Source organism: Petromyzon marinus, chromosome 1, assembly GCF_048934315.1.
Source record: "Petromyzon marinus isolate PM22_M1 ecotype Great Lakes invasive population chromosome 1, UKy_Petmar_22M1.pri1.0, whole genome shotgun sequence".
Lineage (NCBI taxonomy): Eukaryota > Metazoa > Chordata > Hyperoartia > Petromyzontiformes > Petromyzontidae > Petromyzon > Petromyzon marinus.
Genome location: NC_133667.1, coordinates 20,611,949 through 20,756,127, shown reverse-complemented (window position 1 = coordinate 20,756,127; position 144,179 = coordinate 20,611,949). Strand labels below are relative to the sequence as shown.

The window sequence follows — 144,179 nt, the reverse complement described above, 5'->3', positions numbered from 1 at the left end:
TGGATTAGCACCTTTAAATAATCATGCAGTAGGGAGGGGACGAAATGAGAACTATGAATAAATAAGTCTGAACACTCATTATTGTGCACTCTTATGACAAAGACAAAGATCCCCCGTATAGCCTATACCAGACTGTAGGGGCAACTGCTGTTAGCGAGCACCTATGAAGGCCTGCACGGCACACGAGGGGGTGGGTGGCCAACACCACGCCTGGCCGCCTTTGTCTCCCTAGTGGCAATGCTTACACATCACACTGGGTACTCATTTGAGGCTGAGTCGACCTAGGGGAGGCCTAAGACCGGTTCAGATAATCGTCACTGGTGTTGGCCGTGAGCGGGAATCAAACCCGGGTCGCCAGGTTCGTAGCGCAGCGCGCTAACCGCTACACTACCGCTCCCCACTCTTATGAATACACTCCATCACGATCACGAATGTACACTGATGACGCGCAGTAACCTCTTTGGAATAACTCTGTTTCAAGTCTGTTGCAAAACTGTCTCGGACTTAAGGTAACTGGTTCCCGGTCTTCGGACTGAAGACCCCGAAACTACACTGGCCATATCGCACAAGGTTTGCTCACAGGTACAGCAAATCATCATGGGCTGCGGATCGCAGACGGCGTCTATTGGGGTCCATCGAGGCTGGGACGCGCTGCTCAGCGAGATCGGACAGAATAGATTGGTGTAGATTCTTATCGATGAGTAGCCATGCTTTGCAAATTATCATATGTTTGATATATAGCCAATGCAAGTCTCGTATCGATGTCGTCATCGGATCAAATGTCCGCTTCTGAACTCTCAGGCGAGCCGCAGCATTTAACACTGACCGGAGTGGACACAGAGGCACAGCGCTGGCACAGCTGGAGATGCTGTTGCAATAGTCCACGCGACCGATGACGAATGCGTGGACAGGCTACCTAGCTGTCTCGATAGTCAGTGCACAACGGATTGGGGCACGGTTGTTGAAGCTGATGGAAGCACGCTCCCGTCAAACTACTGATGTGAGCAGTGAACGTCAACCAACTGTCGACAAGGACGCTGGGGAATAAAACTTAATTCGACACTGGGAGGATGTCGCAACCATTTACGTGAATGGACTTGCAGTGGATCCTAGCAAGCTGATGGGCAGGGCCCGAGTGTGATGCAGTCAGTCTTATCGGAATTCAGCTTCAGACGGTTTGACATCATCCATCTGTTCGTGTCGTGAATGCACGATATCGAGCATAGCATATGGGAGACACACAACTCAGCTTTTGATTGCAGATACAGTTACATTTCGATTTGAAGCTTTCGTGACTGCAATGATTCATCTTCTTTGGTTCTTTCGGTAAAGTCACGTAGAATGAGAATAAAATAATAAATTGATAAAATAAATATTATTATTGTGTTATTTTATTTTATAAATTTATTATTTTATTCTCATTCTACGTGACTTTACCGAAAGAACCAAAGAAGATGCAGATATAGTTGTGTATTGTCAGCATGCGAGTGCACCCCGATACCATGACGATGGGTGATGCTGATGCCATCGGCAGTGTAGAGCACTGGTAATCTGATTGACCGGCCTCCGGAAAAGCTGACCTGCGACTGACTCAATCCATGAGAGCACGGCACCCCGAATTCCATAAGCGCTCCAAAAGCGATTGACCAAGATGTTATAATTGACCATGTCAAACGCAGCAGACAGGTCCAGTAGCCAGAGCAGTGTGACTTCACCATGGCCAGCCGCCATGAATGCATCGTGGATGACCTTCAGGACCACTGTTTCTGTCGTGTGACCATGCCAGTACGCTGACTGCAGGTTTGGGATGAGTTTGTTTCACTCAAGAAATGCCACAAGCTGATGAAAGAGCAGTCTCTCGACCACATTGAACATATTTGTCAAATTGGAGATTGCTCTGTAGTTCTTCATATCAGAAGGATCTGCTGCGGCCTTCTTCGACTGTAGTGTGACAATAATGTGATGCTGACTAGTTGGTAGACATCTACTGCACGCCAGTAATGAATGGCAGAACCTCTCGAAGTCAATTCCTTCAGGGTGTGTGTTCGGCAACGGTTTCAGTGCGCAGGACTTCATTGAAGCAGCCACTATGACCTTCTGGATATTTTCAGCTGAATTTGGCTCGAACATGTCCAGAACAGCTGGTGACAGGAATGACTCTGGAGGACCACCTCCAGTTGCTCGAAGAACTGCAGTGGCCTTGTAATTGAGAACAATCATTAGGTCCTGCGCTGATGGACAGTTAAGTTCCTCGTGTCTTCACTGCGTCGTCATTATCATCATCACGATGCATGGGCAGACAGCCGTATGTGTCCGCTGCAATTTTCGTCGTTTGTTTCCAATCTCCTCTTGTCTTGTGCCAATATGCTCAAGTAGTGCGCATCTTTCTGGCACCAATCTCTTATGTCGTCAAGCCATTCTCTGTTAGGTCTTCCTCTCTTTCCGGTCCCTTACAACAACAACAACGTACTGTGTACATCCCCAGAAGAATTACCGTAGAGATCCACGTCTTGCTCGGCTGAGCAGACTGCTCAGTGAATATGAGTTTCCAATTTTAACTTCCCTTCTCATGGTAGATAGAGTGCCGTTTCCGTCCATGTTCCTTCCACACGTGCGTTCGTGTCGATGGAGTTTGGCGGCACTCGGAGTCAACCCAGGCCGCGAGTCACTGGCGTCGAAAAGCCAAGTTGCTGTTCAACGCCAGTGGCTCGCGGCGCAACATCATCGACCAGGGACTAAAGGATACTCTGATATTTTTCGATTTAAAGCTTTCGTGACTGCAAGGATTCATCTTCTTTGGTTCTTTCGGTAAAGTCACGTAGAATGAGAATAAAATAATAAATTGATAAAATAAAATAACAATAATATTCTCACGACGTTTCGGCCACAACACAAGCGGCCTTCATCAGGTGAAGGGGACGAGACTGTCTGGAGGACAGCGCTGGAGTGAGAAAGCCACGCTGAGATCACGACCTTTAAGCTGTGTGAGAAGAAACAAAGCGCCTTGACAAAGGAATTAGCATAGAATTTAGCATTGAAATAGCTGAGTGATTAGCTTGTAACTGGTCACAGAAATAGCTATGTTAAAGTCAGAGCATACACATTCACCGAGGCACTTAGTACAAATCAAACAGGATAATTTAGCATTGAAATAACTAGGCGAATTTAGCATTGAAATAACTGAGTGATTAGTTTGTGACTGGTCACAGAAATGGCTATGTTGAAGTCAAGGCCTACACATCTGAGCTATTCACAGTAACTGGGTATACAATACAATATATAATGAATACTATATAGTGAACCAATAAAATATATATAAAAATTACCTCAATGTTATCAATAAACTCTATATTCTCCAATCAGCTAAGCTACCAACAAGAAGTCGTTATATATCACAATGCTATATGGCGGATGTGTATGCTTTAACTTAGCTATTTCAATGCTAAATTCTATGCTAATTCCTTTGTCAAGGGGTGCCTTTGCGGATGTGTATGCTTTAACTTTAACATAGCCTTTTCTGTGACCAGTCACAAGCTAATCACTCAGCCATTTCAATGCTAAATTATATGCTAATTCCTTTGTCAAGGCGCTTTGTTTCTTCTCACACAGCTTAAAGGTCGTGATCTCAGCGTGGCTTTTTCACTCCAGCGCTGTCCTCCAGACAGTCTCGTCCCCTTCACCTGATGAAGGCCGCTTGTGTTGTGGCCGAAACGTCGTGAGAATATTATTGTGTTATTTTATTTTATCAATTTATTATTTTATTCTCATTCTACGTGACTTTACCGAAAGAACCAAAGAAGATACTCTGATAAGTAAAACAAAATCCATCTGCATTATTGAGCTCGAGCTCATGAGCACCACATAGTTTGGAATATATAACAGTGGTCAGAAATGTCTCATTATCTAGCCTCCTCCAGATCCTAACCTCTCGCTGCGCTCTCATTGGCGGTTGGTGGGGAAATGAGAAGTGCCAGCGAACAAGACTGTGGTCCGAGATAACGTCATGTGGCTCAGCCGACAGTTCCTCCAGAGTCTGCTCCGACTTCGTAATCACGAGGTCCAACGTCACATCGTGTCAGTACGCGTGGCACGTGCTGCTGCACACCGTTGAAGCTAGTGAGCACGTCGTTTATATATGGACAGCGTGTGGGTTATGGGCTGCCTCGACGTGAATATTGACGTCGTCGGCCAGGACGATATGGCACTCGTACGGCACAATGTTGGACAGCTTGGTGACGAACGCGTCGGGAAATGGGCGATGACCCGTGCGGTCGAGCAGCAGCTCGACGACAGTGCTCGAGGACCCGGTGACCGAGAGGCACAAAGACTCAAACGTCTTTGGGGTGCAGTGGCAGATTGATGAACTTCCACAGCAGCTTCTCGGACATGAATGCTGCCGCTCCACCATGGTTCGTCCTGGAGTCATTCCGTGACGCACGTGGTGCATGAAAACGGATGTAGCCCTGGGGGTGTGCACCGACGTAGTGCGGTATCTTTGCTTCCCAAATGTCATACCTCGGTTACCAGAAACACGTTGTAGTTGCGTTCACTGATTTTTTTGTGTTACTTTAATATAAATACCTGTTAATTTTTATTCATATGTTATTTTTTTCTGACTTTATGTGAACAAAAAGACACAAATTCGCCCGTTTTCTCATTGAAAATAGGTAAATTTCAAAATATCACTGTCCTGGTCGCAAAAGCAAAGTTTGTGGGAAATAATAGCCATTTTCTATACTTTTTAGGCATAAGCAATTACAAAATAACACTACCCAGGAAAAAAAATTGTGTTACATTGTCTAATTAAGCCAGTGTTTTTAAATAGGGCTCTACATTAATATTAACCCCCTACTAACTAATGTATCCCTGAGGCCCCAAAACAACAATGGGAATAATGCCCTCTGGATTTGTGGCCAGAAGTCCTTTTTGCTGAGTGCCTTCACAGATGACAGAATGCATACACAGCAAGGAGTAGCGGACAAAGGGGCAACTCTTTAAAGACCCGTCAGTTCCCGAGCATTGTGGCTGTGCGTGGGCAAGAGTAAGCAGCTATCATTCTTTTGTTTGCCTTCCAAAGGAGTTTGGAATAACAAACGTTAGTAAAAAATTACAGTGAGGGAAAAAAGTATTTGATCCCCTGCTGATTTTGTACGTTTGCCCACTGACAAAGAAATGAGCCGTCTATAATTTTAATGGTATGTTTATTTGAACAGTGAGAGACAGAATAACAACACAAAATCCAGAAAAACGCATGTCAAAAATGTTAGAACTTGATTTGCATTTTAATGAGGGAAATAAGTATTTGACCCCTCTGCAAAACATGACTTAGTACTTGGTGGCAAAACCCTTGTTGGCAATCGCAGAGGTCAGACGTTTCTTGTAGTTGGCCACCAGGTTTGCACACATCTCAGAAGGGATTTTGTCCCACTCCTCTTTGCAAATCTTCTCCAAGTTATTAAGGTTTCAAGGCTGACGTTTGGCAACTCGAACCTTCAGCTCCCTCCACAGATTTTCTATGGGATTAAGGTCTGGAGACTTTCTAGGCCACTCCAGGACCTTAATGTGCTTCTTCTTGAGCTACTCCTTTGTTGCCTTGGCCGTGTGTTTTAGGTCATTGTCATGCTGGAATACCCATCCACGACCCATTTTCAATGCCCTGGCTGAGGGAAGGAGGTTCTCACCCAAGATTTGACGGAACATGGCCCTGTCCATCGCCCCTTCGATGCGGTGAAGTTGTCCTGTCCCCTTAGCAGAAAAACACCCCCAAAGCATATTTCCACCTCCATGTTTGACGGTGGGGATGGTGTTCTTGGGGTCATAGGCAGCATACCTCCTCCTCCAAACACGGCGAGTTGAGTTGATGCCAAAGAGCTCCATTTTGGTCTAATCTGACCACAACACTTTCACCCAGTTCTCCTCTGAATCATTCAGATGTCCATTGGCAAACTTCAGACGGGCATGTATATGTGCTTTCTTGAGCAGGGGGTCCTTGCGGGCACTGCAGGATTTCAGTCCTTCACGGCGTAGCATGTTACCAATTGTTTTCTTGGTGATTATGGTCCCAGCTGCCTTGAGATAATTGACAAGATCCTCCCGTGTAGTTCTGGGCTGATTCCTCACCGTTCTCATGATCATTGCAACTCCACGAGGTGAGATCTTGCATGGAGCCCCAGGCCGAGGGAGATTGACAGTTCTTTTGTGTTTCTTCCATTTGCAAATAATCGCACCAACTGTTCACCTTCTCACCAAGCTGCTTGGCAATGGTCTTGTAGCCCATTCCACCCTTGTGTAGGTCTGCAATCTTGTCCCTGACATCCTTGGAGAGCTCTTTGGTCTTGGCCATGGTGGAGAGTTTGGAATTTTATTGATTGCTTCTGTGGACAGGTGTCTTTTATACAGGTAACAAGCTGAGATTAGGAGCACTCCCTTTAAGAGTGTGCTCCTAATCTCAGCTCGTTACCTGTATAAAAGACACCTGGGAGCCAGACATTTTTCTGATTGAGAGAGGGTCAAATACTTATTTCCCTTATTAATATTCAAATCAATTTATAACATTTTTGAGATGCGTTTTTCTGGATTTTTGTTGTTGTTATTCTGTCTCTCACTTTTCAAATAAACCTACCATTAAAATTATAGACTGATCATTTCTTTGTCAGTGGGCAAATGTACAAAATCAGCTGGGGATCAAATACTTTTTTCCCTCACTGTATATTGTCTATTCCATCCATAATTTTGTCTGGAAATTATATTATCCGCAAGGGTTTTGTGTAATATTCAGTCTCAGAATTGGATTGGATTCTTTTTATAAATCACCCTATGTTAACTGAAAAATCATGACACCAGTTACTACCAAGTATCTGACTACCAATATCTTCTTTTTTTACCACATACCTCCTTACCTTTCACTAATCCCAGCTATGTATATGTATTTAACATTCCTGTTTGATATTTTCAGATTCCTTGCAGGAAGATTAATAACGGTGTTCAATCAGGGCTATGTATATATATACAGTACTAGCGGGAAGTACCCGGCGTTGCCCGGGTCTTAAAAACATTTCAAACCTACTCTTAAAAATCTAACAGCAGTGCGTATTGACTGTGGTGGTGCCTGCTATGATTACAGCAGTGCATACTGTGGTGGTACCTGCTTTCACTGCAGCAATGCATACTGTGGTGGTACCTGCTATGATTACAGCAATGCACACTGACTGTGGTGGTACCTGCTATGATTACAGCAGTGCATACTGACTGTGGTGGTACCTAATGATTACAGCAGTGCATACCGACTGTGGTGGTACCTGCTATCACTACAGTAGTACATGCTGACTCTATATCAGTATTTATCGACTGTATAGCACAAAGTACTCACCTGACAAAGTGGTGTGATGAGGCCTAGTCCCGTGCAGAGCCTCCGGCCTCGCCTAGATTGTCCAGCCAGCCGAGGTGGCACCTTCGCAGGCTGGGGCTGGGCTGTTACCCCTGACCCCCCCCCCCCAACCACGATCTCCCGGGCCGCTCTGCAGTAATATCTACGACCTATAGTGGTAGCATCTAGCGACTGTATAGTAGTAATAACTGCACGCATCGGGGTGGGGGGGGGACATCACACAGTGAAGAATTTACCTGAGCGTTTAGTGTATTTTTATATCATTTTTAACGCGAAAGAAATGTCCCCCTCACGCCCATCGAAGGCATGCGTGAGTTGGTATGATCGTGCGCGCGTGATAAGTAAATAAATAAAAGGTCTACTGCATCTAGCGACTGTATATATTAGTATCTGCACGCATTGGGGTGGGGGGAACATGACACAATGAAGAATATACGTCAGTGTTTAGTGTATTTTTATAGCATGGTATGGTCGTGCACGCGTCATAAATACATAAATAAAATTTAAAGCGTACAAAAATCGCACTAAATCGCTAATTAAACCAATTTAAAGTTGACGGATGTGAAAAAGGAATAGCGCTTGCTAACCGTGGGGCTTACGGCGTGTGACCTGGAATTTTTATTTTTTAACGAAAACCCCACCGTTGGAGAGCCAAGCACGCCACCACACACAAACCCACAAACCCCGCCACAATGTTTTACTTGTGTATATATATAGATATCGTGATGCTGCCATGGTGTAATGGTTACCAAACTTAACTTGAAATCCAAAGGACACCGTTCTATCTGCCGGCGCTTCAATTGAAACAATGGTGCATGTTTATTAAATCCCCTCGCCTCCATCCACGCAGCAGGGTAAATGGTTCCACCACAGTCGAACGACAGGTCACCTGTGGTTGGGTAAATTGTGAGTACTCCCATGTCTGGCCAGAGTGAAAGAGTCGGTTATAAATACCCTCAAGTGGAAAGGAACCATCATTCTTCTTTGTTTTTTTTCGGTAAAGTCACGTAGAGATAATAACATAACATAATAGTGTACGACGTTTCGATTGCAACACAAGCAATCATCATCAGGTACAGAAGAGCTAAATTTACGAGAGAGAGGAGACACATAACCGCAGACATATATACAGACATAGATACAACAGGGGATACAGAGAGAGAGAGAAATGTGGGAGCACACAAATCAAACAGGTTTTAGCAAGATTTGGAAATCATATAACGCAACACAGACGGTCGGTCAAAACACAATTAACGCAAGGTCAGGTTGATTACGTTATTTCAAAGATTGCTCTTCGGGGAGGTACGTGTCTTTGTGTTCTCTACTGGTGTGTTTACCTTTGTGTTCTTGACATAGGTTTGTGTCTCTGTGTTGTCTCTGCCGCATACACACATATAGACATCCAAGCAGAACGAGTTAGCACAGAGACACATGGAGAGAGACAGGCACACAGTGAAGCATCATCTCTGTGTCAAGGTTTTAAATAGACAGAGAGGGCGGGGCTGAGATGTAATGGGGCAACAAATTCGAACGCGGCACGAGGGCCAAGGAAGAAACCAGACATGATCGGCGAGACAATGGGACACAAATTAGCATGAAGCATGGTAGCAGAGCAAACGGCACAGACTCGGAAACCCAAGGCACAAACACAGGCAGAGACAACACAGAGACACAAACCCATGTCAAGAACACAAAGGTAAACACACCAGTAGAGAACACAAAGACACGTACCTCATACCTCCCCGAAGAGCAATCTTTGAAATAACGTAATCAACCTGACCTTGCGCTAATTGTGTTTTGACCGACCGTCTGTGTTGCGTTATATGATTTCCAAATCTTGCTAAAACCTGTTTGATTTGTGTGCTCCCACGTTTCTCTCTCTCTCTGTATCCCCTGTTGTATCTGTGTCTGTATTTATATCTGCGGTTATGTGTCTCCTCTCTCTCGTAAATTTAGCTCTTCTGTACCTGATGATGATTGCTTGTGTTGCAATCGAAACGAATAATTCCTGCAGTCACGAAAGCTCCAAATTCAAGTTAGGAACCATCATGCCAGCAGTAATGTGAGCAAACATTTGTAGGGTTGCACCTTTACCTATTATATATCACGTGGGAGAGTTTTAATGAGAGACATTAAATAATTCCGTAGCTTTTGTTCATGGAGAGTTTGTAAATATTATGTTACGAATGGGGCATGACCCTGGTACTCATTGGCTTGTTCTCTAAAGGAAAGTGATGCTTCATTGTAATATGGTAACAATGACATGAATTATGGTAGAGTTTAAAAAATAAGTGGCTCAAAATTGCCTTCACATAGGAATCTGGCCGAAAAGGCACAACAAATCGTAATGCTGTTTGCGTCATGGTCTTCGGTTAACGTTCTTGGCATCAAATTGTCAGAAATTCAACTTTTTTATGATTATCAAAATAATTTCAACCATATGTCTATGGGGCCGTTCTTACGCACCTAGGGGGGGGAGGGGGATCAGACATTTGTGACGATGTGAGACGAGGGGGGGAGGGGGGTGTTTGAGAAATGTGACGTCACATCAAAATGCGCAACTTTAAATAAACTTAATTAAATATAATTGTTATAACAACACAGATTTTGAATAATTTACATGATTAACTATTTGCTTATTTAAATTTACTAAGGTCACCTTTTATTTATTCCATGAAGGAGCATTTTGCTTCTCCATGGGAGAATGGAGAAGCATACGTTTTATTAAATTTTTGAATGATTGTTATTAAACATTTTTATTCTAATGATTCTACCCGGGAGGGCCGTGGCGTGTATGTATTTACGTCGCGGACAGCACCGCGTGGGTTGCTGTGCGAGGCCGGCTCTAGCACAGCACGGCGTGCGATGCACCGTCATCGCGTACACCCCGTAGGTGGGTGTAGTACCAGCCCTAGCGGGGCTTGGTGAGTGCTGGGATAGCGCGGAGTGCGTGCTCCCACGAGGGGGAGAGTGTCAGCCCAGGGGCAGGGTTGCCCCGGGCCATGGCACTCGAGTTGACCCCGTAGACACGTGATCCGGAGTGTCCACAGAGAAGGCCCCAGGTGGGGGAGCTAGGGGGTGATCACGTGTCCAGGGATAACTCTCGAGAGGGATCGAGAGGGAGCTAGAAGGCTCGAGAAGGTGGGCGGGGCCGAGGGCGGAGCAGGCCCCGACCTGGGGGGATGTAAGGTGGATCCCTGAGAGGGACCGGGGTCTCTTCGTTCTACAAGCTGGAAGCTCTACGTCCTACGAGGCATCAACACATGGCCGGGACCCGAGTGAGGGTCCGACCCTTCATAGCTGCAACTCCTACATATAGTGTAGTTAGCTGGATGGTCACCACCCTAGGCTGTATCTGGTAAAGGGGCAGTTTTCGCTAAGTATATACGTGTTACAATAAATGTGTTGCCTCTAAAGAATAACGTCTGCGACTCAGTTGGATTCACTACACAAGCTTGAAGAAACGTTCTAAAATCCATGCGCGTGCATGATTTTTCTTCATTATTTTATATTCTCGTGAATGTAGTGGCTGTAGGCAGCAAGGGTCATGTTAATCCATTATTGCACGCAACAATTACACATTGGGGAAAAAAAACCTATCCCTTTCACACACTCGTGATTTTATGCATGTGTAGTGACTGACTCAGAGACACTAAGAGTAGGAGGCACGCTGGTTTATTAACACGGCCTGACAGTAACACTTAGTAACTAAAGTTCCCAGTCAGGACAGCTGGTAGACTGCCTGACTGGTGACACCGAGATGGTGAAGACAGAGACGACGGTGAAGACTCCAGCAGCAGCACGACGGGGATCCCACTCCACACGACAGCCTCGAGGTCCCCTAAAGGGGCCCCTCTTATACTGTCAGCGTGGCCTGGCTCCGCCCCCGGCCACGCCCCCTTCTGGAACCTACTAGCGGGTTCTTGATGTGCCCCTTCCGTGACCTTTCCCCTACATCCCTCTATGGTCTATCACGTGACCTGCTGTCAGTCAGGGCTGCTGTAAGCTGCAGATCCCCTTCCCTGCCAATAGCTAGCGCTATGCTGCTATGTGACCGATTCTATGTCACTACACATGTGTCGTGAATACGTGAATCAGTATTAATTGATGCATAAATTAACCGTTACTCCTCACTCCTCCATTTCATTAAAATTAAACATTTTAAATCTGCTCTTCAGTAAAACAATCTAAAAATATATAGTTTACATCTCCATACTATATTTCTTGATGATTTCCTCATCTCATCAGGCCAACGTTGCAAACGTTAGATATTCCTTACTAAATAATAATATAAACAAATAAGAACAAATGTCCATTCATTATTAATTTCTTTCCATCATTCATTTGTCCTCCTAAGTATTTAATTAGCGACAAGTCCCAAGCGCCAACTAATTTTTATTCTAAAATGTTATCTGCGTTCATTTACATTTTAAGAGGTATCATGTTAAAGATAAACAGATGGACATCCAGACAGTATGAAATAACTAAATCCATTAATTTGCACAACCTTAATTGGAAAGTATTAAGTAAATCACAGCCCTTTTTCAATCAACTTCCGGATGAAGGCCCCCTTGCATTGTATCGGATATGGGGTTTGTGATCATACTTGGCCGCACTCATTGCGGGTTAGTTACCAGGGAGGGGGGGTAGAGGGAGGGGGGTGGGGAAAGGCCAGACCAGTTCAGATGTCACTCGCCACTATTGTTTGCCGTTGCAGGGAATCAAACTGAGGTGACTGGGTTCATAACATAACAAGCTGCGCCACCACTTACCCCGCATACTAAGCACTATATTGTAATCTCCAGCTTCCCCCCAACCGACTCCTCTACGTACACTGCCCTGCAATACCCTCTACATTGCTTAACACACTGTACTCTCCTCCTAACATGCCCAATCGTTTTCCATCACCACGCTCATCCATTCTGACTGGGATGAATGAGTTGCAAGGGTCAGCACCTTCAAAACCGCCTGCCTGCCACGGCCTGCTGACGTGGTGCTGGTAAAGATTAGGGGGCAAGCAATCTTTGTTTTGTGCGTGTGCTCTATTGTGACTCCAAAGGAATTTCTAAATGAATAGAGATGTATATTTGTATGTTAAGCCTGGTTTCATAATAAACTACATCGTATGCTCGATTTCTAACTGGAAAATGCCTTACTCCTCTGTTGGCTAAACGATTAACTTTACCAATTTTTTTTATGCCTTGTATTCATGAAAATAATAAACTTTTCTTCTTGTCTGAATTGTGTGCAAAACAATGCACTTTACAGATGTCGGAAGGCAGGCAGAGAATAATGAAAGAGTTATTTTTTAATCGTTTGAATGGCTGATGCGAGGCTCATTCAATTAAATCCTTTCGGCGTCTCGCCTGGCTGTTGCTTCGGATGACAGATTCTCCTCATCGAATTCGCAAAAAATGTTGCTGCAGCAGGGATATGCAGAGGCATGCTAATTATAATAACAGACCCAATCTGGATGAACAATAGTCCAGCTGGTGCACCCTTCCGGGGACTCACGGCTTAAAAGGGGGCCCTTTAGTCGAAGGCCCACATAACGCATGACCATGTGCTGCGTTAGGATTATAGCGTCTCAAGGGGGGGGGGGGGGGGGTACAAACACTGTTTCCTTCTCAGGGGGACATAAAAATAACATTTACATAATTGGGCATTGCAGCTAAACACTAAAAATGAAACATCTCTCATACATGTTGATCCAGAGTGATGCAGTCACAGATACTTTAATTCTAAGGTACAATATGTGGCGTTTTCTTCATTGTATTCTTGGAAGTTCTCCCTTTATCTGTGGTTGATTATTTGCATTCTCACAGATAACATGATTTAATACTGCGTTTTTCTCATCCTTACTTAAGGAATATCCAGTGAAGACAGGAATAACTCTTGTCCATTTTTTTTATTTACACGGTTTATTCATTGTTGGGGCTCATGCATAAAAAAGCATCCCATTATATTCTACAATCCCATGATAAACCTAAGCACAGTTTTAATAATAATGATTATTATTTATTGTACTTTGTCAATCCATTTCTGGATGAAGACCTCACCACGTGTCAATCATGAGTTTGTTTGACTATACTTCACCACAACGGTCAGTTGGACTGGTTCAGATATCGCTCGCCACTTATGTTAACCATGGGACGGGAATGGGACTCGGGTAACCACATTCATATTTAAAACATAAACGATAGCTCTTAGCATAGCGCTTCCTTGCAGTTAATCACATTCATATGGAATGAATTTCTTACATTTCACTTGATGGCTAACAATAAAATATGGATTTTTAGCCCAAGGTCAGTAACCATGATAAAAAAGAGATGTGCAGTGATACAAATAATAATAATAAAAACACGAAGAAAGAATTGGGACCTTTAGTGGAAAATTAATGGGAATTATAACTACAATCTTAGCCACAGGAAATGCCGTTATTTGTGCCAAATGTGATACGTTTCGTCATTAAACCTCCATTCGCCAACGAAAGGGAAGAGCTGACACACATATACGAAGATTAATTGTGCATTTGCTGGACCTGGTAACAGACTTTATCGATGAAATGGCTGCAGTTAAGGGGAACTACACTGATTAATTGCTGCTATATGACAATAAAAATAGTAATATGCTGATTTTGCAGTAAAAACCATTTGATTAACTTAGAGTCCTCTGTCAATTTACTGCTGGATTGAGGCCTTTCCATGCTACATCAGTCATGGGAGATGTTTGATTGTTTGGACAAACTTCACCACGCTCGTCAATTTTTTTTCTGTCTCGTTTGTTGTGTTTTGTTATCTCGCTCAGCTTCAATGTAACATCATGATATTAATAAAAATGTTCATCCATCACAAAGCATGGAACCTTACGTTAACACTGACTGTGTTGGCATCACCGACACCATCACAGTTATCAGCAACAACAAATCGGTGGACAGAGGCGACGGCATTCAAGAAACTTGCCCATCGTTTAAACTGGCATGCCGGGAGAAGGTTCCGGTGACCTCTGGATTGCACATTCAGTGCACTAAGCATTACACCACGACAGCACCCCGAGATACGCATATGACGAGACTGTGGAGGTAGGCGCATTAAAATTCCTTATTAGTCACATTCCTTGACCCACTCAATATGCTGTCTCCCACCTTGAAAGGTTCTTGGCACCAGGACGTGCCGACATCAAAGTGTCAGTGCCGGCTAGCCCTTGGTCCCTGATAGAATGGAGCCAATTTAACGTCATCTGAGAAGCCTCCTTTGAATTGGTGATGTGTATAGGACAGAACAGACATACGCACACACACACTTTATACTGCGGGGTTTTTTTTACAGACGCACCAGACATCCTTCAAATGGTGAGTTATCATGCCCATGCTGTTGAGGGGTCTGAAGGATTGTCACGGCAGTCAGACTGGGAAAACATGACTGTGAGCGAGCACCTCATGCAACCTCCAAGGCTACATCCCAGCCATAGAGAAATAATGAGAATTTGGTCAAATAAATTACACCATATAATTAAAACTTTTTACAGCGATTGGCTTACAATAATATATTTTATATATTTGCCCAGACCCAGAAACGATACACAGTCTCAATATGCGTTGTCGTCGTTTGCTTTTGATAATCAGTTAAGTTATTCATTGAGTGTTATTATTGGGAGTGATTAAATCGGAATGTCTGTAAAAAAATACAAAGACAGGTCAGCAACCTACTTTCTGAACAACCTCTAGAGCAGGGGTCGGCAACCTATGGCTCGCGAGCCAGATGTGGCTCTTTTGATGACTGCATCTGGCTCGCAAATAAATCTCAGCTGACATTTCTTAACATGATGAGTAATGAATAATTCCGCTGACATTAAAGTAAAACATTACAGAAATAACAGTATTAAAAATAACGTTTAAAAAATATAAAACATTCTCATGAATTTTAATCCATCCATCCATTTTCTACCACGCCTGCTCAGGGTTGCAGGTGGCTGGAGCCAATCCCAGCTGTCCAACACCAAAACTCTATTTTTATTGGATAATGCGGTAGCCTACGGGTCGTTGTGAGGTCAAGAAGTAAACTTCCGTCCTTTTAATCAAATTGTCAGCTAGCTAATTTATGCAGAGCAAACCCTTTTGATGAAGAAGATGGCGAAAAGAAAAAAAGATGAGGAGTACCGCACATTTCAGCACGAATGGACAGAAGAATTCGCCTTTGTGGAGAGAGCAGGTTCTGCGGTGCGTCTAATATGCAATGATAACATTTCATCGATGAAACGGTCAAATATAAAGCAGCACTTCGACACACGCCATGCTACATTTGCATCGAAATATCCAGCGGGGGACAGCAGAAAGAAGGCATGCGCCAAGAGCTACTGTCCAGAGTGCAAGCTAGTCAGCAGCAACTCCGTGTATGGACCAGACAAGGTGACGGGAATTCGGCGAGCTTTGCTGGTTTTTTAGCAATTCTGAGGAACGTAAAGCCATTCACAGATGGCGAGTATGCCAAAACATTCATGCTTGATGTGGCCAACGAACTTTTTGACGACTTTTCGGATAAAGACAAGATAATCAAACGAATAAAAGACATGCCTCTGTCAGCAAAAACTGTTCACGATCGTACCATAATGATGGCAAATCTAGTGGAGGAAACACAAGTGCAGGACATAAATGCAGCGCCATACTTTTCCCTCGCTTTGGATGAGTCAACAGACGTAAGTCATTTATCCCAGTTCAGTGTGATTGCAAGGTATGCTGCCGGTGACACACTGCGTGAGGAAAGCCTTGCTGTTTTGCCAATGAAAGGGTCAACAAGAGGGGAGGGTTTATTCAAGTCTTTCATTGAGTTCGCTAAAGAAAAAAATCTACCGATGGATAAGCTTATTTCGGTGTGTACCGATGGTGCTCCGTGTATGGTGGGGAAAAACAGAGGATTTGTAGCACTTCTTCGTCAACATGAAAAAAGACCAATCCTAAGTCTTCACTGCATTCTACGTCAGGAGGCGCTTTGTGCTCAAATGTGTGGCGAGCAGCTTGGTGAGGTGATGTCACTGGTCATTCGGGTGGCCAACTTTATTGTTGTCCGAGCTTTAAATGATCGCCAGTTTAAAACACTGCTGGATGAAGTTGGGAATCATTATCCCAGTCTGCTTTTGCACAGCAATGTGCGTTGGTTGTCAAGAGGGAAGGTGCTCAGCCGTTTTGCGGCTTGCCTGAGCGAAATCCGGACTTTTCTTGAAATGAAAGATGTCGAGCATCCTGAGCTAGCTAACACTGAGTGGCTCCTGAAGTTATACTATCTTGTGGACATGACTGGACATCTGAACCAGCTCAATGTGAAAATGTAAGGCATTGGAAATACAGTCTTATTCCTTCAACAAGCAGTGTTTGCATTTGAAAACAAGCTGGAACTCTTCATCGTGGATATTGAAACAGGTCGTTTACTGCACTTTGAAAAACTGAGAGAATTTAAAGATGTGTGCACAGCAAGTGACCCCGTTCAACATTTTTATCTCCAGCAGCTAGCTGGCTTCACATCTGATCTCCAGCAGTCATTCAAAGCACGCTTTGGAGAATTTTGTGAGCACACTCGTCTTTTCAAGTTCATCACTCATCCACACGAGTGTGCAGTGGACAAAGCCGATCTGAGTTACATCCCTGGTGTCTCCATCAGAGATTTTGAGCTGGAAGTTGCTGACCTGAAGGCCTCAGACATGTGGGTGAATAAGTTCAAGTCACTGAATGAAGAATTAGAAAGACTTGAACGACAGCAAGAAGAGCTGGCGAGCAAATACAAGTGGACAGAAATGAAAAAACTTCAACCCGCAGACCAGCTGATTGTCAAAACATGGAACGCGCTTCCTGTCACATACCACACACTGCAGCGTGTGAGTATTGCTGTATTGACCATGTTTGGTTCTACGTATTCATGTGAGCAGTCGTTTTCACATCTAAAAAACATCAAGACCAACCTACGATCCCGTTTAACGGATGAAAGCCTCAACGCCTGCATGAAGCTTAACCTTTTCCTCCACTCTCCTGGAATCACATGGAAATGCCAGGATTTTTTGGAAAACAATCAAATCTATCGAAAAGGCATCCAAAACAGACAATCTGCCTGTTGAGCTTAACCGAAATGGGGAATATTTTTCAGATCCCAAAAAAATAGTTGACAATTTTAACCTTCATTTTTCTGAAGCTGGTAATCTTTTTGATAATGTATTGGGAGTCACCCCTGCTCATGCAAATTCCAACACCCCAGTCCAAATATTAAACGAATTTAGTTTCCAGCCAATCCACGAAAGTAATGTTCTGAAACAACTGTCCTACCTCAAAGGGTCCTCCTCTACCGGAGCAGATAGTTTTCCCGTCTTTGCTCTATTAACTGTTGGTCACCTAATATACAAACCTATAGCCCATATTTTCAACCTGTCCATCAAAGAAGCATCAGTTCCTCTAGAATGGAAACATTCCTATGTCCGTCCACTTCACAAAGGGGGCCCTAAAGATGATCCCAATAACTACCGACCTATCTCAATTTTGTCCCCATTGATGACAATTTTTGAAAAATTATTGAACTACCAAATTAGCAGTTTCCTGTCCACCAACAATCTACTACATCTAAAACAATCTGGGTTCCGAAAAAAATACAGCACCACATCTGCTGCATTAGACTCTCTGAATCAAATTTACAATAGCCTTGATAATAAGCAGTACTGTACCTGTCTTTTTCTTGACCTGTCCAAAGCTTTTGATACAGTAGACCACAACACCCTGCTTAGTAAACTAAGTTGCCTCGGTTTTTCCGAAAACACAGTAAAATGATTAAAAAATTACCTCTTTTCTCGCACCCAAACTGTATTCACAGATGGTTGGAGGTCAAACAGTGTTAAGATAACAAAAGGGGTTCCACAGGGTTCCATCCTCGGCCCCCTCTTGTTCTCTCTTTATGTCAATGACTTGGGCACTGACCTGGATCATTCCAGGGTAAGTCTTTTTGCAGATGACACGATACTGATTACTGCTGGCCGGTTCTCCGGATGACGTGATTGCTAAGCTCCAGGGTGATTTCAACAAACTATAACATCAGCTAATTTCTCTTAAACTAGTCTTGAATACCTCCAAAACCAAGGTGCTATGCTTCTCACCGGGATTAAAGCAGTAAGTTATTTTTCTCCAATTACATTCCTTGAATAATTATCAAATAGACAAGTCAAGATCTATAAGTATTTTGGGGTCATCCTGGATTCAAAACTGAATTTTGAAGATCACATTGATAATATTTGTAAAAAGACAAAAATAAAAATTGGTTTTCTGTATCGACACAAGCACTGCTTCCCCCCAATGTTCCGTTTGGAATTGATAAAAGCTACCATACTGCCTTTACTTGACTACTGTGACATCGTGTATAAATCAGCCCAAAGTACTGTACTGAAGAAGCTTGATTCCATCTATCACTCGGCCTTAAGATTTGCATTGAACTGCCCATATAGGACTCACCACTGTGATCTCTACATTGGGTCAAACTTAACATATCTTAATGTTCGACGGCTTGTGCACCAGATCTTATTTATTCACGATGTACTTACAAAAAAATCCGCAGACTACCTACTGGATCTCCTCTCTGTTTCAAAGAACAAATTTGACCTCAGGTCTTCGCTCATTTACCAGCTTCACATTCCTAATTGCCGTACAAAAACCGGAGGAAGGGCCTTTGCTATTGATGCCCCCAGGGTCTGGAATGCTATTGCCAATAAACTGCAACTTGAATCACTACCAATTGAGATACTCTCTCAAAACTGCTCTAGAGGAGTTGTACACCCCTAGCTGCCACTGCTATTCAGTGGCCTAAAATATGGCTCTAGGGTTTGGTGTTATAATTTATTTATGTAGTTTATTGTTAAAAATTCGGTCACAGTCCCTATGATCACTGTTACATTGCATTTATGGCTTTTATTTTGGTGATTTCGAAAACGTTTTTTTTTGTTTGGCCATGTTTTGTTTATTGTAGTACGGAGTTAGACTGATGGCCTAAATCTTAGTTGTTTTGTGGTTGTTGTTGTTTGACTTGCATCCCACTGGGATTTTTGCACACAGCGTTGGTGTAGGGTGCTTTTTCAGAAATATTTTGATGTTTCTTTCCTGGATTTTCTGTTTGCACAGTTACATAATCACTTTAAGATGTTTTCTTGTTCATGTTTTTGTTTTTTGTTTGTTGCGGTTGCACCCGATTCAAGAGCCGAATGGCTCACAGGGCTATATCAAATAAATGGAACTATGAACTATGAACCTCACCACGTATCAACCAGACTACAAAGCCATCAGCAAAACCATGCAGCACCAGAAGTCGCATTGATGGTAAGAAGTATTTTATTTATTATTGGTTGTTGGTATAACAACGTTAGTAAAAAGAATACATTCAGAGATTTCTTATATTCTAAAATTGGTGGTCTTAGTTAAAAATACACGCATTTAGTTGTGTTCAGTGTTAAAAAAATATTATATGGCTCTCACGGAAATTATTTTAAAATATGTGGAATCATGGCTCTCTCAGCCAAAAAGGTTCCCGACCCCTGCTCTAGAGGCACCACTTTATTGCCCTGCAGTTGAATGTCTTTAACGCATGATCTTAGCATAATCAGTAATCCTGCCTCCCAACGTATATTCAGTATGGTTTTTTTTATTATGACGAAGTTAATGATGCAGCTCAGAGAGGTTTGAACGAAACATCTTATGTTGGTGTTAATGAAAAATCGTAAGCCACCGGTGAGAAGCCTTATTGGTCACAATTTGATTAAAACATTGGCCACGTCTAAATAATATCTGTGTAAACGTGACCATCTTGTCGGGTGCTGGAGGGTTAATGGTATGAATTTTGGCATGTAACTACCACGTGGTCGAACCCGAAAAACAAATATGGATAATTCTATATTGTGTAAAAAAAAGTGTTCTGGTAACTATATTTCATATCTTGTAATTAGATAAGTTTAAACGTAGGCTTTCATGACTAAAATGATTAATCATAATTTGCTACGTACGATGCTAAAGCAGTTCAATATACATACATGTAAAATCGTGTCGTATACCCCCCTCCACCCGACAGAATAAATTAATAAAAGTGTCACGTGAATCAAGCGTGCCATATGTATTACTGCTTCAGCACATCGGTGTGTTTGAGAGTAATTTATAAAATTTTAAGTAAAATTCTTATAAACTGGCGTTGGAACGATGCTCGATTCATCAATAGGCATTGATTCTTATGCTCACGATAAATGAGTAGTGGGTTGTATGGAGACGGAGTCTTCTTAGGAGGCAACACGTATTTATTTAACAAAATAACGTGAACACACGGGGTCCCTAACACGAAGGGGTAATGGCCCCTTCTACCCGATGACCTGAGGAGTTATAGCCTCCGGGCTAACGTGCCCTAGTCACTGGGACCACCTAATCTTAGTCCTCCGGCTAACGGGGCCTAGGGGAGGCTGACCCGACCCAACCAAGGTCCTCGGGTCTCGACCACTGGCCCACTCAGAGCCGGCCCTGATAAGGACGTCGGGTCCGGGCATCTTCAGGGTCCTAGTCTTCAGGCGAGCTCTTCGGTCTTCGGCTTGACGCTGACTACCCGAGCCACTCTGGGGTCCGGCTTTTATGGGGCTCCCAGGGTCACTCCGCCCTTGGCCACGCCCACTCTCTGGAACCTTCTGGAGGGACCTAGATTGTTGCGTAATCCCCCAGCCCCCACTGGGGGCTTGGGGTGTCCACCTCCGGTTCCTAACCGCCCTCCAGATTGCCTGACCCAACAGCCCTACTTGGTACAGGCCGGACCCGCTATTGCCCCTTGTTGGGCCCTGACTGGAGCTACATATTTCCAGTAGCGGTGACGGCGTATTACGCCTGACAATTACCCACCACAAATGCATTGAATCGTGCATGTGAGAATACTGTGGTTAATTTGTTATGTATTTACCGTACCACGTATGTAATGTAGCCTCATCATCCCACTAGAGGTCGCTTCATTCACCATAGGATAAAAAAAGACACCGGCATGGAATTGTGAGCTTGAATCGTAACCGTTGATTAAATTGCGACAATGTGAATTTTGGCAAATATAAGCATTGAGGTGGTCCTCATTTCGCGTTTACAGCCCTGAACCAGTGGTGAAAATTCCATAGTCCTATTGCAGGGGGTGTCTAGCCATAGCACAAACATTTTTGACTTTCCCACAAATGTGTACTCGTTTTATCGACCCTGGGGGAGGATGATGGGATGAGTAAACCCCTCAGCCAGGATGTGAACTCACAACCGTCGTGAGAGAGAAAAACATTGCAGGCCTACTATATACCACTAGAGTAACACACCTTGCATGAACAGAATGTAATGCGGTGCAGTATATCAGACAAATGCAGTATTTCCCCTTGGTTGACTTCGAAGATTGTAACATTCTTGAGTAAGAATTTACTCAGTGGACCAATACAAATTCAGTGGACCGAATATCAGCCATACACCAATTTTATTAATACACATGTACATGCACACAATCAGTAAATACCGCACACTTTCCTTTTAATTATTATTATTACACATTACAAATAGCATATTGTTTAAAGTCCTAATTTGTTAATCCATCCGTGTGGATCTCTCCTGGATCCCACCAAAGCAGTGGGGCACCCTCTGGTACCACATGTATTTTGCTGGTTACTATGATTTCCACTACTCATGTTGCCAGTCAACAGCAGGCAAAATTGAAATCCTGGTTGAAATGTGACTTAATGGCCATGTCTGGGTGCAGGACAATATTGCTTTTAGTGCAATGTAACATCGGAGGTTATATGGAACATTTGGGAATTTGGCTCTGTTATGGGAAGTTGTAATAAAGGGTTTCTTGTCGACTGGAAAGCCAGCACGCCTGCGAATTAACATTTTGTATGGGGTCACATCACATATGAAAATCCTCAGTATTGTTCGTGGTTAATTCTCAGGTCATTCCATCTCATGCTAAGCTAACATAATGTGAGCAGAATGGCTTAAAGCGCTTGTGATGTCACATGCACTTTATGCCATTTATGTACAGTATTGTCAGAAAGCAATTATCACATTTGAAAATTTACATTGGAAATAGATACAAAAGAATTACTTACTGCAGAATACATACACTTCTCCATATAAAATGTAATATAGCTCAATGAGTTGTCAACTTAACATTTTTTTTTATTTTACCAGGTAAGGCCCACTGAGCTATATAGCTTTTATCAGAAGCGATTTGGCCAAAAATGATTGCTCAAAGAAGTGGTTTATCGCGTGGTAATTTATAGCAGCCAAATACTCTGTTTAGATAATGACATTCGTTGATTGATTTTGACCTCATCAAGACATATACGAGGGAAAACATCTATATAAAGCCGCATAACTAGTTTTCCTGTTAAGGAAAACAAGTGGGCTTGGCAGGACACATCGTGAGAAGGGACGATGGCCAGTGGATGAGACTGGTGATGGAATGACAGCCCAAGGAGGACACACCCAAGAGGATGCAAGACTATGTGCATAGCAAAGATATATGGATGCATTCATTCAGCAGTGGAGAGGTCCAGGGCTGGTGAGAGAAAAACAATACTTCATTCAAACAATGCTTCATATGACTTTTAGGGAAGAACAGAACATGATTTAGGTAAAGTTACAAATGAATTAAAAACTTGCTATTTATAGGACCAATTGTTGTCAGCAGCAGGCTGTGGCGTTTTAGGTGATATATGCTTGACTGCGTGAGAACATGGATGACGGGACTTGCATTTGTGTGTATTTAGGAGAGATGAATGGCTTTGAGGTAAAGGAAAGTGTTTGGAAACTGTTCAGTGTGATGCTCCATCGCATAACCTGGTTCTCATCACACAATGTTGTTCATTTGTAAATGTATTGGAATTTAATGTAGATCATGTCATTACACTATTTGATTCATTAAAAATATGTGTTTTCACAAAACATAATACATTTTGACTTAAAACTTTCGTGACTGCAGGAATTCATTTTCTTGGTTCTTTCGGTAAAGTCACGAAAACACAGAAAATAAAAATAATAAAATAAAACTAATAATAAAAGCAAAAAACCGACGACGTTTCGATCGCAACACAAACGGTCTTCCTCAGGCGGAGAGAAAAGAGGGCAAGCCTCCAAATGCAACTCCTTATAAGGGTTTCCAAAGTGAGTGGGCGGCGGACCAGAGTTGGGGGGAGGAGGAGAGCTTGTACAGCGTTAACAGCATGGGCGGGGCAGCCAGTCAGACAATGTGGGGGGAGGAAGGGGGTAGAGATAGGGCGAGAAAGAGTGGGGTAGAGATAGGCGGAGAGAGTGGGGGTAGAGGAGACAACGGGGGAGTTGGGAGGAGGATTGTGTGTACACAGCATGGGTGGAGAGACAATGTGGGGGGAGGAAGGGGGTAGAGATAGGGGGAGAGAGAGGGGGTTAGAGATAGGGGGAGAGAGTGCGGGTAGAGGAGACAACGGGGGAGTTGGGAGGAAGATTGTGCGTACACAGCATGGGCGGGGAGACAATGGGGAGGAGGAAGGGGGTAGAGATAGGGGGAGAGAGTGGGGGGGGGGTAGAGATAGGCGGAGAGAGTGGGGGTAGAGGAGACAATGGGGGAGTTGGGAGGAAGTCTGTGTGTGCACAGCATGGGCGGGGAGACAATGGGGAGGAGGACGGGGGTAGAGATAGGGGGAGAGAAAGGGGGGGTAGAGTAGACAATGGGGGAGTTGGGAGGAGGACATCATATGTCATGATCTATCTACCATTTGATTAAAAATCTTCCCCACGTCATCGCCAACACTCAGTCTTCATCTTTATCTTGTGCATGACGCTTACCAGCAGCTGAAATGAGTCACTGCAACGCCAACGCACACCCTCCCTGGCAGAGCCAGGCAGAGCCAGGGAGGAGGGTGATCTCATCGTGACCTATGGACCATACCGTTTCCTGTGCGCCTGGCACAAGTGCTACCTTTATCGCTGATTAAATTCTGCCGAGGACAAACGCGTGTTGGAAAGCGTTATAGACTCTAACCAAATGCAAGATTTTTCTTTCTTTTACTGTCTCATTTGCAGCTTTGTTTGATACATTATCCTAAATGTAGCATCCAAGTATGATTTCCATATCATTCAAATGTATTGACATGGAATTATTCTTACACGCCATTTAATACTTTAAATGTGAGTCTTCAGAATCGAAGGTTAACGATTGATTGAATTTGAGGCAAAAGTGCAGTATTAGTCCGAGTATCAAATCTCAGATACGTGCCTCTTTTTTTCCATTAAAAAACATTTTTACTTTATATTTGTAATACAATGTGGATTAATCAAAAGGCTAATTCTATTCTTCATTTAAACAAAATGCTTCCTTTGATAATAATTAACCCAGGACATTTTAAATTTAACAACGGACCATATATTATTTAGTGGCCCTGACTGACGAGGGCCATTGCTGTAGTACTTACAGGTGCATCGCACAGGAATTTTTTTAAAAGTGTGACGGAATATTTTTTATAACAGTATAAAACATTTCCTTTACTGTTCAAAAGTAAAAGATATGTTTTCTAACCCATTAGGATTGCATTTGACACGTATTGGATAATTACAATATGGTTATATGGTGATTATCGTGATTTCCGTATGGTTATTCCAATCATCTAATGTGATTCCAATCATCCAGTGTGAATGTTAGGGGATCAAATTCTCAACACAACTGGTTATGCACTCCTTGAGTTAGATTCACATCATGATGAAACACCCAACACATATTGCCTTGGTGACCTCCCCTGCTGTTGGTGATGGATTCATTGCCACAATTTAATCAAATATGGAACGAAAATGAACAATTGGCCAACACATAAATCAGGCCCTTGTATTTAACCTATCTCATCCAATACATCATGACTTGATGTAATGTTTTGCTTTCTGTCTTCAATGCTGTTGTTCTTCAAGGGTACCTGAATAATAACACAATTGCTCATACTCATTGTTTTTTTCGGTAAAGTCACGTAGGTAAAATTAAATTTAAAATAAAAGAAAACATCTAAATTAAATCACAACGTTTTGGAAGCAACACAAGCTTCCGTCTTCAGGTGGAACAGTCACAGCAAGATAGCTGCATCACGTGGTGAGCTCTGAGACCCTCGAGCTTATATACAGGTTAAGGTGGGGGGGAGGAGCCAAGCAGGGAGCCACGACGGTGTGCGGGGCTAAGGTTAAGGTGGGGGGGGAGGAGCCAAGCAGGGAACGATGACGAGACTAAGTTAATCTGTCTTTTGTTATGTTGAGGGTTCGGGGGAAGCGATGGTTCACTGCACTATTAAACTAAACTATTAAACTAAACTATTAAACCAAGCTATGAAACTAAACTATTGAACTAAACTATTAAACTAAACTATTAAACTAAGCTATTAAAAAGGTTGGGGGTGGGGGGGAGGAGCCAAGCAGGGGGCAATGAACGACGATGGCGTGCGGGGCTAAGTTAATCCGTCTTTTGTTTTGTTGAGGGTTCGGGGAAAGCGGTGGTTCACTGCACGGGGGCAATGAAAAAATGGTAAAAAAAGGCTGTGCGCTTATAAGGTAGCTGAAGTTTTGACTTGGTTTATGACATCTTTCCTGTGGTTGCTTAATTTAAAACCATCCTCTCGGTTGAAGTTGTGTCTATGTTTGTATATCTGGATGGCTTTATGGACAAATCTTTGGTAATAACCGGGAGGTTCGCATAGTACTTTGGTATTGGAGAAAACAATGTCATGAGAACCCGCTGTGTTGAAACAATGATCAGCCACGGGCGAAGAATTAGTTTTGCCGTGTTTCAAATCTGATTTGTGCTCGCGAATTCGGTCAGAAATATGTCGTTTCGTCTTCCCGATATAGCAGTCACCGCAGATGCAACTCAATTTGTAAACACCGGGATACTGTAAGTCAGGAATGACATCCTTTACGGATGGGATCAGATCACGGATTTTGTGTACTGTATTGAACTGAACCTGGATCTTGTGTTTGTTTAGAATTTTGGAAATCTTTTTGGTAACGCCTGCTATGTATGGCACTGTGATGATTTTGATCGGAGTGTAAAGTGGTTGTTTCTGTATGGTAGGAGAAACAGCTTGGCGGATGGTATGGTCAGAGTAACCGTTCATCTTGAGGGCTAGATGTACATATTTTAACTCACTGGTCAGGTAGTGTTGGTCAGAAATGCAATGAGCTCTACGGTATAATGTTTTGATGAGAGAATTCTTTTGAGCCGGTTGGTGGTGGGAATCAGACTTCAAGTAGGAATCTGTGTGGGTGGACTTCCTGTAAACAGAATGTCCCAAAGAGCCATCAGTCCTGCTCTCAAACAGAACATCCAAGAATGGCAGCTTGCCATCTTTCTCCACTTCCATGGTGAATTTGATGGATGGGTGTCTAGAATTGATGTGGTCTAGGAAATGGTTCAAAGCTGGGAGGCCATGTGGCCAAATGACGAAAGTGTCATCCACATATCTCTTCCACAGGGAAGGATGAAGGGTGGATGTCTGGATGGCGTCTGATTCAAATTTCTCCATGAAAACATTGGCTATCACTGGTGACAAGGGGGAACCCATAGGGGTACCCTCATTTTGTTGTAGAAGGTGCCATTCCAGGTAAAGTTAGTGTTGGTGAGGCAGTGCCTAACCAGCGCAGGTACATCAGGGTTCAGTCCATGTTGGACCAAATCTTCAATTATTGTTATGGTATCAGGTACTGGGACCTTGATGAACAGAGAAACAACATCAAAGCTGACGAGGATATCGTCAGGAGATAGTACAATATATTTGACCCTAAAAACCAATTGGGTTGAGTTAAGTACTGCTGAGGTGGTCTTGCCAGTGAAGGGGAGCAGAGTATCCGACAGAAAACGGGCTAGCTTGTAGGTAGGGTAGTTGATTGTGGACACGATGGATCGTAGTGGTTTCCCTTCTTTATGGATCTTGGGAAGACCATAGAATCTTGGAGGTCTTGCAGCGGAGGGTTTTAGGGAGGGACGTTTGATTGGTTCGATTAGGGAAGTTGAACTAGTGATGATCTTCTTGGTTTTTATCGTTAGGCTGTTAGTAGGATCACTTTAATTTTTGAGTAACTCCCATCATTGAGTAGGTTCTGGATTTTGTTGTTGTATGAGTTTTTATCCATTATGACAGTGGCCACATCGTGTCCACAATCAACTCCCCTACCTACAAGCTAGCCCGTTTTCTGTCGGATACTCTGCTCCCCTTCACTGGCAAGACCACCTCAGCAGTACTTAACTCAACCCAAATGGTTTCTATGGTCAAATTTATTGTACTCTCTCCTGACGATATCCTCGTCAGCTTTGATGTGGTCTCTCTGTTCACCAAGGTCCCAGTAGCTGATACCATAACAATAATTGAAGATTTGGTCCAACATGGACTGAACCCTGATGTACCTGCGCTGGTTAGGCACTGCCTCACCAACACTTACTTTACCTGGAATGGCACCTTCTACAAACAAAATGAGGGTACCCCTATGGGTTCCCCCTTGTCACCAGTGATAGCCAATGTTTTCATGGAGACATTTGAATCAGACGCCATCCAGACATCCACCCTTCGTCCTTCCCTGTGGAAGAGATATGTGGATGACACTTTCGTCATTTGGCCACATGGCCTCCCAGCTTTGAACCATTTCCTAGACCACATCAATTCTAGACACCCATCCATCAAATTCACCATGGAAGTGGAGAAAGATGGCAAGCTGCCATTCTTGGATGTTCTGTTTGAGAGCAGGACTGATGGCTCTTTGGGACATTCTGTTTACAGGAAGTCCACCCACACAGATTCCTACTTGAAGTCTGATTCCCACCACCAACCGGCTCAAAAGAATTATCTCATCAAAACATTATACCGTAGAGCTCATTGCATTTCTGACCAACACTACCTGACCAGTGAGTTAAAATATGTACATCTAGCCCTCAAGATGAACGGTTACTCTGACCATACCATCCGCCAAGCTGTTTCTCCTACCATACAGAAACAACCACTTTACACTCCGATCAAAATCATCACAGTGCCATACATAGCAGGCGTTAACAAAAAGATTTCCATAATTCTAAACAAACACAAGATCCGGGTTCGGTTCAATACAGTACACAAAATGCGTGATCTGGTCCCATCCGAAAAGGATGTCATTCCTGACTTACAGTACCCCGGTGTTTACAAATTGAGTTGTATCTGCGTTGACTGCTATATCGGGGAGACGAAACGACATATTTCTGACCGAATTCGCGAGCGCAAATCAGATTTGAAACACGGCAAAACTAATTCTTTGGCCGTGGCTGATCATTGTCTCAACACAGTGGGTTCTCATGACATTGTTTTCTCCGATACCAAAGTACTATGCAAACCTCCCGGTTATTACCATTTTTTCATTGTCCCCAAGCAGTGAACCACCGCTTCCCCCGAACCCTCAACAAAACAAAAGACGGATTAACTTAGCCCCGCAGGCCATCATCGTCCATCGCCCCCTGCTTGGCTCCTCCCCCCCCACCTTAACCTGTATATAAGCTCGAGAGGTCTCAGAGCTCCCCACTTGATGCAGCTATCTTGCTGTGACTGTTCCACCTGAAGACGGAAGCTTGTGTTGCCTCCGAAACGTCGTGATTTAATTTAGTTGTTTTCTTTTATTTTAACTTTTATTTTACCTACATGACTTTACCGAAAAAACCAAAGAGTATGAATCCTTGCAGTCACGAAAGCTTCAAATCTAGAAACAATTGCTCATGCTGTGCATACATGGCAAGAGCACCACTTGAATATGCTGCAATTAAGAAATAATACTTTACAATATTTTGTAAATAAGGTACGTTGAATTTCTTTCGCACCGTACGTAGCCAACCGTGCTAATCCTGAGGTGCGGGGAGACAACAAACTAAACACAAATAGCAGTTTTAAAGAAATTAGTTTTCAATCGAGATTTAAAAGTGCACACTCCAGTGGCTTCCTAATATCGGAAGGAAGAGCGTTCCAGACGGCCCGCAGAAGCGCATCTGAAAGCGCCGCGCGATGCAGCGACCATCTTTGTTCGATGGCTCGCAGCCAAAAGACGCTGCGAGGATGACCGGAGTTCGTGTTATGGTTTATGTTGCTTGACGAGATCAGCAAGCTATTGTGGTTAATTTGTGGCACGCACTTAGTGTATTCGTTCATCAATTGGAAGCTACTGCAGCTCAGCGAACAATGGACAGACACTGCTGGATGAAGGCTTCCCTAGGCTGTCTTTGGTGGAGATTGTTTGACCATAATTCCTCACGCTGGTCACTGCGAGTTGGTGAAAATGGGGATGGTGGGGGGGGGCCCTGCGTCGGTTCGGATAACGATAATTAGTTTTGTCAGCCATGGCCGGGAATCAAACGCGGGTCGCTGGGTTACCTGCTAACCGCTGTGCCATAACCTCACCCCAATTAGGGAATGCACAAGGAGATTGATGAATCAGAATGGTGTAGTGCCAGAGACATTTTTTTCCAACAGCATCCAGCAGGCAAAGAGGTTTTTGCAAACCTCTTTATTTTAATCCCACCCACTTTTATAGCCAACAGAGAACCCCTTTTGCACTCCCTATATTCGTGTTTTGTAATATTATCCCAGTGGTTGCGACTGACAGCTTAAATTATTCTGATTTGACAGGCGTTAGAAGTCGTGTAATTATCAAGTGCTGCACCAAGGCGGCAACAGTTGGCAATGTTTTGACCGAAGGTGGTTCATTTATTAAGTTTTGTAGAAAAAATAATGATGGGTAAAAATGCTCAAAGATTTTTTTTTTAAACAAAGATGAAAAAAAATCTCAAGCACATTTGTTAACATTTATTTTTTAATGTATGCAGTAATTATATACAAATCAATAAACGTAAGTAAAAAAGCACGTTTATATTTACATTTTGAATATTTTAATGCACGGTAGGGTCTGTTAATCATATAGCATTCAAAACATGATCCGTGTAAACAGAATATATCACTATCCTGCACAGATGGCCAAAATACTGTGTATGGTATTAGGAGTAAGACAATAACTTTGTATAAAATAAAAATCACTGAATATAACAAGTGACTGCATGCTTAAGTCATTGTATTTTGAATCCTCCTTCTCTTTAAAACACAAAATAACAAGGTGTACACAACAGGAATGCCGTTCATTAATTCGTTTGCAGAACAGATTTAATGCAGTACGCACTGTATACAGCAAGGTGCACATTTGTCCCCGAAGTGCACGAGAAAATGTAAACATTCACAGCATTTTCTGAACAGGCACACGAGTGGCACAAGCAGGCAGGACACCAAAACGAAATAAAATTGATGCATAAATAAATTCATGTTTCAGTTGACACGACATGCCTTGATTCAGATGTGGGACAGAAGCTGTCACTCTGACAGGGTCTGCATGGTCCACATACATGGCGACCTGGCATATCGAACACTGTAATGAGCCGAAGTGCTACATTATATATACTGGTATATATGTTGCGAAATTACATTTGTGCGATAAATTATGAGCTGTCGTTTTCATGATGCCTACACACATGCACACTCACGTTTCATATGAATATGTGTAATCTAGGACTAATGTATGTATGTGCATAATGAGTCATGTTTGTTTCAATGTATATAATAGGATTTTGGTTTTAGCCAGATGGTAGTTGCTATTCATTGTGTAGGCCAAAATTCCATTTCATTTTTTATCCAGCTGTTGGAGAATTCATCTGATGTATTTGTATGCAGTGTATTAATATATTCTGAATGCTGTTAAAAAATATTATAGATTGTGGAAAATTCCACATTCTATATTGTGGATGATATGAACTTTAGTTTCGACTTCCCGCTAATGTCTAGAATTTGTGCAAAACGATACTTATAAAGGCAAAGGTATGGCCAAACGAAATGTTCAATAATCAATAAGTTGACATCATGTTTGATTCCGCTTGTAACAATGAAGGAGTGGGTAAGTGTAAGTCTTTGGGAGGTGAGGGTACTGCTCGTGTGTGAGTATTTTTTTACTCCTGAAAGAAAGTGCATCAAGCCATGCTTATAGTCTGAAGGGATTAATTGCCCCAGATAATTCAAACTAAACTAAACAAATTAAACGTAAGTAAAAACTAAACAAAAAATATATTATAAAACTAAACTATTTTAATAAGTAAGGCCGACTGAGCTATATAGCTCTTTTTCAGAAGTCACCTGGCCACAAATGATAGCTCAACGAATTGGCTTATCACGTGGAAATTTATAGTCGCCAAATACTCTAAACACATGTTTGTAAATGTGGAGGAAAAAACCGGAGTACCCGGAGAAAAATCCACACGACCATGGGGAGAACACGCAAACTCAAAATATACAGCAGGCGTCAGGGTCGGGATCGAACCCACAACCTCCTGTATACCAGGCGAGGCAGCTAACATCTCGTCACCATGGTGCCCCAATTAAATTACTATTATTATTATACTGTGCACTGTTTAAAATTGCATTCGTGTATTCTATCAATATTACTTTCCCCCAGGTTCATGTAAATCTTACAACGATTCTGATCGCATTGTCTCGTGCCAATCGAAAGTTTAGCCACAGGTTATTTACAAGTTTTTTTTTGCCACATTTACATTTGACAGTGGCTGCGAATATAAACACTTATTAAGTAACACATTCAAATGACACCTACAGCAATAAATACATCAGGGGCATGAACATGTGATTTTATATGGTTAGGAGATGTTTCCAAAACAGATGCGAGTGGGACTTTACTTATCAGGTGACCAAGTGAAATGATTGATAACTTAGGCCCCCAATTTTCAGAAAATGGCAAACGAGGTATACGAGGAATAATAATACATGGTTAGAACTCTTAAGCCGTGTAAAACAAGGCCATTTATTTCATAATCAGGGGGTATGAAACTAAACCCAATTCCAGATCCACTTGTAGTCTACTTCTGTGGATCAATATGAGTTTGTTTCGTTATGTCATCAAATTATTTTCGTGACAGAGACAATGATGCTCCACTATTTAGTCAAATATTTGTCCTTTTTAATGGTATTGCAAAATGGCATATGTTTCAAGATGTGTGGAATATATCTATGCGTGAAATGTCAAATATTAAATTTGGAAATAACGCAACGTCAATTTTCCAGGCCAGAAAAATTTAGAGGATTTTTATGTTGCCTCTTAAGCTGAAATGTATAAAGGCATAACATTTTTAATGGACTGCTAAAACTATTATAAGCTAAACTTTACTCATTATTGATCCACAGTGATGTTCAGTAAAATATAAAAACACATTTAGTGTACCCAGTGGCCTAAAACCTGGTCTCCACGACCTCGTTTCTATCTATAAAGTGGCTCAAAAGTTTCCATTTCCAGCCCATTAAATTTTGATGCAACTCTCAATAATATATACACATAGATATGCAAATAAAATGAAATCAACAAAACCGCTGCTACAGATTGCTGTGGCCTTCCAGAGGGCCCAGTTGTCGCTGCGGTCAGCACTCGCTCAGCGGGTGCCACTTGGCGATCTGGCGGCGCGGATTCTCACAAACCTCGCGCCAGTGCTCAGTGCCAGGCCCCAGGGCCAGCCTCCCAATCACCTCGTCCTTGGTGGTGCGGTCAAAGTCCACCACTGTGAGCTCGACGGCCAGGTCAGAAAGGCCTTCCTCGGGCAGCTCAAACACAAACGACTCGTTGAAGACGGGGTTCAGCGTGCACTTCTTGACGTGCGTCTTCTTCTTGGCGAACCGTCGTTTCCCACTGTATATGTTCACCTTCACGTATGGGTCTACGGTGGGGGGGGAATAACAGACACAAACATAACCTTCAACCCATGGCTCTCTCTCCTTCTGCAAAATTGAGCAATGTAACCACACTCACAGATGGGGCTTTTACAGCAGTGTACAAGGTGGCATTATCGTGCTGAACAGAGGGCTTCTTTACATTCATAGAAGAGGGATTAAAAAAAAACTGAATGTAGGAGCAGAGAAGTGGAAAAGTTAGATTCCTAGTGGAGCAGAAAAAAGACTTAAGAACTGGAAAGAGGTGACATGAGGTGATGGTAACTGCATTTTATGAATGATGCAGCGGTGAGAGGAGTAAAATTAGTACTTGTGATTACATGGTCATGAGCATGTCTTTGGTAATGAATAGTGAATGAAGTCATTTGGGAGAGGTCAGTGGATTCTATTGTTTCCAAGCTCTACAAGACAACCGTTTCTATTGTCATTGAGAGTCTGGCCCCATTGAGGACAAATACTACTTGTTGTGCATGCTTTGCCTCCTGGTACACATAAAACTTATGTGAACAACATTTGCTGGTTATCAGGACAAAAAGATTGCATGCATATAATTCGCCTCCTGTATATATTCCTTTGTTCAATGAAGGTTATTGACCCAACTATAGAAAGGTAAAAGTTCTACCATTGGCTCAGAGTTGGAAGGTTGTACCACCTAGTGTTTGAGCAGGCAATCAATGCTTTCACTTTAATTTTCACTTTCACTATACTACACCTTATGTTGTGTTTTTCACTCTTACAACGCTTCTAATTCCGATGCCAGTCGCTCTTCACACTAACGACCTCTAAACTTGACCTCTCTTCTCCTCATACTCGTACTGTGTCTTTAGATATCATTGCATTTGTAGGCTTTGTGCATGATTTGTCTGGAAATATAAATCGCTTTTTTTAAATTACCAAAATACCAGTTTATGGTAAACCTAATGCAAGATTTTTTAAAACTCCGAGTCTATTAATTTTATGGATACAAATACTGTAAAAGTAACACATTCTGAAGAAAAACCTCGACTTTATTTAGCTTGAAAGTCTTGTTAAATACACTGTACAAGTTAGGGTAAACTCAAAATTATATAAAAAAGTTTGCATTGGGGATTTAGATTTCTAGATTTTATAGATGCATGTTCTCCAATGTTTAGTGACATTTTTCACAAAGACAACATTCACTACCTCGCCAAAAGACACATTTTTAAATACCATTCTCATTTAGTGCAGCTATCATAAGGTGTATATCATGTTTACGTTCGATGCGTGTGTAAGAGGTCAGCATGTTCCATTACTTAAAATATCTCCACTTTTAAGTATGGGCTGTGCTGATCTCTACTGGTGGTCTTGAGCTAATGCCAACAATTCCATATTTCTCTCTTAGGAAACACCCATGCCACATGGCACGCACCCGTTTAGTTCCAATAAAGTGTTACACTTTTGGGGATTGGTAATATTGACGAGTGGTAGTGCATTTCACACTCGTTACAAAGGTTCCCAGTTCGAGTCCAGTGGCTGCCCTGGTTAATACCGTATATCTGGTATCTACTTCAGAGTGGATGTTAAAGATCCAGTGACATTGTTTAAAAAGAGAGTAGACCATGTGTGCCGATATGAACGGATATATCTACTAGATTTTACAATGGACTCACAAATGTATTCATGTTGGAATACCACGTGGTTACATTGTCCCCTACTGCCAGATTATACCATCTATGAAACATAGCGCCTTCATAATTAGCTTGCACTATAATAATGGCGCACATACCACGTTGTTAAATAATTTTTGATGCTTATGTTATCTATGCATGCCAGACTAGGGACTGAGTCAACCTCAGACCAAAATTTATACTTACAAACTTAGATATGTAGAGAGGGAAGGGGAGGGGGGGGCATGGAATTACATATAGGATGTATAAATTGCATGTTCCCTTTACCCAGGAAAGCCTCGCTTAGTCTCAAGACTGTTTCGCATGAGCAGCCCATACTGTTACGACGCTTGGCCAATTCTACTTTTTGTCTGGCATGTGGGAGAACACCGGAGTCCTCGGAGAAAACGAAACTAAATACACCGCAGGAGAACACTCAAAGCTCAGCACAAGATAGATTTGTTAATCCATTCCTTTACTGCCATCTCCCGGCCACCTTCACAGACGAAGCCTCCCATGCCCGGTATTATTTGTGCCAACCAGGCTCAACTGTGCTTCTGAAGATCTAACAAGTGAAGGCGTGTTCAGTGTGGTTTGGTGATCTGATAATTTTCACATAAAAGTCAGAGTTTAAAATGTTATACGTGCTAATTTTAAAACTGCATTTTTGTTGTTCATTAAAAAAAAACACAGCAATGTATTAATGCTATTATAAGGGTGTTGCCATTCGTCTGGTTGTGACTTTTGAGGTTTTGAGCGGCCATACCTGAGAGACCGACGATGTCTGTTTTTGGAAGGTGCCTTGCCTTCAGCACAACCACAGTTAGTCTGCTCGCCGCTGGGTGGTAACACAGCGAGACCAGGATCTCTCCGCGGCCCACCGATTTCTAAACAAAACGTAAAAATGCAACAAACGAAAAGCGATTGCTATTGAGAAACGTCATCGTGATATAGAGACGGATGTCAATTACTCTAATAACTAGAGCATTTTAAAATATATAATATACTCTATATATGATGTTTAGTGAATTTCACCATCGATTATAATGCATCACGATTGTGCTCTAAGATAACCAAGTCAAATGGCACAGAACAACTCCAAAATATGGTACTGTGACGCTATTTTCATTGCCTCTTCTGCGAGGCTCTTTCACTATATTGCATTCCTTCATGATGTCATGTTGTCGATAGAGTTGCTTTCTGTAAGAATTATAATATATGTATCGAGTAACAATTAATATTTCTACCTTTAACACTCAAAGAGGTTGCCATAGTAGATTTAACAAAAAAATAATATATTTTGTGCAGCTATTGTTCCCAAATTGTAACCTTTACATAACTAATTTATTGTACAGGAAAACCATTCGCTTACAAATTCAGTCTACTCGAAAACCAGATGCAATTGCATGTGGGTATCTGGAGTTCAATTCGAGGATCTTAGCTGCACCATGTCAGTATGCAGAAGTATAACACCGACTACATGTCACTGCGTTACCTCCTACTGGACTAACTTAATAAAGTAATATTATACATCGTGATTGAATTCGGAACGAAAGCAGGCATTATAACATATTTTATCCAATTTTGATCCTGAAATGCTGTGTTTTGGACACCATTAATCATTAAAGCAGTACAAATTTAGTTAATGTCCCTGCTTTGTCATCATCATCATCATCCAGCTAAATGGTTTTTAGCTATTTATTAAATTGATCATGTTTTTGTTTTTACAAACGTGATAATGATCAATTACATTTATGAACATGGTATTGGATATAATCCAGGGTGAGCATCAGTGAAAGGGCTGTTAAGTTATATTTGAATCATAATAGAAAAGTCATGTTTATATATAAAGAAAATGTTGCAGCTAATGAGCACCCAATGCAATGGTGTTTGCATAGGAAAGGGCTTTAACCAACACTGAATATATAATACCTGGTGATTAATATAAAGGTGGTGAGGTTGATGAAGATTGTGATAAAAATAAATTATGGGACTCATTAGTCGCATACAATGCATTAAATGTGTTTCAAGTGTGTTTGATGGAACACCTTATTTAAAAGCATTTAACATTTTTAAGTACCGATTTAAAGCTTTCGTGACTGCAAGGATTCATCTTCTTTGGTTCTTTCGGTAAAGTCACGTAGAATGAGAATAAAATAATACATTGATAAAATAAAATAACACAATAATATTCTCACGACGTTTCGGCCACAACACAAGCGGCCTTCATCAGGTGAAGGGGACAAAACTGTCTGGAGGACAGCGCTGAAGGCCGCTTGTGTTGTGGCCGAAACGTCGTGAGAATATTATTGTGTTATTTTATTTTATCAATGTATTATTTTATTCTCATTCTACGTGACTTTACCGAAAGAACCAAAGAAGATTTTTAAGTACTTCATAATTGGAACGTTATTTTAAGGCCTTTCAGTCTTTTGTCAATGTATTATTATAAACACGGCACTACACCAATAGTAATAGTTATTGGAAAGCATAAATACATTTATTATGATATACTGTTCTCACTTAACCGAGCATGGTGATTTATATGGGATTTTTTTTTCACTTGAGTGTAAACAGAGTAAATCATCCGTGCCATGGTAAACTTCACATCGCAATTTTTGGCAGAATGCGGGACCAGTGCAACTCATTTCATTTGTGTAATATGAACTGTGTAACAAAAAAGATTGCCTAACATATAAAGGGTAATATAAATGAATATATTATAAATTAATATATTAATTTGAATACATAAGCACGTAACATTCAGGTAAAAACAAGATCCTATTCATAAAATCGTCCAATATATTTATTTTGTTCTGTATGATCTAATCCTCTAACACAATATTATAATTTTATAATGCTCAATCCTTATTTCAAAAAGTGTAGGCCATGTGCAGAGCTTTTTGCCGAGTTTAAATGCCAGGAAATGAATAAAGTTTTAAATCATGAGTATAACATCGTTTTGCCATATCCTATTTAAAAAAATGTGAGTTACCAGCTCTCCGCTCGTGTGAAAAACAATTACCTCACCTGTACATTTCTCTTTGTGATGTCTCGGCTCAAAAAGACCTTGTCGGGACTCAAATCAATTCCAGCCAAGGGCACCATCACCTCACCAATAACGTCATCTCGGGAGAATCTATCAAAGCTCAGAACGAGAAAGTGCAAGACGAGACTCTGGAGCTGATTGTAGGCAATGCCATAGAAGGTAAACGTTTCGTCGAACATGGGATCCAGCGTTCTCCTGAGCACTCGTGTTTTGATCTTGTGCTTCTTATCAGGCAAGATGGTCATTTTCACATATGGGTCAGAGCTGCCCGTCTGATCGTCCATTACGGGGAGACTGCGCGCCTCCCGTATTGTGACCACAAATGCCTGCTTTTGGAAATTGTACTCGACGGCAAAGAGGAGTGTGCCCAGGTGGACGTCTTCACCGTCAAGAGAGAACGGGGAAGGGCTCTTGCTCGACGACAGATCTTCAGCGCCTCTCCCGTCGCAGTCGGTGCGACTTGCCGGAGAGCTCTGCTCGCTGAACGAGCGACAGGATGGGTTTTGCGGCGAGCCCAGTTCGAGTCCGGGTGTGCTGCGGATTGTGTTTTGGTTGCCATCGGGGCTGGCCAGTGTGAGATTGCCGGACTGGGCTAGTGTTACATTTTGAACCATGACGGGTGGCTTTAGGCTCCTATTTTGGTTGTCCTTGAAGGGTTCTACCTCGTGTTTGTTCTCATAGCACTTCACTTCGCCCACTTCTTCAGAGTAGACATTTATGCCCTTTAAAATGTGAGCAAGTTTAATGGGTGATGATTTGCTTGCTCTCCTGGTTTTACCCAGGCAACAGATCCACGCGTATGCCGAGGCTGAGAGTGTCACAACCAACAGCGTGACGCCAACAAGTGCCAGCACAATTGGTGACACGTCTGTAAAAGAAGGGGATGAGGCACATACATGATACACCAATATTAAGATACAGGTACCGATTTAGTTTATCAAAATTATTTTCAAGTACAGTATTCCATCGGCTAATATTCATTGCTAGGCCTCGGCAAGGTAAGGTAATTTACCCTTTTTACCGGGTAAAAGGGTAAAGGTAAAGGGTCAAGGTGTCGACATGCCAAGGGGTAAGGTAAAGGGTAGGGTAAAGGTAGCGCAGAATAATTACCTGGTAGGGTAAAGGTAGCGCGAAGTATTACCCGGTAAATGCCTTGTTTACCGCTCGCTAAAAGCTCCGTGGCGCAGTCCATGGCCTCCATTTAAAATTGGAATCATCGAGAGTCTTCTATAAATGAATAAAGTGCTCTACCTAGCATTTACCTGTTATAAACCTTGCTCATGTGTAGTACCCCAGTAATTACCCTGTAATCGGGTAATTTGTAGGGGGTAAGGGTAGAAGGTAGGGTAGAGGTAGGCTCGTTGTTTTTACCTTTTACCTTACCTTGCCAAGGCCTATTGCTCGCATTCTATAGCTCAGCAGTAGAGAGCTGACGCTTGCTTGCGCGAGACCCTGTGTGCATTCTCTAGCAATGCCACTTTGTTATGTGGTGCGGCGGCACACGCTGTAAGCCAACACTCGGGACACGGGGCTAGTCACCCTGAGATCAAGATGTGTGGGTAACAGCAGTGACCACAATTCTCCATGGCAAGTAGGCAGTTGATCTGCACGGATTTTTAGTTTTATCCCTCTATGCGAGTTTTCAGCAGGTGATCAAATGTTCTACCACATATAAAATCGCTTATTAATTGAATGTATTGTTTGATATTGGTGGTGGCATAAGATTGTAATTTTGTTATCATTCACCACGTAAAAATAAAGCAAAATGTTTGTCCATTCACCTAGGTGCCTTCCACAGTTCAATGCATCGAAACAGTATTTTTTTAGCAAACTTTTGAACAGCTTTAAAATTTCTTTATCTGTCTTCGTGTTCTCCATTGCAAGGCCCGCGGGCCACTGGCGGCCCCTAACTTGCGGCCCTCGATAATATACAACATGTGAAAACACCCAATCGTGCTGTCCAACACAATGGCTCCAAATGTGTGGCAGCCCTCACACTGATGTCTTATCGGCGAAAGTGGGTCCACTCTGAAAATTCTTGAAGAACACCGATCTGTCTCATCAGCAGTGTCACTTGTTAAACAAATGCTGCACGGTCGTCTCATGTCATCGCCAAGTGCCTTCCTTAAACACCATGGGGCCTTACTCTTTGGTTCTTTCGGTAAAGTCACGTAGGTAGAAAAATAAAACAAAATAAAAAAGAATATATCACGACGTTTCAATCGCAACACAAGCGGCCGTCGTCAGGCGGAAAAAAAATAATCCAGCAGCAGTTCCACTGCTGGATTATTATTTGTATTCTCTTTTATTTTTCCACCTACGTGAATTTACCAAAATGGATTCCTGCAGTCACAAAAGCTTCAAATCAAGATTGAACCATGGGGCCTGTTAGAGCCCATTCTGCTGTTGAGACTCGGGACGTTAAAACCTACTTAGCCAGATTCTCATGAAAACATTCGACCTGAACCTTCATTGGCTGCGTCACTAAAATGTTCATGCATTTTACGTGGTGAAAGAGACCACGTTGTGCTCATTCTTTTCATTGTCATACTCATAATCCACCGCAACAGCTTTGCTGTAATAAATGATGTGCTATATTGCATTTCTGTAATCTGTTCAATGGGCCCCATAGCGTTCATGTATTGCTTTTATATATACCATCAGGCTAGCCAGCATTGTTTAACAAGCCATTATTTTATTATTTTATTGTTTCCCTTCTACGTGACTTTACCGAAAGAACCAAGAATATAAGCCACATGCCGTTGATGAGACTGAAAACCAGCCCACGATTTGCTTGCTTAGGCAAATGCTATTAGAATCGTTAGCTTCTTGGAAGGCTGATGAGGGATTAAAATGTTTCTAAACTGGTAGAATAAACCACTCAGGATGCATGATAATGATCTACGCATGTCGGTGTACGAGTAATAGGAATATATACAGCTGGACCCTCCTGAAACAGTCCTCAGGCACAATGTTTTTGAGGGTGTATCTGGTAAAATAGTGTTTAGCCCAACGTGATAAAAACAAAAAAAACAGTCATAGCTTTCCAGCAAAATGTCTTATTTGAAAATGTTATTTAAATTACCACTAAGCATGAGCGTACACTTTATAAAATAATGTATTTTATATTATACGCAATCATTGCACTGCATGTTACATAACAGATGCTAAATCTTTTAGCATTTTATGAAGTGATGTACTCCCAGAGGCCGTGGGCCCGATGGGTTGTGTAAGAATACTTTTATTTTTTATTTGGAATGATGGATATAACAGGGAGCCGCAGAGTCAGCTTATCTATCTTATTTTGTCGTGAAGCCCTCTCGTCGTGGCTAGCAGATCTCGACATTGGCATTTCGCTACATTATACCATACGCAAGAGCAGAATATATCTTATCAACCGTATGGTCATGAATAGCACATTACTGTATTCGTGACCATACGATTGGTAACATGTTTTACTTGACACCAGGGGTAATGATTGCACAGTACATAATAGAGGGGAGATGCTTAATCCCGATTAGTCGATCATCAGAGACGGGATTGTTCGAGCCTCTGCATTAGGTCGGCCTGCTAAGACGTCGTGACATCACGCCGAGCCCTCAATAAATAATCATTTCGCAGAATGTGGCATATCGTGAGAATACAACCTTTATTCCCCCCCCCCCCCCATTTTACATCCGATGCTGCTGCTATTTCTAGAAAGCAAGCTGTCCGATACTATATATCTCACGGGATACATACAAAAATGTAACGTACATGAAAGAAAAACTATTCCATTTAAGTAACGAAATTTGCAATCACTGGTTACCGCATGCATTTGTTATATAAACGTGTACTCATATATCAATAGGTTTGCTAGACGTCACTTTCATTGGACTTATAGTTTATAAATAATACGAGTATATACCTGTATTAATTGAGAAGACACGCACCATTGTCTGATACAGTATGCGAATGTATAGGCGTTAATATTTAATTGCATTAAGGTTGTCATGAAATATTCAGACCGGTGTCCTCCATCGCTCATTTTCCACCGGTGCACATGAATTATCCACGTCATTCACATGCAATATCGTTGTCTCTCAAATTCAGGACCCCCCCCCCCCCCCCTCAAAAAACAAAACACAAACGAAGAGTCTGACGGTGCGTTTGAACGTCATTTGTTGGCGACAGCGCTCAGAGTAAATGTATACACGATGCGTTAACGCGTGATATTTTACGAATGAAATTATTGCACGAACACGGTACAGTGCCGCACTTGCCAAGAGGGATACAACACAAAAAAGCCGTGGCCCTTCCTTCGCCCCGTGATTTGCTGTGGAATCAAAGCGACACTCAGACACACGCGCACGTCTGCTGCACCCCGGGCGTATTCTGACGACGATACACCAAGTGTAGCGATCGATAACAGACGGAGCAGCGCACATCCGCTGTGCGCACGCTCGGTTATTGCTGATGATGCACGGCTCCTGCCCACTGACGCTACCCAGCAAATGTTTTTTTTATATATAGAAAACGCCCCTTACATGTTGGCAAATTTCAAATTGTATTCTACAGTGTGTGTGTGTTAGACGTACGTGCTTAGACATCAACGTACGGCATGCTTTTCATTCATCGACATCATGTTGGTCATGATGATGATAATTATCAGCATCATTCATCAACGCTCATCAAGACAAACACTCATCAAGACAAACATCATCGTCATCACCAGAATCATCATGACTACTATCATTATGACCACACAAATCATCAGCATCTCGATCATCACCATGACAATCATGACCAGCATCATTACCATCACTATAATTGTCATTACCATCATGACCACCAAATTCATTACGATCTCGACCATCATCATCCTGACGATCATCATCTTGGTCGTCAACATCATCGTCGTGTGTGTGCGACTTCGCTCACCGAGGCTGGACTTGGAGACGGACACCTCAAGCATCGTGCCTCTGGCTGTCCGCACGGGGCTGCTGATGCTGCTGCTGATGTTGCTGCTGCTGATGCTGCTGCTATGTTGCTGCTGCTGATGCTGCTGCTGCTGATTTTGCTGCTGCTGATGCTGTGTTTAGCTCGGTGAGGACGCGAGCGAGAGCAGGAGGAGCGCGTGTGTGTGGTGAGTCTGGTGCGAGACACCCAGAGTCTGTGCGAGAGGGAGAGACACCCAGAGTCTGTGTGAGAGGGAGAGACACCCAGAGTCTGTGTGAGAGGGAGAGACACCCAGAGTCTGTGTGAGAGGGAGAGACACCCAGAGTCTGTGTGAGAGGGAGAGACACCCAGAGTCTGTGTGAGAGGGAGAGACACCCAGAGTCTGTGTGAGAGGGAGAGACACCCAGAGTCTGTGCGAGAGGGAGAGACACCCAGAGTCTGTGTGAGAGGGAGAGACACCCAGAGTCTATGCGAGAGGGAGAGACACCCAGAGTCTGTGTGAGAGAGAGAGAGAGACACCCAGAGTCTGTGCGAGAGACACCCAGAGTCTGTGCGAGAGACACCCAGGGTCTGTGCGAGAGGGAGAGACACCCAGAGTCTGTGCGAGCGGGAGAGACACCCAGAGTCTGTGCGAGAGACACCCAGAGTCTGTGCGAGAGACACCCAGAGTCTGTGCGAGAGGGAGAGACACCCAGAGTCTGTGCGAGAGACACCCAGAGTCTGTGCGAGAGACACCCAGAGTCTGTGCGAGAGGGAGAGACACCCAGAGTCTGTTTGAGAGGGAGAGACACCCAGAGTCTGTGTGAGAGGGAGAGACACCCAGAGTCTGTGTGAGAGGGAGAGACACCCAGAGTCTGTGCGAGAGGGAGAGACACCCAGAGTCTGTGTGAGAGGGAGAGACACCCAGAGTCTATGCGAGAGGGAGAGACACCCAGAGTCTGTGTGAGAGAGAGAGAGAGACACCCAGAGTCTGTGCGAGAGACACCCAGAGTCTGTGCGAGAGACACCCAGGGTCTGTGCGAGAGGGAGAGACACCCAGAGTCTGTGCGAGCGGGAGAGACACCCAGAGTCTGTGCGAGAGACACCCAGAGTCTGTGCGAGAGACACCCAGAGTCTGTGCGAGAGGGAGAGACACCCAGAGTCTGTGCGAGAGACACCCAGAGTCTGTGCGAGAGACACCCAGAGTCTGTGCGAGAGGGAGAGACACCCAGAGTCTGTGTGAGAGGGAGAGACACCCAGAGTCTGTGTGAGAGGGAGAGACACCCAGAGTCTGTGTGAGAGACACCCAGAGTCTGTTTGAGAGGGAGAGACACCCAGAGTCTGTGTGAGAGGGAGAGACACCCAGAGTCTGTGCGAGAGAGAGAAACACCCAGAGTCTGTGCGAGAGGGAGAGAGACACCCAGAGTCTGTGCGAGAGAGACCCTGAGTCTGTGTGAGAGGGAGAGACACCCAGAGTCTGTGCGAGCGAGACCCAGAGTCTGTGTGAGAGGGAGAGACACCCAGAGTCTGTGCGAGAGGGAGAGACACCCAGAGTCTGTGCGAGAGGGAGAGACACCCAGAGTCTGTGCGAGTGGGAGAGACACCCAGAGTCTGTGCGAGAGGGAGAGACACCCAGAGTCTGTGCGAGAGGGAGAGACACCGAGAGTCTGTGCGAGAGGGAGAGAGACACCCAGAGTCTGTGCGAGAGACACCCAGAGTCTGTGTGAGAGGGAGAGACACCGAGAGTCTGTGCGAGAGGGAGAGACACCCAGAGTCTGTGCGAGAGGGAGAGACACCCAGAGTATGTGCGAGAGGGAGAGACACCCAGAGTCTGTGTGAGAGGGAGAGACACCCAGAGTCTGTGCGAGAGGGAGAGACACCCAGAGTCTGTGCGAGAGAGACCCAGAGTCTGTGTGAGAGGGAGAGACACCCAGAGTCTGTGTGAGAGGGAGAGACACCCAGAGTCTGTGCGAGAGGGAGAGAGACACCCAGAGTCTGTGCGAGAGAGACCCTGAGTCTGTGCGAGAGGGAGAGCCACCCAGGGTCTGTGCGAGAGATTGCGCGGCGTGTGCGAGTCCCCCTGCGTTGCCTCGACGAATAACCTCAATGAAAGTCGTCAACAGCCGCGTCTGCCTACGTACGGAATGACGTAAATAAGGTCTCGTGGGAGGGGAGTGGGTAGGTGGGTTAGGGGGATGCCGCTGGGGTTCGAGAGAGAGAGGGAAGAAGAAGGATCGCCGCCTTCAAACGCTGGTGGGTGGGGGGCGATGGAGTGGTGGGAGGGGGGCGATGGAGTGGTGGTGGTGGGTGGGGGGCGATGGAGTGGTAGTGGTGGGTGGGGGGCGATGGAGTGGTGGTGGTGGGAGGGGGCGATGGAGTGGTGGTGGGTGGGGGGCGATGGAGTGGTGGGTGGGGGGCGATGGAGTGGTGGTGGTGGGAGGGGGCGATGGAGTGGTGGGTGGGGGGCGATGGAGTGGTGGTGGTGGGAGGGGGGCGATGGAGTGGTGGGTGGGGGGCGATGGAGTGGTGGGTGGGGGGTGATGGAGTGGTGGTGGTGGGAGGGGGCGATGGAGTGGTGGGTGGGGGGCGATGGAGTGGTGGTGGTGGGTGGGGGGCGATGGAGTGGTGGTGGTGGGTGGGGGGGATGTAGGCGGTGGGGGGATCACTCATCCAGAAACGCGCCCACGCCTGTGGGTGCGAGTTGAGAAACACAGTGCGCACGTCTCTCCTATTCCGCACCAATTCCACGTGGATATGACGCGCTGCCTGGGGTTATTAGTGGATGAAATTCTCCCCGGCCCGTGGTCCCGGTTATTACAGGGGTTGTTGGATGCCCACCGGACTTTGGCCACCTCTGGTCGGTGTGGACCGATAGGAGGCGTGCGTGTCTCTGTGTGTGTTGGGGTGGCGTGGGTTGGAACGGTTCGCGCGCTGCGCTGCGAACCCGGGGACGATTATCCGAACCGGACCTGGGCCTCCCCTAGGTCGACTCAGCCTCGAATGAGTACCTGGTGCGGTGTGTAATAAACATCACCGCTGGGGAGACAAAGGCGGCCGGGCGTGGTACTGGCCACCCACCCCCTCGCGTGCCGTGCCGACCTACATTGGTGTCCCAACAGTCTGGCAGAGCTGTACGCGGGATATTTGTCTTTGTGGTGGCTCGAGAATGGTTCATATATTATCACTCACCGGATTCATGATCATCGGCCCTTGTCTATCCACTGCTGGATGAAGCTCCGCACCCCCCCCCCACTTCCCAATCCGTCACCATCCCTCACGGTCCATCTCACTCCTGCTCACGAACTGAATGGTCTCTCGGCTCCGTCTCCATGGACATCGTCCTCTCGGACGCGTTCTCTCCATGTCGCTTACTCCGGTGAACCGACTCCGCGGGTTTAAATGATGTGTTTCTCAAACTGTTGAGAATCACAACTCCGCGTCATATAAGCACTTTCTTTTTTTGAATGTTTTGTTCCAAGCAATTGACCTGAACCGGTTTTATTTCCTTAATGTATAAAGGGCGGGTGCGGCACACGCTAAAGGGGTTTTTTTGTGTTTTGGGGCAACATCCCGAAATGTATTGGCAGAGAAATGACTGATTGTCCATCCAAATAGAACCGTACATCATATTGAAATAGAAACCTCGGTCATATTTAGTGGCTGTATTATATATTGGCGAGTTGTGCTGAGTGCAAATAGACACTTTGGGGGTGAAAATTATGTTTTTGGAACGAATTAGTGTGTTATCGCTAATGAGCACGAATCTTGGTGATTCAATACACACGTTAAATCCGCGAACGTTTCAACCCGACGAACCAGCTTCCATCGCCCATGGTGAACCCACTTCCATCACCCCGATTCAATTAGTTGAGCCGGTGATTCACTTCCTTGGTGAACACCTGCTGTTTCCCTGATTAGCTTATTACATTTTAAAGCACTATCTATGATCACTACAGCCAACGTCATCAGGCCTCATGACATTTCAAATGGAATCGTGAACGAAAAACATGTATGATGTCACTCACGTCCTCCTCCCCCCCCCCCCTTAGTGACTGTGTCGAATATAAATATATTTTGACAGCCAAACATAATTTGACAACCTTATGATCCCAGGTGTTTTCCATTTGTCCAATGCAGATGTTATTGTTTTTTTGTTTCAATGAGCTTCCCTCCTGAATCACATCTACAAAAATGTAAAATTTCAAGCACGCATTCAAAAGCAGGATTTGAGCTTGTTTGGAAAAATGTTAAGGAACAGAAAGAATAATGCCCATCGGTTTTATCTCGGTATGAAACACCACATTTGAGGATTCGTTTTGAAGGGGGGATAGATGCAGAGGAGAGGGGAAATTATTGAATTTCAATGAACAAACGGAGATGTTTCGATCTGATCATATGAGGAAATGTTGTCAAGTAGCGGTTGGATATCTGGATGCAAGGTAGAGGAGAATGACTATTGCGTATCGATATGTTCGGAGGTGGCTACTGTGCAGGGTCACTGTGAACTATGCAGTAGACCACTGCATAGTTCACTGAGCAAAATCGTTGCAAGAGTTTCCAAACATTACGGTTGGACGTCATTATTGATCGTTTATAACATACAACTAAAGACGTTTCGAATGTTCCAGAAGTCATTGTTTTTTTTTTAGTTTCCTAAGACACAGTCATCAAAATGCCTTCCCAGGTACCTACGACTGCTGCTATCATTGTGCATTAACAACTTAAATGTTTGAATCTGGGTCTGAGCGTACGGCATTAACACCAGGCCATACCTTTTTTAAGTACTGTACCTGCATCTTGCAAACTGAGACTCAAGCATGAACAGTGAAGAAAATATCCCACTGACATGAGTGGGCACTCAGAGGCAGGTGGTATCACGTGGAAGACAGAGTAATGAAAAGCCAAGTATGTATATTGAACTTCTTTCGCACAAGACTGCCCGCCATGCAGTATATATACACACACGCCCATGCGAGATCCTTAGACTCTTTTAAAAAAATGTAGTTTCATAAAATGTACTGTAGTTATGTTATATGTGTGCTAAACTGTGAGTTAACGAGTGATAACCATATTTTTAGAATTTACTGCAGGTTAAAGGGGCCCTTACAAGAAACGGAAAAGAAAATACACAGGCTGCCCTCTGTTGGATAGATTTATGCCACAAATGAATAAATACACATCACTGACAAAACACAATTTAGATCGAATTAACACTACCATGCCTTCATTTTGCCCGAACAAACTGTCTAGGTTTAAATTGACAAATAATGACTCCTGTTTAGGGAGAAAACAAAAAAACTAAATGTTTTGATTTCATTAAGCTCATTTTAAAATGCATTAAACCTTCGTCGATCACGAAGGGTTCTTATTTAAGCAACACTTAAAGCTTTTTCCAAAATGCGGTATAAGAAGCAGAACAGTGGCCTGTCACTTACAACAACTAAACCTCTCTCATCTCTCCTTTGACCTATTGTCCCACCCACTCTGTGCACCGTCTGTAGACCCATGTCTAAAATCACATACAGTATTTAGAACTCGCACAGAAAGACATGCGACTTACAGTTCACGTGTTTAGGCTAGGTCATGGCGAAATAAATCGCAGTTGTAGTTGAAATTTACCTTTTTTTTATACAATTCTCACCATTGGTTCAGGACCACATATGGTGATGAGCACCACCCCATTCTCGTGCCCGTGGAAAAATGCTTTAATTTTGCCCTAAATTACAACTGTGGACTCTTTCACAATCCACTGCTGGACGGTATATGTTGAACTTCTTTCGTACCGTACGTAGCCAACAGTGATTATTCGGAGGCGCGGATAAACGCCTTTTCAAGTCACCACCACCCCCCCCCTCGGTCCTGCAAAGTAACGATCCACCCAGCTCCTTTGCACTGAACAGATGTCATCGCTCCATCTCCCTGGCTAATGTCCCCTGCGATGTGTTCCATCCCTTGACTACCACTCCACCGTTATTCTTGACTATCAGCCGCCATGGCATGGCCCGATAATTGCATAATTTAAAAAAATAATATGAGTCTTTTAATTACATGTTTTACTACCACCACCACACTCTCAGCTCATCTCCGGAGAGCAAGCGGCTCCAATTGCGGAACGCAAAAACGCAAGCAACGTCAGTAGCTTTCTAAGGTGAGACTTCGAGGAGCGGAGAGACTCTTCCATCAGGATCAGAAGAACCACGGGCAACTTGGCGATGCCTGAACCACCTTCGTACAAAGGTGTCGGCTGCCGCAAAGCAAACCGCAGGAGGCGGGCTTGTCTCGACCGCGACCAGAACACGAACTGCATCTGCAGCGAAGAGCTGACGATGCCTCGCGCATCTTGCTCCAGTGGCGTTTGTTCGAGGAGCCATGCACAGCTTATGGTTTAAGTACCGTCTGTTCTCCGATAACGCTTGTTTCCCTAAGGCGAATTGGATATAACGCGGTGAATGTATGAGGCAAAAGTTTTTTTTTTATAACGCGGTGAATGCCGATGGGATATCACGCAATTCAGTGACCATGACTACGTGGCGCGAGTGGAAATAAGCGATTGCTACGGCTGCCTCGGCGTAGCATCATCACACAAGGTGGGATACTGCTGGATGCCTCTAGATGCTACCCACGCGCTTCAGTCATTGTTCAGCCCGTGTGATATCGTGGACTGTCCTTTTACCCTATATTATGTTATTTATTATAACGAGATTTTTCCATAACGTGGTGTTCTTCAGGTATGCAACTCCCGCGTTATAGGAGAACAGACTGTACAGTACGATTACTGACCATGTGCGGCAGGTGCGCATGAATGGTCATCATGGATCTAAGTTGGTGTGATGCACTCGAAATGAATAAATTGTATTTTCTCTCAATGGGCTCACAATGAGTGTGCAATGCGTATGGGGATTATTCAATGGAGGAAATTCACAATAATGATCATTTATAGCCCGGTGTCAATCACCTGCTGGACGTAGGTCTCCCCATGCTGTTTCAGCTGCAGGTGTTGTTCTCCCATTCTTCATGCTGGTCGATGGCGGAGTCGAGGATTAGGTTCCGATGCCACTCGCCGCCGATGTTAGACATGACCAGAAATCAAACGGAGATCGCTGGGTTCACGGTCTACAATCGCTGGCCACAGACGTTGGCCTACGACCAGTGCACGGAGTGATTGATGGTGGTGTGGCGCTCGCCTGTCATCCAGCATTGTGGAGGAAAAGGTTGGTGGGCCGCACAGATGCTGTGCAATGCCCTTTCCGTGTGCATCAAGGTGCCATGCCACGGTTCGCCAGGAGAATGCAGTACAGCAAAAAAAAAATGTGAACGCCATACTCTCTGGTTCTTTCGGTAAAGTCACGTGGATAGAACAAATAATAAAAGAAAACACGACGGATCTCTGCAGTCACGAAAGCTTCAAATCAAGATTGTAAACTCTGTCTGTAATGGGATAGAGTGTTTCCCCCTCGCCTGCGTGGGTTCTCTCGGGTTGCTCTGGTTTTTTCTCCCACATGTAAACATTCACTAATTTGCCGATCACATCTTACTATATATAGAGGGCCGTAGAACTTGGGAAATTATTAGTGCCGGCTCACCGAGTGGCTGTCTAGCTGCTTGTGTGTGGTTCCTCATGCCCCTGTGTCGTGATCTCTGTCTCCGAGAGTCAATGAACACGTTATAAGTTGCAATTATTATTCGGAGTAGGGTTTTGATGTTTCTATTTACAGGCCAAATGGTAAACTCCTTTAGAGAAACCATCACTTAAATTGACAAAAAAACTAAACACATTCGTCAATAATAGTACCTTGAAAGAATACATATATAATAGGCAACGTTTTGGATAATGGCCTTTCTCATAGTAAATAAGGAAATGGATAGTGTTGTTTGTCTAGAAGCCGATAGTGTTGAATGGACAATTGTTTAATGGTGTTACATGCTATTAATTGTTGGTATAACAAATGTAAATACACACTGTGTATTTCCTAGCTGAATCTGTTTGTCAATCTAAAAATGGGCATTTTGCAACTTTCATTGGTCTTCATTTTGTCGTAGTAATGTATTTTTTTGGTAACAAAAATATGTAAATGTACTCTTCCATTTGCGGTATTCATTTATCCAGCATATGGCAGCAGTGCCTGTTTTGTTACATCCACCATTCAAAGCCATAGTGTTGCTAAAAGCTGAGAAAGACAAAGTACAACGTGTTTAGGATGTTAAAATTTACTTGGAAAGAACTCAAGGGTATTCTACTTTTGAAATCGCAGCATCAGCACCCATTCCAAGTCATGCTGCTTTTCCCACTTGTTAACTATTGCACTTATTCGTACTGAAGAGCGCTCAACTGAAAATGCACGATGAATGGCTTATGTATGTAATATGAACATAACTTTAAGTGTTTGAAGTCTATGGGCATTAAATCATCAGGCAGAGTGCCCCTTTTGTGGCTCATATATTGTAAGCATGATGGGCGAGTGCATTCGATGTTATAGCCTAAAAGCTACTCCCCTTGTTTAATCAGCAGGTCTAGTGCTGTACCTAATTTACAATGTACTTATATTTACACAGTGAATGCATAACTCCATTACTTAATAATGATAATACTGGTAGCCATTGGAATCAACTGGAAAATCATTGCCTCAGCGTTTCCACCATAATTCCTTTTACACGCCTTGCATTCGAAATTAAAATAAACTGGGCTCACAGACGTTTTGGTGATGTTATTGGATGGAAGCAGGAAGCCTATTTGCGTAAAAAAAAAACTAATTTCTAGTACTTAAGCAATCAGCAGACTTAATAGATATTTTCTCTTCAGAAAGCTATGTTAATTAATTCATAACACGTTGTGTAATGATCCATGTGGCACACCACACTAAAGAATCTCAAACAGTGGTAATGGGCTATATTTAACTCAAACCAACACAGATCACTCGAAAAAGTAAAGTGGAAAAGCAATAGCCTCGTATGCATAGGTGGCAAATATTTGACATTGCTTTCTGACTGTAAGCTCACGTGAGAGCGCCTCAAAACATATTCATGAAAATGAAATTGTAATTGTGCAATATGGCGTTTTAGCCTGTTCTTCATTTTCAGGACAATATGTTATGAAAATGTAACTCGTGTAGAGTATCTGCTCGCCCTTTGTAAGGTGTCTGAAACCTTGTGCAGGTTTACTCATCCGATGCCTGCGAGATTGATTACACATTGCAGAAGTCACTTGTGGTGACGCCTTTACAAATATGGCCAATGTGGCAGAGAATTACGTGCTGTGGTTAACCATTATATTGCAGAACTAACCTTTGCTTTTTGTTTTAGAGTTTTCACGACCATGCAAAACATTATTTGCCCATTGCGAAAGCTGTGCACATTACAGGACGAAATTATAACGAACCAAATCTGTTCACTATGTGTTACACTGCTGCATAATTAAACAATCTGTTCAAATACATCATGGGACCTCCTTTGCCAGTGTCAAACATATAAGAATAGGTTTTCCCTTTTTCCTGGCAACAAAACAGGTGTTAAGATTTCGATTTAAAGCTTTCGTGACTGCAATGAGAATATTATTATTGTGTTATTTTATTTTATCAATTTATTATTTTATTCTCATTCTACGTGACTTTACCGAAAGAACCAAAGAAGAGGTGTTAAGATGTTAAAACACCAAACTGAAACCTTTTGCAATGAATCATGTCTGCATTAACCACAGACACTTGTGGTAAAAATACAAACAAAAAACATGCTCTGACAGTTTCGATTTAAAGCTTTCGTGACTGCAGGGATTCATATTCTTGGTTCTTTCGGTAAAGTCACGTAGAAGGGAAATAATACAATATTGTTTTCTTTTTTCTTTTATTGTTTCCCTTCTACGTGACTTTACCGAAAGAACCAAGAATATGCTCTGCCAGTATATGCATTGTCTTTGAAACTGATTGAACCACACCGAAGTCCACACCGAAGTTAAAAAATTGGCAGCGATAAACCCTGAATGAAATGAAAGGAGGAAGTCAATTAATTCTGGGTTTACTACTACGGCTCAGTTGAAATATATTTTATACATTCCCTGCCCCTTGTAGCAGAATTAACTTGTCGTGACTCATCCCACCTAAGTCATCAGCTCTGTAGACAAAATTTACTCTTCCAGTCTCTCTTTATGGTGACCACAGCATGCAGGGGCTATTGTTACAGATATCGGGTTTTTTATTACTCATCTTCACGTTGATCAACTTATATGATGAGATGAAGGTTCAAAGAAGTTGATAATTGAGGTGATAATTATCATCAACGACGGTTCTAGTTTGCTCTTATTTGGAGTTCAACTCTGCGATTCCAGTCTTTCGTGTGTGTCTTTCAACTGTTAGGTCTGTTGGTCATTACCAGATATCCTTGTCTCACAAATCAGACGAGGAGCGATATCCGCCTAATCAGGGTCTATTAAGAAAACATTAGCTACATTAGCAACCAGATGTTTCAATATGAGTTGGGGATTTTTTTTTCACCTTAGTCTGTAAATACTTTTAATAAAATTCTAGGTTTGCATGTCCTGGAATTTAACAAATCAGGATTTCTATTTTTGTGATGTAATGAACAATGAATATATTTGTCTTTCATATGATACAGGTTTGCACACTCCAGCAGTTTTCATGATGACGACATTATGAAAAGTTTTACTCTTAGGTTAAAGGTGCTACTCATCATCCGTCGCTTGTCCCTGGCTGGCACGTAGCGGTCCCTGGGACACTCCGCTAAGTGACCCAATGCTGGGCACACCACCACGCAATCCAAGACCACGGTATTTAACGTCAACCTCAACAGGATTCTTCTTCTTCTTCTATATGACTGACGTAGATGCAGAGCAACGACTACAATTTCTCATTCAGGTGGTCAAGCCAGATAACCGCGTCACGAGCAGCGGAGTGGTATCGCTGTGATGTCTCCTTGGAATTTGTGGATAGGGCATTGCGTCATTATATGTGCAATAAAACACTTCGATGACGAACGTTGACTTGTGTCTTTATTTATATCTGTGTCGGCTGAACAGCTCCACGCTCCTCCATTCGGATATTAACGGTTCCGTTCTTCTCTGCGCGGCGTGTGTTCACTCACGCTCCCCGCTCCCGCGCACCACTGGCGTTCCGGAGGCGCGCCACGTGGTCCCGCTTCCAGACTTCCTACACCGACCTCGGGCCTCTTCCTGCTTCCCCTTATATCCCTCTCACGCGGAGCCAAACCCCGCCTCTAGCCACGTCCCTTCTAGAACCTTCCCGATGGTTCCCCGCGAGCACCCTTGAGCTCCGCCCCTGATCTTCGGCCCAGATGATCCCAACTTAACTTGATTGGCTTATGGCTGATACAGCGGAGCCGATCCAGGCGATCGGCGACCGTCGGTGTACTCTCTTATTTCATCTGTTGTACGGTCTGTTTTGGATGACCGCAGTCGCACATTGGAGAGTTTTGAACGTTTTATTTGTGCACAAAACCATGGCATCAGCCATGGGTTTGTGTGGAATTTTTAGCCACAGATTTCGATGCAGAAGATTGTTCTGTTTCCCTTGTCAGCATGGATTTATTTTAGCATATGCCGTTGTAAAAAATGTCACAGATAATGATCATATTTATTATAGTCACATCACAAGTGTATCTCAGTTCCTTCTTTTTAATCTGTACAGTATTTAATTATCTATAAATATGAATCCAAAACTAAAGATAGCTGAAACCGTTAGACCTTTCACCCCCTTCAGTGTCTCACTGGCCATAATTGTTGTTGTATTGTTGGCTTCAGATGCGGTTTATGGTGGAACCTGAGCTTCGTGGAAGATCAAACCCGGGGATCTTCTGCGTTGGGTCTTTCGCAAGGGTGTTCGTGAGTTATTTTGAACTCCTTTAAGCTCAAGAGTGGTGCGCGTCCACGTCAACTGCCCTCCTGCCCCCGAGGGTCGACTCCAGTCCCGCGGTGCCGCTTCCGCCGTCGTTAACGGGGCATGGTGCACAGGGGCTCTCGCGTGATCTCTGAGCCGTGCCGCAGTACGGGGAGGATGTAACATCACGGTGGAGGCAGATCTTTGTTACCTGGTTAGACTCGTGTACAGGTCGCTGCCGTGCGTTGTTGACCGATCGTCGCGTTGCTATCGATGTTTATGTTTCTCCAAACTCAATGCGACTTAGTTGTTTGCAGAATGCAGGGCCAAGTATAGCGCTTCTTCATGCGTCCAAACAATATTTTCCGGAACATTAGTTTGTAAATACAGTAATAACAAAGCAATTAGTGTGTTGAATCAAATATGTCTGGAGGCTCTTTTAAATATGGTATGTTTGTAAAAAAAAAAAATCGTTGATAAATCACGACCATTACCGTGACTAGAAAGCTTTAGAAAAATATGTTATATATATATTACAGCTGAACTATATAGCTCATTTTCAGAAGCGACCTGGCCACAAATGATTGCTCAACGAAGTGGCTTATCACGTGGCAACGCATAGCAGCCACATACTCTAAACGCGTTGTTGATTCTAAATGTGGAGTGAAAAAACCAAATGTTGACAAGCAAACAGCCACGATGCCATTTGAGGGGTAGAGATCGAGAAAACAAATTGGTGTCAGCCACTTCTGAAACAAAGGCAGGCTGGTGAAGTTCAGCTCCATTACACCGTCGTTGCTGGTAATTATCACCTCATAATTAACATCAACGACGGTTCTAGTTTGCTCTTATTGGAGTTCAACTCTGCGATTCCAGTCTTTCGTGTGTGTGTGTGTCTTTCAACTGTTAGGTCTGCTACGGTCATTGCCAGATCTGCTTGTCTCACAAATCAGACGAGGAGCGATATCCGCCTAATCAGGGTCTATTGGGAAAATAATGTTGTGCACTGATTCTAGTAATTATTGACAGTGATAATTAACGTTTTCCTGAAATTGACGTTGTGAACAGAGTTTCCAGCTGTAATAACTTAATTATCATCCCGAGAAGGGGCATTGCACTATTCATTCCTTTACAGGTGATCGATTAGTCCGATGCAGTTGAGATGTTGATCGTGATACTAATGTAGTAGTCTTGTATGGACACAGAGTCGTCGTAGGAGGCAACACGTGTATTCTATAATTATAACAGTAACACAACTAGGTCCCTAACACGAAGGGGTAATGGCCCCTTCCACCCACAACCTAGGGAGGTACAGCCTAACGTACCCCAGCCACTGGGCTAGCTGCTCCTATAGCCCTCCGGCTAGCTGGACCAAGGGGAGGCTGATTGACCCACCGCTGGCTCGGTGGGTCCCCGACCACTGGGCCATCCAAACCCGGCCCTTAGAAGGACGTCGGGCTGAGGGATCCTCAGGGTCCGAGCCTCCCGACCACTGGCACCGCACTGAGCCCCGGCCCTTAGAAGGACGTCGGGGCTTGGGGTCCAGGGTCTTGTCTCCAGGTGGCTTCTTGACTTCGGCTTGAGGCGAACTTCCCTCTGCTCTCAGGATCCCGCCTTTTATACAATTCCCCACCGAGGGGCAGGGTTCTGTGGGATCACACACACCCCACAGCCCCCTCCCCTCAGGATGGGTCCCGGTCAAGGGTAACACAACCACCCCGCACCGGTAAGTACTGTTTGGCGTGTGCGTGTTCCAGCATAACCACCACAGTAAGTGCAACATTGTGTGGTGGCAAAAGTATAATAAGAAATGTGTGGCAATCTTAAGCTGACACCAATTTGTAAATGCTAGACAGAAGCAAACATACTTTATACAGGGCCTTCATCTTTGACAACTACTACGAGAGCCAGTTGCAGAAATCCGGGATAGTTTTCTTGTTTCACGTGTACTTGTAACAAGGTGGCCTTTTGTTTTGTTCGATCCACGAAGTAACCTTTTTCTTAACTTTAATTAAGCAATTGTTTGAAGTTGATTGTGACACGTCATAGAATCACACCGTGGTGGAGGAGAGAAAAATCGTTAAATGCCGCCTACATTGTGCTGTTTATAAGGCGTATAACAATGAAAATGATTTATTTATTAACATCAACACTCTCGCCAAACACACTGCCTTAATAGAAAAAATATAATCGCGGACGTTTCAAGCAATAGCCCTTCTTTGTGGCACATGACATTTTTTGCTTGCATGTGATGAAATGAAGGTGAAAGGAAAATCAAGTTAATTCTGAAAAAGGCTTCAAAATAGTTCTGGGCAATGACCCTTCTTCATCACGGATGAGCCATGAAAAAAGGGGCATTGTTGACGAGTGTGTTGAGGTTTGTTTTGTTATTTGTGCGTGTGCACCACTGCCAATGCACCACCCCCAGATCATTTATTGATTCAAATCGATTGTTTATTCTCATGACCAGGGGCGGAGCCAGGATTTTGACTTTGGGGGGCTGAATTCAATATTTTGAGATATCCAGTGTGTTTATGTTTTCCAATGGGCGCCACAAATGTATAAAACAAATTTTATTGGATTTGAACACGGAGTTTATTAATAGGTCGGAGCCGCTGATGTGGCTAATAAGTTCGATAAGTTCGAAAGGCTGCCGCTCAAGCAACCTGCAGGGCAGCAAAAGGTGGCAGCCTGCAGCATTTTGCAGCAGCCGGATATCCGGTTATCCCGATTACCGACTTTCCCAAAATTTCAGGGGGGGCAGATCCCCCCCCAGCCCCCCCCCCCCTGTGGCTCCGCCCCTGCTCATGACTTGCATTGAATCATGCAAATCGCTTACCGTGCTTACAAAGAATGCCAATTATATGCAAAAAAATATGGAATTTCATTTCAGTTAAACGAGGAAAAAATATATAAATACAAATGTGGCAGTAAAAATAAGGCAAAAATAAAATTATTCTGAAACTGAATCACAATCCATAAATAGTAACAATTGTTGGAGGGGAGAATGGTAACATCTATAGTTTTTCAGTAAGTACCAATGCATTTGAATTAATTACCGAATTAATATAATTTTGTTCACAATAAACAATGCATGCAATAATGGATTATTTACGATTCATGGAAATGGTCATCGCGACGCATGGTTTATCCACTGCTGGATGAAGGCCCTCCCTCCGCAACGTCACCACCCCTCACCATCAAGTGATGCTGCAATGATCCCCCGATCCTGCTTACGAGCTGATGTTACCGTATTCCCCAAATACTGGATTGGAGAAATAAAGGCGTAAACATAAACGTATTAAGACCTGTATGGAATGCATATGCTGTTACACAGTACAAACAAAACACGGATAAGCAATACAAACGAAACTGTGAAAATGACACGCAAAATAATTGAATAGCAATAATAGAATTACGACAATCCATTTGCTAGGACGGTGAACCACTGTTTATTAGACCACTGTTTATCGAAAGTTAGATGTGTCTAGCTAAAGACTATTTTTTATTCTGCCAGGTAAGGCCCACTTATCTATATAACTCATTATCAGAAGCGATCTGCCCACAAATGGTAGCTCAACGAAGTGGCTTATGTGAAAATGTACGTATAGCGGACAAATAATCTAAACGCATGTTTTCTAAATGTGGAGAGAAACACCGGAGGACCCGGAGAAAAATCCACGCGACCACGAGGAGAAGACGCAAACTTCAAATATACAACAGGCGTTGGGGTCGGGATCGGACCCACGACCTCCTGTATACCAGGCGAGGTAGTTAACATCTCGTCACCATGGCCCCGAGTTACATTTCTGCAGAAGACAATAATCAGGGATTCGTTTCCATTTCTGGTGGCATATTTTCTCGGGGGCGACCCAAGCCCCATCGCTCTGGACCCAACCCACCGCCCGACAGCAGGGCCATGCTTTCCGGAGCTGAGGCCCCAGCGGCTCCAGCGGCCGACATTAATCCCTCGGTGTAACGGTGCATCGGGTAGTCGATTGGCATTGATGGCGAAACTCGCAATGCGTGCAAAGAATCGCGGGCGTGGCAAATATGAACGTTTTAGGTTTGTGCGTTGTAACTGGGTTCACGTGACCCACGCAGCCACTCGTGGCCGCTACATTTATCCCCGTGAAGAGGGGCCATTGCCCGAAACGTCACCGACGATTTACATCAAATGTTTGCGGCAGTGCTGTTCGCGAGTGTTTTGAGTTTTTATTTTTTTTACTATAAATGGTTCAGTGTAAGCATTGCGGATTGTAAAGATAGCATAAAAATAAGACTAAAAGCCATGCATATGTCGAGTTAACTGCGGTTGAAGAACTCACATATTAGTTATCTGCATTCGTACTAGAAGCGTAATAAGCAAAGCAACGCAAATGCGAAACAGTAAGAAAATACAATCTTGACTTAAAGCTTTCGTGACTGCAGAAATTAATATTCTTTGGGTCTTTCGATAATGTCACGTAGATAGGTTCAAAGAAAATAACAAAAAAAACTGAAGACGACCGCTTGTGCTGCGATCGAAACGTCGTAGTTTTTTTGTTTGTTGCTATTTTCTTTGAACCTATCTACGTGACTTTACCGAAAGAGCCAAAGGGACAGAAAGAAAATGAATTGATATCGCGATAATCGTGGAATTGAACATCGTATCGTGATATCGTGAAGAACCGCGGCAGCCCTTGTTGAGTGACGGCTGCTTCCGTGCCGCTGTTTTGTTTTGCTGACATCGCGGCAGATGGCGCTGCCTCTTCGCGAGCGCTTCGACATTTTTATCGGCCGATTACGTTCGTCACGCATCGGTTCCTAACCCTTTAATTAAAAGCGCGCACGCTTGATGTGTGCGTGCGTGCGTGTGTGCGCGCGAGCGAGGATTGATGGCTCAGAAATGTAATGAGCGGGGTTTTGTTGTTGTTGTTGTGGTAATATGTATCTTTTTTTGTATCCATAATAGATGGGGGTTTTTTTGTTGGGTTAGATGGCATAAATAAAAAAAAAATGTGTCGTGAAAACCCGCCACCACCCGACACAGCCAAGCAGTAAGGGTTGTCACGTAAAAAGAATATGCCAATTCGTCACTAGTACAGCACACCGGTGTGTTGGAGAGCCAAGCCACAACATTTACAATCCGAGTACGACGTTTCGCCAGTAATTACAACTAGCTTCATCAGGCGACAGCCAGATTAACGTGACAACCCTTACTCGTTGGCTGTGTCGGGTGGTGGCGGGTTTAACGACACAAATTTACGCGATCTAACCCCCCCCCCAAAAAAAAACAACAACTCAATTATGGATGATATTGGTCGCGAAAGCCTACGTATTAAACTGACTAACCATGTATTTTTTTTGTTACACCGAAATTATATATTCGTTATCGATGTGCACCAACCCAACGCCTTATATATATATTTTTTAACAGCACGTGTCTTTTGCAACGTGACTCGCCACCCACTTGTTGCTGCGTCAGACCAGGTTGGAGAACGCGCTGTGTGCCGGAGCAACCGCGTTGATGTCGCCTGTAATTAGTGTGACCTGGGGGGGCGGGGGCAGCAATTAAGTCGGCAGCTCGCGCAGCGCGTAACTGCCGAGTGGATGAAACCCACAAGCAGCGTGTCATTGACGTCGACCTCGTTAGGAATTACATTCTCGTATTTTGCCCACAAACCGCCGAGGTGGGAAGAGGGGTATTTTCCGGAGTTCAGACTCGGACAGCTCTGGATAAAATGAACCCCTTAAACCTAAGTGGGTATGTGGGCTGTTTGCCTTTATTAAAACGCGTGAGAGTCTATTGCGTCAGAGAGACCTGGGTTTATCTGATATAGAGTGACAGTCATTACCATTACTGGTTTTCATTGTCTACTTAAATACAAAGTAGGAATTTCAACTTATTGGAATAATACATTAAAACTTCCCACATTTGGTAGTATACACAATAATACTCTGGTTTTTTCGGTAAAGTCACGTATGTAGAAATTCCGAAAAAATGAGTAATTTATGCAGTCACGAAAGCTTTAATTCTTTATTTACACAATAATACATTATTTTGAGCACTTTATAATTCCACGGTTGGATTAAAGGCTTGCAGCGCCGTGTCTGTTAAGATAATAGTTTGGCCATACTTGGCCACTCCGCTCAGTGCGTGTGGATTGTTGAAACGGGCGGGAGGGGTCGAAGTAGCACCGGTTTGAATATCGCTCACACTGATTGTTTGCCTTTTGCCAGGTTTGTGTGCAGTGCGCTAACCACTGCGCCACCGTTCCGCCACTCCACCCCAAACCCAGTAACGCGACAGCGTCGGAAGCGCGGAGGCTGACGCATGCCATCGCCCGTGGCTGTGATTATCTTTTATTTTATTCAACACCTATAAACCAGCGATTCATACGACCGTTGTGATGTATTGACAGTGGGTGTGCGGCAAGGCCGTAATTATAATATATATTGTATACATACATTCAAATATGTCCAAAATGTCCCCCCTAATATAGTGCTATAAAAATAAATAATTGCTATGCTATGGAAATAAAAACAACAATTTGCTAAACCTTGACCACAATATCTGGACTTCATATAAATCAATGCATAGATTTATGTTTATATGATTGTGGTTATGGTTGTACTTTATTAATCCCTAATCTCTGCCATTACATACAATGAATCAAGAGATGTAAAAAAAGTAAAAACAGAGCAATGTAATACAATACACTATTAGACATTATTGTCAAAAATAAATAAAAAGTCCATCCCATGTGTTAGTGAATTTTTTTTTATATTTTAGACAGGAAATGAGTTTTCAAATATAGATTTTTTTTTTCTGGGTTGGGACCCCCAGATACCCTGGAATATTTGGTCCCCCCCCAATGTTGACTTCATGCCTACGGCCTTGGTGTACGGTAGCTTCAAAGTAAAAAAAAAATGCATACGCACATTTTATTATTAAAAATATAGCAATTTCTGTATTAGTGCATCAAAGAAAATCACCTTTCTGTAAGAAACATTACTGCAATATCATATCGCTGTGTAAAGCATACGTGGCGGAGCGCTGCCGTAGTGGTTAGCGCACTGTGCTATAAATCTGTCTGCCTCGGTTCGATAGCCGTAAACGGATACAATTAGTGGCGAGCGATCTCTGAACAGCTCCGGGGGACCTACCCCTAGCACCTTCCCCCCCCCCACACCCATCACCAACCCTCAATGACCAATGCAGTGAAGTATGGTCAAACAATCACCGTTACCGACACCGCGTGGTGGAGAGAGAGAGACTGCATTCAGCACCTGATAACAAAAGGGGCTAGAAATAAGCATTCGCTACAAATATAACCTCAGCAATATTGAACATACCGAAGGAGATATTTAAAAAAAAACCCACCCCCAAGCGATGTATGCCTACACGCATAAAGCAGTGGAGACGAGCCGCGTTCAAACATTTACATTTATCTCGAGCGTTTGCTTTTTTTGTATTTAACCTTTCCCTTTAATGAATGGAACGCCTCCCTTTCAAAGCAAATTGGAGTGGCAGCGCCGTGACGCAAAAGGGGTTCCGTAATTGGAAGGGATGACACCCGACGTCACTGGCAGTCATTGAGCAATAACACCCCCCCCCCACAAACCCCCCCCCCCCCCCGACACGCACTCGAGAGTGACTATAAAAAGCCGAGCTCTCGTGCTCCTTGCACTTCTCTCTCGCGCGCTCCCTCTCTCTCTCTACTGCTGCCGCTCCTCCTCCTCCCCGCGCGCGTGTTCCGCTCCACGCCACAGGCAGAGGTCGAACACGAGCGCACAGTCGGCATGGTGTCACAAGTTTCGCAGCTCTCCCTCCGGGGCAAACTCGATAACATGCTCACCTGGGTGACCATGCGGCCGTGCAGCGAGGCGGGCCCCGAGCCGCCGACGATGGTGCCAACGCGGCCCAAGGACATCTTCAGCATCGTGGTGACGCCGGATCGCATCCCTCGGTTCACCATCCCCACGCTGGACACGTGCCACTCACCGTTCCTCAACACCCGCTGGAGAGATGCGCTGAAGCAGCAGCAGCAGCTGCAGCCGGAGGACGATGGACAACTGGACTGCGAGTCCTGCACTCAGAAACAACAGCAGCAGCAGCAAGGAGAGAGGAGCAGTCCCGAACCGGTGGCCTTTGTGAGCGTGGACCCCGCGAGGAAAGCTCTCAACATCCTCGACTCGGCTTTGTATCGGGAGAGATTGTCCAAGCGAAGCTCCACGGCCACCTGCAGCTCTTACGAGAGCTACTCGGAGAAGCAGAGCGCGAATGACCCTCACCCTGACCCCGCGACCAGAGCGGCGATGTCTCTGCCTCACTTGGCCAAAATCACCACGCCGTACGGATTCCCGGCGCTGGGCGAGAGTCCGAACATCCGTCGCAAAGAGTCGCTCTTCTTCGAGGACGGGAGGCCCTTCCTGCCCTTATCTTCGCTCGTAGGGCGCAGGAAACCGGGCGCACTGCTCTGCAGGAGCCGCTCCACACCCATCGACACTCGTCAACTCCAGAAGCACCTCGGCTCCACGTGCCTCCAGGTGGAGGAGGAGGAGGCCGCCCAGCCCGTCAAGAGAGACTCTGCGGACGCGGACTGCGAAGTCCCCAAAACGCAAAAGAGTAAATTCCGAGCAGTCATCCGCAAACACCTCGGCAACATCAGGCTCATGAAGGCAAGCTGTCAACTGCCCTGCAACTCTGACAAAACCATCGCGCCTGTGGAGAGAGCGCCCAGCCTCCAGCACTTGCGGCAGTGACGCGATAAATGGGTTATATACAATCTCGATGTGAAGTTTATATCCAGAGCGACTAAACATTTTTTTTTGGCCAGAAGCGATTTGAACTGTCACTGGTTATTTACTACTTAAATGCGATGCGGTGAACTTTACAGCCTGTGAATATTTCTTTATGGACTCACTACATCTTGATATGTATATATTTTTTTAAAACACATTCAAACATATGTTGTTGAATGTTTTACATGTTTACTCCCGAACGCTGTTTTTTGTTGAAGACGAACAATGTAAAAATGTACATTACTTTGTGTACGAACGCTGCCCTCTGTGTTGCGTTCATTTGTATGCCTATTCCGTCAAAATACGCAATTACATTCCATGTCACAGAATAAAAAAATAAAACGTACACTATACTCACCGTGAATGTGTTTATGTTTACGCTAAATTCAATACGTTTCTTGGGTGAGAAAACTTATGTTAGACAGTACCGGCAAAATTAATCAAATTAATTGAGAAACCTTATCATGAAACAGAATAGGATCGGTGAAAACATCTACTTGACATCCTTGGATTTAAGAGGCTATGACTCACCTTGCTCGTGTCTTTGTTGAGCTGTATAACATGCTAAAACATTAAAGGGGTATTTACGCTGCTGTGAAAAAAGAGCGCACCACTTCAATGCTGCAGAGGTCCTGCGGCAGTCATGGTGCAGAAACACAAAATGAGTGGAAATGAAGACAGTCGTGGAAAAAAAACATTATGGGGCTTTGTATGATACTCACATGGGCGTTACATTGTATCCTTCTTAGGCTATATATGTATGCCAAATTAAGAAAACGGATATATAAAATGTCCTACATGACTCACACCAACAGAGAAGTACAAAATCGCCCGGTGATGCATCATTTGTCTGAACGTGTCGTTACATATGGACAAAGCGCATAGGCGGAGTTTGACTTTTATATGTGGGGGAGGGGTTCGCTTTGTTCCATACATTAGGAATTGTGGGTGCATATGATTAATTATTTAATAGCTTATTTTAATATTAATTGTAAACTACGGAAAATTAATTAATGAAGGGTGTCCAGTTGGGGAAGGGTTTCCCCCCCCGTGCCCCAAACTCCGCCAATGCCAAAGCGGCATAAACCTTGATCTACCTTACATTACAGCAGTCATTCATATAAACAGCATAGTCTTAACAATTGAAACGAGTGACTACAATATGCGGTTCAACACCGCTACGTGCGACTGGCTGTCTTGTGCCAAAAGGCATGACATTCCCACGATGTGCATGGATGGAATAAACGTCGGTATATAGTAAAATTTCAAACACCACCAGAAACATTTAAATGAAATCAGTGGTGGATTTCGAAAAATGAGTGTGGGGGTAGCACGATCGATACTGGACAAAGGCACAACACCCACACGTGCAGCAATAGCCAACAGCTACACACTTTGTATGCACAGCCATTCACCTCTACTCCACAATATATCTCTGGCTCCCTCTTGCATCCATCCATCTCTCCCAAAATCCCTTCTTCACTCGATCCATTCACACTCATTCACTTTTTTGTTCCATCTTTTGTGAATCGCTCACTCACCCTGCAGTAAGGCCCTTGCCACGATCAGTCTCTCCACGCCACTGTACCTCCTTCACAACTACCCTCGCTCCCACATATTTTAATTCCTTATTAATCCCTGAATAAATACCATCCCCCGTTAAGTTATCTCTCATTCATCTGTGCTTAATGCTCATTCTATGGTGTGATCCCACCTTAACTATCATTCCCCCGCTTATTAGAGGGGCTCTACAGGATGAAAGCCCTATCGCTAGCATTTGTGTGGCAGTACCGTGATCTTGTTATGGTCCTGTGTCTGCTCGCTGTTAACTAAAGTAGGCATCTCTATGCCACTTTCCAATGCCAAATTTACCAACCCAACTCTTGCCTACGTTCGTCTCGCATACCTTTTGTATTGAAGCCTCCCATGACTATGGAGTGGTGTTTGCTGACACTTAGAAATGTGGTCATCTCTTCAGACACATGTATTTTCTTTTATTACCTTCAATTTAGGGTAATTTGAGGCTCAAAATAAGTTGGGCAACTCGATCTGAAGTACGGTACTTTTTAATTTCTCATACTCCATACTTCATTCTTACTGATTCCCTGTTCAGCTTTTCTCCTCAGCTGCAGCCCATTTTGATTCACTCGACAGTCCTCGTGTTGTATGTAGCGATGGTGAAAACCAGACGACGTCCCGTGTGTACCCAATGGTTGTGTTAATGCCACTGAAATGATGTTGTGTAAAGATCATCGACCAGCCCAAGAAATGCCGTTTTGGTGGAATAGCTATAGTGCGATAAAAAGCTGATTGAAGTGAACAAATGTTTCTTGGTGCCATCAGATGCGACCGGAGACATGCTAGATATTAATAGTTTGTTTTATTTCTATATAGTTTAAGTGATATGTTTACCTTTCCTATACTTTGTACTAGTTTGTTATTGTAATGTTCTGACCCGCCTCTACTGGACATCTGTGAAAAATCGCTTTATAACTCATCGGATTCCGACCAGTATAAATTAATATTCTGATTTTCGTGATGTTGCCGAGTGATAATATCGGCCTATAATATCTTTGGTGTGGTGTGATCCATACCTGGCATTTTGAGCAGAGGCAGAAGCTGTGACACCTTGAACTAGATAACCTGCCCTCTGAATGAGTGATTTGCTACGCAGGTGGATAGCTGGGGAAAGCTCGTTCAAGCAAGATACAGACAATGACGTGGGAATCACGCTGAGATACGAATATTTGTTTGGCATGCTTGCGATTAGTGTCGTCAATCCGACCATCGCCATATACTGCACTGTGATGTGCCCATTTATAGCAACACTTTATATGTTGTTTCTATTATAAATATAATGTTAACTTAATCTGACAAAAGTAATGTCAGGTTCTCTGTTATTTTTGCATGGGATGTTGTCACGACAGTTTAAATGAATAGACGTGATAGTTTTGCTGCATGCACTTTGTTTTGAAGTAATTACAAGTTTTGTAATTTAATATGAATTTGCGTAATTTTATGAATTATAATGCTTGCCTATAATGTTATACAATATAATGTAATGCTATTGGTTTCATCATCATGTGTCATGATAAATCCACTGCTGGATGAAGGCCACCCCTAAACCGTCGCCATCTCAATGCCCTGCCATTTAACAATACATGTATAGTTCGTGCACACAAGATGATTGGATCTCTCCATTCTCCGTGGTAGGCGTACTTTTGGACAAGTTCCTTCCCTTAGCTGCCACTCCGCTATTATTTTTTGACTATAGATGCCTTCCAGCAAAACGTGTTGTCTCGGTGAAATGGTAAATTGCAGTTCTCAATGTTTCACACTGTTTCTTTTCACACTTTTCAGTTGTTCTCCATTCACGTGCATATTTATTATCCGTACGTAACAGCACACAGTACGGACTAATGAGAAACTTTCTTCATTCGGCACATTGATCATCATCCACACCTCCAATTAGCAGGGTTGGTTACGTACGGTGCGAAAGAAGTTTAACATATACAGGTGAGGGGAAAAAAGTATTTGATCCCCTGCTAATTTTGTACGTTTGCCCACTGACAAAGAATTGATCAGTCTATAATTTTAATGGTAGGTTTATTTGAACAGTGAGAGACAGAATAACAACAAAACAATCCAGAAAAACGAATGTCCAAAATGTTATAAATTGATTTGCATTTTAATTAGGGAAATAAGTATTTCACCCGTCTGCAAAACTCTTGCTGGCAATCACAGAGGTCAGACGTTTCTTGTAGTTGGCCACCAGGTTTGCACACATCTCAGGAGGGATTTTGTCCCACTCCTCTTTGCAGATCTTCTCCAAGTCATTAAGGTTTCATGGCTGACGTTTGGTAACTCGAACCTTCAGCTCCCTCCACAGATTTTCTATGGGATTAAGGTCTGGAGACTGGCTAGGCCACTCCAGGACCTTAATGTGCTTCTTCTTGAGCCACTCCTTTGTTGCCTTGGTCGAGTTTTTTGGGTCATTGTCATGCTGGAATACCCATCCACGACCCATTTTCAATGCACTGGCTGAGGGAAGGAGGTTCTCACCCAAGATTTGATGGTACATGGCCCCGTCCATCGTCCCTTTGATGCGGTGAAGTTGTCCTGTCCCCTTAGCAGAAAAACACCCCCAAAGCATAATGTTTCCACATCCATGTTTGACGGTGGTGATGGTGTTCTTGGGGTCATAGGCAGGATTCCTCCTCCTCCAAACACGGCGAGTTGAGTTGATGCCAAAGAGCTCCATATTGGTCTCAGCTGACCACAACACTTTCACCCAGTTATCCTCTGAATCATTCAGATGTTCATTGGCAAACTTCAGACGGGCATGTATATGTGCTTTCTTGAGCAGGGGGACCTTGCGGGCACTCCAGGATTTCAGTCCTTCACGGCGTAGTGTGTTACCAATTGTTTTCTTGGTGACTATGGTCCCAGCTGCCTTGAGATCATTGACAAGATCCTCCCGTGTAGTTCTGGGCTGATTCCTCACCGTTCTCATGATCATTGCAACTCCACGGGGTGAGATCTTGCATGGAGCCCCAGGCCAAGGGATATTGACAGTTCTTTTGTGTTTCTTCCATTTGCGAATAATCGCACCAACTGTTGTCACCTTCTCACCAAGCTGCTTGACAATGGTCTTGTAGCCCATTCCAGCCTTGTGTAGGTCTACAATCTTGTCCCTGACATCCTTGGTGAGCTCTTTGGTCTTGGCCATGGTGGAGAATTTGGAATCTGATTGGTTGCTTCTGTGGACAGGTGTCTTTTATACAAGTAACAAGCTGAGATTAGGAGCACTCCCTTTAAGAGTGTGCTCCTAATCTCAGCTCGTTACCTGTATAAAAGACACCTGGGAGCCGCTTTCTGATTGAGAGGGGGTCAAATACTTATTTCCCTCATTAAAATGCAAATCAATTTATAAAATTTTTGACATGCGTTTTTCCGGATTTTTTTGTTGTTATTCTGTCTATCACTGTTCAAAGAACCCTACCATTAAAATTATAGACTGATCATTTCTTTGTCAGTGGGCAAACGTACAAAATCTGCAGGGGATCAAATACTTTTTTCCCTCACTGTATGCTCTAATGTGCTCCAATTGTTTTCCAAACTTGTACGATTTTTTTTTAAGTTCAGATTAAATGGAACCAATTGTGTATGCTTACTGGGCGCTTGAGCAACTTGTGAGTGTCATTTATTTTACGATTGTTGGACGGGGAAAATTCCTGTGCTTGCGTCGTTTATTTAAATAGTATCAATAGCAAACACCTGCTGCCACGCATGTGCACACAATAAAATGCAACTTTGGCCCAACGTTCATTGACGTTGGGGGCACTTTGGTCCAACGTCGACGAACGTCGGCCCAACGTTGATTTGTTTCCTGAGATGTGACGTGACCGCAGCGTTACACCCACTTCACACATCTCGCGCGCGCGCACATTTTACTGGCGACGTTAAAGGAGAACTGGAAAAATACTTTCACGGGAATTCGAGCCAAGAAAGTCATTTGCCTGGTTGAGAAAACTGGTCAACAGCCAGCACGCGTTTGTCTTGGAAACACAGCAAAATAGAAATCGTGAGTGAGTAGAATAATGTGATGGGGAATACGTATGAAATGTCCTATTTCTTTGCACGTTTAATTCCCTATTATATTGATGCAATCATTATAGTCGTGATAACAGCCAGGTTTTTGTTTTTAATTAATTTTTTTACAAGTATTTGTTTCACGACAGAATTGAGTTGTTATTTACTACTATAATCAGCCAATAATGTCTGTGTGTCCCGCGCGTGACGTCACTCCACGTCGACCAGCCACCCTCATTAATAATCATGAACAGGTTATGTCCTCCACATGGACACCCCCTCATTAATAATAATTAGGGGGTGACGTCACTCCACATGGGGGGCCGAGGTGCCTCCTCCCAACTCCTCGGCGTCAACTTACAACCCGAACTACAAAGGCAGAACCCTCACGTCACATGATCTCCGTGACGCTATTGAGACATCAAAGTAAAAAGGACGTCATGATGATCAAGGGATTATAACCTTCACATGAAATAGGTCTGTGTCACCGCGCCCTTACAAATTGCACACGCATTAATGCAATGAATATATCACGTCGCAGTCAGCTTGTCGCTTGCAAGTTTCAGATTTAGTGAAATACACCCATCCATGGACGAGCAAAAGGCTGTTATATATACAGTGAGGGAAAAATATATTTGATCCCCTGCTGATTTTGTACTTTTGCCCACTGACAAAGAAATGATCAGTCAATAATTTTAATGGAAGGTTTATTTGAACAGTGAGAGACAGAATAACAACAAGAAAATCCAGAAAAACGCATGTCAAAAATGTTATACATTGATTTGCATTTTAATGAGGGAAATAAATATTTGACCCCCTCTCAATCAGAGAGATTTCTGGCTCCCAGGTGTCTTTTACACAGGTAACGAGCAGAGATTAGGAGCACACTCTTAAAGGGAGTGCTACTCATCTCAGCTTGTTACCTGTATAAAAGACACCTGTCCACAGAAGCAATCAATGAATCAGATTCCAAACTCTCCACCCTGGCCAAGACGAAAGAGCTCTCCAAGGATGTCAGGGACAAGATTGTAGACCTACACAAGGCTGGAATGGGCTACAAGACCATTGCCAAGCAGCTTGGTGAGAAGGTGACAACAGTTGGTGCGATTATTCGCAAATGGAAGAAACACAAAATAACTGTCAATCTCCTTTGGCCTGGGGCTCCATGCAAGATCTCACCTCGTGGAGTTGCAATGATCATGAGAACGGTGAGGAATCAGCCAAGAACAACACGGGAGGATCTTGTCAATGATCTCAAGGCAGCTGGGACCATAGTCACCAAGAAAACAATTGGTAACACACTACGCCGTGAAGGACTGAAATCCTGCAGCGCCCACAAGGTCCCCCTGCTCAAGAAAGCACATATACATGCCCGTCTGAAGTTTGCCAATGAACATCTGAATGATTCAGAGGACAACTGGGTGAAAGTGTTGTGGTCAGATGAGACCAAAATGGAGCTCTTTGGCATCAACTCAACTCGCCGTGTTTGGACGAGGAGGAATGCTGCCTATGACCCCAAGAACACCATCCCCACCGTCAAACATGGAGGTGGAAACATTATGCTTTGGGGGTGTTTTTCTGCTAAGGGGACAGGACAATTTCACCGCATCAAAGGGACGATGGACGGGGCCATGTACCGTCAAATCTTGGGTGAGAACCTCCTTCCCTCAGCCAGGGCATTGAAAATGGGTCGTGGATGGGTATTCCAGCATGACAATGACCCCAAAAACACTGCCAAGGCACCAAAGGAGTGGCTCAAGAAGAAGCACATTAAGGTCCTTGAGTGGCCTAGCCAGTCTCCAGACCTTAATCCCATAGAAAAACTGTGGAGGGAGCTGAAGGTTCGAGTTGCCAAACCTCAGCCTCGAAACCTTAATAACTTGGAGAAGATCTGCAAAGAGGAGTGGGACAAAATCCCTCCTGAGATGTGTGCAAACCTGGTGGCCAACTACGAGAAATATCTAACCTCTGTGATTGCCAACAAGGGTTTTGTCACCAAGTACTAAGTCATGTTTTACAGAGGGGTCAAATACTTATTTCCCTCATTAAAATGCAAATCAATTCATAACATTTTTGACATGAGTTTTTCTGGATTTTGTTGTTGTTATTCTGTCTCTCACTGTTCAAATAAACCTAACATTAAAATCATAGACTGATCATTTCTTTGTCAGTGGGCAAACGTACAAAATCAGCAGTGGATCAAATACTTTTTTCCCTCACTGTATGCATATACAGTGTAAACAAAAAATATATTGGATGTTGCCATATTTTAATCAAATAAACATATGAATTGTCGAACAAAAAATGTATTAATCCGCTGCTATTCACTTAAATCAAGTAGATGTTTTTTTTTTTTCTCAGAAGGAACACAGGTCAACGTAATTGTCCAACAAACGAAAAAAAACAAACTAAATAAGTTAAGCAGATAGTACTTTGAATCTCTCAGTGAGACGGTTCAAACGATGGGCAATTGTTTTAAATCTCGCCAGCCTCTCTGTCCACCCAGCAGTATAAATGACTCCACCGGCACGTCGGTGGGGTAAAGTGTGGGCACTCCCTCGTCTAACCAATGATGTATGACTAAAGTGGAAGAGTACATCTAATAATAGTGGAGGTCCTTCAGCCAGCAAATGACGTGAGCCGGGAATTGCAGAGCTGCATCGTTAGCTTTTTATGGATTCTGTAACGCTTCCCAACATCTGTGTCCTCGGAACAAAGGTATTTAATGAGCCAAAGTAATGGTAGGGCTCGTTCAAGCGTGCATGAAGCAGTGCAGTGACTGAGGTCGACGTGATACTAACTTCAATTATGCTTTATTTATAGCCAACGGAAATAGTAACATAATGGAAAACAACGAACTGCAACGCATAAACGTCATATCGTGGCTTATTGGCATACACCGTGTCAAGTTATTGTTACTTTAAAGTCCACACACATGTAGCTGCACCCTCACCGATACTCATTATGTCGTTACGTTCACGTCTTTACTGTCCATGCATATTAACGGGACGATGAATCCCCTCAACTTCTCCTATGAACCGGCTCTCACCTCTTCGCCCCGTCACTCACTCCCATACTCGGACCGATATGACGTCTCCCTTAACTTCTCGAGCAGGAACCTCTCCTCTGCTTACTCTACACACCTCTTACTCCTAGCAGGTACCCGTCACCTGCTACTCTACACACCTCTTACTCCTAGCAGGTACCCGTCACCTGCTACTCTACACATCTCTTACTCCTAGCAGGTACCCGTCACCTACTACTCTACACACCTCTTAGTCCTAGCAGGTACCCGTCACCTGCTACTCTACACACCTCTTACTCCTAGCAGGTACCTGTCACCTGCAACTCTACACCTCTTACTCCTAGCAGGTACCTGTCACCTGCTACTCTAGACACCTCTTACTCCTAGCAGGTTTCTGTCACCTGCTACTCTACACACCTCTTACTCCTAGCAGGTACCTGTCACCTGCAACTCTACACACCTCTTACTCCTAGCAGGTACCCGTCACCTGCTACTCTACACACCTCTTACTCCTAGCAGGTACCCGTCACCTACTACTCTACACACCTCTTACTCCTAGCAGGTACCTGTCACCTGCTACTCTACACACCTCTTACTCCTAGCAGGTACCTGTCATCTGCTACTCTACACACCTCTTACTCCTAGCAGGTTCCTGTCACCTGCTACTCTACACACCTCTTACTCCTAGCAGGTACCTGTCACCTGCAACTCTACACACCTCTTACTCCTAGCAGGTTCCTGTCACCTGCTACTCTACACACCTCTTACTCCTAGCAGGTACCCGTCACCTGCTACTCTACACACCTCTTACTCCTAGCAGGTACCTGCCACCTGCTACTCTACACACCTCTTACTCCTAGCAGGTTCCTGTCACCTGCTATTCTACACACCTCTTACTCCTAGCAGGTACCCGTCACCTGCTACTCTACACACCTCTTACTCCTAGCAGGTACCTGTCACCTGCTACTCTACACACCTCTTACTCCTAGCAGGTACCTGCCACCTGCTACTCTACACACCTCTTACTCCTAACAGGTACCCGTCACCTGCTACTCTACACACCTCTTACTCCTAGCAGGTACCTGTCACCTGCTACTCTACACACCTCTTACTCCTAGCAGGTACCTGTCACCTGCTACTCTACATACCTCTTACTCCTAGCAGGTACCCGTCACCTGCTACTCTACACACCTCTTACTCCTAGCAGGTTCCTGTCACCTGCTATTCTACACACCTCTTACTCCTAGCAGGTACCCATCACCTGCTACTCTACACACCTCTTACTCCTAGCAGGTACCCGTCACCTGCTACTCTACACACCTCTTACTCCTAGCAGGTACCTGTCACCTGCTACTCTACACACCTCTTACTCCTAGCAGGTACCTGTCACCTGCTACTCTACATACCTCTTACTCCTAGCAGGTACCCGTCACCTGCTACTCTACACACCTCTTACTCCTAGCAGGTACCTGTCACCTGCTACTCTACACACCTCTTACTCCTAGCAGGTACCTGTCACCTGCTACTCTACACACCTCTTACTCCTAGCAGGTACCTGTCACCTGCAACTCTACACACCTCTTGCTCCTAGCAGGTACCCGTGACCTACTACTCTACACACCTCTTACTCCTAGTAGGTACCTGTCACCTGCAACTCTACACACCTCTTACTCCTAGCAGGTACCCGTCACCTGCTACTCTACACACCTCTTACTCCTAGCAGGTACCTGTCACCTGCTACTCTACACACCTCTTACTCCTAGCAGGTACCTGTCATCTGCTACTCTACACCCATATACTCCTTTTGTAGTGAGTAGGAACCCTTTACAATGCACGACCAGAGCTAACATCTGCACGGCTGTCTTTAAAAGCATGAACTGGACAAGAGGCAAGCCATAGGGTCCACTATCATTGTTATAACCCCCTCCCCTACCTACTCGTTATTCTAACCCTACCTCTTTGAACTCTCTGCTCCCTTTTCTTCCAACATTCACAGGTGAAGCTTACTTCACGACTTCAAGTCCACCTCTTCTTGAGAGCTCCAGCTCCATGGCGACCCCTGCAATTCTCGTCTACATGTGCCCGAGCTTCAAACGCAGGTGCACTCCCCATCACCCCCACCTACTCACCGTGAACGTCACGCTCCTTACACGCAACAATTACGGGCAATCTCCTATCGACTTGTGGGTCACAACAGCGGCACGTCCGTAGGTCGAGACGGGGACAGCGGCTCTGATAGGGAGGATGTAAATCGGCCGTCAGAACAGCGTTGTAAAGCGGTAATAATTCCGTGCACGGGAGTGAGATTCATTGTGGCATCTCAAGAGTGATAGGGATGACCTGGGGAGGGCGGGGGGGGGGCATTTATCGAGCAGTAGATAGATCATATCCCTGATGATGATGTCACAAGAGTTTTTTTTAATATGTTACAGGATAATTTGACATGGCACACAATGAGTGATACACGGCTTTTTAACCATAGAAGACTTGTCTCAGGAAAGGTACACAGTTACATGGGATATGGCTACATTTCTGTTTAAAACTAACAATTATTGGCAACCATCAATTCGGTAATTTATTGAAATTGAGAAAAAACAAAAAAAAACTTCAACCGGGCTGATGGCTATAGACGGAGATCTACTTGTTAACACAATGTTGATAATGGTCATTATGATTTAATTCATTATATAGATTCATTATATCAGTAAAGTGCTGTAGCCGTTTCGGTAAAAAATCAATGGATCATTTAATTTCAAGAATGTAACGTTCAATCCACCTTCATCACTAAATCCTCATTGATAATCTAGTTTAAGTAATCTAGTTTAAATAATCAGATTTAATCATTAAAATAAATAATTTGATAGTCAATAAATCTAGCTTTTTAAGTGAAAGTAATCCATTGAATTACAATAATGTTAACTACTAACAACCTAATTAACCTTACTCAAATATTAAAAGAAATAAACTCACGTGTTTCACCTAATACAATTGTAGTGACATCTCGGGATGTCACTGTACAGTGCCGGCCCTACAGAGGCATGGCGTGCGGTGTAAAGACATGGCAGACACCACTATGATGTGGGTGTAGTACCGGCCCTAGAGGGCTCGGTCAGGGCTGAATGATAGCGCTGGATGGCATCACGCTTGGCGTGCAGTGCCAGCCCTAGAGGATCAGGTGCTGGCCGTAGGGAAGGGGTTACTGAGGACCATGCACTCTGGTTGACCCGAGAGGACACGTGACTGGTTAAGTCTACAAAGGGGCCCCAAGTGGAGGTCTAGGGGTGGTCACGTGGTCCGGGTCGAGATCCTGCTAGAGGGTTCTGGAAGGTGGTCGTGGCTAAGGGCGGAGCCAGCCACGCCACAGAGAATATAAGCCGGGTCCCCCAGAGGGGCCGGCGTTGTTGTTCATCCTGAAGAAACCTTCGTCTACGTTCTACGTCCTACAGAGTCTCCAACACGTGGACCTGGACCCGAGCTGTGGTCCCGGTCCGTCGTAGCTAGTGACGTTGTAATTAGTGTAGTTAGCCTGGTGGTTACCACCATAAGTTGTTATTCTGTTAAGGGGTAGTGACTCCGTGTGTTGGTGTTAAATAAACGTGTTGCCTCCAAGAGCATGTCTGTGACTCAGTTGAACCTACTACACAATTATTCTATGAATGGTACCTTATTATAAATTACATTTGGATTTTATAAAGTTGTAAGATTTACTTTCACGAATATCATGCATTATAACGAACACTATAACCTTAATACAATTAACAATAGCTTATTTATACAAATAGTGAAATAGCTTTACCTTGTTACACTATTTAACCCCGTGAATTACAACCAATCAGTTAGCAAACAATTATAATTATTAAAGCCATTTCACCTGCATGGCTGTGATTAGGGGCTGAGCCAGGATTTTCAGCCCGGGGTGACATTCAACAAATATTAATTTCAAGAATGATTAGAGAGTCAGGCTGTTGAACTAGACGCCATCGGTTGGCGACACACCCTGACAATGCAGTTGCACGGAGTCCGCCAGGCCGAGTGTCGTACACTTATACGCAGAATGTTTCAGATTTTCGATTTTTTTTCGGGGGTGACAATTGTCTACCCTGTCACCCCCTGGCTCCGCCCCTGGCTGTGATGAGGACGTCATGATACCTACTTAAGGACCCAGATTATGATGCACATTCACTGGGGATATGAGTTCTTTCTGAGCTCTTTAGTGATGATGCTGGTTGCAATTTTCAGCGAAGCGTCGTACAAAATTGTCAAAATTTTGCTTGCTTTTCAAAGTGCCCATTTGCAACAAATAAAACAATCAAGTAGCACATTTTCCCACGTGACCACTTGATTTTTGTTGGCTTCGTCGGTTGGTGGAGGGTGCATAGCTCCAATATAAATGTTACACCTACACGATCTTGAATCATAATATTGATCGTGAACACCTGCGGGTATGAAGTTACACCCACATGTATTTAAGTCAATTAGATTGATGTCTTTTATTTGCAGTTGTCCCGTAATTCAGGCCACCACATTTCTGGGAAGGCTCAACTGGGACGTCTCAGCCCCGCCCACTTTTGCATAGCCACGGCCGCTCAACCACAGGCCCCAACTCAGTAAATATACAACATTGGATCAACGTTGGGCCAGCGGGTTTTAGCCCGTACTGAACTTGGGTCAATTCTCTGCATGTTTACCGGGTGGTCTCTCTCGAGACTCTGAGCACGCCCACCGCTCATTAGGCCCCGCCCACTGCTCATAGGCTCCGCCCACTACGCTGCCAACCCCGCTCACTGCTCAGGGGCATCTCCCCCCCCCCTCCCCCGTCCTTTGCCAGATAACGAATCGAGAATGAAGCGATAAAAGTTATAAACTTGTCGACACCACGATTTTGACAATATTAAACACAGTATTTGGTGATGATTCTGTGTTGGCAGTGATGCACAAGTACATGGTGGTCCAGATGTCTTGCGACCCCCATTTAATTCCCTAAAATAAAAAAGTGAAAGTAAGGTTGATTAAAAAACAAAAATGAAAATGCAAAGAGGATTTTTTTTAAAGAGGTCAATTAATTGGGGTTCACAAGATATCTGCAACCGCCCTGTACAATAAACAAAAATCGACACATTTGTCAATAACACTGGTATTAAAAGAACATATAATCGGTGACGTTTCAGGCAATGGTCCTCCTTCATAGCACTCGGAATTGGAACATATCTTGGCCTTCGTAATTTTGATAATTGCATAATTCGGTTGGTACTCGGACCCCAGGACTGCGCACCCCCTCCCAAAGCGGGATGTGTGTTACTGCCTCTCAACTTTAGTTCACGCATGCTCCTTCTCCGTACTCTGCGCACTTTTGAACATTGGGCCAAGTTGTCAATGCCCATGTTTGTGTTTAAAATATATAAATCAAGTACATAGCGTGCCCTGATTAATGGTGACTAAATAAATCAATCTAAAATGTTTTGTGCCAATTATGCCTTTAAAAAAAGTTAGGCATCAGTATCGGAGCATAGAGCAATGGGAATGAAAAACTGAATCTTCGATTCTGCCACGCACGATTCGCTACGTGCCTTAAGACTGAAATAATCGATCGACTTTAATATCGGTTACTTGTTCTATCACCACTGAAATAATCGATCGACTTTAATATCGGTTACTTGTCCGATCACCATTCAAACGCAGCATCACTCCTGGGCCCATTCCATATAAACTACGGTATTCTTTATAGTAATAGGTTTTACCCTTTTAACTGGCACAAAAAAACTGACACCTTCATTCAAGGCATCATGTTTGCAATAACCACAACACATACGGTATTCTTTCTTCATATGCGTATGGCTGATGTATATGCAACTTCTTTTGCACCGTACGCAGTCAACCACGCCAATTGGAGGTGCGTGGGAAGGACGGCAAACTAACCAACCTACACGTGGATGCAGACCAACAACTCAAATTTCACACTGAGGTGTCAGGAACAGCGGAGTGTACGGCTGTGATGTCTTCTTCGTCGTCGTCGATCGGGTATTGTGTCGTGAACTGTTGTTTTGGTCCGTTCTGGGTGACCACAGTCGCAGCACACTGGAGGGGTTTTTAATTTTTTCCATCTGGGCATCAGGTATCCGAATTTAACATGGTTCGTGGAAGATCAAAACCGGGGGGGGATCTTCTGCGAATACGTTATAAGGTCGCACCCGTTACACACGAAGTGATCGCCACAAGTGAGCCACAATGCCTTGCTGATCTCGTCAAAGAGCATAAGGGGCCGTCCATAAATGACGTCACGCGATTTTTGACCCCCTCCCCCCACGTCGTCACACGGCGTCACAAAAGTCAGACCCCCCCCCTCAAATATGACGTCACAAAGCTCTGCCCCCCCCCCCAAAAAAAAAATATAAAACATGCTTCAAATCGCTTTAAACTAGTGTCATTGTAGTGCGTATTTAATGTGGCGCTGCACTCTGATGTTGTAGGAGAAAACATTTATTAAAAAAGTCTATTTAATTAAGTAGAACGTGTTGTCCATATGTATTTAAAGTGGGTGTCTGGAATTGATTTTGATTTGAAACACAGCAGAACGAATTATTCTGCCGTAGCTGATCACTATTGGAAGTTCAGTTCAATTTATTTTGGTATAGCCCTGTGAGCCGTACGGCTCTTGAATCGGGTGCAACCACAACAAACAGAAAAACAAAAACACGAACAAGAAAAACATCTTCAAATGACTATGTGATTGTGCAAACAGAAAATCCATGGAAAAAAACAGCAAAAATATTCCTGAAAAAAGCACCGTACACCAACGCTGTGTGCAAAAAATCCCAGTGGGATGCAAGTCAAACAACAACAACAACAAAAACTTAGATTCAAGCCATCAGTCTAACCCCGTACTACAACAAAACAAACATGTCCAAACCAAAAAACTTTTCCAAATCACCAAAAAATAAAGCCATAATTTCAACGTAACAGTGATCACAAGGACTGTGACCGAATTTTTACAATAAACTACATAAATAACATGTAACACCAAACCCTAGAGCCATAGCTGGCTGCATGAGTTACTCCACAACAACGGAAGCATTGGTCGGATTATCAAATTTTTCAATGCACCTTTAAGATCAGCACGCTAAATCAAACTACAGATAATACTTTGCAGCGTCATCCGGAGCGAAACATTTTATTTTATTTTAGGCCACTGAATAGCAGTGGCAGCTAGGGGTGTACAACTCCTCTAGAGCAGTTGTGACAGAAGATCTCATTGGTAGCGATTCAAGTTGCAGTTTATTGGCAATAGCATTCCAGACTCTGGGGGCATCAATAGCAAAGTCCCTTCCTCCAGTTTTTGTACGGCAATAGGGAAAGTCACCAGTTAATGAAGACGAACGAGTATAAGTATATTACGTAGGGGTGGGGGATCCTCCACCCCCACGTAAGATGGCCGCCAAATGTCTTCTACTTCTTCCCCCCCCATGCTGGTGGGGGGTGGGGGGAAGACTCACCCCCCCACCCACCGAGCCCTCCACGCCGAACACTGCCCCCCTCCCCTCCCCCGCGCGTCGCCCCTCGACGACGTCACTCGCGCACGGCCACAGTCTCCCCAGGCAAGATGGCCGCCGCAGCTTCACTCGTCCCTCCGGAGATGGTGAAGTGAGGGACACCCTTCAGTGGTGTGTGGACTTCTCCAGACGAGCTCTTAAACACGCTCCACGGTTCAGGCAAACCCGCCTCAAAAGGCTCGCTACAACGCGGCTGCCCTGTGGGACCAGCGTACCCTCGGTAATGTACCATATTAAAAATAGAAAATCACGCTGCCGCTTATTGAGGTACACACGGACGCGAAAAGTGGCCGCGATTTCGGGGTAGGCCTTGCGCCCAAGCAAGTGGATTAACCACGGTTCATAACAACAACAACAAGGCCCGTTGCTATTTGCTGTGTACGATAGTACTCTCGAACACAGCAGCAGCAGATGGATGTTAAGTTTCTTCATCCACGGTAATTCCTGGTACACTTCAATTGTGTTGCGACCCTCGCTTGCGTCTTGTCACGAGACGCTGCATTAACTTTAAGAGAGGCCAGCGGCACGTGGATTTCATGCAGCCTGGATTGGGATTGTCGTATTGGTGTGCGATGTTGAGAGGTCGCTGTTTCACGTTGCCGGTTCAATGTTTTGAGTTGACTGTACGAAGTTATTTCGCACCGTACGTAACTCGCCGTGCTAATCGGTTGGCTACGTCGCGGACGGCGGCTAAAATTACTCTTTGGGGGTTTTTTCGGTAAAGTCACGTAGAAATAATAATTTTAAAAAATGAAAATTATCTAATAGCATACGACGTTTCGATTGCAACACGAGCAATCATCAGGTGCTGAATTAACACAGACACATCAAGGGACACAGAGAGAGGCGGAGGAGCACACTAAATCAAACAGGGGTTTAGCAAAAATTATGAAACTATATAAAGCAACACAGGCGGTCGGTTAAAACACAATTAACGCATGGTCTGGTTGATTACGCTATTTCGAAGATTGCTAAGTTGTAAGTTAAGTGTGAAATTTAAGAGAAGTGATAGAACACAGATCGCAAAGAGACATGTGGTGAGAGACACGCACACAGTGCATCAATGTGCCTAAGCCTTACATAGAAACGGCGGAGCTGGGACTCTGTGTCCCCTGATGTGTCTGTGTTAATTCTGTACCTGATGATGATTGCTTGTGTTGCAATCGAAACGTCGTATGCTATTGTATAATTTTATTTGTTTATTATTTCTACGTGACTTTACCGAAAAAAAAACAAAGAGTAATTCCTGCAGTCGCGAAAGCACCTAATCAAGTTCGGCGGCTGAATTGTTAACATTTTGAACATTAGGTACGAAAATGTTTTGCGAATGTTATTTCATATTGGTGTGCTGCGGATACTATACATGGAAGCTACATAGTGGAGTTGAAAACTAATTCAGTTTGAGTTAATTTGATGTGCTACACGGATGACCCCGCTCATAAAGTTCCCTGGCTATTCTACAAGTGAGATCTGTGGTGCGTGAGTTCAGCAGCAATACAAGCATCAAGGTTGGCGGACGAGTGCAGGGTCCTTAAATAATATTGCACAAGTAGAATGGTAATTAATGGTACAGCCGTGTAACGTCTTGCTAACGCTTCTGTTGTATATAATGAAGACGATGTGCCGTAAACAAATCATGTTTTTGTATGTTCCAGATTGAAATATTAAACTTTCAAAATGCCCAAGCGCAGAGCCCTTTCATCTCCCAACGTTCCATTAGAGAAAAAAATACCAAGAATAAACAATGATTCAGCTTCCTCCTCTTCCTCTGTGTCTTCTGATTCAGATAGTGATGATAATGATCAAAACATATCATATAGACTTTTAAAACCTACATTTCCTCTTGAACAGTCTTCTGGATATGTAAAAAAATACAACTGTGAAGACAAATTAGATCGATCAGTCGTTTGTGTCAGTAAACATGCTAATGATTCCAATTGTCCATTACATACTAGCACATTAGCCGCGGTATGCCAAAAGAAACCCTTTGCAGAGGCAATTTCAGAACCAGCTTTTCCGCAAAATGCACCATTAGAAAGCGGCAGTGCTGAAAATAAAACACCTGGTTTTCCAGCTGAAAAGACTGCTGGTTTACAAATAGAGGACTCTACAGCATTAGGCCCGGTGAGTTGTATTACTTCCAAGTGTGAACCCATATCATTAGCAACAGTGCAAGATAGCAGCCCACTTTTCTCCACCAAAGAGACGGCTGAGGATGAGAGGAGTGTTAAGGTGGGTGCTTGCACATCTTCAGCAGTGTGCGAGCCTGAAACGTTGGCCATGGTTGTTAAACTTGAAACATTGGAGAAGGAAGATAATGCCTCTTCCTCGAAAAGCCCGAACCAATATGTGGCTGAATTAACTTCAAAAGATGTGCAAAAGGAAGGAGGAGGAGGAGAAGAAGAAGAAGATGATGAGCTGCAGATTGTGATTGTTGAAGATACTTATCTAGAAAAGAAGCTCGAGGATGATGCACAGCAGCACAATCTGACTGCAACAAATGTTAAAAACATTTTGCATGTAAGTATAAGTCATTGATGTTTTTACACGCGTAATTGATGCTTGCGTTTAAATTGATTTGTACCCTTGCTATCGGAGTTCTTATTGTGCATGTATAATATAACGGGTGTCTGATATCCTTTTTTAGGAAGTCATCACGAATGAGCATGTAATTGCTATGATGAGAGCAGCCTTGAATAACGTCGATGAAGCCCCAATTTTTGTAAGTAAAGAATCGAGCATGCGACGAGAATTTTTGCCTAAATTTTCACGTTTATTACATTACAATATTCAACTTAAAGCAGTAGTTTAATCGCACCTATCTTAAGTAATATGTAAGTGTGGTTTAGTCAGTTTGACTGGTGACGGCATGTTAATTTAAAAAAATGTGTTTGATTTTGGAGGTGTACTGCATTATAGAAACATTTAAATCAACTTGGCAAATCTATGGGACCCATTTGCGAGTGTTAAGTTATTGGATGATAAAAAAAAAAGCTTTACCTCTGCTGGCATAAATACACATGTTCAGAAGATATTCATTAAATACCTTGATAATGGTGAAAGAGTCTCAAAGATATAATTTCTTAACCCGAGCTTTTAATTGTTTGGTATTTGCAAAGTCTTTATACTGTTTGCCTTTTGGTGGCCTTTTGATCTAACACTGATGAGATAAAGCCATACAAGAGGCTGTCTTTGGTGTAGTCTGATACATGTCAGGGGCAATGTATACATTACGAAAGCATTTTAATTTTTTCGACCACATGTTTGTGTGGTTAATATAGACTTTATACCTTGTAATAGGCGTCTCTTTGGTGTTTAGACATCTTAACACCTGTTTTTATGCCACATCGACCAGACCCCCTCATTAATATTGGTGAGCATGTGCCATCCTCCAAATGGACCCCCCCACCCCTCCTCATTAATAAGCATGAGCGGGTGACGTCCTCCAAATGGACACTCTCCCCCCCATTATTAAACCTACTATAATCACCCAGGAATGTCTGTCATTAACGATCATGACGTCACTCCACATCGACCAGGCCCCCCCCCCCCTTATTAATATTCATGAGTAGGTGACGCCCTCCAAATGGACACCCCCCCACCTCATTAATAATCATGAGCAGGTGATGTCAATCCACATGGAGCACCCTCCCCCCTCATTAATAAGCATGAGCACGTGACGTCATTCCACGTCGAACAGCCCCCCTCATTCATAATAATTAACAGATGATGTCCTCCAAATGGACACCCCCAACCCCTCGATATTAATTTGTGGGTGACGTCACTCAATATGGAGTACTCCCCCCCCCTCACTAATAATCATGCGCAAGTGACGTCACTCCACATCGAACAGCCCCCCTCATTAATAATCATGAGCAGGTCACATCCTCCAAATGGACCCCCCTCCCCATTATTACCTACTATAATGAGGCAAGAATGTCTGTGCGCAATGCTCGTAACGTCACTCCACTTCGACCAGCCCCCCTCATTAATAATCATGAGCCGGTGACGTCACTCCATATGGAGCATCCTTCCCCCTCATTAATAATCATAAGGTGACGTCCTCCAAATGGGCCCCCCCCCCATCCTCAATAGCGTCACGCGATCTCCGTAACGCTATTGAGACATGAAAGTAAAAAGGACGTCATGATGAACAAGGGATTATAACCTTTACATGAAATAGGTCTGTGTCACCGCGCCCTTACAAATTGCGCACGCATTAATGCAATGAATATATCACGTCGCGGTCTGCTTTTTGCTTGCAAGTTTCAGATTTACTGCAATACACCCGGCCTTGGACGGGCAAAAGGCTAGTTACCAATCATTACAGACATTGAGGTTATAAAAAGCAACATTATGGTCAATTCAGAATGAATAAAATACATTCCACCCACTCTGAATAACCAACATGGTACCCTGAGAATTATGTGCATCAGACAGTCACACCTGCACAGTTGGCCTGTGAAAGTGTGCCAGTGACGAATTGTCACGCTTCTCATTTTTCCAGTTGCTTGATGTAATCGCAATCAATCAGAGATTGGTTTGTGACCATCCATAACTAGTGAGGTCGGGCATTGGATAAAAAGTATAAGAACCCAACTTTACTTTTTTTTTGCCTGTCATCGATTATTATTTAAGTTTTAACTGGCAGAAATTTTGACCTAACAATTCTAGGTCAAGACAAGGAAGGAAAAAAAAGTTTTTATATTGTGTTTTTTCACGACAGAACACCAGCCACTGTATAAACCACTTGTTTGGCTGAGATGGGAATACAGAGAAGCGTCGCTTATTTGAAAGAGGTGCTCTTAACCTGTTGGAGTGGAAATTTCAACAGTTCCTGAAAATTCTGCTGTTTGGTCATGGTCTCATCTGCAGTTAATACAGAATTTTTTTTTTATATACATGTAAGTTGAATGCATAACTTACTCAGCTAATATAGAGGGCATTTTTATTTACTTCAGGAACCAAAGATGACACGCTCAAAAGCGAAAGAAGCTTCAGAAAAGGGCTCTGTAAGTATTTTCATTTTGTGTTGTGGAATCAGTTTTTCAGTATGCTAAAGCACTTTATTATTTGAATTTCTTCATTTAATAAAAACATGTTTAAGTTAGTCTTGTGCAGTACTGTAGGTCCCTATATTATGGTCATCGCCAATTAAAATGTTTGCATTTGTAACAAAGGTAAGATATTTTACACATTTATGTGATTGCAACTATCTGATAATTCCAAAATTACAAACGGTTATTTGAAAAGCCTTATCCAGCCCAGCAATGCTGTGATTGAGTCTCTAAACAAAGCTTTGCAAGGATAACCCATCTCTTCATTCTGGGTCAATTAAATAAGTACCACGTTTTGAGAAAGTAACAGTGGTCATTGCGTGGAGTAGCTGGTACCCATAATAAGAATGGAATCCACCACTGGTTTTAGGAATGAAAATTAAGGCGAGTTCCCAACACTTTAATTTGACCAGAGAGGTACTTGAATAATGAGTGGTTATCATGTAAATAGAGCTCTACAAAGAAAAATTATATTTGTTAAACTATTTCCCACAATAAATCAGCATGTGGAGTTGCAGTAACCATTTCAGTATTGCCTTATTATGGTTTAATTAAAAGCAGTGTTTATTTGTATTTTGCATAGTTTACACTCTTCATTATGTTTTGGAAGGTGCAGCGTTATTAATTGACACGCATTTTTGTATTGCTTTATAACAGACTAGCTTTACTACCCGGCTTCGCCTAAGACTTGGATTCTTGTCTTGGGTTAATACACGGCCTACGCGGAGGGTCGGGGGGGGGGGATACGTGACGTCGGCAGACATACTGCGTGACGCTTCCGCATGCGGGTGACATCAGAGATGTGACGTCACCGCTCACTTGCCGTGTAAAATATATCCATTATTGCACCCCCCCCCCCAAAATACAAAAGTAAATTTTTATACTTTTTGCATTGTGTACAGTCTGGAAGATACCCACATGCCAAATTTCAAGTTTGTTGCATGTTGGGAAGTATGCTAGACATTTTGAACAGACACATTCACAAATTTCCATTTTATATATATAGATGTGTGTAATGGGTAATAACTTATATACCTCTATATTCTCTCTTTAAATTGTTGCATATAAGTCAACCGATGTATCTATGGTGTCTTTGTTTGGAAATGTAGTTTAAATTATTGTAATTATAGAAAAAATATATTTATATCGACTATTCTGACTCTTCTACAGCATATTATTTGTATTGTTTCAATATTCCATTGCATTTTTTGTGAAATGGGTGTGCTTCAGCAACCACAGTTTCTGGAGATTCCTCTTGAGGAAGAGGACTCATCTGATGAAGAATACCAACCAGAAGAAGAGGAAGATGACACAGCTGAGGAGGTCTGTATGAGAATATTTCTAATTAGACAGCATTGCTATGAATGCAGATGACGCAAGTCTACAGTAAATTACTTTATACTCCTTAATAATTATTATTACATTATATTTTTGGGTCTCATACAATATGTTCCTGTGGGTTATTTAGGTGCCACAGAGCAGTCCAGCGAATCACAACCCACATTTTTGAGGATTGTTAAATCGTGTCTCATACCTGCAATTTCATCGCCTATATCATTAAAGAGTAACGAGTATTATTGCAATTACTGTAATACATTTGGTGGAGTGTTTAGCACTGTTATTCACGTGCTGTGAACTCAACAACCTGAGTTTGATTTATAGCTGCAGCTAATATGAGTGGTGAGTGATAACTGCTCCGGGAACCCTCTTCAGCAACCCAAATTGAACAATGTGGTGCAGTGGGGTCAAACAACCCTCAAGACTGGTCCGAACTTATTAGATGCTCGCTAAGTGCTCGGTTGATTGGCAGAAGCAAGGACCTTGAATCTGATTGGACAGTGAGTGTGAAGGATGGAAACACGGCCCATTTGAAATGTTAATTGAGGGGTTGGTTAGAGACCTGTTTCATGGAAAGTTGTGGGATTGGCTAAGGGAAGGAAGATGCCCTGTAACTTTGGAGAAGGTCGTGTTCTAATTTTAATTTGGAGTCCTTCCACCACCTATTCTATCCGAGACTACTTTCTACATTTATTGTAGGCATAAAAAAATATTTTCGTCAGTGAATAGAAATGTCTTTACTGTGTCATGTACACGTACATTCATATTAAATGCATTGTGACATTCCATTATGTACTAACTTGCGTCATATGTATGTATGTATGTAGAACTTATTTTGCACCTTACGTAGTCAACCATGCTAATTATTTGCTACAAATATCGTACGTAATGCATAAACTTAAATGTACACTCATAGCACATAATACAATACTTGGAGTTTTACAAAGCTAACTGAATGCTAGTTTCCATCAACAATTTGTATTGTTTCACAACTTCCTTTACAGACCCTTCTGGAGAGTGATCTGGAGAATTCCCTGGTGGTTGAATGTGTTTCTCCAATCAGCCCTGGGCACCACCGGTTAAGGCGCAGCTCGTGTGTTTCTGATGTTGAGGATGAAGGCAGTACTGATGCACAGGTGACATTTCCACTTACATAGCTTACCATTACTGCTTATATATATAATTAATACATGGAATGCTTATATTGACACGTGGTATGTAAACGTGCATGGTGTATTGATGTTTGTCAGTGGCATAAAAACAGATCATGAGAAGAATATGAGAATATTGTTTTCAAATCTAGGATTCAATTTATGTTTTATAGGCTAACCTTCCAGAACTTTCTACAGAGGGCAATTAATTCAACATCGCACTTCCAAAAATTAATGCAGGCAATTGCAATTGCAGTGTTTATTGTTGAGGCAGTTGTATCTTCTTTGGTTCTTTCAGTAAAGTCACGTAGAATGAGAATAAAATAACACAATAAAATTCTCACAAAGTTTTGGCCACAACGCAAGCGGCCGTCTTCAGGTGAAAGGAACAGACCTGTCGGGACGACAGAGCTTCAATGAACGATGTTAAGATTCGTAGCGACTTTTAAACTGGTTGGGAGAAGTGAGGCACCTTGACAAAGGGGTTTACATATCAAATAGCTGAGGGATTAGCTTGTGACTGGTCACTGAAATGGCTATGTTAAAGTCAAAACCTACACATCCACAGAGGCAACTAGTAATTTAGCATTGAAATAGCTAAGGGATTAGCTTGTGACTGGTCACAGAAATAGATGTTAAAGTAAAGGCTTACACATCCACAAAGCTTCAATGAACGCTGTTAAGATTCGTAGCGACTTTAAGCTGGTTCGGAGAAGTGAGGCCCTTGACAAAAGGGGGTTTGCATATCAAATTGCTGAGGGATTAGCTTGTGACTGGTCACTGAAATGGCTATGTTAAAGTCAAAACCTACACATCCACAGAGGCAACTAGTATTTTAGCATTGAAATAGCTAAGGAATTAGCTTGTGACTGGTCACAGAAATAGATGTTAAAGTCAAAGCCTACACATCCACAGAGGCACCTCGTACATGGACGCCAAAGGGGGCTGCAACAACTCAACTGTCATACAGTAAACCGATGTGAAAAACCTAATTCTAATACTAGTTGCCTCTGTGGATGTGTAGGTTTTGACTTTAACATAGCCATTTCAGTGACCAGTCACAAGCTAATCCCTCAGCAATTTGATATGCAAACCCCCTTTTGTCAAGGGCCTCACTTCTCCCAACCAGCTTAAAGTCGCTACAAATCTTAACAGCGTTCATTTAAGCTCTGTGGATGTGTAGGCCTTTACTTTAACATCTATTCCTGTGACCAGTCACAAGCTAATCCCTTAGCTATTTCAATGCTAAATTACTAGTTGCCTCTGTGGATGTGTAGGTTTTGACTTTAACATAGCCATTTCTGTGACCAGTCACAAGCTAATCCCTCAGCTATTTGATATGTAAACCCCTTTGTCAAGGTGCCTCACTTCTCCCAACGAGCTTAAAAGTCGCTACGAATCTTAACATCGTTCATTGAAGCTCTGTCATCCCGACAGGTCTGTTCCTTTCACCTGGAGACGGCCGCTTGCGTTGTGGCCGAAACGTTGTGAGAATTTTATTGTGTTATTTTATTATTTTATTCTCATTCTATGTGACTTTACCGAAAGAACCAAAGAAGATTAATCCTTGCAGTCACGAAAGCTTTAAATCGAAATTTGAGGCAGTTGTAATTGTGGGAGTTATTACTGTTTGAATTGTAAATGCAGTATTTTGGTAGTAGTTAATTGCTATGGTACTTATGACTAGTATTAATGCTGTAATAAGCTAATTAATTTTGCTGTACTAATTAATTGCTCTCAGAATTATTACTGTTGTAATAGGTATGAAAGTTGATTGTAGTATTCTTGCTGTAGGAAGTAGTAATTAGTCTTACTGGTTGTGACATCACAAGTTTTTGGTGATGGCATGAATGATGATGATGATGATGAATTATTATAACATTTATTTTTTAACACACTAAGCAATACATTCCATCAAACGTAATTTAAAACCCAAGTAAACGTTTCACAATGCTTAAATAAGATTTACAGCCTTTTCAGTTTTCTTCATGAAGTATTTTTTTTTATCTAATAACATTCAACATGAAACATTCTGTACCATTATTGCATTTTATAACAGGTGATTTTGTAACCGCGATCCATAGATAATTGTTTGTTTCTTGGACATGTTGTGTTTGTTTTTCTCTTTAGTCAATCCAAGTTGAAGAACCACAGCCCACAATTCAGAAGGTCAGGCACATTAGCGCCATGGTTGTGCCAATGGGGCCTCCCCCTCCCCTTCCAGCAAAGGACAGCACTTTTATTGAGAAGCTCAATGCTGTTGACGAAGAGTTGGCTTTCAGCAGCATTGTCGGATATCAATATCGGGTTAGTATCGCGTGATAGTGTAAATGTCAAATTTCATGATCATATTGTGTATTCAATCTTTGCTGTTCACGTAAACAAGTAATTTCGTTCTAAATAATATTTACTTTTTTTTTACGTTGGCCATTGTGCTCCTGTTAAGAATAACTGTTAGGTTTTGATTTTAAGCTTTCGTGACTGCAGTAATTCATATTCTTAGTTTTTTCGGTAAAGTCACGCTGAAGAGAAACAACAAAATAACAAAATATATATAAAACACTAAGAATATAACTGTTAGGTTATTAATTTAATTCACAGTAGCAGTGTGTATAGAGGGTAAGCAAATGTTACTATGGTATTCTACCAGAACCAGTGATATACCATATCTTCTTTTTTATTATGGCATTTGTTTACTCAGGAAAGCGTTGCTGAGTCTCATGCCTCTGTTCTGTCAAGTTTTCACAGTGGGAGTCGTTGATTGCTATCTATATTCAAATTGAGTAATGTGGGGTTACTCTTTCAAAGTTGGCTAATTTGGACCATAACGCCGGCACAGTGGCCTGCTCTGGCGCATGACGGCATGAGATCTCTCAAGTTCACTATGAAGCACACGGTGCATATTTTAATTATTACACCCACAGTAATAACCATGGCGGTCGCTGAATTCGAACCATGAACCAGTGCAACAAGTGGTGAACGTGCTACCAATAGGCCATGTCACTGCTTTTAAATACGAATTGCTTATCACAAAAATAAGCTTGTGTTTTTATTGTATTTGTAAAAGTGATAACTAAATTGTATGTGTTTCGATTTAAAGCTTTCGTGACTGCAAGGATTCATCTTCTTTGGTTCTTTCGGTAAAGTCACGTAGAATGAGAATAAAATAATAAATTGATAAAATAAAATAACACAATAATATTCTCACGACGTTTCGGCCACAACACAAGCGGCCTTCATCAGGTGAAGGGACGAGACTGTCAGGAGGACAGCGCTGTCCTCCAGACAGACAAAACTACCACAATAGTCTTCAATGTGTATTATAATAATGATCACAGACTTTTAATAAGCAGAATGTGGAAATTCATGTGACGTACGTATACCCTTTTAAAAAACGGCTGTTTGTTCCACGGTTATTGTGCTGTAGATTTTTATCATAGCTCACTGGCATTGATTCTGCATATGCAGAGTCTGGGATGAATGGGTTGGATATTCAAGGACGAAGAATGCTGCTTTATGAAAGTAGCTTGATATAAATTTAAAACACCGTACTTAAATTGTGAAGTCTAATTACATACAAGAAATTAGTCAACCCAAGGATATTTTATTCAATTAAAATGAATCAGAATGTGTTAGTGTATATCATTTAAATTGTATTTTTTAATATTATTCCATCAAAATGCTTCCTAATTGTAATTGAATAAAAGCAAAAAACCCACTTTTATTATTTTCAATTTATTATTTTTATTACATTTTTATGATTTTTAAGTTTATTATTTTATAAGAAATATATATTTACGTGACTTTACCGAAAGAACCAAGAATATGAGTCAGTGCAATTAAAGTGCTACCATGATAGAATACTAATGTGCCCTGACTGCTAGTGTTCAGTATTAAAAAGGTCCAGTGGGAAGTGTCCAAGGAAAAAATATGACCATATTATAAACTGAATGTGCTGTACATTGCTATGGGTGGTATGGTTAACAAAGAGATGAGACTATCATGATGTGATGACATTTATACATGACATCCCCATGCCATCATTTCATCTCCTAAAGCTTTATGATTTTGCCTTTTATATGAGGCAAATGCATCTCCAGTGAATCATCGGTGGCCATTTTTTCGTATTTGTTTATTAGGGCACAATGTACGATCGTTAATTTGTTTTATTCGTTTAACTTGAACGATTTTTCACTTTCGTCATAAGAATTTCACCGCATTGGCCTTTAACGTGTGACCACTTGACGCGCATCTGAATCCCGATATGTCGACATCACTTTCGATGCTTTTATATCTTTTCATCTCCTGTTTGTGTTCATTACTCTCTATTGCTGCTGTCCTATATTTTACAAAACGTTCATGACACTATCTTTTCATGTCTTCCTTCCATTGGTACATCCGAGCTGAGCCGGTATCGTGGGTTTTCTACTGGTTATGTTCTGTACTGAGCTAGAACCTGGCTCTGGGGGAGCAAACAGGGCCAGGAGTAGGGCTAATGACACGTTCACTGCGTCTGACATCAGCTGGCACGTATGTAGATGATGTGTTGGACTGCGTCACCACACATCTCCAACATACGTCTCAGCTAATTGCGTGTTAAGTTAATGGCGCATCTTGGCTTGTGCAGTGGAAAAACAGCCAAGTCTTCCTGAACCACCACTTCTGGATGGCACAACCCCATTGTAATATAAATAAATAAGCCTACACTTAGTGTAGTTGGATGCTTTTCAGTGATTTATTTGACTAGTTTGACTGTAAATGGCTGTTGGTGTTTATATGTTGGCAATACTTGAAATTACATACCCCTCACAATGGGAATGGAATTTCCACCAGTGGCTCAGGGCTGTAAAGAGTGACACCTCATGCTCATTGGAGTCGGAAACCACTTAAGACTTTTTTGAGTGCATTCATATGGAAATCCATATCATTGTGCCTGTTTTAACTTTTTTAAATGATGTGTGTGTTTTTTTATTGTTGCCATGTTCAGCCAGACGATGAAAACTTAATAGCATACCGCACACGCTCCAAGCGGACACTGAGGGACATGCCTATTGGGCAGCTAGAAGCAGAGCTGAATGCACCAGATATAACGCCAGATATGTACGAGCCGGCAGTTACCGAGGATGAAGATTGGAAGACTTGGCTGCATGGGCTTATGACAGACCCAGTAGATAATGCAGAAGGTAAGTAATTTGGCGATACGTTTTGCAGTATACTTGATTAACGTCTTGGAATCAAGAATATGCAGAAGAACAACATCTGTTGACAAATTGAATGTGCCAGATTCCTGTTGAGAATACGCATGCCATTCTTGTGTGAATAAACAGATGGGAGGAGAGGCAAGGCAGTTGTCGTTTGCCTGAAGCGAGGTGAACTTTGGCTATTTCAGGCATTTCAGAATCCTGTGGCGATAAGACTACCCTATAGATCCCTTGCCTGGTTCCGTGCCCGTTCAACCCCTCTTTTCACCATCTGTTGTAAGAGTAAATAAACATATATTAGTTCCAGTGCAATTTTCTGCCGATTTGGCCATTGTACAAAATCAGCGGGGGAAAGTGTTTTTTTGTCAAGTCGTGAATTAGGAGTCTAAACAATTATTTAGCTTTTTGCTTGTTTTGTTCCATATGACTTTGCAGGAAACAGTTTTGGTTTTGTGCTTTTATCTACTGTTAATCCAACTTTTCCCATGTGATCCTTATGGCGGGACCCCGGGGTCCCGAATAAACGGAAGTCAAAATCGTACTTCATTCATTTTTTTGGCTACTCTGTCCCACCGCGCACATAAACGCCGCGACCGACCTGGCGCGGATCATTATGTTGTCATGTCGTCCAAGCGCAGTGGGGACCATTTGCGCAGAAGAAACTTTGCTTAGCGCATCGTGTAGAGCTCGTCGCGAGGAATAGAATGCTGTATCGTTCACTTTCAACAGACATGAAAGGACGTCGCAACGCAATTGATGAGAGAGCCGGGGGCTTATGGGACCCCGGGGTCCCGCCATAAGGTTCTTATGTTATGGGCATAATACCTGTGTGTGATAAAAGTACATATTCAAAAGTTACTTTGACTTGTCCTCCCCTTGCTCCCAAAAAATTTAAACCTAAATCTGTGAATGTAATTTCAACGCTGTGTATTTTCAGGAACACAGTTAAAGTTTGTGTCACAAGTATTAAATTGATACGTATTTTGTAAATCCAGGCCTAAATTCATTAAATTAAATGATACTTAATTTTTATTTGCTAACGCACCCCCCTTACAACATGTATTTATTTTGGAAAATAAGCGTTATACAGTGCGGTTCGACTTGCGCGCTGTTTTTCAGGAACGCATGTCACGCGTTATGTGAGGGACGCCCATATGAGGTTTATATAAAATTAAACACCCTGCCCTTTAGTTGTGCTGAAATTCAAACGTCATTTTTTTGGGGATGTAAACCGACTCTTTTTTTAGTTTAACACGTAGACTCTTTTTATACAAATGCAAAAAAGACAAGAATATACTGGGTACAAAATGCCACACTGTCCTAATTTCATTTTTCTATTCTACTAATTAGTTTGAAAAAAATCAAGACATTTACAGCAAGTGTACTTAAGAACTATGGCTCACTCAAAGTTGCCTAAGCCACCAAACAATCCGTGCGATTTATGATTCAGTGTAACTTCTCAAGTGTCCAAATAATTCAACTAAAGGCACTTAAAACAAAGAACCTAAATGTAGTGGAACAAACCTCCCAAGCCATTCTGTGCAGCTTACGTTTACATTTTGTGCTTGATTGTCCACTAGACAACGATGATGAAGAGGATGACCCAGAATACAATTTCCTGGAGGACCTTGATGAGCCTGATGTGGAGGACTTCAGGAATGATCGTTCTGTCCGGATAAGCAGTAAGTCTACTCACCTTCTACCTCACATTCAGACTTAAAGTGATGATTCTCCTGATATAAAATTATTAGTAAGTCTACTAAATGTATAATTAGTCATATCTTCCTTGGAAAAAATGTTAATCCTAATAGATTCTCACTTGGCTGTACAAAAAGAATAATGTCATCCTGATTGTAGTTAGTGGCCATTGGTTGTTTACAATAAGCCTTGCTTGTAATTCATTTATGAAAAAATGTTACTTCCTGTCAATGTGTCGTGAAAGGACTATGTGAATACACACAACCAGCTCATTATGAAACATGTTTTTTGTCGGGATTAATGCTCGCTGACACATTCAAATGCAAATTCTGTATTTACTCACTGCATACATCTTTGTGAAAAATAATAAAGACGCTGGTAAAACTTAAGACCTAGTCTATGATAAACAAGTATTTGAGTTTGATAATACAGTAATTAGTATGAATGTGATTTTTTTTTAATAAACAATTGTTTTGAAAATTACAATTTTATATCAATATTTTCTTAACTATTTTATGTCCATGACTTAGTTTTCCTGATCTTAACATAGATGCATGAAAATTAAATACATTTTTACAGTGCAGAGCGTGAAATGCAGATGTTTAAGTCTCAGTTTAATGTTCTCCTAGAAATAAAGAACAGGACACTAACATTGTTCGAAAACAATTGTATAAGAATTAATGCTTAAAAATTATAGATAGTGGTGGTATCTTTAAAACTATACTGTTCATGTTATGTTACTTTTACATTTTTTGTTAGTTTGTTTTTATATATTGGTTGAAAGAAGCTGTGTTTTTTTTGCAGAAAAGGAAGTCAATGAATTAATGGAAGAACTCTTTGAAACGGTGAGTTTAGTCTGTCTTTAAAGGATTAAATCCATGTTGCAGAATGAATAACACTACAATTGTGTGTAAGGTTACAAAAAGAAGAAAAGGAATATGCAACCAAAACATTCTATTTTTCTTACCTTGTGAATATACTTACCAAGGTTTATGTGTCCTGGGTTGGTTGACAGCGATGAAGCAGCGGATATTTTAGGCCAATTAGCAATGATAATTTTTGTAGTGTTCAATAGATGTTTCCTCTTGAAACCAAATTTAAGGTGGAATGAGCTTGTATTGTTTTATTCTGTGCTGCGAAGAAGAGTTTCGTAATAAAAAAACATTTCGAAAAAATGTCATTCCTTTGACTAGACTGGAAAAATATGTGATAGGATGGGTCACTGCCAGGTCACGGCAGGTCGGTCATGCTCTAGGGACCCCACGCCCCCTTGCCTTTTCTGTTTCTCTCATCCACAGCAGACATGATAGAGATGATGAGCACAACACACATTACAGATATGTGGGATAGTAATTCGCCCACCTGTGTTTACGGATACATATTTTCTACTTTGATCAAGTTAAGAATATTTTTTTTGAACATTGGAGTGAATTTAGCTGCCTCCATCACCTGTATCATCTCCGATTAGCACGGTTGGCTATGTAGTGCGAAATAAGTTATCCATACATACACCTGCATACATGTACTAATTAAAAAGCGCTCTTACAGATTTTAAATAGATAGAACATAACGCCAATGCAAAAAATAGGGTCAGAATGAAGTCAGCCAGCTGTGTCGGTTAGGGTTTAAAATAGTCCACACTTTCTCGACCGAGAGACTACTGAACATTTCAGCAAATCTTCTGTATTTTGTGTAGATATATGCATTATATGGAACATATGTTAAATATGTGGGAAGATATGTATAAAATCATTTGTGAATAAGAGGATATTTTCTCGTATCTACGAAAAGATCCATGGAGCATATTATTGTTGGCGGAACATTCCCATGATTCCTGCTTGTTGCGCATGTAATATTGAGCCAGTCACACGAGCAATTACGTATTCTGTGCAGCCAACCAGACTATCCTAAGCATATTCTTAGCTCTTTCGGTAAAGTCACGTTGAAGGGAAACAATAAAATATATATAAAACAATAAAAATTCTCACGACGTTTCGACCATAACACAAACGGTCATCATTGGGTGTGAAAATGCTTTTCACACCTGATGATGACCGTTTTGTGAAAATGCTTTTCACACCTGATGATGACCGTTTTGTGTTATGGTCGAAACGTCGTGAGAAATTTTTTTGTTTTATATATATTTTATTATTTTATTGTTTCCCTTCAACGTGACTTTACCGAAAGAGCTAAGAATATGAATTACTGCAGTCACGAAAGCTTTAAATCAAAATTTATCCTCAGCATGCCACTTTGTATTAAATTCAACTAAAAAATTCACCAGATGTCATTAATATTAAAGATTTACTGGAGAGATAGCCTTTACAAAAAAGTTGGTGGTCATGACATTTTTATGAAGGCTATCACCAGTATTGTATCTATAGCTACTTCCTTTGCACATACTAATAATCACCCACATGTTATGACATCACTCGCGTTAATTTTAATTGTCAAAATGACATTGATTCATAAATCATTCTCCATTGATAAATTATAGGAGCATTCATTTGCGCTTTAGCATTATGGAGTGGAGCAGTTCACCATGACCCCTTAAGTGTTATGTTTATTCTGCCCGTCACATGATAAAACTAAAGTGACACTTGGGCTTCCCCAGTTGCTAGGCGTAAGGGCCAATTGCTTCGGTTTCCTTACACGTGTCTTTGAGATAAATCATAAACACTAAAACAAGCTTGGCCATCCTGAGCACGTGCGAGTACTTTCTGGAGTCCATTTACACCGACAATGCGAGACTACGGGCTCTATGTCCATGCTTGCAAGGCAGTCTTTAGCTCCCTCGATGTTTCCAGCTTATTTTATTTTAACCAGGTGAGAACTCAAGAGACCAGGATAGTCTCATTTGCTCGCGTGACCTGGGTAACAAAAATGGCAAAAGCAACAATGAAATCAAATTTTAAAAAATGGCTGAAGCAAAATTAAAGTACAACAATGAAACAAAACAAATGAGAAAAAACGATGTAACATGATACATCAAACATTACACAACCATGAATCAATATTAATACATTCGCTCTATGTCCATAGTCTGCACTTGGCCATGTGGGTTGAGCAGGGAGCGATCTATCTTGCTACTGGGAGAAACAATTTTGGGTCATGTGTGAAGCACTGAGGTCAGAGTGCAATTTACTTTTATCTTAATTATTGGACTTTTGTTTGAGGAATGGATGAATGATTTTGAATGTTTTTTTTGCAATTGTGGAAAACATAATTTAGCTTAAAAAAAATTAGCATTCAGTTAACGTTTATAATTTTCCAATTAAGGTTGTTAATTATTCATTTGTTATATTTTAAGAATTTGTTTGGTTAACAGAAGCAGCAATACAATAAAAATAACGAGGATAGGTTTTCCCCTTTTTTCTGGCAACAACAGGTGTTAAGATGTTAAAACACCAAACTGAAACCTTTTACAAGGAATCATGTCTGCATTAACCACAATACTTGTGGTCAGAATGCAAACAAAAAACGTACTCTGATAATATATGCATTGTCTTTGAAACTGATTGGTCCACACCAGAGACTAGGCTCAAAAGAAAGCTGTCTCTGGTGTGGACAAATCAGTTTCAAAGACAATGCCTGTAAATATGTTAAGCCAGTAGTCTTGCTTGACTTATTCTGAATTTTGATATTGTAGATATATAAATATAAAACGCAACACATTTGTCAATACCACTGTCTTAAATAAATAATATAACATCGGAAACGTTTTAGACAATGGCCTTTCTTCATAGCACATGGGAAGCAAATTAGCCCTTGTGCCCTGAGGAAGGGCCAGTGGCCAAAACGTCATCGATTATATATTCTTTCTTTTAAGGCAGTGTTATTGACAAATGTGTTAAATTCTCATTGTTGATTGTGCTTGTGAACCACTGCCAACATAGTATCACCATGTATTGTTTAGCTCTATTGTCTACCAAAATGTCCTTAATTCATCCCTTCACATGATTTCAAGTTTGGAGATGAGGCAGGCTCTCAAGAGTGGGAGGAGGAGGTTGAAGAAGAAGCCGATCAACAAGAGGCTGATTTCAATACCCCTCAGACAATCAGGTACGTTGCAAATGTAGTTGTTCACATATCCATTCCGGCTGTTCACCTTTCAGCACCACGCAGGTACATTCCGCATTCGATCTCCTGTTGTACACATACATTTGCAACAACATCATTGCCTAGATGTATATTTAGTTGTGTTTGTCACTTCTGTATAAAAGCAAACTTGTCATTTAATAAATGTAGCGGTAATTAAGCTGTGAAAAAGAAGACGGGATTGGAGAATACCTGAAGGGGGGGACATTTAGCAGGAAAGAAGGGATCGGGGTGGCTTAGAGGAACTTTGGAAAGTTCCAGAGAATTTGGGGAGAGAGAAGGTATATGAGAGGTGTGTGTCGTGTGTTTGGTGCTCTGGGAGAGAAGGCGTGCTGTGGGTGTGCACGTGTTGTGGTATATGTATATATGTGGAACTTCTTTCGTGCCGTACGTAACCAACCATGCTAATCGAAGGTGCAAAGAGGTGAATAAAAGCCTTACGGGAATTTTGTCTTATGGACTCCCTTTCAAAAACATCATTGTGCATTCATGAGACAATTGGTAAATGTTTTGTTGATTGGGCCAGATATTTGTGATGAAGGTTCCATTAAGGAGGGGCGGTGAGCACCTTGTTGTAAATTCTGTTTAGCATGAGGCGGGTGAGTGTTTTATGAAGCCTGTAATAAATTACATGAGTTCTAGGAAGATAGAGCTGGAACGGCTTGACACGGCCATTGATTTTTTTTGTCTGAATACAACATGATTGTGAGAACTCTAATGCTTGCAGCATATTTACCATGACATTTTCATGTGTTTTGATGATTACATTTAGTAGTGAGGAAGTGATCACCAGTAGTGCAGAAGTAACTGACAATAAAGCAATATTCACTTACAATTAAGATTCTGATTTTTTACAACAATGAAGTATGGGTGATCAGTCACAGCAACGCTGAATTCTCTCAAACTCCGACAGCATTGCCAGATTAGGATTGGGGCAAAGTTTTGATGCCTTGAAAGCGTTACAGAAAAGGGAAATCATACTCAAATTACTGGGAGGTATTTAAATCAGCTATAATTCAGACAGCAGCAGAGGTACCTCATGTAAAAAATATGAAAAGGAATTGTCAAATAATTCGAAGTAAGATTCCTTAAATATTTAGTAATACTTTGTAAGGCAGATGTATTATTGTAATGCAGTGTTTAGTTTGTAGGTCTCTGAATGATAAATAAACGTGTATTGTTGGTTTTTCTTATGAATAGAATATTTGTCATAATTTATACAATGTATTTATTTCGTTACAAAAAACTAATGAATATTCGACTCCATAATTTTAATGTACAATGCTTTTTTCATTGCACTTTTAACAAGTTTTACTTTCAAAATAATTATGAAATAAAGGTTATACACTACCTCTAGAAATAGCACAGCATTGTGCAATTACCACTCTTTGCCGAAAGTGGTAAGTGTGCCACTGTTTTCCGCACACCATGAATCACACAAATTGTAGAAACACTTGTTAAAATTTAAACCCGAGTGTTTAAATACAGGACAACAAAAATTCCCTCTTTAAATGCATGTTGTTTTTGTGCTTTTGAACATCAGATTTGAGGAACCCCTGGCAAATGTCATTATGGACTGCCGGCAAACGGTTAAGACACAGCTGGACCTTTTGAGGATGAGGAAAAGTAATATCAAGAAAAAAGCACCTAATTCTCCAGGAAACAAGGAAGAGGAGAAGAAAGTCCTTTGCTCTTTTTCCTTATCTCCAGAGCAGCATACCATGCTCCAGCAGCAAATGCAGCAGGTAGGAGAATATACCTATCGATATGCAACCGATAAAAATGTGTGCACAGCACTCAGTTTGCACGTATGTCAAGTTGAAGCGGCAGTCACAACTAATGCTGTTTACGTCTCCACACGTTGCAATTTTTGCTTTCCTGCTCGATCTTTTGGCTGTAGTGAAGTTGACCTCCAGGGTCCACAGTAAAGGTGTTATGATTTACTCAGCGACTTGAGAATTGATTCAGGGGTTGAGACTAGACTATACGATACAATACAGGTGCCATTAAAATTCTAGATGTGGTTTAAGTCGTTTTTAAATCATAATAACAAGGATCCTAGGCAGCCAGAAGTGTATTTACCAAGCCTACTTGAAGAGTGAATTACGAAGAGATCAGGGGTATGCAAAGAGTAGATATCTGGATCAGGGGAATGCAATAACATTACTTAGGCTATAAAGTAATGTAAAACTAGAAGAGTAAATGCTTTAATTTCGACTTAAAAACAGAGAGGTTACTGGTCTCTCAAGACACTTACTGGGAGAGAGTTTCAGAGAAGGTGGTGCATTTTAGCTGAAAGAGCATCTATCTGCTTTCTTGCCATGTTATATTACAAACGTCAAACATGCTCACCCTTTGATGATTTGCTTAACATCCTCCATACATTTGTATTCAATGAATAGAAGCGTTTTATAGTTGTTTTGTCTAGTACCCTTCCACATACTTGCCCTCTATAATGTTAATATGATACACTGACTAATTTTTTTATAATTTTACTCGTTGCTAAATGTTGTTAAACCCCATATCTACTAATGTAATACATCTCTTCCTTTTTATGATTACCTGTATTATGCACGTTAAATACCTTATCACATTTTTCTCAACGTTATTTATTACCTTCAAATCTTTACTTTCAAACCTGCACCTGTGCCGAATATCAAAGAGTCGCTCTGCTCAACGCTGCAGCCAATTTTATTTTAGTAAGCAACCTCGCATTAAGACCCTAATTTCTATCCACAGCTGTAATACCCCAACCAAGGTACTAGCTAAAACAACTATGTAATCTTAATTCTCCTAGGTTCTCAATTACAAATTACAAATGGCGACCCCTTTGTTTTCTGCTGCCTGTGAACTATTAGGGGTTTAAATGGACACAGAATAATGTCATTGAACAAAGTGGGTGGCAACATACACCCCCAATGAATGTGAGTTCTCTTGTCAAACTACTCTGTCTGTCCTAAACATTTGGCTCATCTTGCCTGGACTGCCATAGCAACTAGTGTTGCTATTTGTATTTTAAAGTGCTTAAAGATGCTGTAGCATTTAAGCACCAAGTAAATGTAAATTCTAATAATCTGAGAATTTCTGTAGACAGAATATTATTATTGTAAGCTATAAAAATGTTGTGATGTATTTCCAGCTGATCAATATTTTCGGTCTGATAGTAGTATTTTATTATTGTAACTCTCTGTGCCTTAACCCACACTGCATTTATATTTCAACTTCTATATGCTTGTGTGTCATTAAGCAAAACTTTCTTTGAATACTCAGTTAACTTCCCTAGAATACTGTGTAAATGCATTGTGCCATTGTTATTCCCCTGTTTTCTTTAATTCCATTCATGTAATCGTATAATAGTCTTTTTTAGGCTTTTGGCAACTTTGCCGATAATATCATCCGTTTCAGGGTGCTATGACAAAGTGCACTTTGCAATGGACTCTCACCCCATTTATAAAACTTGTGCTGACAGCACCTGATACACGATAAATACAAAGTAACGGTGCGAAGCCATGGCAGCCAGGCACAAGCGAGCCATCTTTCTCATCTGCATTGTATCTATCAGAAAGGGAGATGAAGCATTTGTCAAAATGTTGTGTCACCTATGACTTTAGTTGTTGCACTAGAAAGGCATTCATGATAAAGGTTTTTTGGGTTAGATTGCATAAGTATAAATGTCATCTTCGGGTGATTTTGGCAAAATCTCCCGATCATGCTGGAAGTAATTACCAGTGAAACGTCATACTCAAATTGTAAATGTTGTGGATTAACTCTTCAATACACAGGTAGGCTGATATAGTAAGTAATTGGCTTGTTCTGTTTACGTGAGAAACCTTACTAATTGGCTATGTCGCGTGGTGGCGGGTTAAGAGCATATTTATACTTAAGTGATCTAATCCAATAAAACAGCTCTGAACCATTTCTTCAGCCACATCAAGTACATACACCCAGCCATCAAATTCACCTTGGAGGTGGAAAAAGAAGTACCATTCTTGCATGTTTTAATCGAAAGGAGACCAGATGGCTCAGTGGGACACAGGAAAGCCACCCATACTGATGCCTACCTAAAACCTGACTCCCACCACCATCCATCCCAGAACAATTCCCTCATCAAAACTCTTCACCATAGAGCTCGATGTATTTCCGACCGTCATCACCAAGCCAGTGAACTGGAACACGTACACCAAGCCCTCAAGATGAATGGATTTTCAGATGACACAATCCGTAAAGCTATCGCCCCAACCGTTGCGAAAGAACCATCTGAGGACCCAATCAAAACCATCACCTTGCCATACATAGCAGGGGTCACTAAAAATATTTCCAAAATCATGAGCAAACTCAAGATCCAGGTTCAATTTAACAGTACATCAAATTCATGATCTGATCCCATCTGTGAAGGATGTCATCCCTGACATGCAATACCCCGGTGTCTACAAACTAAGCTGTGTTGCGGCAGTAGTTACATTGGGGAAACTAAGCGACATGTCTCGGACCGTGTTCGTGAACATAAGGCAGATCTGAAACACGGTAGGACCAATTACCTCGGCCGTGGCTGATCATTGTTTTAATGTGGTGGGCTCACGTGAAATTGATTTCTCTTAGACGAAGGTACTTTACAAACCCACTGGCTATCAACAAAGATTCGTCCATGAAGCCATCCATATATATAGACAGACACAATTTCAACCGAGAAGATGGGTACAAACTGAGCAATCATTGGAAGGACGTTATCAACCATTTTACGTCAATTGGCTATGATGTTACCATCCTACCACCTTCCGATGTTAGTTGTGCTTTATGCCCATTTCAAACTTGCGCTTTCTTCACAGTCACTTCGCGCGCCAACCCCTTGGTTGCGGCGCTGCGATCTTCCATTAACATGCTAATTTTTACCTGGCAGCCCTTTGATTGGTGGAAACCGAACCACCGCTGGGCTCGTTGCCGAACACTTTCATTATCATTGGCTGCTGACATTTGGGCTATGCCCATTTCAAACCTTTATAAACAGTTTCCCTTGGAAGCTAAACCCCCCTTTTCCTGAAGACGACCGCTTGCGTTGTGATCGAAACGTCGTAGTTTTTTTGTTATTTTCTTTGAACCTATCTACGTGACTTTCCCAAAAGACCCAAGAATGTGAATTCCTGCAGTCACAAAAGCTTTAAGTCAAGATGAATAATATTGGTCACAAAACTGGAAAGACATATACCTACTTATACACCATTGTTATGGGACTGCAATATCCCACAATTTTAAGGAACTTAAAGTTTCGTGATTCCAAACATGGTCACCTTATAGCGATTCACAAAAGAGAATCGTAAAGACGTTTGTAATTGATGCGTCAATATATTTTATCTGTTTAATCCATTTTAACTGAAATAAATTATATTTGATCCATAAGGTGTTATGGTATTAAAGTAGAAGTCATTCTCTCCACTGGAGCACATGATGTGGGAGTGGAGCACTGGGACCATTTGGCTATTCCATGTTTTCTTTGCGTTTGTGTTCGGAAATTATATAAATTGAAAACATAACTTAAGTGGAAAAAAATACGTGGAAGTTAAAATGTTTATTTTGCTTATTTACCTACTTACATTTCGGTTCCTGCCCATACAAAATATTACATTTCTATTGTTGGTGGCAATACTGACAGCTTGGCAATGGCAGCATGTGGCAGTTGGTAATAAAGAAAACATTAAGATGTCTGCGAATATATCTCAAAATGGATAAATTGCAAAGATATTGTATTCTAAATGCCCTTACATTGCAGCAGTATTCGGTCTCAAAGTATCAAAAATAAGCAATATACAATGGTGGAAGTGTGAATGGGAAAGGTTTGCATTAATCTTTAAAAAAATAATAATTGGTATGAAAACCAGCAACAACAACAATAATATTGTTGTAGGACTCTTTGGAGGTCATACAAATGTGCACCAGGGTGAATTATACATCTGGAAACATTGGAGATTTCACTTCTGTAACACAGTCTTGCCTAGGAAAGAGATGTTTTGGTGTTGTTATGGTCCCGAAATAATGATCGACCTCATTGTGTATAAAATAGGCTTATGAAGAGACTCAAGAAGTAGCCCTGTCACGAAGCCTTCCGGGATGTTTGTTCGAAACGTAGTGGTGCACTACTTAGTTAGAAATGCACTTGGCCATGACTTGATGCAGATAGGTTAACTCAAATATAATTCATATATAATGGTAATAAAAGCCCCCAAACGTTGTCATGTTCATAGTTGTTGGCAGATTATGTGTGTATATATATGGTGGTAACAGGCCCAGCGATAGCGCGGTCACCAACCTTCGCAGAGGTTCGCCGTTAAAATCTGGCATATGATTATCTGTACAAGTAGGCGCCGTCTTCTTCCCAGTGGGCTTTAAAGTTCCTGTAACATCGTTTTGGTTTTGGCATCATGATCCACATTTGAAAACTTGGGATTCCACGCAGCAACATCGCCCCCTTCTGTGAAGCAACTAAATACTGTTTCTGAGAAAAACAGCACTGCTCTTCGAGCCTTGCACTATAAGAATGGTGTGAATAACAAATGCGCTCATGATTTTACTTATATTTTGCCCATGTGAATATGAGGTGATCATCTCCATTGATAGCCTCGAGAGAGACTTATTTGCTCCATAGGACAACTACGGTTGACTGCATATAAAGTGGCACTTTTTTTATTGAGCACAGATGGGTGGTGCTTTATAGCAGAGGTGATAAAAGGTTCACCTTAATAGTTTATCCTTGCAGGGAAAAGTAGAAGTAAAACAAAATTGTATATATTTTGATGTAACGCTTTCGTGACTGCAGTAATTCATATTCTTTGCTCTTTCGGTAAAGTCACGTTGAAGGGAAACAATAAAATAATCAAATTTATAATGATGATCGTTTGTGTTGTGGTCGAAACGTCGTGAGAATTTTTATTGTTTTATATATATATTATTGTTTCCCTTCAACGTGACTTTACCGAAAGAGCTAAGAATAAAAATTGTATATGTTTACATAATAATGGTCTTTGTGTCTGATTACTGAAATGGGTCATAAATTTATATAAAAATCCATATACGGTCTCGTGGATATTTTGATCATGATTGCATGGATATTGAGATCATAATTCCTGTACAGATCGTGATGAGCGACGTGAAGGATTAAAATATGTCAACCAGAGTTGGATGGTCATGTTGTGTACTGCTAGTTTAATCCAAAATCAGCGGAGGTCCCCTTAAAAGGAACGTTGAAGTTCCAGGGCTTCTGTGCATTGTTCGCACATGGCTTCCTTTGAGACTAATGCACAGATGAACCCAGGTATTTACTATGCTAGACTATCGGGAATTATATTGGTGCAATAAATGTGGTGGTAAAGGTAAAAAAAGAAATCGCTTTTCTGCTAGTGACTTAAATTTGGATAACTACATTTAATGGTATACTGTATTTGGCGGTGGTGTGCTTTGCCATCATTAGCGACAACACCACACGTGTTGTTGTTTTGATAGGGAAAACACTTTCCACAGTTATGTAAGTAAGTTTAGGCTTTAAGCCAGCGTAAACAGATTTAATATTTGGCATTAGTAGGAGTATGACGCATTAAACAGTTTACATTGCATGGGTATTTATGTTTTATGTTTTTGCGTCATTAAAAGGACAAATAGGTTTTAATGATTAACACAGTATTCATGTAACTTTAGTCATTTTATTCTTCCAATATATGGCCCTGTTATTTTGTTTTTATTATTCCTTATATTGACTGGTCAGGTGGCACTGTGCAAATCACACGAGAAAACTAACTTATATCTTGCTTAGGGGTTGACTTAGGTCATAATTTAGTGTCAATCAAACGGCCTACTTGGCGGGCAGTTATCAGTGGTGACTATAAACTGGCTCCTATAATAAGGATTTATAATTTCAAATATTGCCTCAAGTCTTCCAATAAAGTTGGGAACCTTTGCATACTTGCATAAGCAATGTGAATATATATTTAAAATATGTAATTGTTTAAACTATAAACCAAGCAAAATTATTGTTTTAAGTCTTAATATTGAACTTGAAAATATCTTAAATCAGCCAAAAGTAAATCGAATGTTCAATGGGGCAAAGTTTATTGAGGTATTTGTTAATGGTACTGTGATATATTGTCATGGTCGAGTGGGTGTGCGTTTGCCACTTTTTGCAGAGGTTCGCAGTTCGAGACCCACGACCGCCCTGGTTAATACTCTGGGTATATTTTGCTATGAATACCCCCCTTCCCGCTTCACAATGGACGTTAAAAGGTCCTGTGATGTTACTGGGAATAAATAGGCCATGAATGTTTGCCATGTAGGACCAAATATGACACAATTACCAGCAGATTACTCAATTGGGATAACATAGCACCATCGCCCACTGCTGTGAAACGACAGCATATATAAAAAATAGGATCTTGATTATAACCTTCTGCAATTACTGTACAAATACCAAATGTGATCATGATTTCACTTGATTTCTGTACTATTCTAGAAAGTATGCAAGTCATCAATATTACACTTTAAACGTACATTTGGCTTTGTGGTTATGAACGGCATTTGCTTAGGTACATATTTTTTATTTGTGATAAATAGTCACAATATTACGCCGATAATTAGTTACATTTTTAAGGTCTGTATGTATTTTGCATTTTCCTCCTTTATTTGTGAAGATGGAGCACTCTCTGAGTTTAAATAACCTATCACAATGTGAAACACTTATTCAAGGTTGGAAAATCGGTAATATACATTAGTGTTTACTGAAGCAGACTAAGCAATTATGCATGTTGTACTTAAGTGGATAGTTATTTTGATGCATAAAGGAAATAATATATTTTTTGTGGGTTTGTTGCATAATGTAGCTTTCTTAATTTTTAAAATGTTTAATATTTCACACCCTGTCTGTTCCATTAGCATGTTCAACTCCTGACACAAGTTAACCTGCTGTCAACTGACAATCCAAGTCTTTCCTCGGACGCTCACCTCTGCAGGACATATCTCGTACGTTCAGTATACAACAACATTAATGCACCATTCTGTTACATGTAGTGAACTACAGCAAAGGCTATGTTATATGGCATCCATGGAGAATGGAGGGTGCCGATTAGTCAAATATGCCAGTTATCTGAGAGTTCTACTTATGGTTCAACAAATTTGCCAAGTACATAACACTTTTCAAAAAAGAAACAACCTACATTTTAACTGTGATAGAAGACAATATACTTATTTACAGAGGTACACACCAGTCACTTGTAGAGCATTCCATGTTGATTGTAGAGAAGTAGCGGGTCCGTTTAGAGTTCAGTTCATTTTTTCAGTTTATTTATTTTGGTATAGCCCTGTGAGCCAATTCGGCTCTTGAATGAGGTGCAACCACAACAAACAAAAAACAAAAACACGAACAAGAAAACATCTTAAAGTGACTATGTGACTGCAAACAGAAAATTTATGGAAAAAAAATGGCAAAATATTCCTGAAAAAAAGCACCGTACACCAACGCTGTGTGCAAAAAATCCCAGTGGGATGCAAGTCAAACAACAACAACATATTCTTGGTTCTTTCGTTAAAGTCACGTAGAAGGGAAACACTAAAATAAAAATATATATAAAACAATATTTTATTGTTTCCCTTCTCGTGACTTTACCGAAAGAACCAAGAATATGAATCCCTGCAGTCACGAAAGCTTTAAATCAAAACAACAACAACCACAAGAAAACTTAGATTAAGGCCATCAGTCTAACTCCGTACTACAACAAAACAAACATGTCCAAACCAAAAAAACGTTTTCGAAATCACCAAAAAATAAAGCCATAATTGCAATGTAACAGTGATCATAGGGACTGGGACCGAATTTTTACAATAAACTACATAAATAACATGTAACACCAAATCCTAGAGCCATAGCTGGCTGCATGAGTTACTCCACAACAACAGAAGCATCAGTCGGAGTATCAAATTTTTCAATGCACCTTTAAGATCAGCACGCTAAATAAAAATACAGATAATATTTTGCAGCGCCAATGAATAGCAGTGGAAGCTAGGGGTGTACAACTCCTCTAGAGCAGTTTTGAGAGAAGATCTCATTGGTAGCGATTCAAGTTGCAGTTTATTGGCAATAGTATTCCAGACTCTGGGGGCATCAATAGCAAAGGCCCTTCCTCCAGTTTTTGTACGGCAATAGGGAATGTGAAGCTGGTAAATGAGCGAAGACCTAGGGTCAAATTTGTTCTTTGAAACAGAGAGGAGGTGCAGCAGGTAGTCTGCGGATTTTTTTGTAAGTACATCGAACATTAAGAGATGTTGAGTTTGACCCAATGTAGAGATCACAGTGGTGAGTCCTATATGGGCAGTTCAATGTAAATCTTAAGGCCGAGTGATAGATAGAATCAAGCTTCTTCAGTACAGTACTTGGGGCTGATTTATACACGATGTCACAGTAGTCAAGTAGAGGCAGTATGGTAGCTTTTATCAATTCCAAACGGAACATTGGGGGGAAGCAGTGCTTGTGTCGATACAGAAAACCAATTTTTATTTTTGTTTTTCTACCAATATAATCAGTGTGATCTTCAAAATTCAGTTTTGAATCCAGGATGACCCCAAGATACTTATAGATCTTGACTTGCTCTATTTTATAATTATTTAAGGAATGTAATTGGGGAAAAATAACTTCCTGCTTTAATCCTGGTGAGAAGCATAGCACCTTGGTTTTGGAGGTATTCAGGACTAGTTTAAGAGCAACTAGCTGATGTAGTTTGTACAATATACAGTAGAACAGTACTGTATATACAGACTTACGCTAGCGTCACCACTCGGCAGCATCCTGAAGCTCCCATGAACAGATATATGCCAGATGGCTGTCGGGATTTTTCCAGATACATGAGGGAATATTTGTTTTGCCGTCTATGACAGATGCCGGTTAATAGATCTCTCCGGATGGAAATGTGCCTGTTGAGCGTGTTTGTAGCCTAATGAAATATCCATGTGCCTGAATATGATTTGGCATCTTCAGAGTTACTTGTTTAATTGTGCAAGAAAAATACACTAATAAAAAAAAAGTTGTTTAAATACTTTTAAGATGAGTATCCTTCACCTTTACACAGCTTTGAATAAACATCCTATATACAAGACATTTTTCCTTAAATTTCCATATTGTACTTTGTTATAACCTGTTGACCTGCCCATACTAGACGTGTATGAAAAAGAGCTTCATAGCTCATCAGATTCCTCCAATCTAAATAAAGATTCTGATTCTGTTAGGCTACGGTGCTGAGGCATGGCAGAATGTGCTATGTAAGGAACTAACTGCCTTAAGTCTCCACAAAATGAACCTCTTGTTCTGCCAATATGGTGTGGATTAACAGTTGAGCACCCTTCATGAATGTTAGCCCTGAGATTGTCTTTTAAAATGTAAACTGGTTTCTGTCTGTTTCATACAGCAAGAACTTTACATTCTTGGGGAGATGTCGCAGACAAAATACCGGGATGTCAACTCGGCCTTCCGTTCCTCTTTCATTCCATGCAACCTGATGGAGTCCTTGTGTATTGTTGATGACTTTGACAAGAGTGAAAAAACCAAGTCAATAAAAAATAATTCCAAAAAAGATAAAAAATTAAAGTCCAGTGAAAAAGGATCGATTAAAGGTGAGCTACTATTACAAAATGTTTTTAAGGTTATAATTTCGCAGTTAAATTCGAATTCGACAGACTTAAACGCGGCATCTGTAATCGCACAAATGACATAATTTTTGAAATTATTTCATGAAATGTACTTGCATATTTCGAACCTCCGATTGGCTCTACGATGCGAAAGTTCTACATACATACTCTTTGTTTCTTTCGGTAAAGTCACGTAGGTAGAAAATAAAATAAATCACGACGTTTCGGGCGCAACACAAGCGTCCGTCATCACGTGGGAAAGCTGAGGCAGATTGTTTTATGGATGCTTGTGTTTGATGGACGCTTGTGTCTTTAAACAGTCTGCCTCAACAGCAGACCATGCTTTCCCACCTGATGATGGATGCTTGTGTTGCGCCCGAAACGTCGTGATTTAATTTATTTTCTACCTACGTGACTTTACCGAAAGAACCAAAGAGTATGGATTCCTGCAGTCACGAAAGCTTAAAATCAAGATTCTACATACAGTTTGCAGTTAATGTATATTCCGTTAAGTGGTTTTCTACAAAAGCACTGTCATGGTAAGCCCATTTCAATGAACTTCACACTAGGAAATGTCTCTTCTATGTTAATTGTACACACTTTTGGTTGTCTTCATGCTACTTCTGGGAGCAGATTATTTTGGTTAATTCCTGAAAAGTTAATTTGAACTGTGAATACACGTAAATGTTTTGATTGTATTGTGGACCAAAAAAATACATTCATAATGAATAAGCAAAATTAATGTTTGGCATACAAAAGGCACAATTTAACATGTAAAATTAGCTAGAATTATTTCAAATTAGATTTATGTGGTTTCATGAATTTTTCATAATATATTAATATCTATTTCTTTGATTTTTCTGTGGAGTACATTCAATGTCAGTCACTTGGCATTTTTCTCTCATCAGTACAGATCATTTACTGCTTGAATATGAAAGGTTAAGTAGACTATTCTATATTTGCTGGTTTAAAGGTAGGTCCGAGCAGAACTCCACAAAATGTATGAAAGTTATGCAACCTCCACTGTGTTATTTAACAGGAAGCAAACTTCAATGTCCTGCCAAGCTGGCTTGTATTATAATGAAGAGCCAGGTGTTCATGTATCGGGAGCTTCTGCCCTGCTGCATGCTACATCCTCCACAACCCAAAGAGAAGATTTTTTTCACGAATGGAGAAGACAAGTAAGCCTTTCTGTTACATTTCTATCTCGAGACTCTCAACTAAGAACATGAAATTTCCGCAACAAATGTCATATACATGTCTCGCTCAGGGGGTGGATCGGAAGGTAGCGTCAGCGCTCAATCACAGGCAAGCTCTTCCAGCACATGAATGCTATTATTTTTCGTGGAGGTGAAGTTGGCTGGACTTTATTATACAAGGCAATTAATATGAACTGACCTACTGATTAACTCAAGTGATAAAGCTGGTGGTATTATGCTGATTGCCTAGGCTTTTGAGGTCCTCACAACTGTGATGCCTTATGGCAATTACCTTATTCTTTGAATTATGAGACGCTCCAGGAAGTACAGTGAGGGAAAAAAGTATTTGATCCCCTGCTGATTTTGTACGTTTGCCCACTGACAAAGAAATGATCAGTCTATAATTTTAATAGGTTTATTTGAACAGTGTGAGACAGAATAACAACAACAAAATCCAGAAAAACGCATGTCAAAAATGTTATAAATTGATTTGCATTTTAATGAGGGAAATAAGTATTTGACCCCCTCTCAATCAGAAAGATTTCTGTCTCCCAAATGTCTTTTATACAGGTAACGAGCTGAGATTAGGAGCACACTCTTAAAGGAAGTGCTCCTCATCTCAGCTTGTTACCTGTATAAAAGACACCTGTCCACAGAAGCAATCAATCAGATTCCAAACTCTCCACCATGGCCAAGACCAAAGAGCTCTCCAAGGATGTCAGGGACAAGATTGTAGACCTACACAAGGCTGGAATGGGCTACAAGACCATTGCCTAGCAGCTTGGTGAGAAGGTGACAACAGTTGGTGCGATGATTCGCAAATGGAAGAAACACAAAAGAACTGTCAATCTCCCTCGGTCTGGGGCTCCATGCAAGATTTCACCTCGTGGAGTTGCAATGATCATGAGAACGGTGAGAAATCAGCCCAGAACTACACGGGAGGATCTTGTCAATGATCTCAAGGCAGCTGGGACCATAGTCACCAAGAAAACAATTGGTTACACACTACGCCGTGAAGGACTGAAATCCTGCAGCGCCCGCAAGGTCCCCCTGCTCAAGAATGCACATATACATGCCCGTCTGAAGTTTGCCAATGAACATCTGAATAATTCAGAGGACAACTGGGTGAAAGTGTTGTGGTCAGATGAGACCAAAATGGAGCTCTTTGGCATTAACTCAACTCAACTCGCCGTGTTTGGAGGCGGAGGAATGCTGCCCTTGACCCCAAGAACACCATCCCCACCGTCAAACATGGAGGTGGAAACATGCTTTGGGGGTGTTTTTCTGCTAAGGGGACAGGAAAACTTCACTGCATTAAAGGGACGATGGACAGGGCCATGTACCGTCAAATCTTGGGTGAGAACCTCCTTCCCTCAGCCAGGGCATTGAAAATGGGTCGTGGATGGGTATTCCAGCATGGCAATGACCCAAAATACACGGCCAAGGCAACAAAGGAGTGGCTCAAGAAGAAGCACATTAAGGTCCTGGAGTGGCCTAGCGTGTCTTCAGACCTTAATCCCATAGAAAATATATGGAGGGAGCTGAAGGTTCGAGTTGCCAAACGTCAGCCTCGAAACTTGGAGAAGATCTGCAAAGAGGAGTGGGACAAAATCCCTCCTGAGATGTGTGCAAACCTGGTGGCCAACTACAAGAAACGTCTGACCTCTGTGATTGCCAACAAGGGTTTTGCCACCAAGTACTAAGTCATGTTTTGCAGAGGGGTCAAAAACTTATTTCCCTCATTAAAATTCAAATCAATTAATAACATTTTTGACATGCGTTTTTCCAGAGGTTTTTATTGTTATTCTGTCTCTCACTGTTCAAATAAACCTGCCATGAAAATTATAGACTGATCATTTCTTTGTCAGTGGGCAAACGTACAAAATCAGCAGGGGATCAAATACTTTTTCTCCTTACTGTAAGTCACACCACACACTTGTGCCCGGTGTCAATTAAATTATACAAATCCAGTCACACCAACCAGATCTTCAGAATGACCCCCAACGTTTGTGAAAAAAACACGGGGAAAATATCATCTTATCCTGAGAATGGTAGTTTGATCAGTTTGGTTCTTTATAGTTGATTTAATTTGTATTTTCTCGAAATATATAAGATTGAATATAAAGGCTGCACATATATAAACAAACATTTATTTTTCAATATATTTGTTTTTATTTTAAAGTAAAAACATGTTCCGTTAACAACATCTTAATCAGAAACTTTCAAAGCTCAGCAGCTGTGGTTGGTAACTACTGTGTTTTCATATAATTCAAAAAATGTGTTCGATAATTCTTACATTTTATATTATTTAACAACTAAAAAAGTAAAAACTATTCATATGGTATCTGAGTAATTACAGCATAATAGTTTTATGTTGCCGTAGTTATATCCTCCTCAGCCAGTCAGATCTAATCAGTATCAGAATCAGGTTTTATTTATCTTGTATAGGTTTATGTAGCACCCTTTCCCAAGGTGCTTTACAACAATTATACAATTGTACATAAAGATGATAGGAGTTGAAATAAAAGGTTATTAAAAGTAGTGGTGTAGTTATGGTGACAGAAGAACATGCAGAAGAGGTTTAGGAGGGGTTAGGGTGGGGCCTGGTCGTAGTTTGGGGGGTGGAGGCAGTGAGTAGCAAGTGAGCTTGGCTCAGGGAAGAGATGGGTTTTACAGGAAGAACGGATGCAGGTTAGTGAATATGATTTAATCGGACTGAATCTATTCACACTCAATCTGTGTACGTCTAATATTATTTAATGGAATGAATACTGGATTAATGTTTTTCAGGAATGCATTAAGACGTTTATTTTGTCAGCAGCATAGTGTCATCCAGTAGTATTTTAATTGTATTATATTACAAATAGTTATTTTATTTAGGTCACATGTTAAAGTACAATTCAATCTATGTTAACGTACAGTTACAGTTTTGACCTGCATAATACTGAAATGTCATAAGCCCTGAGTAAATTGTAACTCATAATAACAGATATATAATTTTAGTTTTTGCCTTTTCCCCCACATTTTCTTTAGTCTGTTGGTGTTGGGTCTCAAGCACTTTGAAAAAACATCCTGGCAAAAGACGCTCATCAGCCAGTACCTAATGCCTCCAAAATCTATGCAACAGATTTCCTTCAGGATTAAGAACTTGATGGCAGCACGCAGTAGCAACAATGTTGTAAAGGTAACGGTGGGGAAACTATAGTTTAAGCAACATTGTTCAGCAAAATCATTTTAAAAAACATGTATTCTTGATTTTTTCATATGGATCAGGCTTATTCTATTTCAGTTTTACATTTTGCAGATATGTCTATTTTGAATGCATAACTCCAAATTAAATTTGAGTAACTGTTTGATGGTGGTGCTTGTGGTGGTGCTGCTTCAGGATGCTTGGATTTAAAATTGGTTTGACTTAAAATATAGTCTCCTGTTCCTCCCAAGCAAAGTTGAATGACATGAAACAAGGGGCACTTCCCTGCATCTGCAGGATGGTCCTGACATGGGAGGAGCCTTAATGTTTACCTCATTTTATTATATGGAAGGTGAACAGGGGAAGATAAGACAAACGGGCTGCAGTCAATCACTCGACAAAATAGTGTTGCAGAATAGAGCATTTGCTGACCCACATGATTTGGTTATGAATGAATGTGTTGAGTTTTCTTTTTTACTGATCCAACTCATCTGTTGTTGGAGTTCATTAAGAACAAGCCATGTCCAGATGATAAATAAAAATGAAGAATTACATTTCTTTTTAAAATTTGACATTGAGCATTAATGTTAATATGTTGCCTTAATTCAGTACCACGGTATTGTGCCACTGACCCTAAATATTATTGTACACTACTGGACCATATAGGGTCACAGTTTGCAAATGAAATGTATTTCCTTGCCATTATCCAATTGTTTGTGGATCCTTGAGAATCTTTATTTGGTGCATCCTTAAAAACAATGTATTTTGTGTTTTCGGCACACTGTCATGATGATATAGGCATGTGAAAGAATAAGGGAAGTCAATTGCAGCTTTGCTTTTTGCTTTGGTTAAATGAATGAATGCACATTATTGTCACCGCAGCTTGGTACACCAGATAATTAAACACTGGTCGCAGGTTACCTGCGCAGTGAATGTTTATTTTATTTTGTACATTGCAGACATACAAAAAGACTGGAGTAGTACCCGTGATGCCCAAGCCGTGTGTGGACGTGCTTCCTGAAGAAGCAGTTGCACCGATTGACAGAGATCCTCGAGACATTCCTCAGTGGCTCAGGGTAAGGATAAGTAGCCACGGCACGTGCACTGGTGTTATTCACTCATGAGTGACTCCAGACTATCATATTGTGATGTATGAAGTGGAATAAAAACATATTTCTATGTATACGCATGTATTTAATTATCATTTTACTATTTTGTTTATCATTAACTGCGAATGTGAAGAAAATGTATTTTTTGTATAACTGTTGGCTTATTTCGAAAAAAAATGCTAACTGGTATTCAACATGTTTAAGATAAGACTAGTGGTTTTATATGGCTGGTATTATTTTATGCGGAATCAACAATGACATTTACTTCCAATTACAATCATGTTTAATTTGTTTCCTCTGCTTCTTGATAAATAATAGTGCCTTTTACAGGAATATTGAGTAAATGGCAAACTTAATGTATATTACCAATGAAAGCGTCATTGAACCTCAACGACAAAACAAGTCGATGTGCAGGAGAGAACTTAAGCATGCTTAGAGAAAACCTCTCAAATCTGTACACATCGGTTGACAATCTGTTTGTTGTACTGTCATGTACTGTCGACTTTTTATACCTGCACATTGGAGACCATTGGCACGTAATTTGCGTTATCCATCAATTACATTTGCCAAAGTAGTATATTTGTGAACTCCCATGACCATTTACCTTATTTTAGATTCATAAACCTACCGCTAACATATGATGAAAGTTGTGGTCCTATTGACAAATGCAGTTTTAAAGGATGTAGAATCCTTAACACTGCATGACATAAATTGTGTGCATTAGTGAGGTGCAATGGGTATTGTGGTATAATTTTGCTAAATTATGATTATACATGAGAATTGGCGAATATTTAAATTAAACGATTGCTTACAATGAACATAATTTCCTTTTTCTAAAGCAAAGTACAAACTGAAAGTGTTTTAAAAGATTGATAGTCGATCGGTAGTCGTTCTCTAACGGCATGTAGTGTCACCCATGGCAACATGGAGGAGTAGTTGTAAGTGAGATGGTTAAAGTGGACGTGTTGTTTTTCAGAGAGCTGTTATTAAATTTCTAGTGATGAAAGAAGGTTCTTCTGGCAGATGTGTTGCTGTGTATATATATGGGGCACCTGCATGCTGTGTAAAAGCAATGTCAGGAAGTAGACTTAAGGTTCCAGAAAGACAATATATACATTTCCTAATAGGCCTATGAGTGGATGAGTGGCTGACCAAAAATGCCCACAGCTCCAATAAATGCGTAGAGAGCAGAGGGAATTGTTCAGGCTGATGGATGAGTCAGCATTGGGGACATAGTTCATTCCAGATTGCTGGTCATATTGTGCAGGAAATATCTGACTTTCAATATCTTAAGATGTTACCACAATGAGTACTCAAAATGTTGACATGCTGAGCTATCTGCATATGTCAACATGTACAATATAGCATTTGTTTTTTTGCATAGTATCGTAATGGGAGACATCCTATTTTATGATTGTGACCTATAGTCCAACTGGCAAAGCATTGATTTTCATAATCATAATACCACTTTAGCTTAAGTAGAGAAAATGCAAGCCTGTGAGTTCTGCCAGTGAGGTTCTGGGTTGTGATATACCAAAATAGTGTTCTAGTCTATTGCTGATATAAAATTAGCATCATGCAATGGTATGCTGGGGATTACAGAGAGAAGTGACAGTACCATGGCTGAGTGAGGCTCTGTCAGGCACATGTCTACTGCTAGCACATTGCAAATAATGAGACTTTCATGAATACTTTTGGTACATCTCATAATAATGACTACATAATAACAAATGCCTTTTTACTTTTCTTAGAAATGTATTAGTGTTGTGAAATCACAACAAAATATAAAAGAAAGCGTCACTCCGCAATCGCCTCCAACGGCCCTTCCTGATGTAAACGAACAACTGCATGAAAATGAAACCGCGATGCCACAGTCACCTCCCAAGGTCACTGTCACTGAAGAAGACCCGCAATCAACCAAAGAAAGCAAACGTGTTGAAGACAGCAAAAGTCCACAGGGTGAAATGTTACAGAGTTCCATGCAAAGTGTCACCGTTATGGAAAATGACTTATTGGGCTGCTTCAACGTTGCGGGTGATGAAGGAGACCTAAAAGTCAATGCAACTGACAAAACGAGATCAGATTGTGAAGGAGGAGCACAGGTGGATGAGCAAGAAGAAGAAGAGCTCACACAGGAGGAGGAGGAGGAAGATGATTCTTCATCAGAGTCTGGAGATTCTGCACTCTCTGTCCCAGAACTACAGGTAACCCCCCCCCACCGGTTTTACAATTATTCATTCAAATGTTTGATCTACGTATATATCATATAGTGTGTTTAGAAATTGTATTATTTTAGTTGTCAAAGGTTTATCTATGTTTAAGCAGCATAATAATATTTGAGACTGTACTGTTACATTAATTGTGTGCAAATATCACTTTCATAAAATAATTACCAATGCTTGCCCGTAACAGTTGATATGAACAGTAAAAATACAAAGTTGTTATACTTCTCTTCTGCCTTAGGAAACTATTGATAAGTTGTCTTGGTTAGCTTCAGACACAAGGGCAAATAATCCAGGTGGTGATTCTGAAGATGATATAATATCTCAAGAGGAGACCTCTGAGCAAGATGAGGAAGAAGAAGAGACAACAGAACCTGCTCACAATGAGCAGGAAAATAAATGGAACCCTGTCATCCCTGCATTTTCCAGTAGTCCACCAGCTCCTGTCGAAGAAAGTGTCATCAGCAATGTTGAAATTGAGAGACAGCTGGATGTGGCTCCTAAGAAAAAAGTTGCAATCAAAGTCAAGCCTAAACGAACCAGGTATAGAGCATGTATGGATACATCAAAAATGTTGCTTTTACTAGGTGATGATATTTTGGAAACGGATCCACAACGTGATAAAAAGGATTTGATATTTGCTCAGGCATACTTGAATAAAGTGAAAGAGACCCTTCAACACACCCCTGGAAAGTATGAAGAGTTTTTGAAGATCTTACATAACTTTGAGATGAACCATGCTCATCGGTCAGTTGTGGACATGTATGAAGAGCTACACAATGCATTTAAAGAATGGCCTGAGCTCTTAAAAGAGTTTGCTGTGTTTCTATTGCCTGATCAAGCACTGGAGTGTGGACTGGTAAGTTATTTAATTATTGCTGCAAAGTAATATCACATCTCATTCATTAAACATATATGGTACCATTACTAGATAGATGTAGATACCATATTTGATATTGTATTTTTATGCAACATCACCCTGTCATTCTGTGGAAATTAAAATTTAAATACACGATAGTATGGCACGTTAACACTTCGCCTAGACTCATTCATTGCATCTGATACGAGTCGCGCGGCTTATGGGATTTTGTCATAGAAAACAAACCTGGTCCTTCCTGAACCATGTTGGCCTGGCTCAGCATGGCCCCAGCCTGGCTTGGTTGTATTTGGAAATGTCATATAAGACAAACATTCTGCCCTCTATCGTCTCTGAAGAGGGACCATCACTCTAACTTTTATTTTAAGACGGTATTAAAGACATCTTCTTGGTTCTTTCGGTAAAGTCACGTAGAAGGAAAACAATAAAATAATAAAAATATAAAAGAATAAAATTCTCACGATGTTTCGACTGCAACACAAGCAATCATCATCAGGTGTGAAAACCACAACAAGAAAATTTTAAAAAAGTGGCGGTTTTTTAACGTGAGCACCACGGAGAGCGATTTGACAGTTTGTTCAGATGGACGAGTCCATCTATGTTCGGAAAAGAGGAGGGGGGAGACGAAAAATATGGATGCGGTCTGAAAGCCACCTTAAGCGTGATCAATCAATTAAGACCCGAAATGGTTTATCAAATCCTTCCAATGATTGCTAAGCCAGAATCCATCTTCTCGGTTTAAATTGTCTCTGTGTTTGTATATGTGGATAGCCTCATGAACGAATCTCTCATGGTAGCCAGATGGCTTGCAAAGAAAAAAAAAACCCCGCCACTTTTTTCAAATTTTCTTGTTGTGGTTTTCACACCTGATGATGATTGCTTGTGTTGCAGTCGAAACGTCATGAGAATTTTATTGTTTTATATTTGTATTATTTTATTGTTTCCCTTCTACGTGACTTTACTGAAAGAACCAAGAATATGAATCCCTGCAGTCACGAAAGCTTTAAATCAAAAGTATTAAAGACATCGGTGTTGTCAGTCTTTGGTTTAGACTTATAATAACAACATCATTCTTTGATGTTACATTTATTTTTACAATATTAGAGCTAACAGTGCTTTTTTATCAGTTTGAGGAACAGCAAGATTTTGAGAAAGGCAGAACGTTTCTGCGGCAACTGGAGATATGTTTTGGTGAAAATCCATCTTATTATCAGAAGATCGTCAAGGCTCTACAAAGTTGCGTGAAGTTTACCAACGAAGAAGTAAATGAGGTACATATGTATCACTTGTGCTCTGCATTACACATGATGTATCTATGTAAACTGATTGAGATTTCACACAATTGCTCTATAGGCATAATTGGTCTATTGCATACAATTGTCCATGCTGTGCTATCTGTATGGAGTTTAGTTTTACAATCTCTAAAGAGATTGAATGGTAATTAAATGGTAAAATGGTAAAACAACAAGGCAGTCTTCCATTAGACATTTATTGAAATAGCTGTACTACCCGGCTTCGCCCAGGACTTGGATCCACCACGCCTGTCTCCACAGTGGCGATGTTCACACCACAATAGTTACTCGTTTGAGGCTGAGTAGAACTAGGGGAGGCCCAGGACCGCTTCAAATAATCGTCACCGGTGGTGGCCCTGAGCGGGAATCGAACTCCGGTCGCCGGGTTCGTAGCGTAGCACGCGAATCACTACACAGTCCCCCCCCACACACAGGATAAAGACAATCCCCCGTGTAGCATGTAGGGAGCAAGTGCTGTTAGCGAGCACCTATGAAGGCCGGCACGGCACATGAGGGGGTGGGTGACAGCAGCACGCCCGGCCGCCTTTGTTTCCCCAGTGGCAATGTCCACACGCCACAGCAGTTACTCGTTTGAGGCTGAGTCGACCTAGGAGAGGCCCAGAAGCAGTTGAAATAATCGTCACCATTGGTGGCCATGGGCAGGAATCGACTCGGCTCGCCGGGTTCGTAGCGCGGCGTGCTAACCACTACACTACAATGCGTTACGCTTCCACACGCGCGGATCACATGACAGATTTGACGTCACAGCTCACTTGCCGTGCAAAAAATATATGCATTATTGAGCTCCCCCCCCCCCCCCCAAAAAAAAAAGTGTATTTTTTTTATTTTTGCATGGTGTACAGTCTGGAAAGTACACACATGGCAAATTTCCAGTTTGTTGCATGTCGGGAAATACGCTAAACGTTTTGAACAGACACACATATTCACAACTTTGCCTCTTATATATATGGAGATAAGCAATATTAAAAGCTGTCTGTGATCAGTTCTTATAAAATGATTGCGTTCATCTTTAATATCATGTATCATTGTCTAAGTCCATGAATAGAAACAAAATGCAAAAGATTGAATTTCCTATTTTTAAATATGGGGTTATTTTTCACTCATGTGATGCATAGAACAAGATGCATATAATAAGAGAAAGCCATACCATTTGGCACATGGTATGGTTTCTCTGACTATTATATGTAACTAGCCTTTTGCACATCCAAGGATGGGTGTATTGCAGTAAATCTGAAACTTGCAAGCGAAAATCAGACCGCGACGTGATATTCATTGCATCCATTTGTGTGCAATTTGTAAGGGTGCGGTGACACAGACCTATTTCATTTTAAGGTTATAATCCCTTGATCATCATGACGTCCTTTTTACTTTGATGTCTCAATAGCATTACGGAAATCGCATGACGTGAGGGTTCTGCCTTTGTAGTGAGGGTTGTAAGTTGACGCCGAGGAGGGGGGAGGAGGCGCCTCGGCCCCCCATGTGGAGTGCCGTCAGCCGCTAATTATTATGAATGGGGGGGGGGGGGGGTGTCCATTTGGAGGACGTCACCTTATAATGATTATTAATGAGGGGGGCTGTTCGATGGTGAGTGATGTCACCTGCTCATGATTATTAATGGGGGGGGGGGGGAGGGTGTGATCCCTGACATGCAATTCCCCGGCGTCTACAAACTAAGCTGTGTCTGCGGCAGTAGTTACATTGGGGAAATTAAGCGACATGTCTCGGACCGTGTTCGTGAACATAAGGCAGATCTGAAACACGGTAGGACCAATACCTCGGCCGTGGCTGATCATTGTTTTAATGCGGTGGGCTCCCACAAAATTGATTTCTCTAAGACGAAGGTACTTTACAAACCCACTGGCTATCAACAAAGATTCGTTCATGAAGCCAACTTCAATCGAGAAGATGGGTAGAAGATGGGTATTAACTGAGAAATCATTGGAAGGACGTTATCAACCAGTTAAAGTAATAACTGGCTGTGATGTTCCCATCCTACCACCTTCCGACGTTAGTTGTTGTTTTCGGCTCTCTGATTTTACATTAACAGGTCAAATTTCCCACACTAACACAGCTACCGAGCTCGACGTTGCAGCTCTGCGACCTTCTATGAACATGCTCATCTCTGATTTAAAGCTTTCGTGACTGCAGTAATTCATATTCTTAGTTCTTTCGGGTAAAGTCGCGTTGAAGGGAAACAAAAAAATAATAAAATATATATAAAACAATAAAAAAAAATCTCACGACGTTTGTGTTATGGTCGAAACGTCGTGAGAATTTTTATTGTTTTATATATATATTTTATTATTTTATTGTTTCCCTTCAACGTGACTTTACCGAAAGAACTAAGAATACGCTCATCTCTCACATTAACATCGCCACCTCTGTGTGCTCGTCGTGGAGGTCGCCCTCTGATTTCACATTAACATGCTAATTTCTCACATTAACATCACTAGCCCCGCCTACTCCGTTTATGGCCCTTGGGCTACACCCACTTTCGACCTTTAAAACAGTCTGCCTCAGCAGCTTTCCCCCTATTTTTTTTCCTCCTGATGACAATCGCTTGTGTTGTGATCGAAACGTCGTAGTTTTTTTGTAATTTTTTTTGTTATTTTTTTTACCTATCTACATGACTTTACCGAACGACCCATAGAATATGAATTCCTGCAGTCACAAAAGCTTTAAATCAAGGACGTAACCTGTTCATGATTATTAATGAGGGGGTCTGGTCGATGTGGAGTGATGTCACGAGCATTAAGGACATTCCTGGGTGATTATAGTAGGTATTCTTGCGGATAATATGATTATATGTAATTTTCAGTGGAGTGTTCTACCTCATGGCACTTGTGGTCACTACAAACAAAGTAAAAAAAACACATTTGTCAGTATTATTAGTTCAGTTTGTTACGTTTATTACATGCATGATTTCATTTAGCCAGTTGCTCGGCTGTTTTACAAGGGAGATCCGTGGTACATGATCATAGGGAGCAACAAAAACACAAACTCACGATTGCAGAGAACGAGTACAGGGTCCTTAAGGAGGTTTGCACTACTAACAATTAAATATGATGGTTGTAAAAGAAACACACGATATTAAATAAATGTCCAAGTTAGCTCTGTGTTTTAGCCGTGTAGGGAAATAAATAGGGGAAGTGAAAGGAGGGAACACAGCTGTAGTTGAGCGGCAAGAGTATTCCAGAAACGTCGAGCAGCAACGCGGAAATATTTTTAAACAAAGTTTTAGCACATGGAATAAGCAGGCACGTCTAATCTTATGGGAGGGAGTGGTCCTATAGCTAATAGGTAGATTTGTTGAAGAAGACCTTAAGGATGAAGACAGTCCAGTGATGGTCTCAAAAGAGATTCAGGGGAAAACAGATTTAAATATTGGATCTCCACACATTCATCTCTGCATACAAAGCTAGCAGGTAAATATAAGTGCTGTGCAGTGATTCATTCATGGACATATAAGACGCCCGCCATGTATCATACCACTTTCATCGTCGTGACCATTAACATAAGTGGCTTAAAGGGGTATTTGAAGCTGCTATTATGGGAAGCAATGTTGAAAGTGCAATCTACAGCTCATGATGGTGAAGTAACTTGTCCTTGAGTACAGAATTAATAAGGCACGTTTTACCGTGAACCGTTTTTTCAACATGAAGCCTTCCGCTCCTTTATTAAATAAGTATACTCTTGAGTTTTTAGATTTAACATGAACTATTACGCCACTCCATTTCTAAAACACTTATTCACGAATACATATGTAAATAGCATGTGTCATGGTCTTTATAAGTGCTATTGTAAACGTGCTCTAATATTTTAATGTAATTAAAAATTCTGAATGCACCACCTACAATTTGGTGCAGTGAAGTATTATCCTATTTTATTCAGATGTTATGACTAATAATATTTTCAAGTCAGTCTTTCTGCAGGTAGACTAATACATTTCTTCTTTTATGTTAAATAATGATTGTTTTGAATGCAGCACCAACTTGATGGTTGGACTATATTTAAAATCACAATTCGGAACCCATTTTTATGTAAAGGGAGTCGTCGCATTTGCGTTCCTGAAAACTGCGACTTTAAGCGAACGACGTTTCGTGAACCTATTTTCCCCACGAGAAATAAAGTAAAGTCGGAGGTTATGTTCCATAGTACTTTTTTACCAGACAAAAACACAGTTACAAGTTGAACTATAGCATAAAAGAAATGCATATGAAAGAAATATAAATTCTAATAAAGAAATACACAGTTTAATAAGATAACACTCACCAATTATCCTGAGTTACTCTCCCATCTATCACAATGTGAAGCTGAGCTGCCCATTATTTGTGTTAACTTGAATTGCATTTGACATATTTCTTTGGTTGTTTACATATGAGTACAATAGTCACCTGAAAACCCTGTTTCGTGTTTCCATAACCTAATGCTTCTATGATCAGTCTAAAGGTAACACTGGTCTACAATTTTTTAGATGTCGTCTGCTTCAGAGATGAAATGTGCTGTTTATTGTAGATTTTGATGTGCTGAATTCAAATATGACAATTAAAACAACTGATTGGCTACTGTTCCCAAGATATTAACGTTTTTGCATTTTACGTCTATGTATATTGTGTAGATAGAGTTTTACTCATAAATTGTAAACCTAGGTCTTTTCATGTGTTTATGGTTGCTTTATATGATAACATGTCACCTATCCTTTTCATGTAACACTTTAAAAATCAGCGAAGGGGCTATATAAATAAAATGTATTATGAAACAAAATGCAAAACCTATTATGTAAAGAAAGTACATAGTTTAGTTTGTATTCAGTGTCGACTGGGCACTTCTTGGCTTGTCTCGTATTCATTAAATGGAGCATCTCTTGTCACTGTCCAGCAATAATCTACAAGCATTGATGAGCAGAGCAAACAGCAGCAGTACTTCGTGTATCCAGTCTGCAGACCAAGCAAGACAGCAACCACCTTCAAATCGCCACAGAGCTGCCACTGATGTTGGTCATAGTGTATGCTCCTCAAAAGTTTCATGTTGTCATAGGTTTCCTTCATATGTACTGCATGACCAACTGGAATTGATAGCAAAACCTTGCCATTATGCAGCAAAACAGCTTTAAGACTCCTCTTCGATGAATCAATGAACAGTCTCCACTCATCTGGATCATGAACGATGTTGAGGGCTTCCATCACACCATCGATGTTGTTGGAGGCTACAAAATCACCTTCCATGAAGAAGAATGGGACCAGATCCTTTTAATGGCCACGGAACATGGAAACCCTAACATCACATGCCAGGAGATTCTACTGCTGCAGTCTGGAGCCCAACAGCTCTGCCTTACTCTTGGGTAGTTCCAAATCCCTGACAAGGTCTTTCAGTTCACCTTGTGCTATGAGGTGTGGTTCAGAGGAAGATTGGAGACAATCTGGGTCATGTGACCTTGACGGTTCAGGACCAGAAGTTTCATCCTCTTCCTCATCTGACTCAAGTGAGAATGATTCTGGTGCATCAGGAATCGGCAGTACTCCGTGGGGTACTGGGCGTATAGCTGATGGAATGTTTGGATAATGCAGTCCACTTTTTCTTCTTTGACACACCTTTCCCAACTGGAGGTGCCATGCATAAGTTACAATTGCTGATATTATCTGTTGGCTCTCTCCAAATCATTGGCACTGCAAAAGGCATAGATTTCCTTTTCCTGTTCAACCACTGGCGAAGATTTATTTGCATAAGTGTTGCAGCATATGTATGGGGCCCACATCTTGTGCTGTTCTCCAATTTTGCAGCCAAAATAAAGGTGATAGGCTTTCTTAATCATAGTGGTTATACTCGATATTGTGGCACAAAAGTCACTTCACAATCTTAGCAGAAGTTATCTGCTTTGTTAACACAAGTACGAGGCATCTCTGCTAACTTTGGCTAAACAGAAATGTGTCCCTTTGGAAAATCAAACACTGACAAATAAGAGAGCACGACACTTTGAGTTCGAGAGCTGATATAGGGCAATTTGTTCAGTAGAGGGATGTAAGCCTAGTTATGATTGCATCATCCATGACTTATAGGAATAACATGATGCAATTCATATTATGTATGATGCAATACCAGGTTCAGATTGCATAATTCATTATTTTGCTCAAAAATCAAGTACTGTCCAAACCCAGTCATAGATTTATTCATAGATCCAGTCAAAGATGTATTTTAGTTCTGGTTTCAATTTAGGTCCCCTTCCCGTTATAACTCACTTATCCTATGCCATTCCCAAGTCAAGGGTCGTATATTCTGACCCAGTAGCATATCTTGAAAACTAGAGCCAATAAACAATTTTAAGAATAATCTTTGGTTCTTTTGGTAAAGTCACGTAGGTATAAAATAAAATAAATCTCGACGTTTCGGGCACAACACAAGCGTCCGTCATCAGGTGGGAAAGCTTTTCCGAAAGAACCAAAGAGTATGGATTCCTGCAGTCACGATCGCTTTAAATACATTTTAAGCATAATTTTTATTCTCAGTGATCCAGAATTAGTCAAGTTGGACTACGTTTATTTCGGAAGCATTTTGGCTGTAGACCAGTGTAATCTGCCCGAATTGACAATGTGCTTTATGGTATTTAGTATTTAACATTGATTTATTTTTGTGCACTATTTTCGTTTTCTCATTGGACGCAGTTTTTAACCTGGTTTCTATTTGCTTCAGCGCTGTACTTCATCGCTCTGCTTTATTCTATTTGTATTGCTTGTATCATGTTAGTGACCTAGGTCAATATCACAAATGAGGCGATACAGCAGTGCCTCGGTTAACGTTTTCAATCCGTTCCACGAAATACCTGTTAACCGAAATAACTGTTAATCAAATATTTAAAAAAATCACTGAATCTGCAAGAGAGCTGTTTCCACTGCCAAAATAGAAAACAATGTAAACAAAGCCAGTCGATGTATAAACGCTCATAAATGGGCATCTCTGATTGACTTTGGGCATGCTCAGCCCACTTACGAGCACTTGGATTGGCCGAAATTGGCACCTGCGTGCATAACGTAAACATACCGTTAATCTAAATGTTCACTTTAGTCGAAACCATGGCGTGCTATGGGAGGTGAAATTTTAACCGAGGAACTACTGTCCTGGTCTTTTGGATTCTCACCTGGTTAACTTGACATTCAAAATGGTCTAATTCCACTTAAAAAAACACGCATGTTAACCTGATGCAAATATTACTTACATAAATTAAACTTTTTTTAGGAAAAAAAAAACCCGGCCCATACCTTTCTAACTGCACAGGGATGAAAATGTTGGTCATCGAGCTGCCACAACTGATTTCCCTCCCACCTGCTGAACTCTTCTCTGCAGTGTTGTGACCAGCAACTAAATACGAATCCTAATTCCTAAACACCACACCTTCTGCTTATTTCAATATAATACATTTGTGTTAAAATGAAGGTACACAAGGCATGCAACATAATATTTTTTTTTTATTTTAAAAGAAATAGTGAAACATCTTGAAGCTGAGCTCGTTTGGGAGAGCCTTTCTAGTTATGGGGGATGTCCGGCATACTGAAAATGTAAAAATACTGAAGAACCTTTAATATTGCGGGTTTATCGTTCACAGATTTGACCTGTCGCGGGCAACCTCTTTGTATACCAATTTAGCTCTCGCGGGTATTAGCTTCTGGCTTTCGCAGGTATATTTTACACGGATTTACTGTATCGCACAAGTACTTTATCATGGTGTTGTGTGACTGATACCGTGGTATGGGGCGGGTGAGGGACACAAAGCAATCAGTCGCACTTCTGTCTTTGCTGTGCAAGCATTTCACGGACAAAGACAAAGATCCCCGTTTAACATTAACAGACTGTTGGGGCACGTGCTATTAGCGAGTATCTGTGTGTCATTCCGACCTTCATGAGTGGGTGTGTGGCGAGCACCACGCCCGACCGCCTTTGTCTCCCCAGTGACGATGTTTACACATCGCACCAGGTACTCATTTGAGGCTGAGTCGACCTAGGGGAGGCCCAGGACCGATTCCGATAATCGTCACTGGTGTTAGGCGTGAGCGAGTTTCGAATTCTGGTTTTCGGGTTTGTAACGCAGCGCGCTAACCGTTGCACTACCGCTCTCCACTCGCGGACAAACAAGCACACACCCGCTTGGATCATCATCATCATCATCGGTAAGTACAGTATTTATAATACTAGTTTTTGTCTAGAAATGTTTTATTGTACAGGGTTCTTACGTGTTTATTTCAATCACTTTGTTTTTAGTTTACGTGGTATAAAGTACGGTACTTATTTCAGTTGTGGTGTGTCTATTATTGTTTGCCGTGTACCTAAACCCCATTACAGTATTTAGGTAAGGCTTAAATATTGAATATCGCGGTTTTGGCTTTCGTGGCACTTTTCAAGAATGTAACCCCCGCGATATTCAAGGGCCTTCTGTAACACATTGTTAAAGTGTAACTACAATGGCACCACGGTGGCAAGATGTTAACTACCTCGCCTGGTATACAGGAGGTCGTGGGTTCGATCCCGACCCTGACGCCTGCTGCTGCTGTATATTTTGAGTTTTCATGTTCTCCCCGTCATCACGTGGATTTTTCTCTGGGCCCTCCGATTTTTCCCTCCACATTTAGAAACATGTTTTTAAATTATTTGGCTGCTATAAATTTCCACGTGATAATACTCTTCGTTGAGCTATCATTTGTGGCCAGGTCACTGCTGAAAAAGAGCTATATAGATCAGTGGGCCTTACCTGGTAAAATAAAAAAAATAGTTTCTCGTTTTTAACAATTACATTATTAACACCTCATGCATTTAATTAATCACTTAATATACAAAAACTAAATATTTACAACATTTTTTTTACAATTTAATACCACTTAAAAATCATGACGTACAGTTTAATCCAAGTCACTTGCCATCACCGTGAAGCAGAGGTGGAAGATTGAGGATGCACTCGAAGTAAAAAGCTGAAGGTATAATTTTTATTACAAAGACACTTCTCAGTCTTAATGAGTGCATCTAGAATTTTGTACACAAGAGTAGCCTAGAGCTATTTTGTCAAACAGTGTTCAGGTCATAGTTTTTTGGCAGTCTGCACTGTGTGATTATTTATTTCGGCACCCTTTTCAGCTTAATCCACCTGCCCTAAATGACATTGCCGAGGTGAATGGAAATATCACAACTTTAGTTGTAATATTTACATTCACTTCTAAGAGCTATGACTTATTAATCACTGTTAGGATTATTTGGAAACTCTTATCTTAAGGGGTTTTAGGAAGTGGTGGGGGGGGTCCCCCTCCCTCTCAGTCCCCACCCCTGGGGGCTCTGGGGTGTCAACCTCTGGTCACGGAGGGGCGGGGGGAGGGTGGAAGGCTCTTATCTTAAGGGATCTTATGGAGGGGGGGGGTCCCCCTCAGCCCCCACCCCTGTCGGCCCGTGAGCGTGGTGGCAGATCAGCTGCCCACAGCGTCTTATTACAGCGCAACATCACCTGGGGGGCGTACATGTTTGTGAGGGGCGCACCTCTGGTTGGCTGCTTGCTCGCGGTCACGTGACGCACTTCAACCAATCCCCGTGCCGCGTTAATCACAATGACAGTCACAGAATGACAGAATGACAGACCTGAGGGTTTATATATTTATTATAACTTGCTTATATTTCGTCACAATGTTTAAAGCCTCACTTGTGAGCCTCACTTGTGAGGCTTTAAACATTGTTCTCACATGTATTTGATTTCATTTCATTTCAGCTGAAAACACAGATGTGGCACCTTATGAAAAACCATAATTATCTTCAGGATGTGTTCTCCATGTTTTTTGATCACTTGAAGCCACCAACAAGCAGAATGGATGACTTTGAGGAAGTAAATTGGACAGATGAAAAAGAGTATAAGGTATTGTCAATACATTACTTGACCTTATAGATGACTTGTGGCAGAATGTCATAATTTTAACAACATATGTTATTACCAATTTTTGAAAAAAACATGACAAATGAATTGAATCTTGTCTTCACATGCATTGTTTGATTTTGGTGCATAAATCTAGATGTGTATTAATAACGATCCATCCCACCTCCACTCCCCAGGAATTGAATGAATTGTTATAATATTGGGTGAAAGGTAGATTCAAGGATGAATGATTTCCCTAATTTTTGTACCATATCAGCGGTATTGTCTGACTTGTTTTGTAATGTTATATTGTGTGCATTCTAGTATTTTAAAGGTACATAGCATATAGGTTGCATACATCGTAAACAATTTGATAAATGTATCTTGAGTACAGCCTCGTCTGGAATTGTAATTTAAATCATGTATACTTTTCTTGGTGGGATTGACAACGCTGTGGAATTGTGGCAGGGGTCATGGAATCATGGAGGTCAGGCTATGTAGAGCCTGGGGCCTAGCCAGCCTATTGGAATTGTCATATAAAAAACGTATGGCGATACCTAGGTAATACATTTGAATATTCATTCTGGTAGATACCGGCTGGCACGTTATGAACCCCTAAGTTTATAGCGTAGCATTTACATGGAGCAGTTATATATTTGTGTGTATATATATCTTTGCCTATGCACTTAACTGCTCTGTGCATCCTGGTCAAACATGGGCTTGGGTAAGGACCATCTCCAAGCTGGCCAAGATGAGGCCGTCTGGGCTACATGGACAATGCATTTTAATAGCCACATGGAATAATCCAGGCTTTCTATTCTGGCCAGCTATGAACAGTGATGTTTAAGTAAACTAACTAGCTAGATTGCAATAGCATAGCAATATAATTCCATTATATTGCACAGCCTCTCTGTTAGAATCTATTTCGAGTGAATAGAGATTTTCACGATGAATTTCCCATCGAAGAATTGTGATTCCTGTAAAATTCTTCTCGGGTGGAATTGCATGAATGGAATAGTGATTCCGTGTATGAGTCACCCAGCTCTTATGTTGAGAGAAAAAAATCTATTTTAATCAATAAGCTGTTACATTCCTGCCGAATTCATTTAAATTGCACTCCCTGAAACTTCCAATATTCTCAGGCTGCTCTTTTTAGAATATAAACGAGCAGTAATAATTTATTAAATAAATCATTCCTCTTACAAGCAATTATGTGTCCCTCCTGCATAGGAACATGATGCATGCTGCCGAATAGGGCACAGTATTGTCACTGATTATGTTCAGTTTGTGTCATACTAGGAAAGGGGGGGGCTCATTCACCTTACCTTTTCTGCATAATCCCACTGAGATTAAGTGAATGATAAAACCATCCTCTGGTCTCAATTATCTTTCAGATAATAACGTGTGCTGTATCTGTCTTAGCCCCATGCGCTTTAGAAATACATTAAAGGTGTTTCTTTGCCTGATGTATAGTTTGTGTTTTCTCACTTAAATTCTGCCCTGCAGATAGCATTGTTTAATTCCACATTTGATAAATGTAATCTGATTTTAAATCATGTGCAATGTCACGCATGATTCTCTGCAGCACAGTTACACATTTGCACAGAAGTCCTGCGGATATCAGCATATAGTGTATGTTTCAGGCTGCAGACTATAAAAAGGGTGAATCCTTTGTTTTTACAATGATGTTGGACTTATTCCCTCTAATAATGCACACGGAAGGAAGCTCATAGCCCTGGAAAGTTGACTTCCCCTCCCAACCCTCGTGGAAATTTGCAGAAATTAAAGTGAAGAATGTCAAGTTGAACTGTCTAAAGTGCACGTCACTTTTCTTTTTTTTGACAGTATGTGATGCTCAGGTGGTAGGACATAAGTGATTTGACATTGAATGGCCTGCAGCCTGCCCACACATGTATACAATTCCACGAATGAGTCATATGTCCATTATTCCCAAATGATAATTATTTGAAGTCCTGCACATTTCCAATCCCACACATCCAGGCATGAGTGGTGCTTAGTGTTGTTACTAGGGGCAAAATAAGGAAAAGGTGCATCTTCTAATGTAATTGGCAGCAATGGAAATCAATTTGAGCTGCTCTTTGAATGAGTTGCTTTTGGTAATTGTATGTCATTGATTTGCTTTTTCAATAAATTACCTAAAATTAAAATGCCCAAAGTTTTCACATATCCTTTGGAATTATTGTAATGTGTTGCTGGAGTTGGACAATATAACATTGAATTTTAAACACTTGTAAATTTAACACAGCAAGCACATGATATGATTGAACTCAAAATATACCATGTATTGTGTATCAGTTTTAAATTTACCATGGTACTAGAAGGTTAGTTTGTTTTAAAACGTAATTCATTCGAAGCTTTTCACGTGACTTGTTAAGAATTCTGATATTTTAAAAAAAAAGCTAATTATAAAATTGACCTGACATTTTTCAGTTTGATGGATTTGAAGAAGTTGTTTTGCCAAAGTTGAAGAAATACAATAAAGAGAAGAACAAGGACGGTCCATCGAGCAGTGGAAAGGTGTGTTGTCTAATTTGGGCACCTTGTCCTTTCCGTGTACAGTCTGTTCTCAGATCAGACGGTAGTTTCGTTCCTGAAGAATTGCCGCATTATGAAAAAATCGCATTATCATAACTGACGATTCAATGGGAAATTAATGGGTTAGGAGGTAGTAGGTTTTGAAAACAACAACATGACGTTTTTCAAATAATATTTGGTAAAGTACATTCCGCGATAACACGTGAGATGCGTATGCAGGCTGAACAAAGACTGAGGCACGTGAGTAGCATTTATAAGCATAAAGCAGCATCCCGCCGTGTGTGATGCTATGCCGATGCAGCCGCATAATGGATTATTCCTACTCGTGCGACGTAGTTCTGTTCACTCAGTCGCGTAATATCCAATTTGCATCCGAGTCATAAAAAAATGTGTTTCCTAATATATCAAATTCGTGTTATGAAAACACTCGATATAGCAGGACGGACTATCCATGCAATGTGATATACTCTTTATGAATGAATATTTTTTATTTAATTTTTAAACAGGATGACATTTCCACTGCAGGGGCAAAGCCCTGCACCTGTACGTGTCATGAAGTAACTAACACCGAGCTGAAACCTAAGAAATGCAAGAAAAGGTGTCTGATTTGTGTAAACAAGGTACATTTATGGAATTCATCATGCGTGACCTCTTTACATTTATTCAATGTTTGATCTCGTGTTTGCTCGTTTTTATTGTTTGGTTATAGCTTTTTCCAACAACAAAACATTCAAGGGTACGTTGGTGACAAACTCATCATAATTTAATATGAATATATGACTATTCTTGAGGATATAAAATGACTATCTAATCTGATATTTTTTTCATGCTAAATATATTACTGTTTATTTTCTAACTTATTTCATGGGAGTGACTTTATTGAACAACTATTGAACTTGACTTTATTGAACAACTATCAAACTTTGCATCATCTTGCGATATAAGTATTTTTTTGTCTGTCTGTGTGTCCATCTGTCTGTGTATGCAACTTGCGACGGATTTAACTCACAAAATTTGGAATTTACGTTTAAGACAAAGTACCCAGATACCACGCGATCTAACCCAAAAACCTTTATTATGAATCAGTAGATACTACTGTAGAGTCTGTAGTTACGACTATAGTCAGTAGATACTACTATAGAGTCAGTAGTTACTACTATAATCGGTAGATATTGCTATAATCAGCAGATACTGCTATAGAGTCTGCAGATACTGCTATAGTCTTCAGATATGCTATAGAGTCAGCAGATACTGCTATAGTCAGCAGATACTACTATAAAGTTAATAGTTACTACTATAGCCAGTTGATACTACTATATAGTCAGTAGATGCTACTACAGTAAGTATATACTGCTGTAGAGTGGGTAGATACGACTATATAGTCAGTAGATACTACTACAGTCAGTATATACTGCTGTATAGTCGGTAGATACGACTTTAGAGTCAGTAGATACTGCTATAGAGTTAGTAGTTACTACTATAGTCAGTAGATACTGCTATCGTCAGTAATTACTACTATAGAGTCGGTAGACACTACCGTAGAGTCGGTAGATACTACTATAGAGTCGGTAGATACTACTATAGAGTCGATAGATACTACTATAGAGTCGGTAGATAATACTAGAGTCAGTAGTTTCCACTACAGTCACTATATACTTCTGCAGACTTAGTGAATTCCACTATAGAGTCAGTAGATACTGCTATAGAGTCAGCAGATACTACTATAGATTCAGTGGATACTATAATCTTTAGATACTACTGTAAAGCCAGTATTTACTACTATAGAGTTGGTTGATACTACTATAGAGTCGGCAGATACTTCTATAGAGTCGGCAGATACTACAGTCAGTAGATACCACTACGGTCAGTAAATACTGCTACAGTCAGTAGATACTACTATTGAGTCAGTAGATACTACTATACAGTCAGTAGATGCTACTATTGAGTCAGTAGATACTACTATAGAGTCGGCAGATAGTACTATAGAGTCAGTAGATAATACTACAGTCTGTAGATACTACTGTATAGTTAGTAAATAATACTACAGTCAGATACTACTGTATAGTTAGTAGATACTACTACAGTCAGTAGATAATACTGTATAGTTAGTAGATACTAAATTTCGATTTAAAGCTTTCGTGCCTGCAAGGATTCATCTTATTTGGTTCTTTCGGTAAAGTCACGTAGAATGAGAATAAAATAAAACAAAATTCTCACGACGTTTTGGCCACAACACAAGTGGCCTTCTTCAGGTGAAAGGAACAAACCTGTCAGGACGACAGGTTTGTTCTACTACTATCGAGTTGGCAGATGCTACTAGAGTCAGTAGTTAGTACTATAGAGTTGCCAGATGCTACTATCGAATCGGTAAATGCCACTATAGTCAGTAGATAATACTACAGTCAGTAGATACCACTTTAGTCAGTATATACTGCTGCAGAGTCAGTGAATATGACTGTAGAGATAGTAGATACTGCTATAGTCAGCAGATACTGCTATAGAGTCTGTAGATACTGCTATAGAGTCATCAGATACTACTGTAGCATTAGTAGTTACTACTATAGAGTTGGTAGATACTACTGTAGGGTCAGTAGATACTACTGTAGGGTCAGTAGTTACTACAACGGTCAGTAGTTACTACTACAGTCAGTAGCTACTACTAAACAGTCAGTAGCTACTACTGGGCTCAGTAGATACTACTGTAAAGTCAGTAGCTACAACATCAGAGTCAAATTTGACTAAATCTTGTTCAATTTGATGTGCTTCTCCATCTCTCTGTGTTTCCTCTCTCTCTTAAATTTAGCTCTTCTATACCTGATGATGATTGCTTGCGTTGCAATCGAAACGTCGTATGCTATTATGTAATTTTATTTTATTATTATTATTTCTTCGTGACTTTACCGAAAAAAAACAGAGTCAGTAGATACTACTATAGAATAGAGTCAATAGATACTACTATCGTCAGTAGATACTTCTGTAGAGCCAGATACTACTATAGAGTCAGTAGTAACAACTGTAGAGTTGCTAGATACTACTCTATTGTATGTAGGGTGTGTAGGTATATATGCCTACGCGGGGATACAAATATTTTTTGAGCGGGGGGTGTCGACAATTTTCGGAAACCTTTAGATCAACTATTTACCCCCCACTTTCTATAACTTTTTGGACTTCTGCAAGCCTCTTATAATTTTGTTGATGGACAAATGGGCAGACAAACGGCACGCCGGGCTTTCACAATAGCTTAGTATTTGTGTATGTTATGTTTTTACGAGAAGTTTTGAAAAATATTTTTCCCCCGGGCAACGCCGGGTAATTCCTGCTTGTCTTCAATAAAGTGGACTAAAGACCATGTAATGTTAACCAGTATGTGTTGGTATCACGTACACATTTGTTGAATCACTAAGAATACGTACAATTATTGTTTTGTGAATTAAATCCAGTCGGCTGAACATACCTTAGAAGTAAATGCAATGTTCTGGAAAAACTGTTTTAAATTAAGTACGTTTTCGTATGTTTTAGATTTCCGGAAATGTGAAAATTGGAAAACGTAAAGAAATTGAGCATCTATCTCGGCTGACTGAACAAGACCCTCCTACTCAAGTTACAGAAAGCCTCTCTCCCTTGAAAAAATCTGAGGGGTTTCATAACAACATAGACGATGATGGAAAATATTCTGTAATTTTACAGACTCACAAGAACACAGACTTTGCACAGACTAATGAGGCTAATTTTGACAGTCCTATTTTAGAGTGTCAGAGTATTGTGCAGACTGGACCAACTGTTGATAGTCCCACGAGAGACCATAAATCCACCCCTACATGTCTGCATAAATCTGAGAGGACTCCATCTGATGAAAAATCACTGAGAGTTTCACTGGACGCAAATTCTGCCGATGAAAAGACAAGTAAAACCCAGCTTGAGTCATGCAGTCAACCGAAGCAAAGCAGCTCTCGGAGAGAAACAACCACAGAATGTGCCACAGAAATTGTTCCGTCACTTGCCAGATCAGTCAAGGCCAAGGAACATGGCAGCGGCACTGTACAAAGCGGTAACAGCAAGCATCAGGCTGAGCCTTTGGAGCGTCTACATGTGGTGTGTGCCAAAAACAGCACAGTGAGCTCTACGGGGGAGCTCGTGGTGTTGTGGACCAGGTGAGCAATATGTTGTGATTATTACGTGTGAATGTCAACAGAAAACACAAGAAATCACTATCAAACACTAGTCGATCCATTTAGAGCTAGTTTCTGCAATATCTGCTTTCGTTATGGTGTCCACTGAAGGTGTTAATATTCGTGAAATGAAATAAATAAATCTCTAAATATTTTTCTGAATGGACCAATTTTACTAATGCATGCTAAAAAATGGAAAAAGCAAACTCAATTCGTCTCCCTCCAATTTTGCTTGGTAAAGCATCGCATGAGCATTGTGGCTTGGGTTTACGTGGGAGGTATAATTTGCAAATGAAACAGATTTCAATGCTTCATTATGAATTCTCATTATAGTAATGCTCTGCTCCTATTCTTTTACATGACCAGCATACCACGAAGGTTGTTAACAATATCAATATACTCGACTGTGATATTCAAAGCAGGGTATTTCCTTTTTGTAGACATATTTTTATAATGATATGCTGCCAGTAATTTCTAATGTACATCAACATGCTGTTATTTTATTTGAAACCTATTTTGAAACAATCTTTTGAATAAAATCTTTACTTGAATAGATGTAGGTTTTAAAATAATAACTTTTGCTGATTTTTGCAGTTATGTCTTATTTTCTGTTGCTTCGTGTTATTTTGAACATGTTCTGCATTACAATATTTGTTCCTCGTTTTCATATTTTGATACATATTTTATGCCTTGCAAAATTAGCTCAGTGAGCCAAAATCAAAACCTGGAAATGTTCAGAGTATGAAATATTTTACTAGCATTGGATAGGCTGCTATGACCATAATTTAGGCTGCTGCAGAGATGTGGCATCTCTGATGGGATTTTTTTTATATACCCGTTAAAATTGTTGACTTGCCATTTGGAGAAACGTAATCACTTATGTTACAGCCTGGCATATCTAGTTTCATATCAGGACTTGATGTTTTTAAGACTTAGTAAAAGGTTCTTCTTACAGGTGGCATTCACTTTATGTTCAATTATAATGCTAGAAATCTGCACAAATTGTCTGAAACCTTAAACAAATTGCTGGTAACCCAGCAGATTTTTTTTTTTATCGAGCAAATGATGAGATCAAGAAGGTTGTAACCAGTCCAGAGTTTGCATGCTTAAACAAATACTGCTGGATTATATTGGTCTAAAAATCAAAGTCTGATGGACTAAAATATCTCTCTATTTGGGTGTGGAGACACAGAAAAGAGTTATGCTTATATGCTAAACCTTTTCGATCAGACAAAGTGAAACCTTTTTGGTACATTTATCACTATTTGTGATAAATGGCCTTGTTTAGGCTGTATTATTTATTTCATAAAACATAGGTAGGACTGATGTGGTATAGAGCAGATGGTTGTTTTGGATCTGCTGGATCTCTTTGGCAGATTTATAGATGAGTGGTTCTACCAATTGCGCTCACCTGGTGGGGAACAACATTTTATGTCACCTGATTTAACTGTGGCATGGAATATTTCATTGTTAAAGGGTGGGGAAGAACTTGCTTACAAGGTACAAGTTAATGTTTCCTATACAAGTAATTAGTTAGTTGTGTTTTGATTTAAAGTTTTCGCGACTGCAGTGATTCATATTCTTAGCTCTTTCGGTAAAGTCACGTTGAAGGGAAACAATAAAATAATAAAATATATATAAAACAATAAAAATTCTCACGACGTTTCGACCATAACACAAACGGTCGTCGTTGTTTATATACCCGCTGATGACGACCGTTTGTGTTATGGTCGAAACTTCGTGAGAATTTTTATTGTTTTATATATATTTTGTTATTTTATTGTTTCCCTTCAACGTGACTTTATCGAAAGAGCTAAGAATATATAGTTAGTTGTGGTTTACGTTATGGATTTCGGGTAATCACAAACTTTATTGGTGATACATTTTCAGGCCCAAATTGGACCTTGAATGCCCTGTTCATGTTTATTGACAAATTATTAATGGCATGTGAAAAGCATGATTGTGTTTATGCACTGTTTGATGCAATTGATGAAAGCTTATTTCAAAACACAATTGCACACTTGCATGAAGTGTCCTCATAAGGCTCCCTGATGCGTCTATAATAAGTATTTCCAACTCATTTAGAACCTGATGTTTTTGATTCGTGAATCATCTTCTTGTTCCCATCACAAAAACAGAATGTGACGAACAAGTGTTTTTTTTCGCCAGAAGTAGAATCATGGCAGATGCAGGTGCATTGCACATGACAGACTTCAGCCTGTGGATTTTTACAAAGGCACTCCAGATTTGTGACTCAATGATCAGCAGCAGAACATTTATATACGATTGAAAGCATTTTCAAATTACATGTAACTTGAAAATGTGACATGTTCCCAAACAAAACGTCACACTATCGTTGTCCTGACTAGCTGAGGCTCCAATTATTTAAATGTTTACACTCCATTTAATCACTCAAAATAATGAAGGTAATGAAACTGTACTTCAATCCAAGGTGTTCGTATAAACAACAGCATATGAATAGTATTTTACAATAAACATTTACAAACTCTTTTCAGACTAATCCATGTTTTTTCGTGTGCTTATAAGTAGGTCAACATGTTTTCCTGCCCAAACATGCATTGGTATGACAGTTATTACATTTTGAGGCTCTATGCTAGTCGTATTTCATATTCTCATGTCAGAGGTCATTCCCTCCATAGGAGAGCTACTGTTTATTAAAGTGTAAATGTACTGTTCTAACGAGCAGAGGCAATGGTTATCTCCCATTTATAGCCATGAGCCATTGGTAGACATTTTACATTCATCTTTCGGGGTGAGTCTATCAATAGGGTAACTACCGTTGGCTTCCCTGCAAAGTGGTACATGTTTTATTTACCCCGGAGGGATGATGGACCTAAGTAAAACCCCAACGAGGATTTGGACTCTCAACCTTCTGATAGTGATCTGCTCTCTTTGCGGCTGTGCCACATGGCCAGATACTGTGTATGACTGTAATTGCTTGACACACCACTACTGGTGGAAAGCTTTAGAGAGCCGCTCAAGGATATTATGAGCTACTCTTCCAAGCTGGCTAGATGTCTTAGTAGTGACGGGAGTGCCAGCACTTTTTACCCCACTAAGCAACCTGTCGATCAAGTGTTACTGTAATACGCGTGTATTGTATGTGGATTTGCATGTGAATTTTGATGCAGGCTCATTTTTGCCTTCTTGTATTTCAGGGAAGCAGACAAGATTATTTTAACCACCTGCCAAGAGAAAGGAGCAAATGGAGCTACTTTTACTGAAGTAGCCAAACTGCTTGGTAATAAGAGCTCACAAGAGGTACAGTATTTGTGTTTTTTTATTAAACCTATCGCTTATACAGTGTGCATTTATGCAATAAATATCACACTCAAACACGTAAATAAATAATTAGGTAGTGTACACCGCCAGTTCGCATCGGATTAAACCAGCTTTGCAAGTGCATGAAGGTGATGGTCTCAGCCCAGTCACCATTATAACTGCACAAACAAGCCATATTAAATGTGGCTTTCCATTTAATTTGGCATATTACAGTTCTGATGATTTTTAGTACCTACTGTGAGAGTTATATGATATTTTTGCATAACGTGGCATGGCTCACTCCAAGTTTGAATGGTGGCATATTGGTTAGTGGACTGCACTCTCAACTCGACAGTCGAAGTTCAATTCCTGGTCATGGCTAACATCAGTGGCAAGTGATATCTGAACCGGTCATAGCTCCCTTTCAGCAATTTGTACTGACTCGCGTGGTGAAGTATAATCAAACAATCCCAATATGGCATATGGGACCCTTCATCCTGCAGAGGATTGACAAAGGGGTTTAAATTATTACAATAGGTGTTTTTTCATAATGGACTGGAAATTTGTCTGACTTTATGTAGTGTCTGTTTTGGTCTGTATAGCCTTGGGTTAATGACAGCTGGCTCTCAAGGCAATGTTAGTAATGCCATAGTTGTTTGCTCCTGTCTGTATATTTATTTCTAGTTGGCTGTGGTGTAGTATTATGCATATAGGACATAAGCTTAGTTTTATTTGGGTGGAGAAAAAATAATTGCAATTGTATAATTCATACATTTCGTTATACCATGTTTGAAATGTTTAAAAAGTTTGTAGCAATTACAATGCTTGTATGGCATAATTTAACAGAAGTGGCAAAAGTGATGAGTTTATTAAAATAAACCCTTTACCTTATCGTTGTGTGCACAGTTCGTGGGTGTGTATGTGTGCAGTGGAGGCTTTTAGTCCTTCCAAATAATAAATCATGGGTATTTTTGCTGTAGGTAATGTGATGTTCATGTGTAGCTTAACAAACTTAAGCATACAGTTTTTAACAAACTGTGCAATGTACGTTTATATGGGCAATGATTCTTCAAACATTCTGTAGCAGTCGTATGCCTTATACATTTTATGGAACTTCATTATACATTTGACAAATTAATATTAAATGCGATGTGTATTTTCTAAATCGATGAGTTACACCTGTTCGTTTTGCTAAAGTTATTTCAAGCAACATACCATTTACGTGTGTTATCTCACGCATCGATATATCAATCTGCTAAGGCCCCTCTTAACTCACTGACTCACTGTACACTGTCACGAGATTGACTCACTTGTAGAACCTTAAGAAATGAAGCATGCGTTAATTTACGGTGTGGGGTTAGAGACAACAAATCGGTGCATTAAGTAGCAGTCTTATTATTGGGATACTTGAACACAGTATTGTAATATATTGTTTGGGTCTTTCGGTAAAGTCACGTAAGACCCAAAGAATATGAATTCCTGCAGTCACGAAAGCTTTAAATCAAGATAGTACTGTAATATATTTTACCCATTGCCATGGAAATCCATACAAATAGAAAGTATAACTTCTTGTTACCAAGAGACCATTGACATCCTTCTGTCCAAAACATGTTTTGTCAGACCACATCTGGATTACGGCTTTTATCAGTGAATGTTTACAGATCAATTCAATCCCTCCGTATGAGTCTAATAAGAATGGCATTTATTGCAATAACTGTAAGTAATTAAACTGTACCAGATGTATCAAAGTCTCTTTACCAAATGTTGACAGTGGACACGTACTTGACAAAATATAATTTGGCCATAGTCTTGACACCGCACTTGAATCCCTAGCACAGTCGACGCTCTTCTGCCATCTTGACAACAAATTTAAAATACTATCATGGTAGCCAGTGGTGGAAATTACACATTCTAATGGTGGCAACTAGGTTCATGAATAAGCAAATACAAACACCAGGTGCTCCATTTCATTCTGTTGCTCAGGGATATTCTGCCATCTAGCCATCTCGTTTAATCATCAAGAGCTTGACCACGTATAATTAAGATTTAAAACCATAATAAAACATTCACCAATAACACTGGCATTAAAAGGATATATATGTATATATAATTGGTGACAGTAAAATACAATTCAGCACGTTATTGTGTTTATACAACTAGGTCTACCTTGAAATCACTACATTAAATAAAAGATGGACCTAAAGTAAGTGTATATTTTTGTTAAAGGTTAGATACTTTTACAAAGGAGAAGCCTATATTCATAAGTAAATTGTTTATTGGCACACCTTGTTTAACATTATGATCCATGTAACTTTACCACTGATATTCCTTTTATTGAAACACAGGTATTGAAACAGATTTGTTAAGTAACGCGTGTGCGTGTGGATGCTTAGCACATTGGCAAAAGGTGGGAACATACTGTATATCGATTGTGATTTGTCTATTGTAACCGCGTATCAGTTTTATTATGCGTGGCTTTAGTTGACTTGTTTATAATGTTTGTTTCTACAGGTGTCCCGTCGGTTTCGCGAGCTGGTCAGGTTATTTCACACGGCGGCAGCTGCGGTCTCTCCATGCCAGCACTCGGATGAGGAGGAGGAAGAGGACAGTGCTAGCAACAGCTTGGAGCCACTTTCCGACAGAGACTCAGTGGCCACAGATGATGAGATTAGCTAGCAGCATTTCGGAAGCCCCAGGTATACCCAGAGTATACACTGCCCACTAAGCAGGCAATGTATGGTATACGCTAGCAGCAATCGTGGCTGCTACATTGCAAGATGTATATTTTTAAGCGATTGATTCATGACATTCTGCATCACCTTAAGCAAGGAGGCTCGAACAATGGTAAACAGGAGCCTACAGCACGGAATGCTCCTTAGCAGGGAGCACACTGTTAATGTTAACGGATACTTTTCTAATCACACTTAACACGAATATATGGCCACATTGGCAGTAGTGTGCAAACATGAATATTTTCAAACTTACCACATTTGTCAATAACACTGCCTAATAACATATATATTTATATTAGGTTGAAATCTCAGTCAATGTCCATAAGTGTCCATAATTGTTTTCTATATTAGTTTCAGGCATTGGCCCTTTTCCAGTGCAGAGGAAAGGGATATTGCCCAAAATGCTTCTTTTTTATATAGATAGTGCTCTTGACCAATGTGATTTTTTATTTATTATTAAAATGTATATAACTTGCAAAGTGAATTAGTTTGTTCAAAAATTAAAACTGAGTTTCTACCACATGGAATGGATTCCATCAAACTTCCAAATAGTGCATTTGTGGCCAAAAGCATGTTAATCTGCTGCACTATTTCGCTCTTATACTAACTAAGCGAATGTTTTTCATTCTGGTAGGCTTTTGTCATATGTGGGCAGATATCTCATATATGTTAATGGTAAAGTCATAAAGTATTCATATTCCTGAACCGGATCCTCGCCGGAAGGTATAGTTATAATAATATGATACATTTATAACACCATTGAACGACTCAATTTAGTGATATTCAGCTCACTGTTTGGTATATTTTCCTAATTGCCCTTAAGATTGCTGCTTTTACCCTTATATGTTGTGAAACAACATGTTTCAGGATGGATATTTAGTCTGATTCTCGGTGCTCCGAGACCATGACAGGAAGCTGTATAATTTCTATGCTTTTCGAAATCACTAGATATGACCGATCAAAATATGTAAGTAAATATTGACACTCTTAATTTTTTCCCTGTGTTATAGTAATTGTTCATTTCTTTTTTTCGCACCATCTTAACTGTATATTTTGTGCAATATGTTTGGGTGAATTTTGGCAATGGTGTTTTCAATCATGTTCTGTTATGGTTGCTTTTTGTTGTACATATCAAGTGCAACCCTTTAAATATTTGAAGCACCGTTATGAATTGCTTATGTTTTGAATGTTGTGTATTTACAATTTTGCTTATTAAAGATGTGTGATGGTGCCATTTAAAATTGAAGTAATGTCAAATGTAAAGTTGCCGTTTCTTTTAGCGCTGCAAAAAATATATGCCTGAGCTAAAAGTTGGTGCTAAAGGTAAAATGGGAAAAGCTGGTCGGTGTATTAACTTGAGTAAAACACTGCCCAGAGGAGGTGGTGTTAATCTTCATTTAAATCTCAAATACATGCAGCACTTTAGATTTTAGACAGCCTGGTGCTGCCGTGTTTCATACGTGTTCATGTGACTCTAAACCTTGTTTTGTAACGACCAGTAGGGGTTGTTTTTTTTCAAAATAAAAAACTTCACTCCACGGTGATGTACGGGGCACCATTTGGACGCTATATTTCGCAGGGAGGGATACCACGTGAACCCTTAATTTCGCGGTGCACTACAAACATCCTGGGACGTGAATTTGCGGTGTGGTACAGATGACAGAATTGTTAACTGCACAACTATATCAATCTGCAAAAAAATGCGGATTGCCGGAGGACCTTGTCACCTGATCAGAAACTCCAGGAATCTGCGAAAAATTTAGATTTTAAGAGTTAAGCAATGTTTTTCCCCTTACATACAAATCGAACACATCGGCCATGTACCTAACTATCATCACCCAGGAATGTCTGTCCTTAATTGTCGTGACGTCACTGCACATCGA

General features: G+C 41.4%; 3 protein-coding genes and 1 long non-coding RNA gene across 8 annotated transcripts; 3 read left to right on the top strand and 1 right to left on the bottom strand.

Moving 5' to 3' along the window:
- Nucleotides 1-30,205: 30,205 nt before the first annotated feature.
- LOC116952559 (synaptotagmin-11-like) lies at nucleotides 30,206-49,875 on the bottom strand. Of its 2 annotated transcripts, none has more exons than XM_032972055.2 (4): nucleotides 49,737-49,875; nucleotides 37,846-38,732; nucleotides 35,582-35,702; nucleotides 30,206-33,174 (listed from the first exon to the last, which is right to left on the bottom strand). In XM_032972055.2, exons 1-4 carry the CDS (start codon nucleotides 49,795-49,797, stop codon nucleotides 32,882-32,884), a joined length of 1,362 nt encoding a protein of 453 aa, XP_032827946.1. In that variant the 5' UTR covers nucleotides 49,798-49,875; the 3' UTR covers nucleotides 30,206-32,881. The 2 variants fall into 2 exon arrangements, with proteins under 2 accessions (XP_032827946.1, XP_032828030.1); XM_032972139.2 differs by lacking the exon at nucleotides 49,737-49,875 and adding an exon at nucleotides 42,785-42,943.
- A 123-nt stretch (nucleotides 49,876-49,998) lies between these two features.
- Nucleotides 49,999-53,765, top strand: LOC142924035 (uncharacterized). The gene is made up of 2 exons (XR_012941178.1): nucleotides 49,999-52,284; nucleotides 52,411-53,765. It is a non-coding gene; the product is annotated as an uncharacterized LOC142924035 (long non-coding RNA).
- An 8,488-nt stretch (nucleotides 53,766-62,253) lies between these two features.
- LOC116952650 (uncharacterized) lies at nucleotides 62,254-63,764 on the top strand. Its single transcript, XM_032972247.2, has one exon. It carries the CDS (start codon nucleotides 62,410-62,412, stop codon nucleotides 63,370-63,372), a length of 963 nt encoding a protein of 320 aa, XP_032828138.1. The 5' UTR covers nucleotides 62,254-62,409; the 3' UTR covers nucleotides 63,373-63,764.
- Nucleotides 63,765-79,614: 15,850 nt separating this feature from the next.
- LOC116951546 (GON-4-like protein) lies at nucleotides 79,615-143,542 on the top strand. 4 transcript variants are annotated; one of them, XM_032970285.2, is made up of 26 exons: nucleotides 79,615-79,795; nucleotides 81,231-82,095; nucleotides 82,223-82,297; nucleotides 84,537-84,587; nucleotides 85,863-85,955; nucleotides 86,975-87,106; nucleotides 89,252-89,428; nucleotides 92,109-92,304; nucleotides 93,903-94,004; nucleotides 94,825-94,865; nucleotides 97,988-98,082; nucleotides 99,662-99,863; nucleotides 107,029-107,115; nucleotides 109,551-109,755; nucleotides 110,810-110,951; nucleotides 114,003-114,153; nucleotides 115,119-115,235; nucleotides 117,020-117,472; nucleotides 117,732-118,349; nucleotides 119,495-119,638; nucleotides 129,417-129,560; nucleotides 132,009-132,095; nucleotides 132,620-132,733; nucleotides 135,633-136,264; nucleotides 139,462-139,564; nucleotides 142,076-143,542. In XM_032970285.2, exons 2-26 carry the CDS (start codon nucleotides 81,253-81,255, stop codon nucleotides 142,238-142,240), a joined length of 5,169 nt encoding a protein of 1,722 aa, XP_032826176.2. In that variant the 5' UTR covers nucleotides 79,615-79,795; nucleotides 81,231-81,252; the 3' UTR covers nucleotides 142,241-143,542. The 4 variants fall into 4 exon arrangements, with proteins under 4 accessions (XP_032826176.2, XP_032826263.2, XP_075921503.1 ...); XM_032970372.2 differs by having other exon boundaries at nucleotides 79,615-79,842; XM_076065388.1 differs by lacking the exon at nucleotides 79,615-79,795 and adding an exon at nucleotides 79,858-79,878.
- The last annotated feature ends 637 nt before the right edge of the window (nucleotides 143,543-144,179 follow it).

Bases quoted from the DNA above. Each gene is read 5' to 3' on its own strand.
- LOC116952559 (XM_032972055.2), bottom strand. From the start codon at position 49,797: ATGAAGAATGGGAGAACAACACCTGCAGCTGAAACAGCATGGGGAGAC. The intron at 35,703-37,845 runs GTGAGGTAATTG...CGTTTTGTTTAG, and splicing joins TCACAAAGAGAAATGTACAG to AAATCGGTGGGCCGCGGAGA. The intron at 33,175-35,581 runs GTATGGCCGCTC...CCCCCACCGTAG, and splicing joins AGACATCGTCGGTCTCTCAG to ACCCATACGTGAAGGTGAAC.
- LOC116952650 (XM_032972247.2), top strand. From the start codon at position 62,410: ATGGTGTCACAAGTTTCGCAGCTCTCCCTCCGGGGCAAACTCGATAAC.
- LOC116951546 (XM_032970285.2), top strand. From the start codon at position 81,253: ATGCCCAAGCGCAGAGCCCTTTCATCTCCCAACGTTCCATTAGAGAAA. The intron at 84,588-85,862 runs GTAAGTATTTTC...GGTGTGCTTCAG, and splicing joins AAGCTTCAGAAAAGGGCTCT to CAACCACAGTTTCTGGAGAT. The intron at 94,866-97,987 runs GTGAGTTTAGTC...CATGATTTCAAG, and splicing joins TGGAAGAACTCTTTGAAACG to TTTGGAGATGAGGCAGGCTC.